The sequence below is a fragment of the Dipodomys merriami genome, unplaced genomic scaffold, assembly GCF_024711535.1.
Source record: "Dipodomys merriami isolate MVZ:Mamm:240054 unplaced genomic scaffold, mDipMer1.0.p SCAF_63, whole genome shotgun sequence".
NCBI lineage: Eukaryota > Metazoa > Chordata > Mammalia > Rodentia > Heteromyidae > Dipodomys > Dipodomys merriami.
The window spans coordinates 4,814,979-4,959,157 of NW_027206213.1; the positions used below are offsets into that span (position 1 = coordinate 4,814,979).

General features: G+C 41.9%; 1 protein-coding gene, 1 long non-coding RNA gene and 1 other non-coding gene across 9 annotated transcripts; 2 read left to right on the forward strand and 1 right to left on the reverse strand.

The window, feature by feature from the left end:
* The first annotated feature begins 1,586 nt into the window (after positions 1-1,586).
* Sertad2 (SERTA domain containing 2) lies at positions 1,587-118,803 on the forward strand. 7 transcript variants are annotated; one of them, XM_070004521.1, is made up of 4 exons: positions 80,861-80,899; positions 82,673-82,744; positions 82,956-83,067; positions 113,587-118,803. In XM_070004521.1, exon 4 carries the CDS (start codon positions 113,591-113,593, stop codon positions 114,536-114,538), a length of 948 nt encoding a protein of 315 aa, XP_069860622.1. In that variant the 5' UTR covers positions 80,861-80,899; positions 82,673-82,744; positions 82,956-83,067; positions 113,587-113,590; the 3' UTR covers positions 114,539-118,803. The 7 variants fall into 7 exon arrangements, with proteins under 7 accessions (XP_069860626.1, XP_069860621.1, XP_069860622.1 ...); XM_070004519.1 differs by lacking the exon at positions 82,956-83,067 and adding an exon at positions 105,772-105,987; XM_070004520.1 differs by lacking the exons at positions 80,861-80,899; positions 82,673-82,744; positions 82,956-83,067 and adding exons at positions 14,532-14,584; positions 22,225-22,327.
* On the reverse strand, positions 23,605-39,618 carry LOC138815248 (uncharacterized). Its single transcript, XR_011368228.1, has 3 exons — positions 39,436-39,618; positions 28,417-28,717; positions 23,605-24,256 (listed from the first exon to the last, which is right to left on the reverse strand). It is a non-coding gene; the product is annotated as an uncharacterized lncRNA (long non-coding RNA).
* Positions 118,804-141,167: 22,364 nt separating the features above from the next.
* LOC138815284 (U6 spliceosomal RNA) lies at positions 141,168-141,274 on the forward strand. Its single transcript, XR_011368256.1, has one exon. It is a non-coding gene; the product is annotated as a U6 spliceosomal RNA (small nuclear RNA).
* Positions 141,275-144,179: the final 2,905 nt, after the last annotated feature.

Consider the following 144,179-nt stretch of genomic DNA (forward strand, 5'->3'; position numbering starts at 1 on the left):
TATATATATATATGCGCACTCAAAGGGCACAGCCCATACAGCTTCGCTGCCGCTTGCTGAGAAGTGCCGCCCACCCCCTCGCCCCCTGAAACTCCCAGTAAAGCCGGCGTTCGTGTCCAGGAGCCGTTTCAACCGGCCCACACGCTAGTCCGAGTCGCCCACGAAACAGGCAAAGCCTGGGAGCAGGGGCAGTGGTCAAGCCCTGGGTCTCTCGGGCAGTTTCGGGCTGCTTCATCCGCCGGACCTCACCCGGGACTGTCTTCAGGAGTAAGCACTGGGTGGACTCGGGGCCAAGTTTGGGTCTGATTCACCCCCCACGCCTGGGCAACCCCCAGGGCTGGGGTCTGGCTGCAGGGGCTTCCCAGGCAGCGCCCGGCAGGAGGCTGCGCGGGGGCCATCCTCGGCCGCCACCTCCTCCCGCGGGCGTGGAGCCGGCAGCACAGCCAGTCCCTATCGCTGTCACGCAGCCAGCAGCACCCCGCCCCTCCCCACCAGCCCTCACACTGCTATTTGCGTGACTGACCCGAGCCAGGCGGGCGGGAGGACCGCGCAGAGGAGTAGGGAGGGAGGGAGGGAGGGCGGGACCGCGTGGACCCGCCCGCTCCTTCCCTCGGGCTAGCCACTTTCTCCTCCTCACTGGTCACATGCCTGCGTCAATCACTCCCGCTCCGCGCTTGGATTGGCAGAAGGCGCAGTTGGGGCGGGCAGAGTGACTCCGCCGGTCTCCAGCCGCTTGTCTTTCCCTCCACCCTTCAACGTCCACCCACCTCTCCCCACCCCCCACTCCACTTCCCCCCACCTGGTTCGCGGCAGTGTCCTTAGAAGACTCATTGGGCCAGGGGCGAAGCCAGCCGCCTAGCGAGCCACGTCGCTATTGGAGAAGACTCACGTCCGTTGGAGCGGCGAGCCTCTTCATTGGATGGCTCTGCTCCGCATCCCGCCCCCTCAACGCCTGGCTCTCCCGGTCGCCTCCTCCCCTTCTGGTTCTCCCTCGGCCCCTTGCCCCGCCCGCTCGCCTGCGGGTCCCCGCCGCATCTCCCCGGTCCAGCTGGGCGGGGACTGCCGTACGACTCTGTAAAGTCTGTGAGTCACTGCACAACCCATCAATCCAATTAAATGTCTTGAGCGAGCCGAGCAGGCGGTGCTGCCGCTCGCCCCGCCGCGGCCGCCCCTGCTCGCAGCGCCCCTCTGATCCATGGCTGTCAGTCTGTACTTGTTAGGGTGCAACGTCCTCCTCCCTCGCCGCCTTCTCCTCGGGAGCCGCGGCAACTTCCCCTCGGCCCGCCGCCTCCGCCTCTCGGGGGCCGCGGAGGCATGGGATAGACCCGGAGCCGCCTCCCGCCGGCGCCCCTCCCGCCCTCGCTCACTTTCGCCCCTTTAAAGTCTGGTCCTCGCTCGCTCGCTCGCTCGCCGGCTAGACCTTGGTTGACAGTCCATTCTTCCTCCCCACCCCGATTCTCAGTCCCCTCACGGGGCCGGGGTCGTCGGGACCGGTGGGCTTGGTTAAGGGAGCTCCCTCCCCCCATCCTGTTCGTCTTTCTACCTCCCTCTTCGGTCGTGACTCGGTTTCCCTGCTCCTCTCCACGCCCACCCATCCAAGTCACCGTCCTGCACCCGAGTGACGCACCGACACCCCCGCCCACAGCCCAGACGTGTCCCCTCCCCTGCTGCCACCCCGAGCCGTCTCGGAGCTGGACCAGGTGCCTACTTCTTCATAGAAGGGTGAGTACGGCCCCCCCCCCACACTTTGGAGGGGGGGAGGGCGTCTGAAAAAATGTGGTAGGCAGTCCACTTTGGGGGAGGGCAGGGACCAGGCGATGGGTTGGAGGCAGTGGTCCGGTGTGGATTAGAGGGGGCGCCCCCCCTCCCGGGCGCCCCCCTCCCCGCCCTTAGTCACCACCAGCCCCGCCGTATTTCTAGGTGCAGCCAGCCCTCCACCGTGGGGGCATGGTACCGCTCATAAAAATAATTGGCCATGGCATGCTTTCTGTCTCTTGCCTGCCTGGTGTGCTCTAATACTCAGCGATGTGATCTGATAGACGGTGTGGCCGGCCAAAAGTGTAAAATGACTAATGGGTACGTTTGCGTCTACATCGAAGTTAACTTTTATTTAATCAAAGGTATTTTTAATTTGAATGCATGGTGATAGAGGAAGAGAAGACTGGTTGCCTAGTGGCGTCACTCCGTGCTTTTATTTTTAAAATAATTCTATAGCTGCTTTTTAAAAAAAAAATCAGTTGAATTCCGTATTAAAGGTTATGAAGTCTTTGAAGCTGTTGGAGGAAAGCAAGGTAAGATGGAAATTCAGGTTGACACTTCACTGGGTTTCAGGCAGGCATTACAACACAGGATTTTGTAATTTTGACAACAGAGCGGAGTATGTTAGGGACAGAAGAGAAATAGGGATTATGTTTCTTCTTGTTGTTTGTTTTCTGTGCTGGTACTGGGGCTTGAACTCAGGGCCTATGGCTCTCCCTTATGTTTTTTGCTCAAGGCTAGCACTCTACTACTTGAGGCACAGTTCCATTTCCACCTATGTGGAAGTTAATTGGAGATAAAGAGCCTCACAGACTTTCCTACCCTGGTTGCTTTCGAACCTACCTCTTGAGCAGCTAGGATTTACAGGCAGGAGCTACCAGTGCCTGGCTGTGGATTATGTTTCTTTTGATAATGAGCTTTTGTTGAAATCGACTCTTTGGATAGGTCATCCTACAGAATTTTGTACATTTTTTTACTTTGGTGGTGGTCTATGGCTCAAAAGTACACAGTCCCTGCTGCCTCTTTGCTTTCTGAAAGGCTTATCTTCTGTATCTTTAGTAGTCTGAGAGAAAAGTAAGAATTATAAGAGATGGTTACTCTGAATTAGCTTTTGAGGGCCGCTGTTTAGGACGCAGCTGTTTTAAATTGCTCTTACTCTTTTTGAATCAAGTCCTGGGCTAGTTGTCCACAAGATTCAAATTAGGCCAAACCAAACATGTTTTGAAATATTAAAGGACAGGAAAGACCTCTTAGTAGTTTATTCTCTGCTTCTCTTTCAGACTAACTAGAATAAGTTGTTACTAAATTTAATTTTAAAGAATAGGCTGTTCCTGTACTCAAATCTGCCAAGTTCCTTCAGAGAGACTTCTTTTTAAAGAGCAGAAATGTGTTTATGATCAGTTCGAAGTGGCAAAGTTGAAAAGTGACTTACATGTAAGTGCTGTCTTGTAGAGTGCCCCTAGAACTTTCAGTGTGTATCTGGAAGACTTAGACAAAGCCCTTTTTGAATTGATTAAGATAGTTCACCATGTGACATTTTTCACGAGGGTGAGACTAAGTCTTTGAAAGGCTTCATAGCACAGGGGAGCCATCTTGCCTGAATTTGAATCTTGTCACCATCCCTCACTGGCTCTGGGACCTTGGGTAGGTTTCTAGTTTGCCCAGTGCTGATTGGCAAGGTAAATGGGAAGGAAGGTTTGTCTTCACAGGGTTGTTGCAAGGATTAGTGAAAGTGCTTGTCAAGGAGCACTGAGTGTTAGCACTCCATCCTCAACATGGGCAGAGCCGGTGTCCAGTGGAATAGGTAAGAATCTGATTCCTAAAACCTAGTTTAATCACTATGCCCTCTGAAGTTAGCTGGTAGCCTCGCTAATTGCTGGAGCCCAGCACTTCCATATCAGCCTGAACAATATAGTGAGATATTGTCCTCAAACTACAATAACTAAATAACAACAACAACAAAAATCTGACCTCTAGAATCAAATTCTATAGGTTTCTATAGGTTCAAATCTTGATATTTCCTGTTGCCATCTCTGACCTTGGACCAGGTGCCTTTCAATCCCTCATCTGTCAAAGGGAATAATATTTCATAGGGTTAACGTGAGGATAGTGACTTCATAAAGATTTTGTATAGTGTTTGATACTGCTTTCCAAATTGCTCTCTTTGGGTCATTTGTATACCTTGAAAAATGGATGACTACTTTTTTTTTAGAAGCACATTTTTATAAAGGCGTAATCATTGCTGTTAATAAATTAGCAGTTATTTCTCAACATGTATGATATGTGAGCTAGAGTTTATATGAAATTTTAAGAAATTTAGTTAGTAAGCAGGGCATTGTAGTGTGCTCAGGAGGTTGAAAATTTGAAGCCAGCCTGGGCTACATAGTAGTAAGACCTTGTCTAAAAAAGGAGAAGAAGAAAAAATTTGAATTATTGGATGAACAGAATTGAGTTCTGTTATTGGATGAGCTATTGGATGAGCTAAGTTTACTGCTCTTTCATTAAAACTTGGATAATAGAATGAACATGCCTCCATTATAGTTATAATACATATTATAAGTTGTATCTGTGGGTTTCTCCTCTACTAAGCAGAAAGCTCTTTGAGGGTAACAATGATGCTTCAATCAGGCATTATCAGGTGCCTTAGTAAAGGGCCTAGAATGTAAAGAAGATTAATTAGTACTTGTGGAATTAATTGTACAATGTTATACACAAGCTGTTCATATGTACTGGAATGAATGTGATGAATGATATTGTAGAGAATACTGGTATTTATATAATTGAATTGAAATCTCACTTATTTGTAGCTAAAGAATATTATATAACTAAGTATTGTAGTAACAATATAATATAGTTTTGTTAAGAAACACTGTTTCACTTTGAAGATTAAATTGAAAAGGTAATATCTTCCTTTATTACCTGACTTGTCCATTTTTTAATCATAAGACTGTCTGACTCCTAAACTTCTGTCCTTAATTAATGTGAAGTAGACAAATTAGCTTATGAATGAATGTGTTATTCCTTGCTTCTGAATTAATTAAAGGAGAATCCATCAACCTTAGCAATGTAAAATAAAATGGCGTCATTTCTATAAGGATGAAAGCTTTATATCTCTTTTTATTCAAGAGTAAAACTCTTTCTCTTGAATAGCCTTAATAATAATTACCTATTGAAATATCTGCAGTAAATAGTGTGGTAGGAATCATAAAGGAGGTATATTTAATTTGAAAATAAGACACTTAAACTTTAAACCACACACTAGGTATTACACAATTAGGAAAAAATAGTTTTTTTTGTTTGTTTTTTTGTCGGTCGTGGGGCTTGAACTCTGGGCATGGGAGCTGTCCCTCAGCTCTTCAGCTCAAGGCGAGCGCTCTACCATTTGAGCTACAGCACCACTCCGGTTTTCTGGTGGTTTATTGGAGATAGGAGTCTCACGGTCTCTCCTGCCCGGGCTGGCTTTGAACCGCGATCCTCAGATCTCAGCCTCCTGAGTAGCTAGGATTACAGGCGTGAGCCACCAGCGCCCGGCTGGAAAAAATAGTTTTAAACAAGCAAAATTGATGGAGTCTACTACTTGCTTCATTTATAGAACCATTCTATTTTACTTGTCAATAAAATCCAGTTTAATTACTATGCCCTCCAAAGTTATAAAATGCAAGAACTATCTTTAATAAAAGAAGGAGTCTCAATAAGAAAGTCTGAATACTAATCTACTCAGAAGTCTTACCATGTTCCATAACATTGTTACAACTTTTTAAGTATATGAGATATCTATTATCATGTGGATCATTTTTCTGTATAGAATCTCTTAACCAAATTATGTTAATTGAACACATTATATTACATTCTTTTTATTGGCTAAAATCAGTTTTAAGAAAACTTACCTCAGGGCTGGGAAGGTGACTCAATGGTAGAGCGCTTGCCTTGCATGCCTGAGGCCCTGGGTTCGATTTCTCAGTACCACATAAAGAAAAAAGAAAAAAAGCCGGAAGTGGTGCTGTGGCTCAAGTGGTAGAGCGCTAGCCTTGAGCTGAAGAGCTGAGGGACAGTGCCCAGGCCCAGAGTTCAGGCCCCACGACCAGATCCCTCTGCCCCCCCAAAAAAAAGAAAAAAAGAAAACTTACCTCTTTTTTTGTTTTGTTTTTGAGATAGGATTCTGCTACATAGCTCAAGCTTGGCTGGAATTGTGATCCTTCTGCTTTGGCTTGAGAGTGCTTGGCATTATGGGCATGCACTACCACTCCTGGCTGTTCATAAAAACAGTTAATGTAAGAGAAAACTTTAACAAAAGAATTTATAGGCACTTAGAACACTTACGTGTCTGGTCTGCAAAATGAAAGGACTCATATTTTTCACTTGACACATTTTAGCATAACTCATATCTCTTGTTTGTATTTTAGTTTTAGTTTTTTTTTTTTTTTTGTCGGTTGTGGGGCTTGCACCCTGGGCTTGGGCACTGTTCCTGTGCTCTTAAGCTCAAGGCAAGCACTCTTACTGCTTGAGCCACAGCAAAACTTTGGTTTTCTAGTGGTTTATTGGAGATAAGAGTCTCACGGATTTGCTGCCCGGGCTAGCGTTGATCCGTGATCCCCAGATCTCAGCCTCCTGAGTAGCTAGGCTTACAGGCATGAGCCACCGGCACTCAGCTGTTTTAGCTTTTTTGTGTGTGTGAAGATGTTTTGTGAAGATGTTTTATGGACATGTGCAATGTTGCCTTTTTTTTTTTTTTTTTTTTGGGTCCGGACATGAACTCTGGGCCTGGGCACTGTCCCTCAGCTCTTCAGCTCAATGCTAGTGCTCTACCACTTGAGCCACAGCACCACTTCCGGCTTTTTCTTTTTGCTTATGTGGTGCTGAGGAATCGAACCCAGGGCCTCATGCATGCAAGGCAAGCGCTCTACCACTGAGCCATCTTCCCAGCCCCCTTTTTCTTTCTTTCTTTTTTTTTTTTTTTTTAAGAAGGAATCCTGCTGTTGCCCCCCTGGGGCCTTGAAGTGCTAGGTTCAAATGATCCTTCTATGTCAGCCTTCCAAGGAGCTGCAATTACATGTTGTGGCATGTTACTTTATCTCTCATGTTTCCAACTTTTAAAAATACAAGACTTGTGAAGAATGACTTGGAAAGAAGAGAAAACAGGAGTAGACGTAAACATTAGGCATTGTGATTTCTATGCTTATTTATCTCTCTCTCTCTCTCTCTCTTTTTTTGCCGTTCCTGGGGCTTGAACTCTTGAGAGGCTTGGACACTGTCCCTGAGCTTTTTTTGCTCAAAGATAGTATTCTACCACTTTAGCCACCGCTCCACTTTCAGCTTTTTTTTTTTTTTTTTTTTTGGTTAATTGGAGATAAGAGTCTCAAGGACTTTTCCTGCCTTGGCTGGCTTCAAACTGTGATTCCCAGATCTTAGCTTCCTGAGTAGTTAGGATTATAGGTATGGGCCATCAGTGCCTGGCTACTATGCTTATCTTTTAACATTAGAAGAATGGATCTGCTCAGTGATAAAAAGAGAGAAAAATAATATATGCATTATTTCATTACATTAGCATAGGATTAGGCCCATTGAGGTCTGTGTTTGGTGATACTGCTGATTGGCACCTGTCGTCAGACATTCCACTTAACCCTCACTACTGTTCTCTTCCTGGTGGGAAGAGGGAAGGCTGTTATCCACCTTTCACTCTTTAGAAGTTGTTGAGTAAAATGCAGGGGCTCTGCAAAACCATCTGAAAATGACAAAGGCCAAATAAGGACAAAATAAACATTAACATTTAGAAGTGGGTTTTTTTTTTTGTCCTGTTCTTTGGAAGAATTTGTCTTAACCCAGGGCATTTTTAAATTTTGAAAGAGATTTTTTTATTGATATGTTCACAAAAATATCGAATGGTCTTCCCAAACAGGCAAGGGCTTTACCACTTAGCTGGTCCTCAACTCTCCAAAGTACCTTAAAAAAAACAAGCAAACAAAGAACTTTGATTTAGTTGAATGGAGCTTTAAATGTTGACACTACTTTTCTGTACATTGTAGGTTATAGCCAATGTTAATGAGTTAAGAACAAACTTGATATCTGGGGAATAGTACATTTTATTACATTAAAGTTTGCAAAACTTGTATTTGTGTTACAATAAAAAACATTGAGGCTTAATCAGGTTCCGTTAGAATGAATCAGATTTTACTTTTTGACAATACTGGGGTTTAAATGTATGGACTCATGTTTTATACGCAGGTGCTTTACCACTTAAGCCAGGCCTCAAATCTCTTTGACTTTAGTTATTTTTCAGGTAGAGTCTCAAGACGTTGCCCCAGCTGGCCTCAGACCTTTCTCTTGCTTTAGCCTCTCAAGTTCAGGGGTTATAGATGTGCACCACCATGCCAGACCCTACCTGTAATCTCAGCTCTCTAGAAGCTCAGGCAGGAAGATGAAAAGTTTGAGGTCAACCTGGGTACATAGTAACACCCTGTTTTGAAAAAAAAATACATGCATAGATAAATATATTCAAAGGGAAAATTAGTCATGTTGTTTATTTTTAAATTTCAAAAGAAATACTTGGCTATGGGACCCTCTTTATACTCCATGTATAGTGAGTGCAGTGAAATACGCACATTTCAGAAAATAGTGCTTGGAAGATTTGCTTTATACCAGTTCTTCATTTAGGATGGCTAGTGAAGGCATGTACAGAAAGTCTATATTTTAAGGAATTCATTTTTCTTGTCTCTAAAAATGAAATAAGAATCATTAAAATTTAAAAGTCAAAAGCCTTGCAAGAGTCATACCTGCCTTCTTAACAGCCTAGTAAGTAAAGGGTCCTGAGTTCAAATCCCAGTATAGCCCAAAACAAAAAAATACAATAAGTAAAAAGTTAGCAACTTCTTTTTTTGCACTGGTACTAGGGCTTGAATTCAGGGCCTTGAGTTCTTCCTTGGCTTTTTCCACTCAAGCAACACATCTACCTCCATCTTTTTGCTGGTTAATTGATGATAAGAGTTTCATGGACTTTTCTTGATGGGCTAGCTTCAGATCTCCATCCTCAAACCTCAGCCTCTTGAGAGCCCAGATTACAGGCATGAGCCACCAATTCCCAGCTTAATGCATATTTGAAAATATATTGCCCTTTAGTTCTTATTGTTCAACAGCCAACTATTTGAAACACAATAGTCAGAATAGTCCGTTTTCTTCTCCCCTTTGGAATTTCAGTTTTGTATTGATGTTCTATGTGGTGGTGTGTGTAAATCTTTAGCAATGAATATTTACTTTTAACATATCGAATAATGACCCAAACCCTCTTCTGCTTTAACATTGTTTTCAATTTTCATGTTTCCCTGTTAGTTTACCTTTTCCTTATATGTGACATTTTTCTTATTTGTTGTATGCCTTTCCCATGAATCATTGGGATTCTTTTGTCCTTGACCAAAGTAGTATTTTCCCCTTTGGCTCTGTGTGCATTTGCTTCTGTAGTATAGTATAGAGTGGAGGATTTTTTTAAAATTTCAGTCTGCCTTATTAGACTAATGGAAAAACCTATATGGAAAAGTATCCTTTGCCTTATCTTGAAAGATGAGCTTTTCAATCATTTTATCAGTGAGCCACTTTATAAATTTAAGATCAAGTTTTAGCTTTTGTGAAGTGGTGGTAACAAGAAAAAAACTGGAACATATTTATCAGTTACTGCTGTAGTTAGTTACTGGTGTAAGTAATATAATGAAAAACTGTTCCATATTTGTTATTGATGTTCCATTAATCTATTGGGGGAGCAGGGTGGGGAGAAATCCCAGAGAATTTTTCCTGTCCACACTACCTGGGAAGGCCTCAGACATTCAAGCTTTGTTTTGCTCAGGCCCGGAACCTAGTGAGCTTTGGAGACTGCTTCTGGATGACCACAGTCACCTGATTGTGTGTGGAGTAGCTGGCCTGGGAACGCCACAGCAGTGAGAGAAGCAGTTCTTTGGTTGAGATTTGTTTTGTTTTGAACTCCTTAAAACCAGAGAACATCAAGCCATGCATATGGTGAAGTTTACCAGGACTCACATTGTAGGATGATTAATGGTCTCTGGTGAAGTAGTATCGTCTTTATTGTCTGCCAGGCTTCTGTGTAAATGAAATGTAGCCCTTGAGTTTATTTTTGTTTTGACTTAAAAGGGTCTTTTTACTCTGAAAATCAAAGTAAGAAATGAATATTTCTTTCTTTCTTTGTGATGCTGTGAATTGAACCCAGGAACTCATGGACCCTAGGCAAATGCTCTACAACCAAGTCATACCCTACAACTCCAAATATGCATTGTCAAACAAGATGTATGTAAAAAATCCTGTGAGAGTTGAGTACCAGTGTAATCCTAGATATTCAGGAGGTTGATATCTGATGACTGCAGTCTGAAGCCAGCCTGGCAGAAAAGTCTGTGGGACTCTTACCTCAAATTAACTACCAAAAAGCCAGAAGTGGAGCTGCTGCTCAAGCCATAGAGCACTAGTCTTGAGCATAAAAATTCAGGGACAGCATCCAGGTCTTGAGTTCAAGCTGCAGGACTGGCATGCATGTGCACGTGCGCACGCACACATACACACACACACACACACACACACACACACACATAAACACAAACACACATACACACACACACAAATATCCTGTATATTGAAACTTTTCCTAAGGACTTAAATAAACTCTTAAACGAACTCTTAGAGAATCTTTAAGAGTTTCTCAAACTACTTGACATTGTTCAGATTTTTAGATTGCATTAGATAAAATGAATCTTCCTTTTGACTTAGGAAACAGTCTGTTGTTATTTTTATTTATCAACAATTCAAATAGAAAATTAGATAAACTGCATTTCAGAGTTGATTAAATAAGAGATTTTTAAGAATAGAAATTGTGCTTTATAGTATCTGTGCCTTAGGGAAAAAGCTTAATCTACTAGACACCTGTATCCATTTTGGCTTCCATTTGGTCACTCAGCGAGTTGATTAAAGCAATATTTATTGAGCACCGACCATGTGCCAGCTCGTGTCATCAGGCACTTGTGGTGTAGCTGTAAAGTAAAGAAATGAACACTACCATCCTTGCGGAAACGAGATAACAAGCTTTTGGTGTGCACAACAGCCTGTTATCTGGTATTTGGAGTAGTCATAACTAAACATTGTACAGTAGTGACCAGAAAAATTAAGTATTCTTCATGTGGATTTTATGTCCTTTGATATTGTGTAAAGGAAATCCTAAATCCGAAGTACTAAAACAAAATTCCACCCAAATGGACAATTTTTATTTGAATTTTAGTTGAAATATTAAAAAAATAAAACCCAATACTGTTACCAGTCGTTTTCACCAGAAATTATGAATCTTTCTCATTTACTAAGCTGGGGAGACTTTACAGTGGATATGGTGTGAAGTTTCTCTTAGGATTTTTTTACCCACTCAAAGTTGTTTTCTCCTGTTCCTTTGTGACAGAGCCTGGAAAAAAAAAAAAAAAAGGTAACCCTGAAAGTTGCCCAATGGAAATGTAGTCATCTGATTATATTGCACAATTAGCAAGAAAATCTTTAGTTTGTTTTGTCTACTGTATGTTAAGAACTCATTTTTGTTTTGTTTCAGTGGCTGTACTTGTGTCATTTTTCTATATAAACAAATAAAACCTTCAGTGTTCATTTTTTTACCTCAAGTATTCAAGTAGATAATCCTGTTTTTATGCAGTGCAAGTAACATTTATTCCATAGAACATATAAGGTAATGATTATCATTATTTTATTTTTATTCATAAATATTTAAAGCCTGCTCTAAGTGCTAGGGAGTATGAAAGATGATAATAAGACATGGCAGCTGCCCGTAATGGTGCTCGTGGTCTAGCTGGATACAGAAGATTTCCACATGGAAATGAAATCTTTCCTACTTGGCAATATGTAATTTAGCATAAAGAGGAGTCCAGGTTATGTCAATACTGTATGCTAGATCCTCAGTTAGGCAGACTGGCCTTCTAGAAGTTCTGGAAGGCTTTTTTAGGAACCCATCCTTTATTATCTAAGCAAAAGTGATTAGAAGGCCTTCTCTATGCCATGGGTACCTAGGGGTGTCCAAACTACTACAGTGGCTTAGCAGGATCAGGAGGAAAAGGAGAAGAAACAGATATCTTTGCAGGTGTGGCATTCACTACCCTCTTGTGAGCTGAAACTGACCTGAGAATAGACTACATGGATACAGCATTGGTGCATTTTAGTTCGGGTTTGAACTCTGGACTTTGCACTTGCTATACAGCTGCTCTATTTGAGCAATGTCTCTAGCACTCTGTGTGTGTGTGTGTGTGTGTGTGTGTGTGTGTGTGTGTGTGTGTGTGTGTGTGTGTGTGCTTGCGTGCTGGTGTGTGTGTGTGTGTGTGTGTGTGTGTGTGTGTGTGTGTGTGTGTGTGTGTGCTTGTGTGCTGGTCCTGGGATACTGGGGCTTGAATTCAGGGCTTGGGAGTTGTCCTCTTTTTTTTGTTGTTGTTGTTCAAGTCTAATACTCTACCACAGCTAAGCTTCCAGCTTTTTTTCTGGCTAATTGGAGTCTCAGGAGTTTTCTGTTCCAGCTGTTTTGGAACTGTGATCCTCAGCTCTCAGCTTCTGAGCAGCTAGTATTACAGGCATGAGCCACTGGGGCTATCTGCAAAATACATTTGTAATTTCCTTTTTTTTTTTTTTACAATTGAACTCCAGGGCCTTATACTTGCAGACTCTGTGGCACTTGAGCCACACCTCCAACCCTTTCTGCATTCATTATTTTTAAGTTAGGGTCTTGATTTTATGTCTGAGTTAGTCTGGCCTGCAATTCATTTAAGTAAGAAAAACAAAACTGAGGAGGCTTGTGCACTGGCTTAAATGTATATATTGGGCTTTAAAGTGCGTTTTTTTCCACATATAGAATACATTGGGATACCTTTAAGTAATTAAAAAAATTGGAATTTGTAGAATTGGACTTGGATAGTTTTCAAGAAATCCTATCCTTATTCTTGAACAGATTATGAGTCATTTTGACATGGGGTAGAGTATAATTTTAGTAAGGTTAAATGGCTTGATGCTCCTTCTTAAACAATATTGTTCTTTTCCCCCCCAGTTTTGGCATGCCAATCCATAAAGACTATGGGACGCATAGTGTGAGTTTGTTAGGCCATTATTTAATGTTGAGAATTTCTTAATTCATCCGGAGTGTGTTCTATATTAATTTCTTTATTGTTATTAAATCTGTATTAAGTGAAAAAAAGCAATTTTTCATGAATAAAAATAGCCTAATGAGTTGTTTCTGGGGTTGGGACTGTCACCATGCTAATGAGCTGTGATTTTAGAGCTCAAGCTCCTTCTGCCCTCCCAGCAAGACAAACTACAATGACAGAGATGAGGTTCTGGTTTTGAAAGTCCCGGGTTATTCTGATGTCCAGTCACACTAGACCGTGCTATCTCTCCTGCACCCAAACTCTTTTGAATAATTCAATACACACCCACACTCCCTCTACTGAGACTCAGTAATTATTAACATTTTGCCATATTGCTTTATGACTGGCTCTCTCCCTCTTTCTCTGTATGTATTACTTGTTTTTCTGTGCCAAGTGAAGGTCGGCTTCAGGCATCACTACTCTCCTATTAAGTACTCCAGTGTGCATCTCCTGAGAAAAGGATGTTCCCCTATAACCACAATAGCATATCTTAGAAAATTAATAATAACTTAAAATCTTCCCTACAAGTTTATTTTCATTTATTAAGCCATCAAAATCCGTAAGTCTACTGAAAATGAAATGTATGTGAAGTAAAAAGTTCTGCAGAATATGAAACTTGGGAATTTTTGCTAAGCATAGTATAGGGGGTGTCTTTTTTTGTGTTTGCAAGTAAGGCCACTACTTGGAGGGTTTTATTTTGTTTTTGTTTTCTGTGTCAGTCCTTGGGCTTGAACTTTGGGCCTGGACACTGTCTCTGAGCCTTTTTTACTCAAGGATAGTGTCCTACCACTTGAGCCACAGCTCTACTTCCAGCTTTTTGGTGCTAAATTAGAAATTAGAGTATCATGGACTTTCTTGCTTGGGCTGGCTTTGAACCGTGATCCTCAGATCTCAGCCTCCAGAGTAGCTAGGATTATAGTCCTGAGCCATCGGCATCTGGCATACATATTTTTATTGGGTCAGAGCATTTTCTTTTTTCTTTTTGGTCAGTCGTGGGGCTTGAACTCAGGACCTGGGTGCTGTCCCTGAGCCTTTTCAGGATGCTTTTCAGAAACTGCCCTCAAGCTCAGTGGACATGGATTTCAAGACATGTTTCACAACAAATCCAACAAATCTGTAAGGCAGTCTACAGAGTTGTTCACTTCTATAGCTCAGATTCTTTGCATGTTTGTCAGTTTTAACTTTTTGTTAGCTTCAGCTTCTGTTTTGACTCCGTCTAATTTTACAGAGTACAGTATCACCATAGAAATAAGAAACCTCTCCACAGATGTAGGCTGTCAGTCTTTCTGTCTGATTAGGCATCAAACCATATCTGGACCAGTAACTATCATCAGGGGAGCATTCTTTCCTGACTGGCGTAGACTAACCTGTATCCCTCCTAAAGCTGAGAATCAAGGACTCTTAGGGAGAGGAAAGGAGGAGTGGAAATTGAGTTAGCTCTTCACAGTGTCTATTATTTAGCTCTCTGCCTGTTTTCTTTGTTGTAAAATGGGAGCAGAGTGACTTACCTCTGTGATTATTACTAATATGAAATAGGTAATACAACATATACAAAGTTGATGTTTAGTTTGTAGTGATTCCTCTTTTCCCCTTTCCATTTTCTAGAAAGTCCAATTTTCCAGAAAATTGTCTTCCTTTGCTACTTCATCCTCTATACGGTAAGCATGTGTAAGTGACTCTCCTTTAGGGGTCTTTCTTACTTGTCATTCCTCCTTGGTACCTAGGGCACAAATTAAAGCACATGTGTATATTAATTGTGTAGAATAGTGGGTTCCACTATGCTGTTGTCGTACAGTTATATAAGGGACTTTGGTTGCTTTTTTCTCCTCCATCTATTACTCAGAGTTATCTTCCCTCCTCACTCCTGTTGTTCATTTTCTTACTTCCTACTGCAGCACACAACATGTTATGTGAACTTTGTGAGCTAGTTAAATACCTATCTTGGCCCATCTTATTTTTTTCTTAAAAATTTCAGCTTCCTTTATGTTATTCTAGAACTTAGGAAGGGAAGCTGTCAACTGTGTGTGTATTGTCAAGATGCAGATCAAATGTGAATGGAAATGTCTTCAATTTTGCTACTCATAAAAAAACAGAAGAATTGAAATACATTTTCTCCCTTTATTAAAAGCAAAGCACATGACCCATGGAAAATATCAGCAAAATCAACTGCTTTTTGAAATTGAGTAGCTTGACTGTCAGGATAGTCTTTGATATTTTGGGCAAGTCTAGGGTTACTCTGGTAGTTGACCTATGCTGGTTTCTTCAGGACTTCCTGTCTAAGAAGGATTATGTCTCATTTTCCAGCAAATATTTTTTGGGGGGGTTGGGATTGCTTCTCACCACAAGAAAGTTATCTTCCAAACTTATGTATGCCAGTATGTGGCAGCACAGGAGGATCTTTGTCCAAATATGCCTGTTTTGAAAAGAAATAGGTAAGGGAGGGTTGTCAGATGTGTTTCCTTATAACATTTCTTTTTTTTTTTTTTTTTGGGTCCGGTTGTGGGGCCTGAACTCTGGGCCTGGGCGCTGTCCCTCAGCTCTTCAGCTCAAGGCTAGCACTCTACCACTGGAGCCACAGTGCCACTTCCGGCTTTTTTCTTTTTGCTTATGTGGTGCTGAGGAATCGAACCCAGGGCCTCATGCATGCAAGGCAAGCGCTCTACCACTGAGCCACCTTCCCAGCCCCTCCTTATAACATTTCTAAGGCAACTCCTAGAGCACCCTGCAAAATTGTCACAGCCCAGTAACATGGGGAAATCTTCAGATTCTTAACGTTTTTCTTCTAAAATAGTTCTTAAAAAAGAGCTATACAGGATGCTCTCCCTGGTTCTGTGCTGGAAGAAGTATAGAGAAGTCTACTGTCTCTCTTCAGTTTCAGGTGGTCTGTTTAATGTTTTAGGTTTGGTGGTGCTGAGGAACTTGTTGATCTGTTAAAGTCTGTGAATAATGAAAATACTTGGATTTTGAATGATAACACTGTAATTCAAAGCTTCTGAGGGATGTTTTAATGTCTTTCTGTTTCTATATATCTCAGATGAAGGTCTAGATATGACATGAAACATCACAATAAATGCAGAACTCTGAAGTCAGCTAATTTTCTTAAATAACGACAAAGAACATTGTAACTATAGTTTTAGCGAAAAGTCCTGGAGTTTGGAGGAAGTTTGAAATTTGTATTGCACATCCTTGAAGTGTTATTGGTTACTTTTAAGAAGGATGAAATAATATTTTGTTTGTGAAGCTACCTTGCGTTTGGATAAGTTTTTAATGTCAGTGCTTTGCAGAAAAGTTTTGTGGACGTTTCATTTTGCTGTGCATCCAGTGCCTGAACTCTGTAGCTATGGTTTCCACCAGCAGTAGAGGGGCAGGAATGAAAAGAGAAATGGTTCTTGTTTCCCATCTAATAACCAGACTTTATTTTTATTTCCACTCCCCAGAGTTAAAAAAAAAGAAGAAAAAAAAGTGCAAAGATCAGGACCCAAAGGCGCAAAAAGCTAAAATGTTATTTTCTAAGTAGAAAGAGGCTGGCTTTGTCATGATGTGAAAGACATACATAGGAAACATTTCTTCAGAGCTACGGAGTTGAGTGCCAGGATCATACATGGATTAGGTTTAATTCCTTCTTCAGACAGTCCAGCAGGTAAAAACCAATCATGGTCCTTTTGGCCAATCCTTCTGGCTTTCATTATGCTTTGAATAATGTCTCTCTTTTTTTTTTTTTGGCCTCGGCCTGTTGGACTGTAATCTTCCTATTTATGCTCCCCATAAACTACCATGCCCAGCCTTATATTTATTGAGATGAGGTTTCATGAACTCCCCTCCCCCCTAAAGCTGGCCTCCAAACACAATATTCCCAATGTCTACTTCTTGAGTAGCTAGGGTAACAGGTGTGAGCCACCACACTTGGCTTTATCATCTAACTCTTGTCACTTAAACTTTTCTTATAGATTAGTTGTTAGAGCTTTAGCTTCACTTTTGCTTCTTTCTAGATTCTGTATTGGAGTTTCTCATAGGCATCCTCAATTTGTGTGGATTCTAAGGGCAACTGCTCTGGTCTCGGGTCCTTTATTATTTTCATTTCTTTCTTGGGAATTTTTATTCTGATCAAAAATTACAGCATGACCAATGAAAACATTGTTTACTAGCTCATAAAAATGTATATATAGTACTCGCAGAAAAATTGTTTGGAAAAGAGATTACACTCAGAGAATGAATGGTGAAATTTTAGGACCACAGTCCATTAAGTATTTTGTTTGAAGTATTTTGGCCTTTTAACATGTGCATCTTCAACTTTATCTTATGTGATAAAAACTATACTGGTCAATTGAATGTCGGAATTTTTTTTTCTTTTGGTAATATTGGGATTTAAACTCAGGGACTTGTGCTTGCTAAGCAGTTTCTCTTACATTTCCAGAAGGACTTTTAAAAATTAATTTGCCACTGGACAAAAACAAAGGGTAGTTTGAGAATATTATTGGAATTGTATTATAGTGAAACATGTAATTGTCAAAAAATTTGTCGGTAATTTGGCAAAGATCCCAGCATAAACAGTGCTGTAGTAGACCAAGTCGGGGCCCCAGCCTTTCCTACCCTAGTATGAAGACTATCGCACAAGGACAGCTTGGTTTCCTCGTGCTCATGTTACACCCGCATAGTGACTATGAGTACCCTAGAGTGACATGGGGAATGAACTCTTGGTGTTATTATTATTGTTTTCAGTACTTAATACATCCTAAGAACAACATGCTATCAATGGAAGTATTTTCTTTTTCGGCTAATTTAGAGTTACAACAGCATTTGAAAGGCTGGGGATGTAGCTCCTTGATAAAGTATCTGCTTCATGTGTGTGAAGTCGAATACTACCATCACCACCAGTAGAATAAGGAAGTTAACTATTGTTTCTGCTTTGCTCACATATAACAACAAGAGATGAGTGGCAGATCTACTGGGTGATGGAGGAAAGGTGATCCACCGCTGCTTGGCTTGTCTGTAGAATCTATGTACTTGCATACGGGCCTCTGAGGGGTGTTCCACATCTTTTGGAGAAACTCTTATCTTTTTTTTTTATAATGGAATAATTATATGAATAAGAAATTTTTGGAGATGAGATCTAGCTATGCTGTCCAGACTGGTACTAAACATGTGTGCTCAACTTACCCTTCCACCTAAGCCTCCAGAGTAGCTGTGTCAATAGATCTGAACCGCTGCACACAGTACATTTTAAAATATTTTCTTTCTTTTAATGTTTTATCTCTCTTCTTGTCTCCCTCCCTCCCTCCCTCCCTTCCTCCTTCCGTCCCTTCTTCCCTCCATCCTTCCCTCTCTCCCTCCCTGTCTTCCTCCCTCCCTTCTCTCCTCCCTCCTCTTTCTTTTTCTTCAGTACTGGGGCTTGAACTCAGCGCCTGGGTGTATCCCTGAGCTTTTTTACTCAAAGCTGATGCTCTACCACTTGGGCCACAGCTTCACTTTGAATTTTTTTTTTTTTTTAGTTAATTGAATGTAAGTGTCTTACTGACTTTTCTGCCTAGTCTAGCTTTGAACAGTGGTATGAGCCATTAGCACTTGGCTGAATTTCCTATTTCTCTTTTTTTTTTTTGGGGGGGGGGGGGTCCGGTCGTGGGGCCTAAACTCTGGGCCTGGGCGCTGTCCCTCAGCTCTTTTAGCTCAAGGCTAGCACTCTACCACTTGAGCCATAGCGCCACTTCCGGCTTTTTTCTTTTTGCTAATGTGGTGCTGGGGAATCGAACCCAGGGCCTCATGCATGCAAGGCAAGCACTCTACCACTGAGCCACCTCCCCAGCCCCTGAATTTCCTATTTCTTAAAAAACGTTGGGGCTGGGAAGGTGGCTCAGTGGTAGAGAGCTTGCCTTGCATGCATGAGGCCCTTGGTTCGATTCCTCAGCACCACATAAGCAAAAAGAAAAAAGCCGGAAGTGGCGCTGTGGCTCAAGTGGTAGAGTGCTAGCCTTGAGCTGAAGAGCTGAGGGACAGCACTCAGGCCCAGAGTTCAGACACCACGACTGGACCCCCCCCCCAAAAAAAAAGTAGAAGCCTTTTAAAATTTTTCCATTTCATCTTATATTAGTCATTTGTCTACTGATGGAGGTTATTGGTGTGATAATTCTTTTTTTTTGAAAGTTTTCAAATTGTTTTTCTGCCCAAGCTGTTGGTATTTCAGCTAGCAGTAGTATTGCCTCTTACATAGGAATTCAAAACAAAAAGTAGTTTTCCTTGATGAGGATGGGATGAAGGTATCAGTACAAACTCAGTACATAATGGTGTACTGAGGAAAATCCAGCATTTGTGACTAGGAAAATGTTTCTGGCAAAAAACATTCTGTATATTCATTTAGCCAGTTACTGAAATGGTATTATGCATGGCTTTGAAGTTGAAATGATTTAATACAGTAGTCACCTATGACTGTTAGCGCAGTGAGTTTTTAGAATCCCTTTTGCTTCCTAGGAGGTCATTTATGTAGCAGATAATAGCATACCAGAAGAGCAGATGATGTTCTGATTTACTGGAGTATGGCATGAGTTTAGGTATGCATTGTGAAATTGGAAACATGGGCACTTGGTCAATCTAGCTACACATTTCTACTCTCCACATGTCATGTTTTCTCAGTGTGCATTTGTTTTTGTTTTATAGTGACCCTGTCAAAAGGCAAAAAAATAAAGTCTAAATAGTCGATTTTCAGTTTAAGTTGGGTAGAATCAGGGTTACTGTCAGTTTGGTTTTTCTTACTATTACTGAGGCAAGACAAAGTTTTATTCCTTTGAAAGATAAGGTTCGTGAACTCTGTACTAGGTCAGGGTGTGTGGCGCTCTGCCCTATAATCATTGTTCATTGTTAGCATGGTGGAATTCTTGTGCATTTAAAACATCCCAGCCACCATGTTGTTCTAGCTCCTCAGTAATTTGGACATCCGAGTACCCTTTGTTACATCAAGTTGTGAAGCTGCTAAGAGCCACTTTCAAATCCAGAACGACTTCCATATATTGCTACAAAGGTTGTGGTATCCGTTTTCAGTATTCACGTTGAACAGGCACTCAGGTTCTTGAGGTGTTTGAAGAACACATGTCCAGTGTTACTTGCTGAAACCAACTCTAGAAAACTTGTGCTGATGCCATATTTTTGTGCTATTGTTGTGTCTAACTATGAAGTGAAGGAAGTGCTAATAACACTTCCTACTTGTTTAGCACGTTTCCTCCCCAGCTCTCAGAAGAGTTGGCCAATATCAGGCTGGATCCCCAGCCTATGTTTCTGTTCTTTTCTAATTCCTGTCATGTAATGTTACATAAAACTTTCACTTGCTAACTTCCTTTTTCTTAATGTTCTTCTATAAATTAGAAAATAGTATTTACTGTTATCATCTCCTATACTGAGAAAAAAGCTTGTCTCCACTAAAAACCTGACCTAGGTTTATACTGTTGTCAGCCACAGAGCCAAAGTCAAACTCAAGAGGTTTTTCCTTGGCTTTGTTTTTTTTTTTAATCACTGAGCCATAGTTTCTCTCCTTTTTAGTTACTCTTGTAGGACCAAAGAAAATACATTTCCAGCTACCAAAAATATTCCCCATGTCTCTTCTTCAGTATTCCAGTGTTAAGATTTATACTAGATTTATTGGCTGAAGTAAAGTTTCATTGCCAGTTATAAACATGATCTGTTCCCATCTTATTCCTGATCTGACTGCTGTCCCAGATGGTGATGGATAGTTGACACAAGATTGTAATGAATGTAGCCCCTATTTTCTTTTTGCTCTTTTAAATTTGATTTAACAGGTTGCTTTCTGCCAGGAATTTTATGAATGGACAAATGTTAATATGCCAGATTTTTTTCCTTTATAGTAATAAATGTAACAAGATGTCTCCTCAAAGTGGATCCATTTAGAGTATGTTAATACTTGAATGAACACTTGCTGAATTTACAGGTAAAAAGCAACTCCAATGCCAGACACTGGTGGCTCACACCTGTGAACAGGAGGCTAAGGTCTGAGGATCATAGTGCGAAGCCAGTTTGAGCAGGGAAGTACATGAGACACTTATCTCCAGTTAAGCACCAAAAGTGCTAGAAGTGGAACTGTGGCTCAAGTGGTAGAGTGCTAGACTTGAGTGCTAGACTAAAGCTCAGGGACAACACCCCAGCCTGGAGTGGAAACCCCGGGACTAGCACCAGAAAAAAAATAAAGCAACTCTAACTATTGGTAAAATGAAGATGTTTCTATAAAACTCCATTACTACACTTGAATATATTTTATGCTTTGAAATCTGTGGTGTCCATAAGGTCTTCCTTATTGATTGCGGAGCTTGAAGAAGGTTCTGTAAAAACTAGAATAATTGGATGTTCTGCTGTGAAATCAAGCTAAGGGTGAAGTTTCTATGACATACAATTCTTTCCCTCTTCCAAGCAGCCAAAGTGAAAGTTGCATTTTGCTCAAGTTTGTGTAATCTCCTTAGTGAAAACAAGATTTGAAGTGAGTGTGGTGTGCCCAGACCAAGCAGTTTTGTTGTTTTAGTGCCTACACGTGACCCAGTGTATGCACACACACACCACACATAAAGAGTCCATTCTTATTTCCATGCAGCCAAGGGAAGCTGGCCACTGCAGTCCTGGGCTTAGTGGAAGCTGGCAGCCTTTCTCCTCCTGTGGACAGCAGCCTGACGTCACTCCAGGCGGCTGTGATAGCAGACCCACTTCAGAGATTCTCAGTTGGCAGAGCTATGGAAGGCCTGGCTTTGATCATTTCCTGTCACACTTGAGTAAATGCAGTGTGAGGAAATTTGTCATTGTCAGAAATCCTGGGGTTGCCTTTTCAAGTGTTTAAGGTATAGTACTTATCTTTGAATGTTTAGATATCATCCTAACAACAAACCTGTGTGATGCCCAAGAGAATTGTGGTTATTCTTATTTTAGAAACACACCAAGCCAAGTTCAGAGAATTGAAAACTTGGCAAATGGTAGTAGAGTGACCAAAATTCAGGCCTTCCAAACTCTGTGGTGTCCTCTCTTCTCCTTCTGTCCCTCCCACCCTCTGTGAGTGTGTGTGTGTGTGTGTGTGTGTGTGTGTGTGTGTGTGTGTGTGTGTGTGTGTGTGACTATGTAGCTTACTATTCTCCTGCTTCAGCTTCCCAAGTGCTGAGATTACAGGCATATGCTAATATCTCATTGGTGTCTTTCTTTTCACTGTATTAAATAACTTCTTTAGAGTGGCAGTTGTTAATTTTTCTGTTCTTTTACATCCTCTCTCATCTAACTGTGTGGGATGATGATATATGATTTTTTTTGTTTTTCCCCCCAGTGAAGACGTTTGTTCAGTTCAACACAGTCTTGCTGCATTCAGGAACTCCTAGACAATGAGATAACCCGCTTCCCGCATCTGAGAGCCTTCTGAACCATCTAGCGTAAGTCTGCCCTCACCAGCTAATTGCCAAGATTTATTAACCACATGATGCTCTTGCTCATTTGGCCTCTGAAAGCTACATAAAATTGAAGGGATGGATGATAGTGATTTCTTGTGTTGTTAACTAGAGGAGACAAAACCAACATGAAAGGGCCATTCTGTTCCTTAGAAATCAGAATTTTACTGGGAGGAGGAAGAGAGAGTTGAAGCGCCACCGTTAAAATATAATTTGTCTGTTATTAAAACACACACACACACACACACACACACACACACACACACACACACACACCCCTTCCAAAGTTGAAGCGCCACCGTTAAAATATAATTTGTCTGTTATTAAAACACACACACACACACACACACACACACACACACACACACACACACACACACACACACACACCCCTTCCAAAGTTGTTTTTTTTTTTCATTTCTACTGGTTGATTTTTAAGCTGTTACAAAAGTAGAAAAAGAACAATTTCCTTCCATGGTTTATGGAGCTGCTTGTATGGAGTGGGAATACTTCAGGTTGTAGATAGTCTTGTTTTTCAGTTTGTGATTCTGAGGTAAATTTTCAAGGTGATATTAAGAATAGGCAGGGTCAGATGCTGGTAACTCATGCCTGTAATCCTAGCTACTTTAGGAGGCTGAGATCGGAAGATATGAGTTCGAAGCTATCCTGGGCAAGAAAGTCCGTGAGACTCTTATGTCCAATTAACCACCAAAGAGTTGGAAGTAGAGCTGTGACTCAAATGGTATAATGTTAGCCTTAAACAAAAAAGCTAATCACACACACACATACACGCAGACACAGACACAGACACACACACACACACACACACACACACACACACACACACTCAAATAGGCAGAATAGGTATGGATCATCTTAACTTCTCCCCTGGAAGTTCACCTTCCTAGCAAATTAATGTTGATTTTAGCTTATCCCTGATAGAAAGTGTTTCAAATTCCTGTATATTAAAAAGGCAAATACAGTTTTAAAAATAATAAACGATTTCTTTAAAATACACTTTGGCACACAGTGTGCAGTCAAAGAGTAAATTTTAAATAAACCTATCATAATTCCAAGTTATCTACACTAGCAATCACAATAACTAGTATTTATACATATACTTGACTAAAATATACCCTAAGGAGAAACAGGTCTATTGAATGGCTTAAAACAAACTAAGAGGACTGTTCAATTTCTACTTAAATTTTTTTTGTTTTGCATTTTAATCATTAAATGGAAACAACAAGTTTTGCCTTTAAAAGATGATTCTACCAGTGGTTTTTAAATTGCAGCAGGCTGAAGGAGTAGAGGGCAGATATACAAACCTGCTCAAACAAAGGAAAGGAGTCTTTCCTTCTCACCATCTTCCACTTTTCTCTGGGAGGGACAAAGAATGGGAGCGAGTAACAGCTGTCGGCCAAGGACTCTCACTTCTGCTCCGGTCTGCAGTGGATATCTGAGTCTGGGGCTATAGCAGGGTGTGGAGTGCATTGTGCCTGCTGGCCCAGGAGCTGCTAGGGAGGGAGTGGCCATGCAGAGATCGGCCATGCAGGGCTGGGAGCCGCAGAATGCAATGCAGAAAGCAGCCAGTGCACTGTGCAAGCCAGGCAGGCGGGGATCTTCCCCCGACTGCCCTGGGGAAACCCAGCTCGCAGCTTACAGGAATGGCAGCAGGGGTTCTGTCCCAGCCAGCTTTAAGTTAAAAAAAATTTTTTTTAAAGATTCCTCAAGTATGCCAGCTTATCATCTTACAGCATTACTTTTTCAGCGCTGTGTGAGATCGTTGGTAATTGTAAACAAAGAGTAAGGGCAGAGGCCAGATGTTAGATAACTGAAGTCAGTGGGAGAGCGGTGGAGAGCCAGGTTGGGCTTCCATTATCACACTCAAGTAAATTATCTTGCTGTCTGTCCGTGCTGGAGACAAGAGCAGAAAACAAATTCGAATTTTAATTTTAATCTTCCAAGAAAGCATTAGCTTTTTCTTTTTAGCACTTAAAAGAGTTAGTTGAACAATACCATTCAGGCAGGATTGTTATTACTAAGTAATAGTACCACTGAGATTTGTAGGGGGCATTGCAGTTTTCAAATGTTCTCATGAGCTTTATCCCTCTGACTCCTGCAGCCAACGCCACTTTGTGAAGTATCATCTTTCTCTTTTTATAAGTGAGGAGCCAGAATTCCAGGGTTTACAGCCTGAGTAAGGGCGTACACTGCCACATACTAGAGCTGGCTGCTCCAGTATTCCCTTCACTGTGCTAGAAGCGAACACGTGAATAACTTCTAGCTTTCTGGTCTTCTCACCTTTTTCTCCTCTCTGTACAGAAAACCATAGTCTGAAAATAAAGCCCACCTTATGACCATTTCATGTTACTCACAATAACAAAGGACACCCTTCTAATGACCTTAATCATATAATAAAACATTATTGCTTAGAATCAGTGGTAGGTTTTTTTTTTTCTATTCAGTATATTTTATTTTGGTTTCCAGTACTGGAGATTGAACCTAAGGTCTTGTGCATGCTGAGCAAGTGCTCTGCCATTGAGCTTTAGCCACACTTCTTTTCCTTTTTGTTGGTACTTAGGGCTTTGTGCTTACTAAGCAAGCAATCTTACCATGTGAGACATATGTCCAGCCCTTTTTTGCTTTAGTTTTTTGTTGTTGTTGTTGGCGTCGGGGAGCAGGGGGGAAGAAAGGGGGAAATAGGATCTTATGTTTTGCCAGGGCTGGCCTTGGACTGTGATCCTCTTACCTATGCTGGATCACAGATTCTCACCACCATGCCTGGCTTGAATGAGATGAGGTCTTAAAACTTTTTTTTTTTTTTGTCAAGGATAGCCTGCTTCTCAAGTAGCTGGGATTACAGAAGTGAGTCATGGTACTGGGCCCTTTAAACAAAATTGAACCATGATCTCACTACATTACCACAGATGACCTTAACCTGTGCCATCTTTTCGCCTCAGCCTCAGACCCTTGAGTTTTTAATGACCATTAAAAAAAATCTAGAGTATAGCCCTTCAGAAGGAAAGTGAAACTCCAGTTAATTTCAGAGACTAGGACCCACTTCCACAGCGAAGGCCAGTGTGTTCCAAGCTGGGCACAGCGACTCACACCTGTAATCTTAGTTATTTAGGAAACTGAGGTCAAGGAAGATCAGATTTCTAGTCAGCCCAGGGATAGAGTTCTTGAGGCTCCATCTCAACCAACAAAAAGAAGGTGTAGTGTTTTGTTCCTGTCATCACAGCAACATCAGAACTGTAATTAGGTCAACTTGCAACATAAACTTGAGACCATGTTAAAAGATAAATTAAAAAAATAAATGGATGTTAAAAAATAAGCTAAAGCAAAAAATGCCGAGAGTGAGGCTCAAGTGGTAGAGTACCTGCCTGGCAACCTCAGGCACTGAGTTACAAGCCCAGGACTACTAAAACAAAATAAAATACCCAACCAACCAAACAAGAAGCCTTTTGTATATGTTCTTACATGATCTCTCTCTCTCTTTCTCTCTTTCTCTCTCGCTCTCTCCCTCTCTCTCTGTCTCTCTCTCTCTGGTCGTGGGGCTTCAACTCTGGGCCTGAGCGCTGTCTCTGAGCTCTTCAGCTCAAGACGAGCACTCTACCACTTGAGCCACAGTGCCACTTCCAGTTTTCTGGTGGTTAATTGGAGATAAGAGTCTCATGGACTTTCCTGCTCAGGCTGGCTTTGAACTGTGATCCTCAGATCTCAGCCTCCTAAGTAGCTAGGATTATAGGTAAGATGAGCTACCAGTGCCTGGCTCATGATCTCTTATTTGTACGAAAAATGATAATCCCTACCTCTTTGGAACCTTTAGAATAGTATTATCCAAGCTCCATAAAGCTGAAATAGATAGATGAAAAGCAATCAAATTACAATTGTTAGAAATTAGGTTTCTTTGGCCCAGAAGGCGAGAGAAGTTCCTAGAAATTCTAATGGAGAAAATAATATATTACTCATACATTGTTAACCAAGTTCAGCTGATAACTTTTAACTTCTGGGAGAACATTTTCAAAGAGCTAATGGTGAACAAACCACATTTCATCATCATCTGAGAACTGGGAGAGCCTTTCTGGATATATCCTGATATTCCAGCAGTCTCTTAAGTCACAATGAATTGATAGGGAGTATAGGGTTGATCAGAATAATTACAAGTTCCATCAATTATAGGAGATCACTTTGCCAACACACTCTGACTGAATGCCTTATAGATCTAATTTGTGCCAGAGTTAATCTCTGCTCAGTAGTTTCTTCCAAAGCTGAACAAATTATATTGTGTCACCGTATCAGTGGATGCAGTATTCTTCATAAAGTGTTCATTTGTACACAAAGGCAATGGAATAGTAAGTTTCAAGGGCAAACCCACCTCCAGTAAAGCAGATATGGGAATGGGAGGAAGCTGTTATAGACTTCCTTTTATAGGAAGAGAAATTTCCCTTTAATCAAAGAGCTGCATTTAATTTCCTCATCATCTGTTTGTTTCAGTTTTTGCTTTGTAACTAACTTCTATTCCTTTTCTCATATATCTGCCACTGAACCCTTGAACCGCAGCAGAACTTGATTTTCTATAAACAGGTAACTGCCCTCACTCAGCTCTCCAGAGCCTGAGAACTCATTGGAATGAGTGGGGATTACCTTAGATCTTAGACAAAGAGATCTTTGCAGTACCTTTCTACCACAGTGTCTCTAGTTGCCTTCAAATACAAATATAAATGGTGCATATGGGAGCTTTGCTAAGCCCTTGAGGTCCAACCTCCCTTACCACATTTCTCTCAAGTTGCTTTTTGTTTCATTTTAGTAATGAAGACCAAAGTTGGATTTCAACAACAATCCTTTTTATAGTTGTAGTTTTATGAAGTGTGATATTATTTTCCCTCTTACACGAATGCATAGAAGGGGGAAGGAGGAAATTCCATAGGTCTTGAGGCAACAACCTGTTATTACATGGGACTGAAATTTTCAGTTCATTACTTCAGTCTTCAAGGAGAAGCCTCTTTGTCTCTCTCTTTTTTAGAGATAGAATCTTTTGTGAAGCAAAAGATGGCCTTGAACTTATAATCTTCTTGCCTCAGCCTCCTGAGTGTTGAGATTACAGGTACAGTATAATACCATAGCTGGCTGCATACCTTATTGAAAGTATCAGAAATCTATCAATGTAATTTAGGAGTGAATCTGAGATATGTTGGTTTATAGGATCTAAAAGAGACTCAGGCCATCAAACTATGTGGAGGGAATAACACATGTGGTCAGAATTCTCTTTTTCCTCTCTACCTGTTTCTATGTATTTGGTTTATACCTTCTCTTGAAAAAATACTTTTCTTATGGCTAGAAACATGGTCTGTGTACCAAGTTTTAAAATTCTAAGCAAGGAACTCATGATCAATATGGGTATCCATCCTTTAGTCATGTGCTTACAGCCTGTGGATGTGAGCAGTTGTATTTCAGGATAAGAGATGGTTTCTTGCATGTATGTTTATATCAGCATGCAATGTCTAGGTCTAGTGCCTTCACATGCTTGGGTAGCCAATGGTAAAAAATTATATCTATATCTATATCTATATCTATCTATCTATCTATATATTGCATGGGGGTATATATTTACACACAAATTTAATTGAAGAAAATTTTTGTGAAATAATGCCCACCCTCACTATATTCAAAGTATTCAGATACTTTTTCTCATACTCATTCCATTGTAGTTCATTTTAAAATAATTCTAATTATAACTTAGCTCATTGATTTCATGAGTCATTAATGGACAGTTGATCTATGGTTTGAAAACTACTGTGCTAGACATTAAAAGTAGCAGTGAAGTTTATATTAAACAGATATTTGGGCATTGGGTATTTATTAAGTCTTATCGAAGAAATGACTTACAATTTAGAAAGATGCTAAATTCTCAGAGGGTGACAAATACATGACATGAACACCCTTTTCATTCCCCTAGTGTATGTGACAGCACCCCTCTTACTGAGGAATATTCTGGAGCTACTCCCCAGCCCTTTGTAAAGTTAAGTAATACAAGTGACATACTCTTATCAGGCCCTCAGTTAAAGATTTACCTTTTGCTTAGAAATGCTGAAATCCTGTGGACTTATAAGTTTTCCCAATGCGCTTTCAGTTCTCTCTCAAATCATCCACACAGCTTTCTTAAAAGTGTTTGTGGCAGAAGAGCAGCAGCTCTTCTGATTGTAGTATTGCTGGTAGAATGGTTAGTTTCTTATTCTTTCTTGTAATCTTTTCTTGTAGATGATGACAAAACGAAGGGCCCTCGTTGTTGTTGTTGTTGTTTTTTATAGTCAATGGAAACACTTGAATCTGTAGCCTTCCATCTCTTCAAGATTCCAAAAGAAATAACATCTCCTGAGTGAGACAGAGAAGGCAGAGAAGAAAGGTTGAGCACTTTTCTGCTGGTAGTCAAGGCCCATTGAGATGCTAAATAACTGATGAACACACAGTGCTGTGGATCTAACTATGAAATGTAACAAAGTTAGGAATAAGGGAAGATTTACAAACAAGACACAGAGTACTGACAATAACAGAAAGATGGATACATTTGACTACTGTTGATGAACAGTAGTATTCATTAAAAGACAAATTGAATAAGCTAGTTAGAATGTAACAGACAACTCATAACCAGGATATATAAAGAACTACTGACAAGAATTGGGCTGGGAAGGTGGCTCAGTGGTAGAACACTTGCCTTGCATGCTCGAGGCCCTGGGTTCGATTCCTCAGCACCACATAAGAAAAAAGCCGGAAGTGGCACTGTGGCTCAAGTGGTAGAGTGCTAGCCTTGAGCTGAAGAGCTGAGGGACAGCGCCGAGGCCCAGAGTTCAGGCCCCACAACCGGACCCCCCCCCCAAAAAAAGAATATAAGCCAGCACTTGGTTCCATGGGAAGCAAAGGGTTGACAGTATCTGGTCAGCTGGAAAGAAGAGAATCTTGTGGCCTACTAGTTTCATAGTGGAGTTTTTACGTGCTGATTTCACTCTGCACTCAATCTCCTTTACATTTCAGAATATTTGATAGCCTCAATGAACTTTGTGTTAATGTAGGTTCTATCTGTTATCTACCATATTAACTAATAGAAAAAGTTGAAATTCATTTTTTAAAAAATCCATTATGTGTTAACATAAATACCCGTTTTGATATCTGAGATCAAGGCACGGCCTTTGTGAATGTGTTGTACCATGAGCTATACCTTAAGTTCAAGTAATATATTTTTTATGAAACAGAACTGAACTTTACCAAAACTATTAGTGGAATCATACTGTTTTATTGTCTTTTAAATCTATGGGAGGCAGTTGGATGCTCACAGCTGTGTGTGTGCGTGCCAGTCTGGGACTTGAACTCAGGGCTTGGTCTCTATCTGTGAGTCATTTTTGCTTAAGACTCATGCTCGCTCCATCATTTGGGCCACAGATCTACATCTTGATTTTTGGTGGTTAATTGGAGATAAGAGTCTCATGGACTTTCCGGTCTAGGCTGGCATTGAACTGTGATCCTCGAATCTTAACCTCCTGAATAGCTAGGATTATAGCCATGAGCCACCAGTGTCCAGTTCACACTTGCTTTTGCATTTAGGTGGTTGTCATGTACCCTTTGTTGAAACATAGAATGAAAATGTGGTCTCAGGCAGATATGTAGTTGGTAAAAGTAGGAATATTTTCATTATCTTTCCACGTAATTGTGGATAGTCTTCTTTTTTATGCAAGTAAAATTTGATAAATGGTATTTTGGAAAGTTTGTGGCAATGTGAGACCTGAAACTATACCAATGAACTCTTAGTTATTTGTTATATTACTTGTGGCTTATTTTGTATATTGAAAGGTTTTTTCTCATGCATGAATAGTATACATTGATTGTTTAGAAAATACTGGTTACTGAGCTAAGTAGGTTTTTCTGTGGTTGAAATAATGCATTATGTTGTATGTGTGTGTGTGTGTGTGTGTGTGTGTGTGTGTGTGTGTGTGTGTGTGTGTGTGTATTTATTAGTAATACTGGAGCCACGTACTTGGTAGACAGGTACTCTACCAATTCAGCCATATCCCCTGTAGCCCTTTTTGCTCTGGTTATTTTTGAGATAGGGTCTTGTACAGGCCAGCCTGCACTGTGATCCTCCTATTTTACTGTTCTTGCACAGCTAAGAAGACAGTATGTGTTACCACACCCAGTTTTTATTAGTTGAGATAGGGTCTCAAACTTTTTGCCTGGACTAGTCTTAAACCAAGATCTTTCCTATCTCTGTCTCTCAACTAATAGTGTTATAAGTAAAAGCCACTGTACTTGGCACATTGTACAGTATTAAAATGTCACACTTTACCACTGATTCATTAGAAAAGTACTATGAATTGGGAAGCTATCAAGCTTTTAGTGGCAGATACAAATTTTCTGAAATTCCCATTTCATTTGAAAGCCCAAATTTTATTACTGGCACCAAAACTGTGACAGGCTTATTGTCTGCCAAATCTTCAAGTCTGAATAACCATGTCTTGTGTGACTGTCATGCCTTTAAGCAGAAGTGGTCTCCTGTACTTGAAAAATCAGCTCCATCTGGTTTAGAGGCAAACATAGGCAATGTACTTTTTCTCCAGGCACCCTATGAACCCTGGTGTGGCACAGATGTTTTCTGTATGCCCTCCCATTTCATCACAGAGCACTGAAAGGATGTATACTCAGGAGAGAGGACTCCTCAGGGAAGTGCTTCTCCTTATTACCCTGTCTTCTCCTGTCATTTTGAAGTAACCCAGCATTTCTTTAGGCCTAGAAGTGAGGGGTAGCCGTAGTGCTATTTCTGCCTTTGCGCATGACAAGACCCCAGAAATCCCATCCACCCAAATATTGTCAGTGAAAAATGCAAGTAAAAATCTTAGAATTATAGTGAAAATAGTCTTAGCTTTGTGCACCCTCTGAAAAGGTCTGGAGATCCGACGCCCAGAAGGTCCTGGCCACCCCTCCAGACCCCGCTTTGAGAACTGCTGGCCTAGATCATGCACACAGCTCTTGTGCACCGGGATCCACGCAGGCCTAAGCCAGTGGGAGCAGGGGCTGTGATGGCAGATGGTACATGTCTGGAGAGCTTGAAGACACATCAGGTATTGATATTGTGCTGTGTCTTGGCATGGAGCAGACATTTGTTCTGGAATATGTAAATCTATCCATCAACATTTGTGTGCTTTTCTAAGTCTGCTAACATTTCCTCCCTCCCCCCCCCCCACTTTTTATAAGCCTGGAGTTTAACTTTTTAAGCTTGTTAGCCTCCAGCTAGGTGAGGTATAGTACTGAGAAGAGAGGAGTCATCCTCCAGTCCTTCCCTCCTTGTTGTATAAGGAGGATTGGAGTTGAACCTTCTCTGCTTTGAGTGTGGTAGTACATGTCAGTAGTCTCAACTACTTCCAGCTACTTGATATCTCAAGGAGGGGATTGTCTGAGTTTATAGTTCCTGAAGTGATTAAAGATGATAAAGTTGTTTTTAATCTAAAAGTTTATGCAGTGTTCAGTTATTTGAGACTCAGGAGCCCTTAGCATAGAGGTTGACCTCAAACCATTATTTTCTGGAAGGGGCAGGACACGAAGTGGAGAGTAAAGTCACCTTTAACTTCCTTGTATGATTTTGCTGTTACTAAGCCATCAAAATATGTTGGCTTGATAAATGAAATAAATAGTAATAAATATTATCTTATGGTCATGCTTCTAGGATTTTAGGGCATGGGTGACTTGTTTCTTTTTTGTAACACTGAATTGAGCATACAGATTTGAACACTTCCAGGTACAGGAAAGATCAGTGACTAACATAATTAATTCAACAGCAAAGCCAGCCCTGGTCTAGAGTTTGTGACTCCTAGATTTAGCTCTTCCCACAAAGCTCATTTCATTGTAAGCCATTCAAGATAGTCGTTGAAATCTGGTTATGTTTATCATGCCTCATTGGCCACCTTGCTGCACTCTAACTCCCCATTATATTCTCTTCTGTGTGTCTGCATTGGGCTTCCTTCTGTTCTGAGATTTGGAATGAGAATTTAGGAAAACATAAAGAATGTGGTGGTGTATGTCTGTAGTCTCAACTACTCTCCGCTACTTGGGAGGCCAATGAGGGAAGCTGGTCTGAGCTTAAGAGTTTAAGACCTGCTGGGACAACATAACAAACAAAACAAAACAAAACAAAATGTAAATACTGAGTCCATTGAACTGTGCTTTCTATGCTACTGAACGTAGCCTTCAACTTGCAGCTAGGTTCCTACGTGAGAGCAGCATTTGTTCTTCATTTATTTGCTGTCTGGGTGACTGCGTAGTGGTGGAATTGGGCGGCAAGTGAACATGGTCAGCTTTCAGTGGTCCTGATCTCCCATCCAGAATGTCCTCTGGGTCATTGGCATTACTTTGCACTGGTGTTGTGGTGAAAGCATGTATGCTCTAAAAGAATAATTGTAGAATGCGAGCAATAAGTAGGCAAGGCTTGATGGGGCTGTGCGGTGTGTGTGGAATGGAATCCTAAAGTTTGTTGGTTGAAATGGACATGTAGTCTTCCCTAGAGCAGCCAAGAATCTCTGACAACAGAGTGAGGACAAAAGAAAACAACTTTAGGCTATTTTTATTGTTTGCCTTGGAAAATTTTTCTCCTCTTTCTTTGCTTCCACCTCTTCCCATCCCTCACCCTCCTGCCCCCCCCCCCCCATCTCCCTCTCTCTTTGTTGAGCTATCCCAGGCTTATGATCCTCCTTCCTCTTTTTTTTTTTTTTTTTGTAAAGATACTATACAGAGGGGTTACAGTGACATGAGTGAGGTAATGAGTACATTTCCTATTGGACATTGTTACCCCCTCCTTTTTTTTCCCCTATCCCTTTCCTCTGCTAGTACTGGGTCTTGAACTCAGGGTTCTGTCCCTGAGCTTTGTTCACTCAAGGCTGACACTCTACCTAACTTGAGCCACAGTACCACTTTTGGCTTTTTGGTGGTTAATTGGAGGTAAGAGTCTCATGACTTTCCTGCCTGGACTGGCTTCAAAGAGTGATCTTCAGATCTCAGCCTTCTGAGTAGCTAGGATTACAGGCATGAGCCACCTGTGCTCAGCTCCTTCCTTAGCCTCTTGAGTGCTAAAATTACACATGTTCACCATCAGGCTCTTACTTTTTTCTTTAGTCATGCCAGTACTGGGGCTTGAACTCAAGGCCTAGACACTGTCCCTGAGCTTTTGTGATCAAGGCTAAAGCTTGAACCACAGTTCTGGCTTTTTGGTAGTTAATTAGAGATAAGTGTCTCATGGATTCTCCTGCCTGGAATGGCTTTGAACCTTGATCCTCAGATCCACAGCCTCCTGGGTATCTAGGATTACAGGCATGAGTCACTGGCACCTGGCTTGAATTTTTTAGTTTTTTTTTTTAAGTATGAATTACCTTTGTTAAATGTTAGTATGCCTGAGTAAATAAAAACATTTTTAGATATTTTAGACTATATTTCACAAGCCAGATCGAGATTCAGTGGATAAATTTTCTTCATCAAACCCTGTCAGGTTGTTATTTGTGAACATAAGGTCTTAATTTAAGTGTTTAATGAATGAAATATAATAAATCTAATAAATAGATTTTCTAATTGCATTTTTCCTGATGCATTTCAAATAGGGCAGTCTGCAATTCCAAGCAATCCCTACATACAAATGGCTGCTGCATTGCCCCACTTTCCCCTTCTAACCAGGCCCAGATGCTGCAGCTGCAGAAGGCACCAGCAATGCTTACAGAGGATGAGAGCATCAGAGTGGAGGAAGGAGGCAAGTTAGGGACACAGTCACCAAGAACAGACCTCAGGAGCAGAGCCATCTGTCCCATTGTGATGCTTTCCTGACCCCTTGTCCACTAACCAGAGGGTTTTTTTCTTCTTACTTGCTCTTGTCATGAGCCACTGCACAAAGTAACAAGTTTAGGGTAACATATGTCTTCTTAAAGTGTAACAAAGAGGTTATACAATATAGCAGGAGCTTCGAAATTAGGCAATACCACTCCCCAGCTGTGTGACCTTTGGACAGGTTGCTTCACCTCCCATGCCAAGTCTGTTTTATCTTCTGCAAAGACACTGGGTTAGCCTAAGAGTTAAATTAAGATATGTATACATTCAGCATACATGACCTCTTGTAGGACTTAGTAAGATCTTGGCATCTAGAAGCTGTTACGATATATGCAAACCAAGAGAAGGCTCATTAATGATCCACGCAGTGGAACTTAGTTTTATGACAATGCTTCATTCCAGATTTCTCTCGAACTCTATTTCCTGGGGAACATGGGAAGGAAAGTAATAAACTTTTAGCATTGGAAATTCTAGGGAAGAGGCAGGTCGAGGTAGGGAACTTAGGAGATTTTGAGCATTGTTTGGACCTGCAAAATGAGGAAGGGGTCCTAGAGATGTGGGTAGGTGCACTCTGCTAGCCATAAACCACATGCTTATTGTTGCTGGGACTGTACTATTAGGACTGTATTTTGCTCTCTGGCTGTGCATTTAATCACTTGAAGAGTTTAAATTTAACAAAACAAAATAAAACAAAACACATGCTTGGGCCCTGCCTAACCCATCAAATCTGAATCTCGTTGGTGAGACCCAGCAACAGCTGTAACATTTCAGGTCTTGTGAACACACAGGGTGGGGAAGCTCTCAAGCTCTGAACACTTGGAGTAAGGATCTTGTGAAAGCCAGCCTAGACCCCTGTCCCTTCCTACTTCTACATGCATATGTGAGTGTGTACACACACATACACATGCCCGTGCACGCACGCACATACACACATGCACTCTTACCTTCACTGAAACTTAGACCTTTGCTGGTTCAGCAATTAGCTGTGTGGAAGAGATGTTATTGTTAACGATTTTAAGGTGGAGAGAGATTTATTGACCAATAGTTAGACAAGTGGAAGTATAAACTTTTATGCTGGTGCAGAGAAGACACGGTGTCTTGTTAGTGCCAGCAGGGAAGGCTTTCTGAAGGGAGCGCCATTTGAAGTACATCTTTAAGAATAAGTTGGGTTAGGGATGGTGCGAACAGGGAAAGGCATTCCAGAGAGAGGGAATGTTGGGAGAGAGCCACAGAGATGGCATAGCTCAAGGCATATGTAGGCAGTAATGACTGGCTGTGGGTGGCTAGAACAGAGAGGCTATGAAGGGGGAGAAGTTCTGGATTTAAAGGGTGAAACAGTAGATGGACCAAATGGGGAGATGGGGTTTGGCAGGTTGATGCAAGTGTTGAAGAGGAGGGTGATGTGGCCATTGAGAGCTCTGTTAGTAAGCTAAGTTCGATGTAAGCAGATAGGACTGGAAGCCGACATGTTTTCATGGACACATGTCTTCTCTGAAAAAAAGAGGCTGCTTTGTAAGGGCGTGAGGGCCAGTTTGTGGTGAGTGTTGAACAGAGTGATTGGAGCAATGCACAGAGAATGGGAATGAGAAAGTTCATTCCTTACTCCACCACCTTTACCTAGTACCTGCATGCTATTCTGCAAGATCTATGTGGGCCTGACTCAAACCACTGTGCGGGTTATTCTTAGAGATGTAAAGCACAGTAATAAAAAGCTGGAAAAGTATCCTGAAAACTACAGTTTGAATTTAGAAAATTGGAAAAGTTGTTTAAATAAGATGTTGCCATTGCAACCTGCTTAAAACTGCTGATTTCTCCTAGATTATTTCTAGAACCTGGCAGTTACAAGACTTGTGGAAAACTTAAGTTCTGACTTCCTGGATCTCATTCTTTGTCAACATTCTTTTTTTTCTTTTTTTCTTTTCTTTTTTTTTTTTTTGTGTGTGTGCTGGTACTGGGGCTTGAACTCAGGGCCTGGGCACTGTCCCTGAGTGTTTTTACTCAAGGCTAGTGCTCTACCAATTTAGCCCCAGTTCCAATTCCATCTTTTTTGATAGTTAATTGGAGGTAAGAGTTTCACAGACTTTGCTGCCAGGGCTGGCTTTGAACCACGATCCTCAGATCTCAGCCTCCTGAGTAGCTAGGATTACAAGTGTGAGCTACTGGTGCTTGGCTATCAGGTAATCTTTACCTAATGTCCTAGGCAAATGAACTTTGGAAGACTGTGAGTACATTGTTGGACAAAGTAGGGTAGCACTTGTCATCCCAAGCTACATGGGAGGCTGAGATTAGAAGGATCATTGTTCTAGCCAGACTGGGCAGAAAAGTCCATGAAACTCCATCTCCCTGAAAGGGAAATTGGATGTAGTAGTGTACACCTGTAGTCCCAGGTGACCAGGAGCTTTAAAGTAGGCTTTTAGCTAGGTACTAGTGGCTCATGCCACTAGATCTCAGGCTGAGATCTGAGGATTGCATTTCAAAGCCAGCCCATGAAGGAAAGTTTATGAGACTCTTTATCTCCAGTTAACCACCAAAATGCTGGAAGTGGAGTTGTGGTTTAAGTGGTAGAACACAAGGCCTTGAGCAAAAATACTCAGGGACAACACTCAGGACTGGCATGTGCACACACACACACACACACACACACACACACACACACACACACACATATACACACACAAAGATAGACATATAAAACACAACTGGATCCAACCTTGGCCAAAGCCAAGGACCATCTTAATTGCAGTCTGAGTTGAAGCCAACCTGTAGACATGAACATGTGATAGCTGTTTTAAGTACTGAGCATCAGAATAATTTGTTAGTGTAATTTTAGAGGTAGCTCACAAATACACTGCCTTATATCAGAGAAAGCACACTGTAGAAAAGTAGGTAAAAAGGAATAGACAATAAGCTAATATTTAAAAATTATGTAAGGGGGGGACAGGGAGAAGGGAAGGGATGGTAAGGGGAAACAAAGGAGGAGGCAACAATGCTTGATAAGAAATGTACTCATTACCTTGCCCACGTAATTGTAACCCCTCTGTATGGTATTTTCACAATAAAAAAAATTACGTAGACATGGGTTTCTCTATTTTATGTGGTTAAAAAATAAAGGAGGCAGATGGTGGCATAGGTATGTGTCTGAGTAGGTAGTGAGACGATATCTCTAAATAAATAAGATCCAACTGTCATTTTCTTGTATTTCTCTATTTTTATAGTAATTTACTTAATACTGTGAATATCTTACTATGTTTATAAATCATGACTAACCAGCCAATTCCCTAATGTCAAGTTACATATTTTGTCTTTAGCACCTAAAGACATGCTATGTGATGTATTTTCTGCATGTGCCTTTTAGCTTTTATTCAGCTATTTTCCTAGACTAGATCCTAAAGTGGATTTATTAAGCTAGAGTATAGTATCTTTTATGTACTCATCACAGTTACTTTCTGAAAATAAGTAATTTATTTGTCTAACATTTTAATGATAATATACCTAAAAAAGGAAATTTTAAAAATTTGACTTTAGTTTTTATATTTCAACTTGACAAAACTATTCTATTAATTTTAGCATCTCATAAATATATCTAAATCTTTATATTAAGTCAGTTTGTTAGTTTGTATTGTCTAAATAGGCCATAACTCTTATTGTATATATATATATATATAATATATATAATATATATATATATAAATCTTCACATATTACCTTCTCTGCTCTTCACTATCTCTAGGTTTTTATATTACTAGGTTGTTAAAACTACAATTCCCTATAAAATTCTAATTTTCTTTTCATCATAATGTGCTCATCAACTTAATAATATATGTCTCAGAGTCTACTTTATAAAATTTTCAGTTTGTGTCTAGACATGTCTTTGTTTCTGTTTCTTGTGTGTGTGTGCGTGTGCGTGCACACATGCCCACACACAGGTGTGCACATGCTGCTACTGGGGCTTGAACTCAGGGCCTAGGCACCACCCCTTTCACTCAAGGCTGACACTTAACCACTTGAGCCACAGCTCTGTTTCTGGCTTTTTGCTGGATAATTGGGGATAAAGAGTCTCATGAACTTTCCTGTCTGGGTTAACTTTGAATCATGATCCTCATCATCTCAGCCTCTTGAGTAGCTAAGATTTCAGGTGTGAGCCACTGGCATCTGGTTTCTTTTAATAATTTTTAATTTTCTTATGTCAGTAGTGAGGCTTGAACTCAGGGCCTCACTCTGTCATATGGATTTTCTGTTCAAGGCTGATTGAGGCTCTACCGTTTGAGCCACACTTCCACTTCCTCTTTTGATAATTTTTGAAAGGAGCTGCCTAGTTCTTATGTGAGCTAGTATACAGAGAGCTAGATATTAAAGTAGCTTATTCTTTTAAGCTGTAAGTTATTTTGTGTTCAGGTAGATATTTTTCCAAGGACTTATTTTCTGTATGTTATACATAGCTTTGTTAAAGCTAAAATAAGCTTTGTGGCTTAGAATAGCTGCCTGGCCCATTGGTGTCTGCCACCCAGTTTTTTTTTTCCCCTCAGCCCATCCTATTCATTACTCTCAGATTAATTTTCCTAAAACACTGCTTACTGAAAAACCTCACTGGAAAACCTTAATTGACTCCCCATTTGTAGATGAATGGAGCGTAAGCTTTTCTCCTTGGTGTTTCAGCCCTCTGACAAAACATGCCTTTGCAGGCTCCAGAAAACCACTGGTGAGGCTATCAGTGGCCCCGGTGGCTTCTTATCCAGATTCACCAGGTCAAAATGTTCACTCCTAATTAAAGGTGCCACTGGCCAGGGTGAGTGGGCACTGGCACTGCCAGCGGGCAGACATGCCAGATATCCCACCCACCCACAGCTCAATTCATTCAGCCTGAGTCCCAGGAGCCTCTCAGCATATAGGCTTCTTCTGTCAGTTTGTGTCTAATAGTGTTATGAGAGCAGCTGTGGTCTGCATACATTAATAAACACTAAACTCACGTTAGCACTACTGTTGTATAGTATTACTAGTAGTAATAAGGTCACAAACTTCATGGTCAGGCACATGTAGGCTCACATTCCAATTCTGCCCCTTTTCTTCCTAGACCTTCTCCAAATGACCTAATTCTTCTTTATATACCCTTCATCACTTAACAAATAGTTCCCATGGAGAAGACATTAAGTATATTCTCAATTGTGCATAATCTCATCCATTTTTGACATTTGGCCACAAGTATTATTGACTTTTGGATTCTGATTTGCCCACTTAGCTACCTTCAGGAGTCTCTTCCCTCTGAGCTTTAACAGCGTGTTGTCAAGATTGGAAGGTGGAAGAAGCTGGAGGAGGCACAGGACTTGTAGGGACTCTGGAAGTCCCTGTCATCTGGAAGCAGCCTAATGGGCTCTACTGGGTAGGAGGGAAGAGATCCGGCCAGGTAAGAGCTGGCTCAAAGAAGGCAGGAGGTTCAGCCTCTATCCCTGTGACTAGGAAGAGGCCTTATCCTTGGGCTTTGTGACATTTAGCCCTGTGGACTTCATCATTGGACTTCATCATCTCAAAGGCATGACCTCATTTGATATGCTGTTTTCAAGGGGTTCTTTTCTGTGCTGTTTGTCTATTCTGCCTTCTGCCTTCCAACTTGCAACATGACAGTGTCGTCGTCATCATCGTCGTCGTATTCTTTGTTCATGCTGCCACACTTGCCTCTGTGGATTTCACACCTATTCCCTGAAGGATCCTTTTATTTAAGTTTTCTCCCAAGAGGAAAGTTAGGTGTGTGTTAGCCTCTATTCTAAAAACTTGGAGATTAACCAGAGTTCTGATCTTCCTGAGTAAAACAAAATACTTACAGTTGCAGTTTTGATTTTTATTTCTATTAACACTTTTTATTTCTTATTTCTCTTGTTAACACATCTGTGTGTATTCATTTAGAAAATGTAAAAATATCAAAATATGAAAGAGAATATGTTAAAAAATAAAAACCAGGCAACATTTTGCTGCTTAGTCATACTCACTTTTAACATTTTTATAAATGTGCTGCTTGGTGGGTTTTTTTCCCCACAAAGTTAGAATCTAGCCATATAGACTATATCTTAATTTTATTGCATGAGTTACAAGTATCTGTTTTTAACAAATAGTAGAGGGAAGGAGGTGTGGCTCCAAAAGTAGACTGCTTGCCTAACAAATGCAAGGCTCAGAAGTTCAAACCCCAGGACCACCAAAAAAGGCAGGGGGGAGGAAGGTTGTGAATGAAAAAATGAGACTTTGTGGATGCTGCTAGCAGTTTAGTAAGTATTTATTACTAACTCATTTCTTAAGTTTCCACACAGCCTTTCATCCAGATTCTATTTACAAGTCTTGTCTCAGTCATGTAAAGAAGAATAATGACAAAGGCAATGCTTGACAGGGAGTTTTGAGGTGATTTCCTCTGTGGATGGCAGATGCTGGCCTTTGAGTCCTGGTCTGTCATTTGAGTCCTCTTACTGAAAACAAAGCTGGCTTTGGGCTGTGTACTACTGTATGTGGTACTTGATTCTATATGTCCTTGTTTTCCACATGCCTTGCCAAATTGGTTTCCTGACCATGACCTTGTAGTTCAGCATTTCCTCTTCCCTCCACCCGTTTCCTGCCTTCCCTTTTGATCATCAGGACTTTTTTCCCCCATGTGAATCCCATGGTTGTGATGTGGTAGCCAGCCTACAGTCAGGCAGCCCCACCCCAGTCTCCTGAGATTCTTTTTGGAAAAGGACCCTTTATAGGTCTATACTTGATAACTGTACTATGAAATCACCACACAGTATAAAAATACCTTTTTCTTTCTACTTATTTCTAGTAGACATTGGAACAAATAAACATCCCTTTTCTTTATTAATTCTGACACTGGCTTTGCTCTTTAGCATTTTTAACTGTAACCCATATGTATGGTACTACTGCATTTTATCCAGCCCCAGCCTCTCCCCTCTGTACTTTTAGGACATCCTTGGTTAAGTGTAATATTCTCATTTTAAGCTCAACCCATCTGAAATGAAAGTCACTATCTTCTTGCACACTGCTTGTCTTTTTGTGAAGTCCCAGTATAGTGACTCTTTCAGAGCATCAGTTATTAGAACTAGTACAAGAAAACAGTAAGGTGGTCAGATGCAAGCTAAATGTGCAGAACTTGATATCTTACCTACACATTATCAATGATCATTTTGAACATACAATGAAATAAAATCCCAGTCACTGTAGCAATTAAAATTATACCCATGAAAAATTGGCATAATTCTGTAAGACATATTACAATATAAGTTTTGCTGAAGGCCTATGATACAGAGAATAAAATATTCCCAGATGGAGATTCTCTCTGAAGTGGTCTATAGATTACTGTAATCTCAATCCTTTTTTTTTTTTTTTTTTTTGGTGGGAGGGGCGGGGACTGGTCTTGGCCCTAGGCACTGTCCTGAGCTTTTTTTCATGTTCAAGGCTAGCTCTCTACTACAGGAGCCATAGCTCCACTTGCAGCTTTCTGGTGGTTAATTGGAGATATGCTCATGGACTTTTCCTATTCAGGCTGGATTTGAACCATGATTCTCAGATCTCAGCCTCCTGAGAAGGAGGAAGGAAAAAGAAAGGAATAGTCTTACCAGTTATAAAAGTATACCAAATCTAAAATATTCTAACATTAGCACAAGAACAAAATAGACTACTGAAACAAAACAGATGACAGTGCCTCTCTTCAAGAAAGAGACTTCTGTTACTAGATAGAAGTTAGAGGAGGCGGTGAGCGAGAGTCACTGTTCTTGTGGAAGTTTGGACTTGCTAAGGTTAGCCTGAAACTTTTGAGCTCAAACAATATTTCAGCCTCAGCCTCCCAAGTAGCTGGGACTACATATGTATGCCACTGTACCTGGCTCAGAGTTTGAACTTTTTTATTCAAGTGCCTTATCCATGCCAGGTTAGTGAAAATGTTTGCCCTCTTCTTCCCCTTCCTGGCCTCTGCTTTGCTCTCTTTTCATCTATTCTGTGTGTGTGTGTGTGTGTGTGTGTGTGTGTGTGTGTGTGTGTGTGTGTGTGTGTGTGTGTGTGTGTGTGTGTGTGTGTGTGTGTGTGTGTGTGTGTGTTGAGGACCAACCCTGGGGCCATGCACCTGCTAGATACATGCTCTTTTATTTAGTAATATTTCTAGGACTTCATATTTTCATCCATGTTCTTTTATATTGAAGAAAAGTACATTTAGACCTTTATCTAGAGTTCATTCTTACCCATCATACAAGGTAAGGTTTTTCCTAACTACATCTAGGTATTTCAACTCCATGAATTGAGTCTGCTCCTATTGGTTTTATTTTTCTTCTAGTCAAGGCTTTGCTGTGTATTGCAGGCTATCCTGGAACTCTTAGCCCTCCTGATTTAGCTTCTCAAGTTCTGGGGCTACAGACATGTGCTTCCATTGTCATTTGCTCCTGCAGATTTTTTTTTTTTTTTTTTTTTTTTTTTTTGTCGGTTGTGGGGCTTGAACTCTGGGCCTGGGCACTGTCCCTTGGCTCTTCAGCATAAGGCTAGTGCTCTACCACTTGAGCCACAATGCCTGGTGGTTAGTTGGAAATGAGTCTCACGGACTTTCTTGCCTGGGCTGGCTTTGAACTGTGATTCCCAGATCTCAGCCTCCTGACTAGCTAGGATTACAGGCATGAGCCACCAGCGCCCGGCGCTCCTACTGATTTTAAATGTGAAATTGTTTCTGAGTCTGTTATTGGCCCTTGTTCAATCCCATGATTCTGTCTATTCCTTTGCCTAGGTTAGATGCACACATTGAACAGCCTCAAGTAGCTGTGAGATTCAGTCAGATTTGCATTGATGGAGAGAGTGCATAGACCTGTGTTCTAGTAGTGATCAAAAAAAAAAAAGTAATGGTCCCAGCTGAGCTGAACTGAAGCAGCTGAGGTAGAGTGGACAGAAGGTAGGTGATGCCTGCTAAGAAGGGTGGGGTAGAGAGATATGAATTCTATGCTAGCTTTTTGGCTGCATCGAAGAGGGTGATGCTTTTTTTCATAAGAGTGGACCAGGTTTGAAGAGAGGCAGGGAGAGCAGCATGCATTCTGGTTTGGCTGTGTTGAACTTAGGCTTACCCATAAGACTACTCAGAAGACAAATAGATTTAGGCATTTGATTTTGCAAATCTGAATGCCATTAAAAATCTGAGTGGGAATATACTTATGGGGTAACAGCATGGATCCCACAGGAAATGGTGCAGGAGTAGGTGCGCATGTGCAGGGAGCGTGTGCAAGTGACTAGGTAAGGACAGCAGCCTGAGCAACACCTGACACTAGCCTACATGGGAAAAACAGAGATAGATAACTTAGGAAACTTTGCCAGATGTGGTGGCACACACAGCTAATTCCACCATTAGGGAGTCCGGGGCAGGTGGATTGAGAGTTCAAGGCCAGTCTGGGCAACAGGAAAAGACCCTATCTCAAAAAGAAGAAGAAAAAAAGCTAAAAAGAATTTCAGCTATGAAATGTTGAGGTGGTAATACTTAAGGAATAAGTGGAATTGAATGTTTTTCTGATTTTCCCTTTTGAAAGTGGGAAAGGTCTCAACATGCATAAGATGATAATGGGAAGTAATCAAAACATGGCGCTTGGCAAGGTGGTTCATGCCTGTAATCCAAGAACTTGGGGAGGGGGTGAGGGAGGAAATTTGCCATTGGAGGTTAGTATTGGCTACATGGTAAAAACCTGTCTCAAGAAAAGAAAAGAGGGAGAGGGGGAAGAGAAGGGAAAGAAGGAAAGGAAGAAAGGAAATAATTTATCAGTTTTAGTCTCTAGGAAGACTAAAATCAAAAGCCCCAGAGGGAGTGTGGTACAGAGAAAGAGTACGCATTTAGGTCCCTTTGTCATGTCAGGGTCATGTGTAGAGAGTCTAATGGCTTCTATTTTCTCTGTGAGTAGGGTAAAGGATTTCTGCTATAAATGGAAAGTGTGGTACAATGAGGGGTTTGACAAAAATTCAGAAAGTTTGAAACAGCTGCTATGGAGAACTTAGAGAAAGAGCCACAGACACAGTATGGTGATTTGTGGAATTGAAACTCCGAGAGCAAGTGTCGGGGGTTGGGGCTTGAGCTCAAGATTAGATGTGGAGATTTAGGATTGTTAGAATTAATGGCTGAGTGGAAAATGAGCAGAGCAAATGGAATCAGAAAAAGAGTTTCCAGGTGAGAATACTGAAGAGGAGTAGTAGGAGAAATAGAAATACCCAAGTATGAGTACCATGAGCTTCAAGTAGAAGGGGTGAGTGGGTGTGTAGTGGGAGGGTAGTAGTCTTGACCCTGGCTATACATTAAACCACTTAAGGAAAGCCAGGTTTTAGTGGCTCACGCCTGTAATCCTAGCTACTCAGGAAACTGAGATCTGAGGATTGAAGTTCAAAGTCAGCCCCAGCAGAAAGTCTGTGAGACTCTTATCTCCAATTAACCAGGAAAAAATGGGAAGGGAAGTGTGGCTCAAGAGGTAGAGCACTAGCCTTGATTAGTACAAGCTAAGGGATAGTACCCAGTCCCAGTACAAACCCACACCCACACCCACACTCCACAAACCACTTGAGCATAAAGCAAGTACCCATGCCTCTGCCAACCCAATACCAAGGAATTTGGAACCTGAGGGAGATACCCTGCCATTGGTATTCTCCTTCTGTAACAACCTTATAATTTGCAATCATTGTGGAGAATGAGAGACAAAGACAGGCTGACAAGTGGTAGGACCTGACAAGCTGGTCATCAGGGGCTGGATGATGATAGAATTTTGTGGTGAAAGTAAAGTAAATGGAGACCATTGATGCTGTTTGGTCTCCTGTCTTTTTATAAAGTAAGTATTCTTGTCCACTACAGACTATGAGTGGAGTGTGGATCTCTTGGAGACTTAGTGAAGAATGGAGAAAAGAGAACCAGGTGCTCTGAGGAATACAAGAGAATGCAAGGCCTCAGTGATGGCCTCAGTGAACAGCAACTGATTTCTGTAATTATCTGGCCTCTGTGGCTCTCTGTTAATGGAGTAACACATACAGCGCTGATAAATGTAGTAGAGGTACATCTAAAGCAGCAGAAGGGTTTGAAGTTAGCGTATAAAGCGAACATAGCCTTGGATCAAAATTACTCTTGGAATTCTCTTAGGAAGGTTCACAAGCCTGTTTTGGCCATCATCAGTGAAGTCCTTTCCTTCAACTGAGCATCCGATGAAATAGTTGACTTATATACAACTGTTGTAAGAAAAATGTGACTCTCTAACACCACTCAGTTAAATGCTCCCATTAAGTAGAAGTATTCGGATCATTAAGAAAGGGTACTTACAAAAGTTGACTAAGGGTATAAAAGAATTAGATTCCTTTCTGTCCTTCTAGGCATACACAGTGAGTAAAGCAGGAATTGCCTAAGTTGTTATTTCTCTTCTGTAAATTGAACATAACTGAATTTGAGTTAAATTAAACGCATGGAGATGCAACTTAAACCACTATATTTTTATGTCTTGCTTGTCCAAAGTTGTCTTTGAGAAGCAAGATCCAGTTGTTAGGAGTAAGGACAGTGGCTTGGACCACGTGGGTTTAAGTCACATCAGCATTACCTATAGTACATGTGACTGTGTTCATGTTACTTCATCTCTCTTTTTCACTGATTTTTCATCTATAAAAGTCAGCATGAAAACTACATCTACCTGACAGGTTTGTTGTGAGGACTAAGTGTAAAGCACTGGCTGTTCATTAGAGTAATAGTGTGTGCTGATTGGTTACTATGATTTGGCTATTCACAAAAAGATATCGACTACAACGTGTATAACAAGGTCAGACTTTTACTAGCACTTGAGATGTGATACTGTAGATAATCTGACCTTTCAAATCAAGAACCATATGAAAGAGCTTGCTGGCAAAGTTCAAATTTACCCAAAAAGAATCAAAAGTCCAAAACAAGACAAGACAAAACAAAACAAAAAACTAGTATGCCCATCAAGCCAAGAAATTGTAATCTTTGGATTCATATAAATGGCAAAAATATTAGAATAAATATATGTTTTATAAATTATTTCTACCAAGACCAGTGGTTGTCTTATGGTGTTCAATGCAGATGTATGTTCAAATACTTTATAATGTTCCACTTTGCTCAGTGATTACACTGGGATGTGTTCCTGTTGACCGAACTTGAGAAGGGCTATTTCATTTTGCCCAATTTCTTTTTCTCTAATGTGATGCATTCATTATTTTAATAACTTTCTGAGTTCCTAGTAGGAGTCAGGTGCCCAGTGATAAATGATCTACAAATATCTTTTGGGAAGTGGCGCTGTAGCTCAAGTGGTAGAGCGCTCGCCTTGAGCTGAAGAGCTGAGGGACAGCGCCCAGGCCCAGAGTTCAAGCCCCAGGACCGACCAAAAAAAAAGAAAAAGAAAAAGAAAGCTAGCAAATATCTTTTGTCTTCCTTGTATTTCTTGTTTTGAAAAACTAGAGTCCCTTTGTGCTTTGTCCTTAAATCTTAATTTATTATTTTCTTCTCATACATTTCAACAACTTTTGATTTATATATATATATATATATATATATATATATATATATAGTTTTGTGCATTGCAAATCACATACTTGTTTCTTCCTGTAATCTTTTTGTATTTTATTACTATTTTGTGTGTGTGTGTATGTGTGTGTGTGTGTGTGTGTGTATAGTTGGTTGTGGGGCTTGAACTCTGGGCCTGGGGGCTGTCCCTGAGCTCTTCAGCTCAAGGTGAGCACTCTACCAATTGAGCTACAGTGCCACTTCGGGTTTTCTGGTGGTTAATTGGAGATGAGAGTCTCACGGACTTTCCTGCCCAGGCTGGCTTTGAACCATGATACTCAGATCTCATCCCCCTGAGTAGCTAGGATTACAGATATGAGCCAGGGCCCAGCTTATACTTGTTTATATTTTATATTTATATTTTTTGTGTATTTATTATTATTTTAGATTGTTTTGTAATCAGAGCTATCTTCTCCACTGTAAGTTCACAAAATTTGTTTGCCCGTTGAGTTAGCCACTGTTTTTGGTTGCAAAAACAAATACTATGGTCTATTTAAATGCAAATTAGTGTTAGGGGCTCTCAGCATTTCCCGGAAGGCTGGGAACAGGAGGAAAGCCACTTGACCACATGACTGGGATGGGTCCTGAGCCTGTTGCTGTTCAAGTAGTAGTCTTCAGAAAGATAGTTTTCTTGTTTGTCTTCACTGTTTTACTCTGTGGTGTCTTCATTCTTAGGTGCATTGTCCCCATGTGGTAGTAAAGACAGCCAGAACTAACAACCTTACTATTTTAACGTCCTAAGCAGGAAGAGAGTACTTCCTTGCCAGTGTCAGGCGTCTAGTGTTCAGTTTCATTGGCCTCTTTGGAGATGTGTATTTGTCTGTGAACTAATGGAATATGTTTTTCTTGTGGGTTTTTGGTTTTGTTGTTATTTTTTTGTGCCTGTCCTGGGGCTTGAACTAAGGGCCTGGGTGCTTGCTTGTTCCTGAGGTTTTTTGGCTCAAGATTAGTGATCTACCCTTTGAGCCACAGTTCTACTTTGCTAACTCAATCACTTATTAGTGGTTAATTAGAGCTCAGAGTCTTTCCTGCCTGGTCTGGCTTCAGACTCCAATCTGCAGATCTCAGCCACCTGAGTGCTTTAGGATTACAGGTGTGAGACACCAGTGTGGAACTTAATGGAGTGTTTTGATTGGTCAGGACAATGTCATATACCATCACAGGTGTGGAACAGAGTCCGCTGGACCGCAATAAAAGGGATGGATTCTTCAAAAGTGAGGGGTGGGGAAGAGGAGAGAGAGAAAGAGAAAGAAAGGAAGAGAAAAAAGAAAGAAAAGGAAGGAGGGAAGGAAGAAAAAAGAAAGAATGGATAGAAGTAACACAAGCAATAGATGTCCTCTAAGTGGCCAGGATCCATGACATTTTTAGTCTTTGATTGGATTCTACATTCAGTTGTGCAGAGTGCTCCTTTGCAATTCATTGATTCAGAAAATTAAAAAATATTTTTATTTAATTTTTTGTAATGGCCGAGCATTGGTGACTCATGCCTATAATTTTAGCTGTTCAGGAGGGTGAGATCTGAGGATCATGGTTCAAAGGCAGCTGGGGCAGGAAATCCAGAAGTAAAACTATGATAGAGTACTAGCCTTGAACAAAAAAACAAAAAACTCAGGGACAGCACCCAGTGCGTTTGGGCGAGAGAGAGAGAGAGAGAGAGAGAGAGAGAGAGAGAGAGAGAGAGAGAGAGAGAGAGAGAGAGAGAGAGAGAGAGTGTGCGCGCGCACATGCGTGCGCACACACACACATGTTTTTAATCATTTTTGTTTTGTTTGTTTTATTTTTTACTATACAGTCACTAGGGTAAAGAAATACTGAAATCCTAGTAAGGAAAATTAATCTCACTCTTCATTTTAATCAATTATGCTGGGTTTTTTTTTGTTTGTTTACTGGGAACATGGCTTCTTAAATACATTAAATTCATAAGTACATGGTAAAAATCTACTTTTTTACTAAATATCCATATATTTTGAAAACTGCTACTGTGTGATATACAAGGAAAGCCAAAAACTTAAAAAAAATCCACCTTCAGTCACATGTTATAAAAAGTCACTGCTTAAAAAAAAAAAGTCACTGCTATGTGTGTTAAAAGATAGTCTTGTAGTCATTCAAAACTGTTTCTCTATTTGAGTCACCACTTGCTTACTGTATTTTCTCTCAAGAATGTCAGTATTATGTCCTTTAGCAAACAGAAAAGTATAAAGAAAACAATGTAGTGTAATGACATGGGTTTTTAGAACCAGAGAAACCTGGGTTCTAGTCTAATCTTAAATACGACCTTTAACTACTTGGGGGAAAAATAGTGTGATTAAATAAAGTTGTTTATATAACAACAGTAACTATTATAATTATCATAATTTGAAATTATTTGGGGAGAAACTGGCTTTTTTTAAAAATATCAGTTCTGTCAGTTAGCATATTCAGAAACCGTTGTGGATTAAAAAAAGAAATAGGATACATTTCCAAACATATCCTAGGATGTATGTATGTATGTATATATAAATGTGTGTATGTATTTATATATTTATTTTGTGGTGCTTGGGATCAAACTCAGGGCCTTATATACTATGTAAGGGGCTCTTCTATCATTGAGCTACATCCCCAGGCATAGGATTTTCTTCGATATCTGTAGTTTGGGCTAGATATGGTAAGCCTGTGGAGTGAGAAGCTTGATTACCAAAGGTAGGCTGTGGTGTGCTAGCTGGGATTTTTCACAAGGATCTCCGAGATGCAGCATTTGAGTACATTTTCAGATGAAGGGCAGAGCAGCCATGGTTTCAATTGCCTGTTAGTGCCCAGTAGTGTAGGCTCTAGTTGGAGTTACCAATTCCAGCCCAGCAGACTTTGAACTCTAGGCCACACTATGACTTGATTAACACTTTCTTTTCTTGATGGTATTATTTTGGCACTTTGCAAATAAATGACTTATACAAAAGCTTTATCCTTCAGGCAAACATATATTTGTTGTTTAACTACAGAGTTTAGCATTGAATAATTTTATGACAGACCACATTTGGCATGCCTAGTTATTCAGGGAATTTTCAAAGAACTGTGGAGGGACTTTTTAGTCACACATCCTCTCTGTTCTTAGTCATCTATTCCTTTTATGGTAGTCATTAGCAAATATCTCTCAACCCCTTCTATAATGTTTAACAGTCAGTGGAAGCGCTCTGTAGCGTTGGCTGTTTTGAGCTCTGTGTACTTAATTATGAGACAGTCAGCATATACTTGTGAAAACATAAACTAAATGTTGGTATATTTTCCACATGGCTTCTTTTTACAGAACCACAGTTGTTAATCCCCACATTAAACTATTTCAAGATCATTAAGAAAAAGTTTTTCTCTTATATGCATTTTGGGGCATTTGGTCTTCTTGTACTACTTTAAGTACCATTGATCACGTTCAGAATTAAGGGACAAGAGAACTGAATATGAGTGAGATTAGTAGTTTTGCTTTAGTGCACAGGAAAGCAGACATTTTCCCATTCTAGGTAATCAGAAGCACTGTGTACATTTAAATACTTGACCCCAGTGGCCTGGTTGGATTCCAGTATTACACAATTGCATTCTGCCTTCCCTAATAACTAGCAAATCCAATTGTTTGGCTATGCCTATTCCTCTTAAGCTTTAAAAACTGGTTTTAGGCTGTACTTTTACAAGGGTAGACCAGAAGCACTTCTTGCCACCTTTTATAAAAATTTGATGATTTTTACTTGAACTATTCTAACCTACCTATTTTCTCCCCAAACTAGTAGTCACATTTCTCAGCACATAATCTAGAGTGTGTGTGTGTGTATATATATATATATATATATATATGAAATACATTTAAGATACTGAACACCAGGTGCCAAGTAGTTCACATCTGTAATCCTAGCTACTGAGATCTGAGGATCACAGTTCGAAGCCAGCCCAGGCAGGAAAGGCCATGAAACTCTTATCTCCAATTAACTACCAGAAAACTGGAAGTAGAGCTGTGGCTCCAAGTGGTAGAGCACTATAGCTTGAGCACAGAAGCTCAGGGATAGTTTCGAGGCCCTGAGTTCAAACCCTCAACTGACAAAAAAAGATATTGAACATGTAGCTTTGAAAACAGCCCTAACGGTAATAATTAAGGTAAGAAAACAAGGATTGGGGTTGAGTCAGATAACTGGTAGGCCCTTGCTTTTTGTCTCCAGCAGGGCAGAGTGTTACAAAATCCGCTTCTAGATGTCTTGCAGGCCCATGACTCAGCATATCCTGACAATTTTGTTGTCCCTCTCCAGCCCTAGTTTCCTTTTCTGAATTCTCTATCTTCTCTATCTTTTAATCTTCTAAACTGAAACCTTCCTTCTGCCTGGCTCTTAGTAGCTCAGCTTTGGGGAAGGGGCAGTAGATCCTGGACTCTATCCCCAGTGGGCTCAGCAGGCAATAATAAGTAGATATATCTGTCCACTCTGCTACACTGTGCAAATATTGTTTTCTTGATGCCATGATGTGAAGAAGTTTGGAAACTTGCCCTAGAAGGACGAAACATACACACCTATGAAGGCTCTGCCAGAAGTGACTTCCAGTGACCCAGCGTCATGGTGTCCCACTTACCCAGTACATTTAATGTTATAACCCCATCAAAAACTCTCAGTGCTATATCATTCCTCTGCCTCAATTGGCTTGTCTGCGTTGTCCTTTTCTGTTTATGCATACTAACATTTTATTCATCCTTTAAGCACAAGCCAAATGTTGTTTCTTGGCTTCAGTAGGCAGACTTGATGGTGTTTTCTTTAGTGACTCCAGAGCTTATGCTTCTAACCCACTCTGCCGTGGTGAGCCAGTAAACCTCTGTGGTTCAGCCACTAGACTACCTGGGTTCTGGTCTCAGTTGCATACCAGTGGCTGCATGCCAGCAGAACGACTTTGAGTATTTGTGAAAACTTCATATTTTTCTTGCTTATAAAATGGACACAGTAATAGCCTACCTCAGGAGGTTGCTATGAGGATTAAGCTCAGACAAAGGTAGTGCTAAGTAAATTTTACAATGATTCTGTGATCTCTTGAATATCATCTTTGCTAAGTTGTAAACTTCTTTTTTCCTTTTCTGTTTCTTATATCTTTTTTTTTTCTTTTTTTTTTTTTTGGCTGATCCTGTGTTTGAACTCAACGGCACTGTCCCTGAGCTTCTTTTGCTCAAGGCTAGCACTCTATCACTTGAGCCACACCTCCACTTCCAGCTTTTTTTTGTAGTTTATTGTAGATAAAATGAACTTTTCTGCCCGGGGCTGGCTTTGAACTTCAATCCTAAAATCTCAGCTTCCTGGGTAGCTAGGATTACAGGAGTGAGTCACCAGCTCTAGGACTTCTTTTCTTCCATTTTAAACAAGAAATTTATTTAAGCAATAAGACGTTTGACTTGAAGGAAAAACTATCAAGGATTTTTAAAATTATGTTTTTGTTGTCTTTTGTTTGTTTGTTTTGTTGGTCACGGGGCCTGAACTCTGGGCCTGGGCACTGTCCCTCAGCTCTTCAGCACAAGGCTAGTGCTCTACCACTTGAGCCACAGCACCACTTTTGGCTTTTTTTGCTTATGTGGTGCTGAGGAATCGAACCCAGGGCCTTATGCATGTGAGGCAAGCGCTCTACCACTGAGCCACTTTCTCAGCCCCTCAAGGATTTTTTTTAAAATTTACCCCTACTTAAAGGCAGATTACCCTACATATAACAGCTATGTACAAAAAAGTTATAAAATTGTCTTCTGTTTTACAATAATAAACAAAACATTAAAATTCTCCAATCAAACAAGGTATGCAAGGCTTTCTGTGATTAGTGGGGAAGGGAATTGGGGTGTTTCTGCCTGCCCTGGGGTTTGAAATCTAGGCCTGGGTGCTTTTCCTGAGCTATTTTTTTTTGGGGGGGGGTCCGGTTGTGGGGCCTGAACTCTGGGCTTGGGTGCTGTCCCTCAGCTCTTCAGCTCAAGGCTAGCGCTCTACCACTTGAGCCACAGTTCTACTAGATTCTGTTCTGGGTAGTTATTGATAGCAGAGATCCTCAGATCTCAGCCTCCTGAGTAGCTAGGATTTCAGGCATGATTTATCTGGTGCTCAGCAGTTTTTTTGTTATTGTTGTTAGATTATTAGGGTAAAATCTTACTGAAAAATAAAAGCTAAATGAGCACGTCACTAATGGAAAAGGGGGATATTTTCTCAGAACCAGTATTTTCTTCCATCTCCATTTAATGTCAATCAAAATTTACCACTGGCCATTTAGGTAAAAAACAAAAAAAGAAAAAAGAAAAGCAATATGCTTGTGCATATACACTAGTTACTTTATGTATAATAAAGGAATGGAGAGTGAGAAATGAAAGAGTAAACTATACTGTAGTATAGTCAGGATGTGGTGGAACCAAATTGCAGTGTTCTACTTAACAATGTATTCTTGGCCAGTCGCTGGTGACTCACACCTGTTATCCTAGCTACTCAGGAGGCTGAGATCTGACTTTTTATTTGGCTGATCATGAGCCTGAATTCTGTGCCTGGGCGATGTCCCTCAGCTCTTCAGGTTAAGACTAGCACTCTACCACTTGAGCCACAGTGCCACTTCCGGCTTTTTCTACGTATATGGTGCTGTGGAATCGAACCCAGGACTTCATGCATGCAAGGCAAGCACTCTACCACTGAACCACCTTCTCAGTCCTGAGATCTGACTCTTATCTCCAACAAACCACCAGAAAAGCAGAAGTGGTGCTGTGGTTCAAAGTGATAGAGTAGTAGCCTTGAGCCAAAAAAGTTCAGGAACAGTGCCCAGAGTTTGAGTTTAAGCCCCATTACTGACCAAAAAAAAAAAAAAAAAAAAAGGAAAAAAATGGGCAGAAGGGTGTGGCAGTGGTGCTAAACTTCTTGAATCTTAAAATTCCTTGTTTTTATTCAATACCTATGATAGTGCATGGCATTAGTATTTGTATTACAAGAAATACTAGATCTTTCTGTATGTCAGGCCCTATACTAACAACTATATTAACAGCATCTTCCGCAAGTAGCCACATAACAGCCTTTGAGGGAAGCACTATATTATTCATTAACTCATGAGGAAACTGAGGCAGAGAGAGGTTAAATAACTTGTCAGAAGTCACAAAGCTATTAAGAGGAGGGACCAGAGTTTTATTCCATGCAGCCAGACTACAAGGTCCCCGCTCTTAATTATCCTAGACCATCTCATACAAATAATTAATAAACATCTGTTGGAATAAACAAAATAATTGGTAGGAGACAGTCTTACTGAAAGAGATGTGGTTCAGAAGTAAAACAAATCAACAGGGAATATACAAAATGAGTAAGAGATCATAGTATGCCACCAGGCATAATCCATATTAATGACCAGAAGTGGCTGGTTTCTTGCAGATGTGTAAAATTTTCTTGAATTGAATGCTTCTGGACTGTAAACTTTAGCTTAGATAAGTTTTTGCGTAAATTATGATAGAAGGACTTCTTTTTCATTACCATAGAGTAATTGACCTTGATCCTGGCCTCTTATCTAAAATAGCAAGAAAGATAGACAAAATGCATGAAAAACACCGGACAACAGGCAGTGTAGACAAAGATCTCTGACAGAGGAATGGTAAGTTCTGCTTGGCAACATTGCTAACTTGCAGCATATATAACTAAGATGAGGATGCAGAGAGCTGGCCAGTAAGACTGAATAGGTTAGGATTTGGAAGGCCAAGTGCCAAGAGAGGAGGGAGCCTTGCAATGAAACAATCTTAAAGATCTGCAAGGAGCCCCTTGAATCTATGGTAAATGCCAAGCTATGTATGCCTGTAGTTAAACTCCACAAAACCGGTGTGTTGGTAGGCCTCAGATCACTCTCAGGGATGATCGGCTGGGAGGACTCACAGGACTTAGTATGGTCATACAGAGGGCTAAGATTTGTAGAGTAGAAACTCAGCAAAAGGAAAAGGCACAGGAAGTGAAGCAAGGAGGAAACCAGGCCCAGGCTTCCTTCTTCTCCCAGCAACATTATGTAGGATGCACTTAATTTTTCTAGCAATGACTTGTGACAACATGTGTGAAGCTTATCAGAATCTCAGTATAAGGTTTCTTATTAGGGACATCAACTATTCTGTATGCTGGGCAAAGAACTTAGACTCTAGAGGCCATTTGGCAATTTAGAAGGACATTTTGTGTTGCCACAACTATGAGTTGATGCTGACATACTGGGATAAATCAGGAATGCTGCGAAACACCTTGCAGAAAGTTTTCCCACAACAAGAATTATAGGACCACAAATGTCAGTCATGCCAAGATTGAGAAACCCCAGCCTTGAACCACCTTCACAGAACTTAAAAACAAGCCTAGAAAGGGTCAAATTGATTTTCTGGAAACTTAAATATTAGTCAAACTTAGTGTTAGTAAGCTTAATATTAAATATTAATCAAAACAAAATCAGAGTATTTTAAAGAGGACTAGGAATCACTAAGGTGATTAACCAGTAGACAACTTTTTATCAGTGTGACAGGGATTTATATAAAACATGATTATAAATAAGATACATTTAAACTGGAACTTGTAGAGCTGAAAAATTGACTGTCTGAAATGAAAACTTCATTGGATGGAATCACAGCAAACTTTTTTCTGTGAAACATAGCCATAGAAACCATACAGTATGAAACATGGAGAAAAATAACTGCAAAGAAATGAACAGAAAACCTCAGTAAACTGTGAGACCTTCTTAAATGATTTTAAAATACATCTAATTGAAGTTCTAAAGGTGAGGACAAAAATTAATTTGACCAACATTCATAATGCCCATATTTGTTAGAGCTATGCAAACTTAAGGTAAATGAACCATAAAGAAAACCATAGCAAGGCAAGAAAAGGACATTTACACATAAAGAATTAAAAATGAGAATACCATATACTCTCCTATCAGAAACCATAAAACAGAAGACAATAGAACAACATATTTAGGATGCTGAAGGAGGAAAAACAACAAGTATAATATACTATGTGAAAATATATTTCAAAAATGAAGTCAAAACAAAGGTCTTTTCAAGCTAACTTTTTTTTTTTTTTTTTCCAGTCATGGGGCCTGAACTCTGGGCGTGGGCACTATCCCTCAGCTCTATCCTCAGCTCTTCAGCTCAAGGCTAGCTCACTATCACTTGAGCCACAGCACCACTTCTGGCTTTTTGTGCTTATGTGCTGCTGAGGAATCGAACCCAGGGCCTCATGAATGCAAGGCAAGCCTCTATCATTGAACCACCTTCCCAGCCCATCAAGCTAACATTTTAAACTAGCAGGTCTGCATACCAAGAAATGTAATTGAAAAAAATTCAAGCTGACAATATCCCAGATGGAAACTCAGTTGTGTACAAGTGAATGATGAGCATTGACAGCAGTAAGCATTTGGTTAAATACAAAAGATTCCAGTCAGATACTGGTGGCTCACACCTGTAATCTAAGCTACTCAGGAAGCTGAGATCTGTGGATAGAGATTCAAAGCCAGCCCAGCCAGAAAAGTTGATGAGACTCTTATGTCCAGTTAACCAGCAAAAGGCTGGAAGTAGAAGTATGGCTCAAGTGGTAGAGTAACAGCCTTGAGAGAAAAAAAAGCCATGCAAGAGCATATGTCCCTGAGCCTCAGTACTGACAAACACACACACACACAAAATAAACATTTTATTCTTTTTAAAAAGTGTATTTTGGCTGGGTGCCAGTGGCTCACTGTAATCTTAGCTACTCAGAAGGCTGAAATATGAAGATGATGGTTCAAAGCCAGCCTAGGCAGGAAAGTCAGTGAGACTCTTATCTCCAATTAACTGCCAAGAAACCAGAAGTGGCACTGTGGCTCAAATGGTAGAGCACTAGCCTTTAGCACAAAGAGGCTCAGGGTCAACTTCCAGGCCCTGAGTTCAAGCCCCACAGCCAACAAAAAAAGAAAATAAATAAAAATTATATTAGAGTTCACAACTTTAATAGAAGTGAAATATATCACAGTAGCTAGGAATGGTTCTTACAATATATATAAAATAGTCTAATATTATATATTATATCTGATAATTGTGATCTACAATACAATTTATATACAATGTATTATATACTAAATTTGAAATACACATAAATACTAAAAAATAAAGATTTGTAGTTAATATACAAATAGAAAAGAAAATGAAATTGAAAATATTCAGTGGAAAGGGAGCCAAAGGGAACAAAATGAAACTTTAAGAAGCAGAGCCTATTTCTTCCTCCTTTGAATGTTGGTTGGAATTTGTAATTCACAAATAAGAATGTGGTGTAAGAGATAAAAGATACTGTGGCTTCCAATTTGTTCTGTTCAGTCATTCACACTGGAGGAAGTTGGGTGCTGTGTCATGAAGAGAGAGGTCTACACGGTAAGGAACTGAGACCTCCAAGAGCCACAGGAATGAGCCATCTTGGGAACAGAGCTTAGTAGATCAAGCCTATGATCGTGTCAGCCCCTGCTGACATCTTAATGAGACCTTGAGTTAGTGTGCTATCTGGCTAAGCTCCTCCTGGGTTTCTGACCCTTAGAACAGTGTGAGATAATAATTTTTAGAACAGTGTGAGATAATTCTTTGTTGTTTTAAGCTGCTAAATTTTGGAGTAATGTGTTACACAGCAGTAGATATTTAATAGAATGATTAAAGGGCCAATTCATTTGAAATCTTAAATCTATATACGCATTCTGTGGCTTCAAATATTTAAAAAAACTGACAGCTAAAAGCAGAAATAGATAAATCTGTAAGTTTGAAATGTCAACACTAACTGCTTAGTAAATGATAGAAGAAGTTGACAAAAAAAATGAAAGGGGAAACAGAAGACTTGAAAAACACCATCAATCAACCAAATTGATTTTTATAGATTCAGTAGTTGCAGAATATTATTTTCAACTATGCATGGAATATTCACCACAATAGACTATATTCTGGGTTGTAGAAAAAAATCTCAGTAAAATTAAGAAGGTCAGAATCATAGAGAATATGTGTCTTACCACAATGGAATCAAACTTTTTTTTTTGATTCCACGAACAGAGATATATGTAATAAATTCTTCAAATAATTGGAAATTAAACTTCACACTTTTTATTTTTTTTTAAACTTCACACTTTTAAATCATACATAATGTATTCACTTTTTAAATCACACATAATGTAAAGAAGAAATTACCAAGAAAATAGAAAATATTTTCAACTGAGTGAAAATGAAATCATAACATATCAAAATTTGTAGGATGAGTTAAAGCAGTGTTTGAGGGAAGTTCAGAGTTTTAATGTAGATATCCAGTCAATAGTTTAAATTTCTACCTGCAAAAACTAGGGGGAAAACCTACCAAATTAAATCCATGGTGTATAGAAGGAAGAAAATTAGCAATATATAAAGTAGGAAAAGGTCAAACAATGTAAAATGACTCTAAACAAAAAATTGGCTCCTGGAAAAATAATTGATTATATAAGTCAAATTCTCTTTTTTTATTCTTAAAACACATTACAGTATACTCTTAAAATGAATTTTTTATTAGTTTGTTTTGTGTTACTGGAGATTGAACCCAGGGCCTTGCATATGCTAGGCAAAAATGATTTTTGAAAATCATTGGGGGGGGGTCTGGTCGTGGGGCCTGAACTCTGGGCCTGGGCTCTGTCCCTCAGCTCTTCAGCTCAAGGCTAGCACTCTACCACTTGAGCCACAGCACCACTTCCGGCTATTTTTGCTTATGTGGTGCTGAGGAATCAAACCCAGGGCCTCATGCATGCAAGGCAAGTGCTCTACCACTGAGCTACCTTCCCAGCCCCCCAAGAAGTTATATTCTTAATCTGAGATAAGTGGTCTTGTTTTCAGACCTGAGTGTTGGACTATAATGCAACTTAAGTTGTTAAGCAAGTATCAGTTACAAGTTTAGTTATGATAAATTGAATTATTTATTTCTAAACATTTCAGAAAGTTTTCTCTGAAAGATAGATATACTTGTATTAGGGGGGGAATCCTATAATTTCTGTGTTCTTTATTTTGTCTCAATTTTGAGCAAAAAGATTAAGAACAATGAGATTTGATCTTATAAAGATATTGAAAACACATATTGGACATTTGCTGATTCCATTTGCAGGAAAAAGTGTTTATAGTACACCCTATTAACTGACGGGGGTTCAGGTACCCTAGACTATAAACAAATAACTTCATCTTGCAAAAAGAAACCAAACTACCAACATGCCAAATGATGGCGTACAGTTTTAGTCGTTCTGCTTGGTTATCAAATCTATTGATACACGATCTGGGGTTCTATCTGTAGTGCTACTCACAGTGATGAGTCTTAAAATGAAGATAGTGGGAGGCCAGTATGGACAAGGAGTCATTCTGTCCTTCATGAAAGCAAACATGTTAGATAGTAAATTACTTGTTTGTTCAGCAAATATTGAATATACGCTTGAAGAACCATAAAATCAATTAAAATCCTCTGAATCACTAGAACATTTAGTAAATTTACATCCTTTATTGGTTATTCACTATCTGATTATTTCATTCGCGGATTAGAGACATTTTTCTGTTTGCTTATAAACGTCTTAGAACCAAGTGACATAATCCAGCCCCCTCATTCAGTTTCCTTTAGCTTTTCATCTTATAAAACACTTCACTGATTATGAGCCTTCCAGATACAGGAAAACATACCTAAAAATCAAACTGGTCAGTTCAGCCACATTTTAATAGTGCTGTTAAACAGTTTCTTCATGAAGGAGAGAGGAGTTGGGGAGGAGGAAATATATGTAATGATAAAGCAATTCAAATTGGGGTTTTAGGATTATAGGTAGAACTGAATTCCAATACTAATTTTGAGCTTCATTTAGTCACCTCATAGTTTGCTCATGTTATTATTAAGAGGAATTCTTTTCTGCTTTTGTTTATCTTCCTTTTTTTTTTTTTTTTTTTCCAATCAAGCCTGGGGCTTAAACTCAGGGCCTTGAGCATGGTCCCTGAGCTTTGCTGCTCAAGGCTAGCCCTCCATCACTTTGAGCCACAACTCCATTTCTGGGGGGGTGGGGGGGGCTGGCAGTTAATTGGAAATAAAAGTCTCATGGACATTCCTGCCTGGGCTGTCTTTGAACCAAAATCCTCAGATCTCATCTGCCTGAACAGTTAGGATTATGGATGTGAGCTACTAATTTTTATCCTAGGCAAAGGGTTCAGAGTTAGTAGTTTGGGAGGACAGACTCAATGGAAACTATAGGAACTCAGAGTGTTTTGGAGGAGTTTTGACAAGTGTGAAGATCAGGTATAATGCTCGGAAAGGGGAGACTTTCAACTGACTCAGAGAAGAGCCCGTGTTCAGAGTAGCAGTACTTTCTTCCTGTCTGTAATACAGCACCACTCACCAGGAACTTTCTAGGTGTTGTGAATCCCAGGGATTAAGTTTGACACAGTGATCCTTCCCCCATTATTGCTGGCAATTGTTTGCACTCTTGTGTCCTATATCCATGTCCTCCGTGCACATTTTTGGAGTTCCCTGCATTTGACAGCTGTGTTATACTTTTATAGTTCAAAGGAAATCCAATGTGCTCTAGCTCTAACTCTTTCCTGTCATTTTGTCTTTCACCCCCAACTATGAGGTTTTCTTTTTGTTTGTGCTTTATTCATTTATAAAATAGTGGAAAACATTCAAGCCCCACGACCGACCAAAAAAAGAAAAAAGAGAAAAGAAAATAGTGGAAAACAAACAGGTAAAGTTAAATTGTAAGATTTATTGTTGCAGAAGATAAGGTCTGAAACTATCATAAATTACCAGAGAGATATAAAATGAATTTTAACCATCTGTCCTTGTTTTGCTTGGCTGTTTGATTTGTTATAATGAGTTTTTTTTTCTCCTTTTGTTCAAGTCAAGTGTTCAACTTAAACTTCTCCCTTGCTTATTGTTATTCCTAGAGGCCTCCTTCTAGCCTAGGAAGCTCTTGTTTTTTTGTTTTTTTTTTTTGTTTTTTTACTTTATTTTTCTTCTTCTCAGACTAGGTCTTTCCGAAGTTAAAAAGGGAGCAAGGGTATAATAGCATTGATTACAGTGACTATTGTGAAATCTGTAAGTTTTTGTTTGTTCTCTATCATAGATGGCAGTAAATAAGTTTATGTTGACTTAATTAAGTGGATTCCTGTGCTTAAATTTAATGCAGAATTGAGCAGTTTAGACATACTATTAGAATCCCCAGAAAGTGCTCAATTGAGCTGCATATGAAAGACAAATATCACACATTCCCAATGGTTTAGTAATTTTGCAGAGGCTGTCAAAAAGCAAGCATGAGAAGACAAAAATAAATTCTCTTCATTTGACCAGATGTATTTAATAACCCATAGTAATCTAGGCCTTGTGCTGGTGTTAGTGTATAGATCTTTGGCACACCTGCCTTCTGGCATCTCTGAGAACACTGCTCCTTACTTGGAAGTGGCTATTTTTTATCTGCCTCCCCCTTTCCTCCTGTTTGATTTCTCAAACCAGATCTAGGACTTTCTTTGTTGCATTCTGTCAAACCATTATTTTGGAGTTCTTATCACAGTATGATTATTAATGTGTCTGTTTTTCCAGATTATGAAACTATTCTATGTTGCCTCAGCTCCTAGCACAATGATCACGGTTGATATCAAGATATGTTTGTTCACTAAATAAGTCAACCCATAACAATGCTTCACAATTATCTTTATGATATAGGTAGGAAAAACCGGAAGCAGGGAGCCCTATAGAGGTACTGTGGGAGGGTTTCAGTTACCCTGGATCCTGATGGCCTCCATGCAACTCAGCACACTCTCCCCTTTCCAGCTGAGGAGGTGTGGTCTGCATACTTTTGGAGGTCTTTGGATCTGGGAACTGTCATTAGAGGAAAGAAGAGACCAAGAGCAAGTGTATGGCTGGAGGAGTGGAGGGATAGAAGGCAGTCCTTTGAGAATAAAGACTGAGAAGGAGTCAAGGAATTTTAGCCACTTGACTGAAAAAGAAGAGACTTTGAAAAATTCCTGCAAAGATAGCTTTAAAATATGAGACTTCAGCCTTTGAAAAGAGTCATAGTTCTGTGCAAATAATTCCTTTTTGCTTTCTTCCCATCTTTAGCTGTCAAAAAAACCCCACAAAAAACCAAAGTACAAAAAGATGGTTTTACAACTCTGTGTATATACAAAAAGTCCTTGAATTATACACTTTAAATAGATGGATTTTATAGTGTGTGAATTATTTCTTAATAAAACTTAATTTTTTTCCTCTATTTGAATTTTAAAGAAATGATTCTGAAGGGAGCAGAAAACCAGCTGATTATGTCTATGTGTGAGAGAGAGTATTTTAAACATTGAAACTGCCCAGATATGGTGTTTAAATTACCAATACTTAAAGATTCCTAATCCTTTAACATTTTAAACTTGATTATTATTATTTATACTTTTCATGAATTTTATAACACTACAAATTTCAAAGAAAGAATTATATCCTGAGTTATAATCAAGATATTATTTTGGTTTGATAGAAAAGAGTAAGAAATCTTTATGGGTATATAATATAGGTTATTACTTTGAGATGAAGTCATTAGTCCCAAAAGATTGAAATTAACTATTTGGACACTTTTTATTTTTATTTTTTGCCAGTCCTGGAGCTTGAACTCAGGGCCTGGGCACTGTCCCTGAGCTTCTTTGCCTCAAGGCTAGCACTCTACCACTTGAGCCACTGCGCCACTTCTGGCTTTTTCTGTTTATGTGATACTGAGAAATAGAACCCAGGGCTTCATGCATGCTAGGTAAGCACTCTATCACTAGGCCACATTCCCAGCCCCTATTTGGGCACTTTGAAAGTTGTAACTACAAATAAAGTTAGATTTTCACACCCTGGATGCGATATTCTTTGCTTTCCGTTTTCTTTCTTCTTCTTTTTTTCTGTTTTTTGGAGATAGTATTGCTGTGTAACCCAACTTGGCTTTGGCTATTCCTTTTTTTAAATTTTCACATAAAGATTACTAGGCATGTGTTTCTGGTATGTATAAAAGCTGCAACATTATGAAATGAAATGTATATATGCCTTTTAAAATTGTGATCTCTTATCATTGATATTTTGTAACATTTCTGTTATCTGTTACATAACAAATTATCTCAAAAACCTCACATTTAAAACAAACATTTATTTCAGTTTCTGAGAGTCAAGAATCCAGGTTTAAGGTAGTTAAATTCCTCTGCCAAAAGGTGTGCCAGTTGTCAGGGCAGGCCACACTCTCACTTAAAGGCAAGGATGAGGGAAGATGTACTTCGAAGCTTGCATAATACAGGTGGGGGCAGAATTCGGTTCTACATTGGTTATTAGACTGAAGTCCTCAGTCAATTAAGGACTTTTGGCTAGATTTTCTTGACATGTGGGTTTTTATCTAGATTAACTCACAGCATGCTGGTGGCTTCCATCAGAGCAAGATAGAGAGCAAGAGAAGGTGAACAACATGGAAGCAGAACCTGATCCCAGCAGCTCATATCTCGGATGCTAGCTACTTGGGAGGCTGAGATCTAGAATATCATTTTTAGAGGCCATCTCTGCAAGAAAAGTTTGCTGGACTCTGTCTCCAAAATAACCAGCAAAAAAAGCCGGGCGCTGGTGGCTCACGCCTGTAATCCTAGCTACTCAGGAGGCTGAGATCTGAGGATCGCGGTTCAAAGCCAGCCCGGGCAGGAGAAACCGTGAGACTCCTATCTCCAATAAACCACCAGAAAACCGGAAGTGGCGCTGTAGCTCAAGTGGTAGAGCGCTGGCCTTGAGCTGAAGAGCTGAGGGACAGCGCCCAGGCCCAGAGTTCAAGCCCCACGACCGACAAAAAAAAAAAAAAAAAAAAAAAAAAAAAAAAAAAAAACCAGCAAAAAAGCAAGGTTGATGGTGTGGCTCAAGTGGTGGAATGTGAACCTAGCAAGTGTAAGGCCCTAAATTCAAACCCCAAAAAGAAAAGGGAAACTAGTCCTTTTGTGAACCCCATGTTGAAAGCATGGTCCATTTACCTTCACCAAGTATGTTAGAAGTGAGTCACCAAGTAAGCCTATATGCACGAGGAGGAAGTGGCCGTCAGAAAGCTATACATAGTATGTAAACTTAGATTTATTATATTTTTTTACTAAAGAGTTTGTGATAGCTCTTGAAAAGATTAGTGATATTAAAAGAAGCAATAGATAAAAGATTGGGAACAGTATAATAGATAATTACTGTCCTATCACGTTCTGTCGAGTTGCTGCAGTGTCCTTAGAGCATTCCCTTTATCTAGGGATGGCTCACCACCCATTGAAACAGCCATTAAAGCTGGGTGGGTGGAGTGGCACAGGACTGCATTATAGCTACTAGAGGCACTGAGCCATCTGAGGGAAAGCTGGATATAATATAGCAAGACTCCATCTCAACCAACAGTAACACAGGAATGGAAGCACTAGGGGAGGGTGCAACCCAAGAGTGACATCCACCATGTCTCATTTTCCAGAACATTGTCACATGACCATACCCAGCTACAAAAGGACATGGTGACTATAGGGAAAGAATAGGAAATAGAGTCTTTGAGTAGTCATGGACTTGACTGAAAATCATTTTGTGGTGAAGAAAAGAAGTATAAATCTTGAGGGACAAGTTAGAAGCCTCTGCCAAAGCTCCCAGCAACACACGAGTGCATTGGATTGCACATGGTCGGGCCCAATGCAGGATCCTCAAAGGTGTGCAGATCTTGTCCTCAGAACCTTTTAGTTTTAATTTGGACCGAATTCTGAACAACTTGGTTGTAGAGCTCCCAGAGCCATTGCAGATGGAGAGGAAGTGTAGTGATAGACAGGCATCTTGACAGCTGCGAAAACCGAGAGCAGAATGTCCAGTAACAAGTAAGGACAAACGCTAGGCTGGCAAGTTCAGAGGAATGTGATACAGGGCAAGCTGTACTCCCCCCCCCAACCTCCCCCCAAGGCATTTTATCACATGGTAAAATACTGAGATTTGGTCCTGATGATGTTCAGATATGGCTCACTACCCTGGAGTTAGGAAAGAAAACATGTTGGCACTCTAAAAGATTTAAGCTTCATCAGCTATCTAGAGAATTTCATTTCTATAGATTATATAAAAATGATTCTGTCAGATAAAGAAAAGGCCCTCTACTCATAATTCTCTTTACCTTTATCTGATTACCACTATGTTATTTGTGTAGAAGATGCCTCATGACTTCAATGTTGGGGGTCTAGGATTATATATTGTCTTGGAGTATTTGATTAGTGATTTTTTTTGTGCCAGTCCTGGGGCTTGAACTCAGGACCGGGACACTGTCCCTGAGCTCTTTAGCTCAAAGCTATCACTCTTCCACTTAAGCCACAGCTCCACTTACAACTGTTTTGTTGGTTAATTGGGATAAGAGTCTTATGGACTTTTCCTGCCCAGGCTGGCTTCAAACCACCTCCTCAGACTTTAGACTGTTGATTATTTTTTTTGTTTTTAAAGGAAGTGTTTATATTCATTGGTCCTCAAATATCAACACTAAGAAATTATACTCCATCTGCTTGTCACCATCCTATAGGGTATAGAACTTTCTGTCATACACAAAGTGTTTTTGGAGGTATGAGATTATGAAAGAGTTCTCTAGTTCTCATGTTTTCAAGCTAACATCCCAACTAGTATTGTAGATGTTTCCCATTTAGTCATCTGATACTCATTTAAAACCAGGTTCATTGCAAAGGAAATTCAGTTACACATGTATAGAAACATCCATAGCAAAGCAAAACATCACAAACAAATTTGAGCATCAAAATGTAAAAGATTACTCTATGAAAGACTGTATTAAAAGGATAAAAAGAGTCAGGCACCGGTGGCTCAGGAATGTATTCCTACTCAGGAACCTGAGATCTAAGGATTGTGATTCAAAGCTAGCCCAGGCATAAAAGTCCCCCTAAGATTTTTATTTCCAATTACCACTCAAAAACTAGAAGTGGCACTGTGGCTCAAATGGTAGAGCACTAGCCTTGAGCACAAAGAGGCTCTGAGTTCAAGCCCCACAGCAATTTTTAAAAAAAGGCGGGGGAGGAGTTAAAAAAGAAGCCAGTGCCAGTGGTTCATGCCTGTAATCATAGCTACTCAGGAGGCTGAGATCTGATGATCCTGCTTTGAAACCAACTTGAGCATGAAAATCCGCGAGACTCTTATCTCTAGTTAACAACCAAAAAGGTGGAAGTAGAGCTGTGACCCAAGTGGTAGAGTGCTAGCCTTGAGTGAAAAAACTCAGGGACAGAGTTCAGGTCCTGAGTTCAAGCCCCTGAACTAGCACACGTGCGTGTGTTTGTGTGTGTGTGTGTATGTGTGTGTGTGTGTGCGCGCACACACACACACACATACACACAAAGTAAATTAAAAAATCAATCCAGTTAAAATTGAGTAAAGGCGAAAAGAGGCATTTTACCAAAGAAGCTATACATTTGCAAAAAAGATGTTTAACATTATCAAGGGATTGATAATCAAAACTACAAGGTGCACACACATTGTATTAGTCAGACCTTTTATATATATATATATATATATATATATATTAATTGTGAAAATACTGTACAGAGGGGTTACAATTACATGGGCAAGATAATGAATACATTTCTTATCAAGCATTGTAGCCTCCTCCTTTGTTTTCCCTTCCCATCCTCCTCCCGCCCCCCAATCCTCCCCGCTTCTCCTGCCCCCCGACCACCCCTCCCCCTGCACCAAAGTTGTAAAGTTCGCTTTCGACATAACGACTTGTACATCTCATTGTTGCAATGGGTCCATCTGTATCCCTATTTAAACGATTTGTTTTTCCCCTTCCCCTCCACAAATTATACCAACATCAAATACAGTGAAAGCAGGGGTTATACTGTGGGGGAGGGACATACAAAGCAACAAAGAAATCATCTTATAAATGTGTTAGAAACAATCGCATGAAAGAAAAAAAACATTTGAATACATATCTTAGGGTTCATGTCCCTAACATCAACTTATCTGACCTTTTCTGCTTGACTCAGACATATACTAATATTGCAAATAAGCGAAACCATGGGACCTATGTTTCTTTAGGCCTGGCTTACTTCACTTAATATAATTTTTTCCAAGCCTTTCCATTTCCTAACAAATGGAGCAATGCCATTCTTTCTGATGGAGGCATAGAATTCCATTGTGTATATATACCACATTTTCTTGATCCATTCATCTACTGAGGGGCATCTTTGGTTCCATATCTTAGCTATAGTAAATAGTGCTGCAATAAACATAGTTGTGCTGGTAGCTTTAGTGTGGTCTTGTTTGTAAACTTTTGGGTAAATGCCCAAAGTGGGATTGCTTGGTCATAGGGGAGCTCTATGTGGAGTCAGACCTTTTGTTGTTGAGACAAAATGCCTCAGAAAACAGGAAGGAAGGATTTACTTTGACTCATGGTTTCGGAAGTTTCAGTCCGTGGCCAGCTAACTGTGTTTCGAAGCTGTGATGAGATAGAACATCATGGTGGAATTGTGTGTCAGAAAAGTTGCTCACTTCATGGCTCCCAAAAAGCAGATAGACATATGCCTGGGACATAAAGTGACCTTCCAGGGGCATTCCCTTAGTGATTTACTTACTCCAACTAGCCCCCATCTCTAAAGTTTCCATCACTTGCCAATAATGCCACCAAACTATGAATCCATCTGTGGGTAACAGGTAATCCATTGATTAGATCAGGGCCCTCACAATCCAATGACTTTATAATGTTTGTATCCAACAGATGGATACAACTCTGAGCAAACCGATCATCATTTTGAGCAACAATCCACAGCTATCAGAATGACTAAAATAAAAAAATATGAAAACACAAGATGTTAGCGTGGATGCAGAGAAACTGGGCCACAGATACAGTGCTGGTGGTAACGTGTTGCATGCATTCTGGAAAACTGTGTGGCAGTTTAACAGAAAAGTATGAAATATAGTCAGGTGCTGGTTGCTCACATCTGTAGTTTTAGGTACTGAATTGGCTGAGATCTGGAGGATTGGGGTTTGAAGCCAGCCTGGGCAGAAAAGTCTGTGAGACTATCTCTAATTAACCAGCAAAATGCTGCTGTGACTCAAGTGGTAGAGCACTGGCCATGAGCAAGAAAGCCAAATGCGAGCAAGAAGCCCTGAGAGTAAGCCTTGTTAATAGCATGTGCATGTTTGCACGTGCAAGTGTGTGTGTGTGTGTGTGTGTGTGCGCACACACACACACAAATTAAGTACATTACTACCACATGACCCAGCAATTGCAGACTTGGGCCCTTACTCCAGAGAAATGAAAAATTAAGGCCATATAAACGTATACACAAATGTTCATAGTAGCTTTATTCATAATAGCCCCAAACTGGAAATAACCCAGAATTCCTTCAATGAATGAATGGTTAAACAAACCCTGGTACATTCAGTACTAATCAGCAATGAGTATCATTAGCTAGTGATACATGCCACCACCTGGATGAATTATGCTGTTGGAAACCAGTCCAAAAAGGTTGTAGGCTGTATTATTCCACATAAACAACACTTCTGCAGTGACAGAATCATAGATAAAGAAGAGATTTGTGGAAGCACAGGGGTTAGAGAAGGTGGCAGGGAACATGTGAGGGAGGGAGGTGGGTGTGTCTATGAAAAGGCAGCCTGAGGGTTTTTTACATTGACAGCAAATCCTCTATCAGGTTCTAGCAGTGCCAACATCCTGTGTATTATCACTGGAGGATACATAGGGTACATAGGATCTCTCAGGATTATGTCTTACAACTCCATGTGAAAATGCAATTGTTTCAAGTTAAAATGATTTACCAAGTTACAAAGCCTAGCACGCCACTGGACTGTGTCCTGACTTGTAGAGAGCATGCGTGAAATATGTCTGTGCGCTGCCATAGGTGAGAGAGGCTGAAAATCTGCGTGGAACCACGTTAAGCACCCATACCCGACAGTGCATCCCAAAATGAAGGGTGCCACTCTGTGGACCCACTCATTTAAAAGCTTTTTGTTGTGCTTGCCTAGCATGAATGAAGCCCATAAGCAGAAAAAGCCAGAAGTGGTGCTGTGGCTCAAATGGTAGAGTGCTAGCCTTAAGCTAAAGAAGCTCAGAGACAGTGCCCAGGCCCTGAGTTCAAGACCCAGGATGGACAAAAAAATCTGTTGAGTATCTGTCTGCCTTTTGGGCAGCCTGGTTCTAAATGTTGGTATCTTGGTTCAGACTACTGTAGCAAACCAAAAGTCTGGATCAGTGCCAATACGGCTAGGTTCTTGGTGAGGGTCCCTTTATGGTTAATAGCCTCACATGCCTTCCTTGGTTCATGCCCACAGAAAGCTCTGTGAATTTTCTTTTTATAAAAGCACTAATTCTATTATAGAAGTTCCATACTCAGCATGAAAAAAAAAAGCGACCTGTCACCACCCAGCCTTCCTCCCCATCTTGGGCTGGGAATGTGGCTTAGTGGTAGAGTGCTTGCCTAGCATTCATGAAGCCCTGGGTTCAATTCCTCAGTACCACATTGAGAAAAGTGGCGCTGTGGCTCAAGTGGTAGAGTGCTAGCCTTGAGCCAAAGAAGCTCAAGGACAGCGTCCTGGCCCTGAGTTCAAGTCCCAGGACTAGAAAGAAAAAAAATAAAAGAGCGACCAGAAGTTCCATACTCCAGCTGGCATCTAAACCTAATCTCTTCCCTTAGGCCTCACCTTCAAAACCAAAAGTGGGTACTCAGGCTTCAACATATGTGTTTTTAGATGATACAAATAGATAGCAGTGAACAAAATCTGGGGGTCGGGGAAGGAGCCTTTATAAAACTAGTAGGTTATCTGAAGCAGAAGACAATAAAGAAAATACATAAGCTATTCATGAGATAATTAGTGCTATGGGGGAAAAAAAAGCAATTTTAGGGGAGTTGAACATAGGGAAGGAGTACAAGAACTGAGGGTTGCAATTTTAAACAGGGCCTGAAGACAGAGAGCTAGTACAACCTGAGCCAAGAAAGGAAGTTAGGGAGACAACCAGGCAGACATGAAGGAAGAAAGTTCTGGGCAGGGGAAGAGCCAGCGTACACATATTGCTTGTGTTTAAGGAGAGACAGAGGTGAAGCCGGTGTTGGAAGAACAAGAGTGAGTGAGGGAGAGTAGTTTTGTGTTGATGTTCCAGGAACAGTTTAGAATAGAAAATGTGTTGAGCCTTCTGGCTTTTACTAAAGTAGTATGGGAAGCCATTGATGGATTTGGAGTAGAGGTATGGCATGGCCTTGACCTGTGTTTTAAAGCAGGTCACTCTGTTTGCTGTGTAGAGACAAGATAGTAGAGGAAGAATATGTCTTGCAGAAGCCATGTTCACACTCCTGGCGCAAGAGGTGATGGTTTTTTGGACTAGGATGGTAGCTCTTATGTTCAGGTGGTTTTGATGGTTTTTGTTTTGTTTTGTTTTGCCATCCTGGAATCAAACCTAGAACTTACTAGGCAAGTGCTCTAACTGTGAGTGATATCTCAGCCTTGTGTTCAAGTTCTGAGACACAGACAGTATTATTTCTGGTCATATTGGACACGAGCTGTCAATCATAACTCCAAGGCTTTAGAACTGCAGATGTGGATGAATGGTATTCGCAGGAACCATGATGTAGAATAAACTGCAAGGAGGGAGTTGTGGGGAATCCAGGGATGCATGTCGAATTAAAGATACCCACACCGAGATATTGAGTAAACACAGTTGGAGATTCCAATCAGGAGTTCAGAGGACACAGATACAGGGTGGAGAAAAGCATTTGGAAGTTGCCTGTGTTCAGGTGGTAGTTAAGGCACAAAAATAGGTATTTCCAAGAGAACAGCCTAGTGAATAAGCCCAGAGAGAAGAATCCACTGAGGAACTGGGATGTGTAGCCAGTAGGAAAAGAAGAAACCCAGAAATATATGAAGTGTTCCTGGCGGAAGCAGAGGTGAGCTGTGGAGGTCAGGAAAAGGAAGGTCTGAGAACCACCCTTGAACTCAGCAAGGTAGAACCAACTAATAACCTGCACACATTACAGAAAAAACATCTGAGTCATTAAGTTAAGTTTTGCTTACTACAAGAATAAATTGTTTTTGTTTTTTTTGGGGGGGGTCTGGTTGTGGGGCCTGAACTCTGGGCCTGGGCGCTATCCCTCAGCTCTTCAGCTCAAGGCTAGCGCTCTACCACTTGAGCCACAGCACCACTTCCGGCTTTTTTATTTTTGTTTATGTGGTGCTGAGGAATCGAACCCAGGGCCTCAGGCATGCAAGGCAAGCACTCTACCACTGAGCCATCTTCCCAGCCCCAAGAATAAATTGTTTTAAAAGATTTGTTTTTAAAAGCCATTTTTTGGTTTCTCAGAAAGTTAAACATAGAATTAGAATAAAACTCACCAGTTCTACATATATGCCCCCAAAGAACTGAACACAGGAACTCGGACAGGTAATTATCAGTGTTCCTACAGCATGATTCATGATAGTGAAAAGGTAGGAAACAACCAGATGTCCATCAAGGAATGAATGAATAAACACAATGTGGCATATGCTTATAATATATGAGCTTTTAAAAAAGAATGAAGTTGGGACTCATGGTTTAACAGACCTAGGAAAATACTAAATGAAATAATCCAGTCATAAAAGGACCTGTAGTGTGTGGTTCTACTTATATGAGATACCTAGAATAGTTAAATTCATAGAAATAGAAAATAGAACAGAGGCTAACAAGGCAGGAGGGAAAGAATTAGTGTTTAATTAGTATAAACACCATTTAGAAAGTTCTGGAACTGAATAATGTAACTTGAATTGCGCAATACTGTACAAGATCTTTATGCCTTTGAATTTCACACTGAACAAAGGGTTAAAAATAAGAAAGCAGAAAGGGGCTTAGGGGTATGGCTAAGTGGTAGAGTGCCTGACTAGCTAGCACAAGATGCTGTGAGTACATAGCCAGTACCACCAAATATTGTAATTTTTTAAAGTGTGAGGCTGATGTAGTCAGTAATAGAATGCTTGCCTAGAATGCTCAAGACTATAGGTTCAATCCCCAACACACGTGTGTGCACGTGTGTGTGCGCACACACACACATACACACAACTAATTTACTAAATGCTATATAAAAGGGATTAGTTATATATGTGAATGTGACTATGTATTTTACCTACTTACTTCTAGCATAGAATTAAAGCAAATGAATGAAAGAATGCTTTCTTTTACTTGTTGATGACCTAAGTTTGTTTCAGGTCTGTCTTGTGACTTGGTTTTCCCTATAGAACCTTTAGTACATGTTATGTTCTTTCTTTGTGACTCGAGCCTTAGCCATTGAAGTCAGAGAAAATTGTATTCCTTATAGGGGTTATTATCAGAAGACCAGGAGAAAAGTCAGCCAGTGATTTTACTAATTATAATTCTTAGAAGAGCATGTCTTTGAAACTATATCTTTTTAAAAATGCTCTGTATATGAAAGAGATCTCTATCCATTTCCTCACTTAGAAAACCATTCTGTCCCTCCTATCATTGTTTTAGAAAATAATGTTCCTTAACTGCACATGCCAATACTTTTCCTGCTAAAACTAGCATTTCTGATTCTTCCACTGGCTGATATGGAGAAAAGCTTGAGTACTGGAAGGTTTTGTGGTGCAGCATATTTAATAACCGTGACAAGTCAAGAATTTTAAGCAGACTCGCCTCCTTGTCTGGGATCTGTCGGCAGTATTGTGCCTCCACTGGCAACCTCCTTGCTGTACTGTTTCAGCCAAAGCTGTGCTAATGATGCTCTTCCAGATTTTTACTGGATATTTTTAAAGCTTCAGAGTCTCTAAATTAAAACAACACACACACACACAAAGAAAAAACCTTCCCTATTCCTTTCAAAAGCTGCCATTCTAAAATATGTAGCCAAAAAAAAAAAAAGTTTAAAGTATACAATTGCTTTGCAGCCTTGATGAAACAAAGGCTAGTGTGTTGCTGTGGCCCAGGAGTGCCACGCTGCTTTTGTGTGATTTCAGAGGTGAAATTTCGATGGCTAGAAGATAGATGGGTGCCAGATGCAGTTTGACACAGATTCAGACAGCTGCTTCTGGGCTAGGTTTCATTCGCTGGTGAGTGCCCCAGCAGAAGCAGCAGCACAGGGGCCCCAAATGCCAAAATGACAGTGAGAACAGCGAGACAATACAATATTCACGAAGTGATTTTAATCTCCAAGATTGAATGTCAACCAATCAGTTTCCAGGTTTTAAAAGCTAACTCATCTAAAGCTATCCCAGGGCTCATGTCTGTTTGGAGAAGTTTTACTTTTTGTTGTTGTTGTTTATTTTGTTAGCTTTAAAGCAACAGCTTTTTTAAAAAAAAGTACTTTAAAGTCATTTTGGTAGCTTGAAATTAAAAATCATGTCAACCTCCCTAACACACATACCAATGTAAAAGAAGTATTATTATTGCAATCAGGCAAACATTGTTTATCTGTCTTAAGTGAAAGTTTGGATAAGCTTCCCAGGTCTTTTCTGCTTTAAAGTCCCTGTCCCTGACCACAGTCACATCCATTCTTCTCCAAAGAAAGAAGTCTCCACACAAAGAGTGAGGGCTTATTTGGCTTTTGAGACTGTATGTTCTGCACAGCTAGTGGTGCCCAACCACATAATTGTAAACTTAAAAAAAAGTGTTCCAATAAAGGATATTTGCTCTGACTACTTGTGGGGTCATAAGTAATTATGAAACTGACTCCTGGCTACGTGCTTAATCTCAGCTCACATGTTTTCTCCACTGAGAAGTGGAGCCTTTATTTAGTGTATTATTTAAACTTGCTAAACGTATCTTTGCTTTTCTGAAGACTGCTATGATCTAAGCCATCCATGATGCAACCATTTCATGTGGAGTGATTTTTTTTTTCATTAAAAGCAACACAAATAGTTGGTTGGACATGTATATATCTGAAAACTGCACCTCTAGCCATCTCTACTTTTCATTTTTAGACTTAGAAAGCTAATGTGTCACTTCTCAGAGCTCTGAGGTGTTGTAGGACATGTTTTTCTTCCAATGATGTGTGTGCTTAGCTCTCTTAATAATAATGGGGACTTGGTATATGCTCAGAGAAGAGTACCTTTCATTGTGGGACAATATTTTGCTTAGTAGTTATGATGTGCTAATTTTTAGTCCACAGAATGATAAAAAGATTTGGAAATCAGCTCTGGTTGAGTGAGAAACTATATGTCCATAAAAAAATCATTGCTGGACATGGTGGTGCCCACCTGTAATCTCAGAACACCAGAGGCAGAGGTAGAAGGTTCACAAGTTCAAGGCTAGCCTGGGCCACCTACTGAGACCCCATTGCAAAAATAAATAAATAATAATAAATAAAATGTATGGTTGGAGGCAAGGCTCCAATGGTACAATACCCAGGTAAGTATGCAAGTCGAGCAAATGCATGAGACCTTGAGTTCAAACTCCAGTATCTAAAAATAAATAAATAAATTATAAGGTTATCAATAGCTATATTAAGAATTTGAAAATGGTCTTGGCCTGAATAAATTGCCTACATGTCTATTATTACATGTAGCAAACTATTCTTAGGCTCTTATCTTTCTCCAGTTTGCCCATTCCAGTTCTTTGAGAGTTTTAGTTGGTTAGTTTTTGCAAAGCGGGGATGGAATATAGGATCTCATGTGTACTAGGCAAATGCTCTAGCACTGAGATACACCTTCAGCCCTTCCATTCTATTCTAAAAAAAAAAAAACCTTGATTTTTTACTTGGGATAACTTCATGCTAAGCTAAAATATTTGATGTCCTATATCTTATAGTTGAGGTACTTAGGTTCTTGCTGTGTTCTGGCCTGTGAGATGTGGGTAGAAGTCCATGGGGAAGATAACCTTTTTGAATAAAAAGAGAAGGCCTCACAAGCAGTACATTTATATTCTTACCTGGAATGTGAGTCAAGTGCATGGTGGATAGCAGCCATCTTGTGGCCTCAGAACTGTGAGGATGGTAGAACCAGTACCTTTGAACCATCCTCCCAGTCCTGGACTGCTTAGCCCCAGAGGTATAATTTTGTAAGAAAATAAGAAGTAAATAAACCTTTACGCTAACATCCATTGGTATTCATTTACAACCAAATGTAAATCCTGCCATACCGTTCATTCTAGCCCCTTAGTCTATCTGTCACGAGCCAAAGGCAGTTTTTATGGTCTGTTAGTGTCACCTGTATTCAGAGAAGCTCAGAGAAACTGAGAGCTTGGAATGATGAGTACTACCTAAAGCAGGGGCACCTTTCAGAGGGACTTAAAGCTCTCTACACTTTGGAGGGGTACATTTTCTATTTCTTCGGGTTCATTTTCAAACATTACTAGCACTTGCTACTGGAAAATGATGGTCTGTATAATGACCCAATTCCAGCCATCAGAATTGGAAGGGACCATGCTGGTTGTTCCTGTTACTGTGTTGTAAAGCCACTGAAGCTGACTTTCCTAGTCTTTATTCTGTCTTCCCATGAGAATATAATTAAAGCAAGGGAACAAGGAGGTAGAATCTCAGATGATTAATAGTCAAGAGGCTTAATGCTTTCTGCCTTATTTGTGAGACAATCTTTTCTTAAGCCTATGCAGAGCCAAACACAATGCACATTCAGCATATGTTTATTAGACAAAAATAGGGGGGTTGGTTTTATATTGAATTGCAGTGACAGTCCATTTTGAATGCTAGTCGGATGATGAGATATTTATTCAATAAAAATGTCTTTCCTGTACTCTAGTCTGACCTAATGCTGTAAGTGAGTGGACTGCATCTCATCTCTAGGGCACTATAATATGTATCACAGGCCCTTACATAAATCCATCACAGAGCAGTGCTGACTAGGCCTGGTCAGGATGGGCAGAGGATTCTCGATTGGATACTGGGGACCACTGGCTACCAGCCACTGGGCTGGTTGTGTACTTAGCAAGCATATGTCATTGACTGTTGCTTGTTTTTCTCAGAGACTGCGTGATTTTCTTTGCATTATCTCATTTCATCCTCATAGTAACTCTAGCAATAGGTTCTGGTTCTGTATCCTGCCCTGCTTGTTGTTGTTGTTGTTGTTGTTTCTGCCAGTACTAGATTTGAACTCAGGGCTCATATTTACTATCCTTTGAGCCATGTCCTCCAGGCCCCTTTTGGTTTATTTTTTAAATAAGATCTAGCATTTTTACCTGGGCCATCATGAACTGCTGTTATCCTGTTATGCATTCCTCCTGGCAGGGATGAAAGACTTGTGTCGCCACGCCCAGCTTATTGGTTGTGCTGAGAGTCTTGCTAACTTTTTGCCTTGGCTGGCCTCAAATAGTGATCCTCTCAATCTCTTCTTCCTCAGTAGATGGGATTGCAGGCATTAGCTATTATGTCCAGCACGTTCTCTTCCCCCTGCCACCTGTGCTTTGAATCATGGTTTTATAATGTAGGTGTCTAGCCTCCAACTCGGGAGCCTATCACTTCTGTCTCCCGAGACTGAGATTACAGGCATGGCCCACCACACCCAGCCTTTATCCCCTTTTTATAGATGATAAAATTGGGGCCCAGGCAAATTTCCCAAAGTCAATGTATGGTCAAGCCCAAAGTTGAAATCCTATGTATCCTGGGAACATTTGACCCCAAAGTCAGTAGTCTAAGGCTCATCAGATATGATGACTGTACCCTACTAAATTATATATTAAAGTTGTCTCTCAGAATACTCTTGTGTTTTGTCCTTTACCCTCTCAGCAAAAGAACTGAAGGGTAATGGCATAAAAGTGACCAAACCCATAGTGAAGACTTTTGTTTGCTGCTGAGGTAGGCAGATGATCTCTGACTAAGGGTGGCTATATGTCATCCTTTCTGTTTCCTTGAGGCACATGGCATATGTCCTGCTCAGGTGGGAAGGTAGCTTGGGGGTGGATGAGTATGCTTTGCTGGAGTCCCATGAAGCACGCATGGTGAGGGCAGAGGAGCATGAGTGTACTCTAGGCAGAGCAGCTTCACATCCGACAACACGTCCCCAAGTGCCTGGCAGCCTCTGATGAATCATGGCATTTTAGGCTCTGCATGTGTCATCGGCATCTGTGGGCTGAAATAGCACGGAAGCATAGTAGTCATCCGCAGATACGAATAAAAGTAAAAGACACTGTCATACTACCTGAAGTTTTCTACACAGCAGCCAAATGCTCCTGAAATCTGTACATTTTGGACTTTTTGTCTTGAGAGCTAACACATTTACTAGCTAGAACCATCTTAGCATTTTCTATTTAAATATCTTAAGATTCAGTCGTAAAATTTTCTCTCTAAGCTAAAGCTGTTTATAGATGCTTAACTACTGTGTGGGCATATTAAAAAGAAAAAGAGAAGCTATACTTAAAAAATGATACGAAGTTGTTCTGATTCATGTTGCTGGCTAGCTAGACAGACAGAGCACCACATTTCAAGTTCCCATCTCAGTTTTGTTTGTGAAATGCGCTTTGGCAAAGAGTTTTCATTAAACAGCGCAAGTAATATTTACAATAATGTAAGTTCAAGACTGAAAACTAGTTCTTACATCGTTTAGATTGGAGTTCAATTTAGGCTTTACTGCACAGACTGAGCAAATTTCCTTGAGCCTCAGTTTCTCAAGTATGAGATGGAATACCAGCTGGCTCTGAGGTCTTAGAGTTGGTGAGCAAATAAAGTAATGCCAACGTGCTTCTGGGCATGCTACATGATGTTTCAAGTAATTTTCCAATTTTAAAGGTGTAGCCTTGGTATTGTAAACTCCCTAGCCAGCAGTTGGGCTAATCCATCACCTTTCTTCCTTCATAAAAGGTACAATGCCCGTTCAGTCTTTCAAACAACACAGTTTTCAAGAACACAGATTTATTAACTCTGAGGATGTATGCAGACTTCCTTCAAATGAGCAGGACTTACATGTAGATTGGCAGGAGGCATAGTTTATACAGTAACTGATCATTTACATATTAGCATTCTGTACTTGTGAATTTCATAGATTCCTGACATTGATCTCTTTAAGTGCCTCAAACTTGATTTGTATAGGATGTTCAATTAAAAAGCTTGCTTTACATTATTTTTGTTGGTGGTGATGTTACTAGTGTATTTTTCCTCAAGCATGTTCTTATTTCTTCATGATGTGGGATCATTTAGATTGCTAAGGCATTCTGTTGAAATACAGTCCTGTATGTAGGCCAGTGAGGGGCATGGTGGTGCTCTTTGCCTATTTTAAATCATCCCAGATTAGTGAATTATCTTTTGAATTCTTGTATCAGCATTTTAAAGTTCCCCCTTCTCGTTGTTGCGGCTCCCCTTCCCCACCACCACGACTCTGGGCTGACCTCTTGCATGTTCTCTTCTAAATTTGCAATCTTTTGTTTAGAAAAAGTACAAACATATTGGAATTATCGTTACATTAAGAGTCAGTAGACATTCAGGGAATCTCTGTTAGCATGTGAGGTTTGTCACATACCTTTTTGATATCTTTTCTTTCTTGAGAATGTATTTGGGCTTATTTTGCCCATTCCAAGTGACTTGTGGCTCCTAGATGAATTGTTCTGTCCAACACTACTGTTTCTATTCTGCGTTAGTGCACTTAGTGAGGGAGTAGCTGAATCTTCTGAGGAGGTCTCACCCATACTTATATTAAACAAGTTTGAGGCTCTTGAAAAAGAGATGAACTTCAGTTCCTGTGCAGATGTTATATAAGAGATATCCCACTATTTCAGTTCTGGGGTCTGGACAGAACCTAAGAATATGTAGTTTGGAAAGAGATCACAGACAGTTCTAAAGTGCATAGCTTCTCCAGACATTTCTCTGCATTCTTCCTCCCCTCCCCACTTCTGCTCCCACCAGGAGCCACTGGGTAAAGCTTTTATGACTAGCAAGTGGTTTACTAAGATGTTTTCACCTGAAGGTTAAAGAAATGCCAACAAATAGTTCTATAAACCCATGGTTTTCAATGGTTCCCTGATCAGCCGATGTAGAGGTTGGGGTAATGCACCCTGTGTTACTTTGCATGCATATGTGATTAAGATATCTTTGTTGAGATGATGATACTGGGTTATCTGGCTGGACCCATGTACTCACAAGGGTAGATATAAGAAGGAGGCAGGGAGTACAAAAGCATAGGAGATGATGCATTTTGAAGATGCAGAGAGCAACCATGAGCCCATGAATGAGGCAGCCCCTAAAAGCTGGGTGACAGGGAGAGAGATTCTCACTTGAAGCTTCAGAAGATATATACAGTTCTGTCAACACATCAGTTTTGCCCTTTTGATGCCCAGAACTGTAGGGGAATAAATTTATGCCATAGACTTACCAGATCCTGTATGGAGATCTGTATATACAGGGATCAAGGGTTTTGCAATCATTGCTTTGTGTCTGACCCAGGGTAAAAGCTGAAGTAATTACTTTAAATGGACTATAAGGCCCTCCATAACCTGCCCCCTTTCCTCCTGCTCCTCCTCCATTTTCACAGTTCTCCTCACCCAGCCGGTCCCCTATATTAGCATTCCCCCACAGCCAGCAGTGGGTACATTCCACACCCAGCCCTGCTTGACTGGCTGTTTTCTCTGCCATGAAAGCTCTTCTTCCAGATAGCAGCTTGGCCTGTGCCTAGACTAGCTTCAGGTCTTGACTGAGATGACATCTAATTTTGTTTTCTCTGTCTCTTTGCCCCAACTAGACTATATAAGAGCTTAGAAAACACAAAGCGTGTCTGGGATTTCCCCGCCTAACTCTTAGAACCTAGCACATAGTGAGCATTCAATAAATATTTGTTGAATGAAAATACCCTTTATACATAGCGTTGCCTGGCTCGATGGGGAAAAAAATCCTAGAAATGAAATTACTATATTACAGGATATTAACATTTAGAAAAGTTCTTGATACACATGACTGAATCCTATTCTGCTCAAGGTTAAATCAGTTTATGCATCCATCAGTAACTGCAAGATTACCCTATCCACTGCACCCTCATCAGTCATAAACACCCAAGCCACCTGTATCTGGACATTCTATCCCTTTTAAATTTGTAATGCTTTGATTGAGAATTTGCACTTGTTTTTCAGGCATTCCCCCTCTTTATGCTGTTAGCTTTTGTCCCTTGTCTAGTCTTCTAATTTAGTTCTAATGTTTTCTAATTTAATATCAATATTTTTCTAATTGATACCTTGGGCTTCATTACATTGCAGATTACTAAGTCTTTGTTATCTGTATTGCATATATATTTCCCAGTTTGTCATTTTCTCTTAAATTTTCTAATTATGATTTTCACTCTATGGTTGGTATGTTTGTTTCATTTTTAATGTTGTCAATTTTATTCTTAGAATTGCCTTTTATTTGGAATGGTCTTATCTGCCTCTTATAATTATGTGAGATCTTTATTTTTTGATGTTATTCTTTAATCTCAAGTGTTTGATCACATTCTGCAAGGCAGGAATCAAATGTCCAGTTTTCCTCCTTAAATAGTAAGCACTGCACATGTTTTTCTTTCCCACGTCAGCAACACCATCTTGCCTGTATTCTAAGCCTTTATTTCTAGTCTGTCTCAAATATCTCAGTTCAGTCATTTATATTTGTAGATTTAAACATCGTTTTGTGTCTTTTAAAATATTTATTTTGTATTTTTAATTGGTTGGTTCTAAATAAGTCTTTGAATGATTCTGTCAAGTTTAGGAATAGATGTGGAATTGACTTCCTAAAGTAAAAATCAGGTCACGTCCCTCTCATGATGAATCAATATCCTACAGCCTTCAGAATAAAAAGGCCATTCCCCCCCCCTTTTTTTTTTCAATACCAAGGTTTGAACTTAGGGCCTTGCTCTTGCTAGGCAGGTAGTCTACATTTGAGCCACGCCTCAAGCCCAGGCGTTACCTCTTAATGTGCTTCTGTGGTTTTAGAACTTGCCTTTCAAACTTTTCAATCCGCTTTATTACTTCTCTTTGCCTAGAATTTACATAGCAGATCGTCACCTGTATCCTATACAGTTTCTTACTTCCCTGTCTTTGCTCAAGTTGATCTGTCTGTGGCTGACTCCTGTTTTACCCTAAAATTCATTATACCTTCCAGCCTACTTCCACACTGGCCAAGCCCTGTGACCAGTCACGTGTCACCCTGTGAGACTGTCACAACCTAACCCATTGCATCACAATGGTGGGTTAGTCCTCCCTGGTAAGTCACTAAGCTCATCTTTTCATATTGCTGTGTTAGTCCATGGTGTTGGGGGTCAAACCCAGGGCCTCAGGTATGCTTGGCAAATGCTCTACCACTGAACTATACCCCCAGTCCTCCTGTTCATTTTGTATTTCTAGTACCTTCCATGCTCTCTGTCACACAGTTGGTAATGTGGGTGAATTAGGGGAGAACATTCAAGATTAAAAGCAGGGAGATAAATTATTGCAGTAACCAAAGTGAAAGGTGATTAAGAATCTTGACTTGGCCATGTTGTTAGGAATGGGACATACTTAGAAAATATTTGAGGAAAAATGTACCAAATTTTTGTGACTGGATAATGTAAGAGCAAAGTAATTTGAATCTTAGAATTTTGACTAAGACCTCAGGTAGATATTAGTTCCTTAACTATATGTAGACCTTCAGGAAGATGGACAGACTTAAGGAGGATATTAGGATTATTTTAGAAGTGTTATATGTTGACTATACCTTTATGATAACCAGTGGAGATTTCTGAAAGGCAATGAAATATAAAGAGGCTAATTATATACTTAAACCAGGATCCTTTGAGTTTAAACAGGATGTTATTAATAATTATGGCAAGACAACAAGCATAACCAGCAGTGACCTTGATTTGAACTGGTTTATGTTCAAAGGTCAAATATAAAGCTTAAAGCAAAAGATCTGGAATGTAATGATTTGTTAGTCATTAGCATATAGGTACCCGGAGAGTGGGTAGGGTTTCAGAGAAAGTTTATGAGATAAGAAAAGAGTGAAAACAAAGCCATAGCAATGACATTTTCCAGTGATTATCACTGGGAATTTTTTTTTTAATAATCATATCCCCAAATTTTCCTGAAGATCTGACATTCTAACCATCTCCATTTGTCACCCTTCCCCCAAGTTCCATACCTGGCTGTTTGTAAGCTATAGCCAGATGTGGATATTTTGTTTTGTTTTGAATTCTAGGGGCTGGTGATGTAGTTTAGTGACAGAGTACTTGCCTAGCATGCACCATGCCTTGGATTTTATTCTTAGCACCAAAAATAAAAAGAAAGAAAGGGAGGAAGAAAAGAAAAGAAAAAACTAGATCTGCATGTTTATAAGGAGGAAGAGGAGCAGCAAAGGACACTGGGTGGTCAGAGAAAAGAGACAGGAAATTGCAGTGCATCTGGAAAGAAACCTTTGGAGAAAAAGGAGGGTGGCAATAATGCCAAGTGCTACTTAGAGGTGAACTACTGAGTGCCTGCAAAGTACCCATTGGCTATGACCTTTGGAGGGGACTACTGCTCTTATCTGGAGTGGCCAGTATAGCTGTCTGGAAGTAGGCAGAGGAAGCAGAAAGAAGAATAAAGCCTTGCAGGGCAAAGACAATAGCAGCCACCAGCATTTCTGCAGCAGTCAAGCAAGGAGGATTGCTTCTTGTTTTAAATGTGAACACAGAGCCCGTTGAACCTATCATTTATTGACTACAGGAAGCAGCCAGTAGGAAAGGACAAGGATGAGTTAAGCTAATTTCCCCAGTGCCTTTTCCTTGTCAGGGGTGCCATGCTGTGCCATAGGTTGCTCCTCTAAGAGTCACTCTACAGGGTTAGGGGCATGACTTAGGTGGTAGAAGAGTTGCTTATCAGAGGGAGGCCCTTAGTTCAGACCTCAGTGCTGACAAGAAAAGAGAATGACAGGAGAAGAGGAAAAAGAGGAAAAGAGGGGGGAAGGAGGGAGAAAAGGAGAGAAGAGAGGGGAGGAGGGAGGGGGAGAAGAGAGAAGAAGAAAGGAGAGAGAAGGAAGAAGAGGAGGGTGAAGAGGAAGCTTGGGAGTATCTTAAGTTTTTCTCCTTTTTCTGAAGATTCAAGATGGAAGCCTTTGAAGAGAACATCCGTGTCTCTTCTAGCTGCACTGATTTGCTGAACTGTCATTGGTAAATAACACATCAACCTAGCTTTATAAGCTATTATAATGCATACTTACGTTCTGCAGGTGAACATATCTCTTAAAACACATATGTATTCCTATGTGGTATCATATATGTTAGAAGAGTGGATTTTTTTTTTTAAGATTTTTTTTCTAGAGAAGCTTCAGGGAAAAAAAGTTACAATAGGAACCTGTTTTTCTGATCTGCTATCTCATAGTAAGAAGCTAGTTGTGAGGTTTACTTCCTCCGAGGAAGAAAGCAAGGAGACGCAGGCAACTGGATAAGAAATGTCTCATTTGCTCAGAAGAGGCCCCAACATGCTCTGAGAAGTAAGGATTTCAGGCTTAATGTGCAAGAACAAAAGGCCGTTGTGAACTGTGTACAAGAGTTGGTGAGAGTTTGTATTCTGCCCCTTTTTTCTGTGGGAGTTATTTCCTGTTGTTGACTAGAGTTCTTTATTTAGAACCACCTAGCTTCAGAATGCCGGCTAGCTCACAGAAATGTGTGTACTTAGAACATAGACTCATTTCAAGACAATCTCTTTGAACAACAACAACAACAAATCACACTACTCATATACAGAGACAACCTGATGTTCCAGACACCATAAGAAAGAGCAAAACATGTTTGGTGTAGCAGTTGGTGTCACCTAAATAGTCCAAGTAAAAGATATTTCGCAGGGGAAGGGTGTTTCCATTTAATGAATCGATATCATTTTACTTTGTAGTGCTAAATGAGCTCCTTGACATTTTAGGGAAGTAACCAAAAGCCCTCTATATTTGTGAGGAAGCTTCTATGCTGTAGAGCATAGTAAAAGTTATACTAACAGGTGAGAAATATGCCCAGAATATATATATTTTGAGCCAACTGTTCCTTTATTCTTGCTTCCTATTAAGGTGGACTTTTTAGTAAGAACTCTGGGTTATTTTAGCATTGTCAGTGCATTTTATAGTAGCATTATCATTGAGTATTATAGGGTTTTGGATTTTTTTGTATTTTGTTTTTGAGACAAGGTCTGTCCTTGAATTCATGGTCCTCCTGCCCCTGTCTCCCAAAGTGCTGGGATTACAGATGTGTGACTCCACATCCAGCTCGGTCTATTAGTAAGAGAGAAGGGGAAGAAAGACAATATATCGGAATGTGAGGAATAAACTGTTAGTTACTGAAGTCATGGGGAATAAATTAATGTGTGAAATACAAATAGTGTCCAGTATTTATTAACAGACACTAGAACCTATAAATAAAACAATTTCCCAAGTTCTACTTCATGAGGAAGCTTAAGGTAGAAAGCAAAGAAAATGTGTTTCTCTAACCTAATAAATTCTAAAATAAATTTAAATTATTTATTACAATGTATTTGTTTTTGATGCCAGGCTCATACCTGTAATCCTAGTTACTCAGGAGGCTGAGATCTGAGGATCACAATTTGAAGCTAGCCCAGGCAGAAAAGTCTCCATGAGACTCTTATCTTCAGTTAACCATCCAAAAACCAGAAGTGGCTCTGTGGCTCAAGTGGTAGAGTGCTAGCCTTGAGCACAAAAAGGCTCAGGGGAGCTGGGAAGATGGCTCAGTGGTAGAGTGCTTGCCTTGCATGCCTGAGGCACTGGGTTCGATTCCTCAGCACCACATAAGCAAAAAAAAGCCGGAAGTGGCACTGTGACTCAAGTGGTAGAGCACGAGCCTTGTGCTGAAGAGCTGAGGGACAGCGCCCAGGCCCAGAGTTCAGGCCTCACGGCCGGACCCAAAAAAAAGTCTCAGGGACAGAGTTCAAAGACCCACAACCACCACCAATGACAACAAAAAGCTAAAGCCAGAAAACTGGCTCATGCTTATAATCCTGTTTACTTGGGATGCTGAGATTTAGAGGATTACAGTTCAAGACCAGCCTTAAGAAGAAGGTTTACGAAATCCCATCTCAATCAATTACAAACAAAAACAACCACAGCAAAAGGGCATGGTGGTGTGTACCTGTGATCCCAGTTACATAAGATACATAGATAGGGATACTGCAGTTCAGAGTAGCTCTGACATAAACAACTAACCCTATTTGAAAAATAAGTGAAAGTGAAAAGGCCTGGGGATATAGCTCAAATGGTAGAACACCTACGTAGCCAGTGCTCTGAGTTTCCACTCTAGTATCTGGGGTGGGATCAGGGGTGAGGTAGGGGTCGTGTTAAACTCTAGATAAAACAGAAGGTGCACTACATTTCCCTGATTCCATTACCCTCTTTGCCTGAGGTTGCCACTTTTGTGAACTTTATTATCTTAAATATTTTTTGTCATTGTTCACATACGGACCTGTAGGCAATATGTAGCAGTATTTTGCATGTTTCAAAGTATCTCTCATAAGTGATACTTTATTATATATTTGTATGTGTGTGTATATTTTTATTTAGTACTTGACTATGTTGGTATGTGTCTTTAGTTCTTTTTAACCACTATATTTTCAAGTGTGTCAATTTGCTTTCAACTTTGTCAATCCTAATGTTTCTTCTAATTTTTACTGCCACAAATATTCTTCTCTCCATGAGTAGACATGGACCATAAGAGTTCAAATGGGCTGGTACTAAACTGATTGCAGCTCCTAAAAAAGATGATGTGGAGTATCTTCCTAATTTTTAAGTTCCTTTAGGAAGGTTGAGAATGAACCATGATGGTGGATATTTACACCTCAGAAATCAGCAGATGCCAACAAGTAAGAGCTTTGTTCTCTACCCCCACTTGCTGATAAAAGCACACCACTGGTTAAAACCCCCCTTGGGAGAACTGGAGTCATTCCTGAATCATTTCTGCAGGGCTTATTTTCTTATGGAACCCCAGTAGAGAAAGACTAAATATATATGGGTAAGGATCTCAGCATCTCCAGCTTTTTACTAGAACATGCCAAATTATCTTCAAGGTAGCTATACCATTGTACATCAATAAGTTAAGAGAGTTCATTTTTAAAATCTGCATTCTCATGAATTGTCAAACTGTAGTTTTTTGGTGGTTTTTTTTTTGGCCGTGGGGCTTGAACTCTGGGTGTGGGCGCTATCACTCAGCTCTTCAGCTCAAGGCTAGCACTCTACCGCTTGAGCCACAGTGCCACTTCTCGTTTTCTAGTGGTTTATTGGAGATAAGAGTCTCACAGACTTTCCTGCCCGGTCTGGCTTTGAACTGTGATCCTCAGATCTCAGGCTCCTGAGTAGCTAGGGTTTCACTGGCACCCGGCAAACTGTAGTTTTGATAGCTATGAAGTATCTTTATAATTTGTCTTGTTCTACTGATGAAGTATCTTTTCCCATTTATTAGACATTTGTTGCCTCTTTTGTCCTTTTTTCTATTGTGTCTTCATTTTCCTTGTGTCTTTCTAAATGTTAACTCCTAGGAATTACTTACTAATCCTAATATTGTTTTGATTCAGTGAAACATGTGTAATATTTGTGTTACATTTGATGATCTTTAGCTTGCCTTGAACTTGTTTAATAGGTGCTTAATTTTTAATATAATCAAAGTTATTGATCTTTTTCTTTATAGTTTATGCTTTAAGTATCTTGTTTCTTAATACTTTAATCTGTATAATTATTTTTAGATTTTAGTTTTTATATATTTGTCTCTAAAAGCATTGTCTCAGATTTTGTACTCAGCATTAATACTGTTTCTGTAGAAAGCAGAATTGCACTCAATTCAAGTAAAGAGACTTTAAGGAGGGACCTTTGCAGAAATAGGACAAAAATCAAGGCAAGGAACTAGCACAGTAGGCTGTTACTGTCTTTATGACTGAAGGAGATAGGGGAGGAAATACTGCTGCTGGGGTCAACCCAGCAAATCCAGTGGGAGTTGGCATCCTGGAGGAGGGGCCATGTGTCAGAAGATGTGGCTGTCCAAGGTTGGGTACTACTGGATGGTGCCAGAAGTAGGAGTCTCTCCGTGTTCTGAATCACAGATCTGCTGCTGCCTTCATTGACTTCATTCTATTGCAAGATAGTTAGCAAAGGACTTGAATGGACCTAGAAACTTGTCCACATTTCAAGGTTTGGTGTAAGGCAGAGGCAAGGAGAAAGTGAGTCTGAGAAGACAAACCATAAAAAAAAAAAAAAAAAGAAGACAAACCATAGCATGCATTACTTATCCTGAAGTCATAAACCTATTTTCCTACATTCTCTCCTAAAACTTTTCAAGTTTTGTTTTATGTATTTAGATTCTAGTCCACCTGAAATAGTTGTTGGTAATATTAGACACCAATTTAATTTTTATGCAGATAACTAGGTTACCCTGAGCTGTTTCTAAAACAGTTTATCTTGAATGGATTATTCTTTTTCACTGGTCTGAAGTCTATACCAACATCTCTCTTTTAATTACTAGAGCTTTATAACCACTTTGCTATTTGATATAACACCCTCTGTTTTGATCGTTAATTGTATTATAGCTATCAGTGGCCTTTTATATTCCAGATTAGTTTTAACATTAGTTTGCCAACTTCCATAAACTTGAGATTTAAAAAAAAATATGATACTTTGCCCTCTGACTCTATTTTAGATTCATTTCTGTTCTTATAAATTTGATTCAACATTCACATTTAGATGCTATTACAGTACATGAATTTAATAATGAGCTAAATAGTTTTGGGGTTTGTTATTGAAAGCTACCAAAGGCTCATTCTGCTTTTTTGTTTGGATTTATTGTAGGATTTTGCTTTTTGTAGCATTAGTAGCTTTTCTTTTCTTCTATTTTTTTTTTTTTTTTTGGTCAGTCATGGGGCTTGAACTCTGGGCCTGGGCGCTGTCCCTCAGCTCTTCAGCTCAAGGAGAGCGCTCTACCACTTGAGCCATGGCGTCACTTCAGTTTTCTGGTGGTTTATTGGAGTCTCACGGACTTTCCTGCCCGGGCTGGCTTTGAACCGTGATCCTCAGATCTCAGCCTTCTGATAACAGGCATGAGCCACCGGTGCCTGGCTAGTAGCTTTTCTTGTATCAGGGTCCACTTTATATTGTTACTTTTAATTTTAGTTTTTATATATTTGTCTCTAAAAGCATTGCCTCCGATTTTGTACTCAACATTAAGGAAGAATAAATTTCAGAAAACATGCATTAAAAAATTGTGTGTGTGTGTGTGTGTGTGTTTTGCTGGGGATTGAGGCCTCACACATATGAGACGTGATCTACCATTGACCTCCACTACCAGCCACATAATTGGAACTACATGTATTATATTGATGAGTCTATGGGAAAATTGTTGTTTAATAAGACAAAGTATTCTTGTCCATGTAAGGGTATAGTGCTCCATTAATACTGATCTTCTTCTCTGGTAAACGTAAAGTTATGCTCTCACTTTTCATTTTTAGCCATACTGTAACAGTTAATAATCCTGGAATCTTTATCCCATGGCTTTTAATTTTTCTCATTAAAACTAAAAAGCAAAGCATGATGTCAAGCATGATAACAAATCAAAGTGGATTAATTACAATGTATGTCTGATTAAGATTTTTTTCACCTTACATAATTTTGGCTTTAATTCCTTAAATAAATTAAACAGAAACATAAAATGGTGTTGAAATTGCCAAGATTAGTCCCACAAAAGGTTTTCTTTTTTTCTTTTCTTTTCTTTTTTTTTTTAATCTCCCCATACTGGGCTTTTCTGCATCCAGGTCAGTTTAGTAGACAATCCCTTTTTTGAGACAATGTTTCAGTTTGTAGCCCAGGCTAGCTTCAAATTCAGGATCCTTCTGGTCCAATCTGCTCCTTATGAGGATTTTACCCCCACGCCTGGCTGAATCAGATACTTTTTAAAGTGAGATTTTTTAACTTTCTGTGCCTCTTTCAGAAGTGTATTTTTTTTCTATGAAGCATCTTTAGGATGACTAAATAAATGTTTTATTGGGCAAATGCACGATCATAGCAGAGCAGTAGTGGGCGTCAGTGTTGCCAATGATATTCTTGGGGTATTTGCTGCTATCCACTCTCCTTTCTAAATTTGGTATCACAGATTCAACTTCTCTTTTTAAAAAGGGAAGTTGCATATAGATCATTCACACTACTAATTTCTCCTGAAAGCCAGTTTCTCTGATAATTTCCCATTTAAGGAGTTTCATATAGCATAAACATAAACAAGACTTCTCTTAAGAAAATAGTTTTGATGCAAACTATTAAAAGCATGTTTTAAAAAATCAGTGACTAGTTACACACATGACCCTAACGTGGTGTTGGCGTCTATCTGAGCTGTTTGCTTTAGTTTCTTCCTAATGGACTTCACTCTACATTTCTAAAACTCTAAATATAAAAGATTATTTTAAGTTAAAAGTATTTTCCAACTTAAAACAAGAGATTATTACTGAACTTTTGGGTAGTTTGAAAACATACTCACTCTGACAATAGGGTTTATACAACTATTCTACAATGGGGATTAGAAGAAAAAAGAATATTGTTCTTGGATGTAACTCAGTGGTAGAACACTTGCCTATAGTGTGCAAGGCTAGTTCAATCCCCAGCATTGCAGGGTGGCAAGGGGAGGGAAAAAGAGAGAGAGAAAGAGACAGAGACAGAGAAAGGAGAGAGAGAGGAGAGAGAGGGGGTGACGGAGGAAGGGAGGGAGGGAGGCACCTCATGGAGTAAACTGGCATACCTACACAAAGTCTTCAATTTTTGTTAATTTTACAAAGTAGAAATTTTATAGCCAGAGTTTCAAACATTGGTTTGAATGTATTTATAAATATTACAAAATTCATCATACTTCTCTCAAAAGTCCTCTTTGCTCATAGGTGGTTTTTGTTCTGTTTGTTCTTAGGTGGTTTTTGTTTTGTTTAGTTTTGGTTTTAGTTTGGTTGGGCCATGGTCTTGCTATATTGCCCATGCATTCTGTAACTTCTGGTCTCAAGAGAATCCCCTACCTTAGCCTCCTAGGATTAAAACCACACCCCATCACACTCAATTTTGATAGGTGGTTTGCAGACACAGCATCCTAGATGGTTGCTACTATGAATAAGAGAATATGTGTAGCAGAAAATGTAATTTAGTCTAGCCAGTCATATAAATTTGCACATTTGGCATTAGAGTAGTGTTTTGGGGGAAAAATACTTTTCTATCATCACTTAGGTAGGTTTTTCTAAAAATGTATATTGGTTGATAATTTTGTATTCATAGCATTTTGATAATTGGCATATATTTGTATTCCATGACCACAAGGGCATGAAAGTGATAAAAATACATGGTCATTTGTATCATTCAGGTAAGGTCCGAATGGTTTTTCTCCAGCCTCTGCTAGCTGATTTTACTCATAAAATCAAACACACACACTCTCTTGTGGTGCTAGGGCCTGTGCATTCTAGGCAAGGTGTCTACCACTAAGTTACATCCCTAGCCAAAAGCTGTATTTTAAAATGTAATTTAATTCAAGTTTTTCATTCTCTGAGTAAGTTGAAGAGTATAGAATGGTGGAATTATAACAATAATTTGGTGTTTGTCTACAGGGTCATGTCCTCAGTAGTGAGGCTGTTCAAATTAACTTTTTAAAGTTTGTGCTTTGTGAGTTTTTCTTAGTCCTTGTCACTATGTTAAACTGAAATGGCGTATTTTAGAAATGCTAAAAACCAGTTTTAATTGTAATATTATATTCCTAGTGATCTAATTATGGAAGTCCCAAAATACTACTTATACGTGCACAGTTATTTATGTGTGCATGTGTGTGCAACACAAGGAAAATTCTAGCAGGAAAGATTAACCCCTTAAGTTCATGAAGCTGGTATGAGTTGGGTCACCATTCCTTAATTTCCTCATTCATTCTTCCAGTACTTGTTGAGTGAGTTCTTAATGACAGTTTATGAGCCATGTACTGTTCTGGAGGTGTGAGGACACCTTACGAATCCTATTAGAAGCCAGGAAAGTATGATGAGTCTCTCCATTTTTCTTTTTTTCTTTCTCTTTTTTCTTCCTTCCTTTTTCTTTTTTTCTCTTTCTTCTTTCCTTCTTGCCTTCCTTTTTTTGTGGTTGTTGAAATTTGTTCATTTGGGTGAGTTAAAAGAAGGTTAAAGGCAAGCAGAGTTCAGGGTTTTGTTTGTTTAGAAAGACTTGTTGTCTACAGAGATGGAACTTAGTGGGGTGCACTTCCCAGTGCAGCAGCTTGGTCCTGTGCTTCCTACACACTGACTCCTAAACTGTCTATTCATCTTAGGGAATTCATGGTCTTCTCAAGTCACTCAGCATTCTTGGCTTCTCAAGGGAGTTGGGTGAAGGTTAGACTGTGCAGCCTCTGGATTTCTTTATCTTTAGGAACTGGCTTGTTGAAATGAGGAATTCAGATGGCAGATTCTTCTTAGGGCCTCTTAGGTTGAGATTAGGAAGCAGCACCTGCCCTGCCTGTGATTCAGGGACAGTGTTATGAAGAGTGGACAAGCAGGTCCATAGAGGGCCTTGGAAATTGTCATGCTGCCTGGCCTTCCAGACAGCACAGTCAGATGCCTTGAATCATAATGGGTAGCACGGGTAGAACTGTTCAAATCCATCTGTGAACCTGAAAAGAAATTCAAGAAACATCCTATTGAAGACAGCACATTACCATTGCATTTTTAATCCTTTCATTTAGAATTACGTTTCAGACAAACTGAGCCGGTTACAAAGCACTGTGTCTCATTTAAGCCCTAAGACTCCTCCCTGAGGGTAGTCAGAGTGAAATCACCTTTTTAGAGACTCCTAGAAAAGGCTCTAGGAATCTCTAACAAAGTCCTTTTGCCAGGTGCAGAAGCAAGGCTCAGTAGTGCTGAGGTTCTGATTCAGCCTCCTGGCTGTGGCCAAAGAGCTAAACCCAAAATTGCCAGATTCAACAACCCTGACCTTCTACCAGCAGAATCTGTGCTGATCTAATGTCTGTGACACTAGAGGTTAGGAAACTAAAAAGTCAAAGATTAATTATAGTTTAGAAACAAGATTTGTACATGATTGTCACACTCCTAGTCCAGGACTCTGTTGATTCTCAGGGACAAAAATGGTCTAGAGGCTGTGCAATTCTAACATTTGTTGGATTTCCTGTGGAAGTCAGAGTGCTGACCCCCTCAAATAACTGCAGATGGTTTATAGTCTCCTTTCTGTATTACAGTGCCAATGTGTGGAAAGTAGCAAGTAATACTGTGTTACAAATGTTTCTGAAAAATACCCTCAAGTCCTGGTGGAATAGTGTCCTAGCAGGAAGGGAACATGGGAATTAGTGAAGCCTCCAAGAAAGGTGTTCACATTTCAGTGGACATCAGCCAGATGTCCGTGGCTCACACCTGTAATGCTAGCTACTCAGGAGGCTGAGCTCTGAGGATCAGGGTTCAAAGCCGCCTTGTAAGAAACTAGTCCCTGAAACTGTTATCTCCAGTTAACCACCAAAAACAAAAACAAGACAAAAAACAAAAACAAAACAAAACAAGTAGAGCTCTGGTTCCAGTAGTAGAGTACCAGCCTTGAGCAGAATAGCTAAGGGACAATGCCTAGGCCCTGAATTCAAGCCTCAATTCTTCAAGCACAAAAAAAGAAAAGAAAGAAAGAAAAAGAAGGAAGGAAGGAAGGAAAGAAGGAAGGAGGAAGGAAAGAACGAACAAACTTTGTTTGATTTAACACAAGGTTTCAGAGTGTAGCCTAGACTGGCCTGGAATTCTGTCTGTAGACCACACTATCCTTCAATCCACTGATGATCCTCCGGCCTCAGCCTTCTGAATGCCAGGATTCCAGGTATGCACTATTGTGCTCAGTTTCTTCACATGTTTTTGAAGATTTCTATATCAGTAGTAGCAAATGGTATAGGAAGAAGCTAATGGCCAAGAGAAGCCATCTTCTCTAGTAAGGGTTAGAGGGACTGATGAAAAATGTTAGAAAAATCCAAGCACTTAGGAGGGTGAACCAGGAGGATTACAAATTTGAGGCTATCCTAGGCTACGTAGGAGACCTTTTCTCAAAAACAGAAAACTAAAATTTAAATATTGTCACTTTTTTTTCAAAAGAGAAAAAGGCCTATTTCTAACTGAAGATTAAAACTCCTTTGAAATCTAGGAAGTGGTCATCACACAATAAATAGTTCAGTAACAAAATGGCAAGCTTTAGAAAGGTAGAATTGCCTGTGCCATCTTTGAGAGATTAAAAGTTCTCAAAATCATCTGCATGAACTCCTTGAGATTCAGATGATGTGACCTCCAGAAATTTATTCTGAAAATCTATTCCCAAGTTTTCAATTACAGAAAACCTACAGTTATGGTCGTATGATTTTGTATTTTCTTTTTTTTGGGGGGTGGGGGGGATCTGGTCATGGGGCCTGAACTCTGGGCCTGGGCACTGTCCTTCAGCTCTTCAGCTCAAGTGTAGCACTCTACCACTTGAGCCACAGCACCACTTCCAGATTTTTTCTTTTTGCTTATGTGGTGCTGAGGAATCGAACCCTCATGCATGCAAGGCAAGCGCTGTACCACTGAGCCACCTTCCCAGCCCCAGGACTTTGTATTTTCCATGAAAGATTATTTAGTTCCTTTGGTTGTATACAATTTGTATTAATAACTGAAACATTTATCTTTTTTACCATAAAAACAAGACCAATATTTGAAAGGTATAAATGGATAATTATTACTGGAATTTCACGTGGAGAGTGAAATACAGGATTTAATGAAGGCAAAAACAAAATCCTTAAAGGTTTTGAAACCTATTTTAAAGTCTTTGTTTCTTGGGCTAGGAGCATAGCTCAGAGGTAAGAGTACTTGCCAACATGGGCCTACACTGTCAATCTAGCACACACACAAAATCAGTCTTTATTAGTTTATGTATCTAGCTTGTACCTTGTTTATTTGGCATATGCTAATTAGATGTTAAACATGGCCTTTAGTTAGTGTTGTTATATTGCACTAGTTTGCAAGTTACACAGAGGAGCAATGATGTGTAGGCTGGTACCCAGACCCTACCACATGATACTAAGAAGGGCCTCTCTGAAATTAGGTTCATGAATGTTGTTAAAATTTTGTGTATATCATAGTTAAATGTCAATGACTGGCCCAATTTCTTATAACCATTCTAAAGTTCTGTGAAATTGAGGAGCAACTGTAAATTCTGTATGAAAATCTCTGAGAGTAAGATTATTTTAAATGGGTCTTAAAATGTCCCAGAGAGTGAAAAATCACATTTACTTACTAAGCATCTCTTGTTGGTAAGTAACTTCCTTTCTTCCCTCCCTCCTTCCCTTCCTTCCTTCTTTCCTTTTTTTTTTTTTAATCATACCTCTGCATGATTTTGAAAGTACAGGGAGGGCCTTTCTTTATATTCATAGACTTGAATTTCCAGGGCTGAGCAGGATTGCTGTGCTGGCCTATGTGTGACTCAGTCTGGAAGAGGAGGAGGAGGGGAAAGTTAGCCACCTGGTGTTGGACTACAGCTGTTGAAGCTACTACTTCATACTTTGACTTCTGGGTCCAAGATGCCAGATTCTAAAAGTGGGAGATGTAAGAGTTGTATGTAACATGTGAATTGATAAGATATTGCAGGGTTGGAAAACGAGGACTCAGGTTGCTTTCCTAAGAACTCAAACCTTTTGAGCATGCATATAAACTTCAGTGAGGGGCTGGGGGTTTAGCCCAGCAGAAGGGCGTCTGCCTGCAGCGCAAGGCCCTGGGTTCGGTCCTCAGCCCTGGAAAAAAAAAAAAAAAACTTCAGTAAATTGGGTGTCCACGCTAAAGACGCACGCACACACACATACACAATGCCACACTGATTTTAGTTGTTTTGTATAGGAATACTGCATTTGGTGAGCCATTTTCTAGAAAATATTCAAGTATCATAAAAATTCTGCAAGTCTTTCTGCTAACTCAAATTCATGAATAGCAGTAAAATTCATTTTAAATTCAACAGAGTTAATGCCTCTGGCCTCCTACAAAGATATCACAGGAAAAAGATTATTGTAGCTTCTATTTTCAATGGCTTTTCCTTAAAGTGAGCACTGAAAGTATAAATGAGTGGGTGGTTAGGAAACTGTGTCGTCTCTGAAATACAGAACTCTGTAGCTAAGAAGTATCTTGGTTCCCTGGAACAATGTCTGAATACTGTGCCATTCAGGCACAGATTCTACAAGACCTGCAGAGGGTCTTGCTGTGTTATAATGAATCTTTCCAAAGATGTCCACAAATAACTAACTTTTGGCATTGATCATATTTAAGGAAACATCTGTTGAAGGTTTGGTTAAAAAAAAACAACCTTTTTTTTCTATTTCCCTAAAAGATGCAGTTTAGGCACGGTCTCCTCTACCATTTCAGTCCAAGTTTAATTTCAGTAAGATCACCAATTTGATTGATAAATCATTACATAAGCTTGAATAGGTCTAAATTTGTCTTTGTATTAACGACTAATAATCACCTTTATGTTGGGTCTTAAAGCTTTATTAGCCTTAAATACAACCATCAGAGTTGAGCATTAAGCGGTAATCTAGGAAGAAATTATTGATTGGGGTGCCAGCCAAAACTTGAAGGTGCCTGAATTACTTTGGTACTATCTCTGCACGGAAGCTACCTGTAATTCTAACCCTGAGTTTTGCAGTTGAGTTGTCTCCTGGCCTCTTTTCCTAGTGCTCTTAAATTCAAACCGTTCAGACACTCACGCTGCCTGCACACTGTATAAATCCTCCTGCTTCCCGTGAGGAGCTAAGAGCCTCAGCCTGGCCGAGGGAGGGACGGGCCCGGCGGCGCGAAGCCTGTGGGCTGTGGGCGTCTCCGCGCCCGGCGCCCGGCGCCCGGCGGCCGGCTCTGCTCCTGGCTCACTGGGCCACCCAAGCCCCTCCTGGGCTCCGGCCGGCTCCGAAAGTGATCCGTTTGGGAGTGTGGCGCGGAGAGGGCAGCTCCGGCTGGAGCCCCCACGCCGCCACTGGGACGGGAGGACCGGGCCCTCGGGGGATCCCCCGCCCCCGGCCCTGCGGGGACCCTGCCCGCCCCGCTGACCGCCCCGAGTTGCCGAATAGCTCAGATGCTTGTCATATTTGCGGTCGCGCGACTCCGCGGGCCGTTCGCGCGCGCCGCCGCCGCCGCCGCCGCCTTTGTCACCAGCGCCTCGTTTGCCTGCTCCCCCGAGTGCGGGGTTAGTGGCGCTGGGCCGGCCGGGGCCTCGCTCCTCTCTCCCCCACTCCGAGCGGCTTCCCCACCGAGCCTTGCACGGACGCGCGCGCTGGCCCGCGGGTGAGCTCGGGGCGGCGCCTGGCGCTCCGCCGGCCCCTTCCTGCGCCTCCACGGCCGCGGCGGGGCCCGGCGTTTATCTCGCCCCTCGGGATCGCCGCGGGGGAGGGAGGTGGGGTGGGGGTGGGGGTGGCCGGGCCGGGGCGGGGCCGGCGGGCCAGGGGCGGGGCCGGAGGGCGGGGCCGGCGGGGGGCGGGGCCGGCGGGCCGGGCCGGAGCTCGCGGGAGGCTCGCGGGCCGCACGTCACTCCTGCACGGCGAGTGCTGGAGCTGGAGCTGCTGCTCGCTCGGGGCGCCCCCGCCGCCTGCCGCCCGCTTCCTCCTCGCCGCCGCCGCCGCCGCCGTGCCGCTGTGCCGCTGTGTCGCTCCACCATTGTATAATGCTCCCGGCGCGCGGGCCGAGGACGCCCGAGTCTTAGGTTGGGGCTCGCCTGCCGCCAGCTCCCCGGCGCCACCCTCGGGCCCCGCGGCGGGCACCCCGCATGGAGCGGGCATAGCTGAGGAGTGGGCGGAAACCCCTCCGGATGCTCTAGTTCCCAGGTGGAGTTGCATGTGGTAAGTTCACCCCGCGACCGGCCGGGAGGGTCCTCGGGTGCGCGGGGCTCCCGAGGGCCGGTGCGGGGACCCGGCCGGGGCCGGAGGAGCCCGTGGGGCGGAGGAGGGGCCGCGCGTCCGGGCGAGGGCTCCGGGCTGGAGCAGGTACCCGGCGCCTCGCTCTCGCCCTCCGCCTCCCGGCCCCGCGCCCGCGGACCCCGGGCCGAGGCCGCGACCCCCGCGTCCGCCGACAGATCCGCGGGGGGAAGGGCGGGGAGCGGGCGGCCGCCGACCGGGATCTGGAGGGGGTCGGCAGCTGGTGGGAGCCGGGAGGTGGGGCGGAGGGAGCCCGGAGCTGTCGCCTTTTCCAGCTCTGTGTGTGTGTGTGTGTGTGTGTGTGTGTGTGTGTGTGTGTGTGTGCGTGTGTGTGCGTGCGCGCGCGCGCGTGGGGGGCTGACGGTTGTGTTGTGAACGGGTGAGACTTTTTCGAGGCTCGGATTGCCGGCTCGGGGGCTCCCTCACCGTTGAGGTCCGTGGCGGGGTTTGCAGCCGGCTGGCTGGGTTGTGTGGTCGCGTTTCCCGGTGATGTTTTTTTAAGTTAAAACGTCCCTTCCCATCCTCTCTTCGTCCGCGCCCGACCGGATCGGTTTGGGATCAGTCCATTTCGGCGTGTCTTTGGTTTGTAAATTAGAAATGTACAAGTCATCTTGGTGGTAACCGCCTGTGACTGAGAGGGGGCGGAGGGGGCCAGCTGTCCCGAGCCCTAGACTTTGTACCGTCCAGGCAGGAGGTGCCTTCCGACGGCCATTGCATCCACAGATCATCCTGAATTGTGCTCATCCTTCCCCTCGTCGTAACTTACCTCCCCTTCAGCAAAAGTAGTAGCTGTAAGTTTCACTAAAGCATCCCACACGGTCTGCCGGAGCAACTTTTTTTGCTTGCAAGCTGGGTGGCTCCGAAGGTAGAAAGTTGGTACAGGCACTGAGTGGGGCAGGGCCGTGGGGCAGCCGGGGGAGCCGGCCATCCCGGGACTACTGCACAGCCCCAGTCGGCCTTAAGCAAGAGGGAAAATGTTTTCAAGCTTTGTTCATGAGATATGCCTTTTGATTTCACAACGTTAAGAAATGTTTCTAGCGTGTGTTTAGAGCCTAAAAGTTGTGGTTAGCAGTAAGCAGGGCCCTAAGGGTTCATAGTTGCTTTATTGTATCTGAGGACTTTTCCCGGACTGCAGCGAGGTGGGCTCTGCCTCCCCTCGAGCCCTGGAGGGCCGTCCACCTGAGAGCTGCATTTGTTTTGCTTAGCTTACCCTTCAGGCTTCTCACCCCGCCGGCTCCTGTGCCCCCTCCCCCTGTACAGCTGGCTCTTCTGACTGAGCGTGCTTCCTGGTGAAAAAAAAAAAGAAAATACCCATTCCAACATCCCAACTTCTGACTCAGGCAGGAATATTTTGTCTTGTGTATCCCTCCTTTCCTGTTCATTTTTATTACTTTCTTCATTTAAAAAGCTTTGAGACAAATGTTTAGTTTTCCCTTAGCTTTATGGACTTACTTTAGTGGTATTATATGTTAGTATAAAATTGTTTATGTTGTACATCAAGTTAGGAGCTCTTTGAAACAGTATTTTACTTCTTTCTCCTCCTGATTAAAATGTGCATAACTGGGTTGCTCTTAAGTGAGAACTCTTATGATTAAAAAAAAAAACTCGACAGTTCTCTTACTGCATTTTGGCAAGTAGAAGAGAGGGCTAACATTTTATAGTGCCCACCAAATGTACAAGAGGTGGCCTAGTGTCAGTTTTACTAGCAGACGGTTGTTGTAGCCTCTTAGATAACAGCTGCTCAGGCTTGCTTCCATTAAAGAACCAAGAGAAGGATTTTAAACTCAGATTTAGAAAATCTTTACACTCCTGCTTGCTAAATTATCCTCATTAGAGCTCTTGAAATTTAGAGTCTGTGTGTGTGTGTGTGTGTATATCCCAGTTAATACACACTAAATTACTATTAATAATGGCATAACAAAGCATATATTTTGATGTTCTAAAGTTTATTCAAATTTATGTGTGGCGATTGGCAGCCACTATTTTTAAGCAGTAGTCCAATAGCAGTCACACACAAGTATGTATCTTCAGTCAGAATATATTTTGCACTCTAATTGCAAATGCTACTGCAGCAGCAATTTTTAGGTTTCTTTTACTGTGGTGGTTAAAAGCACTAGTAAAAATAGGAGCTTTAAGTTTATTACTATTATCAGAATCAAGACTACTTTGTCAATACTGTATACAGATACAGTATTTAGGAGCATGAGCCTTAGTGCATTTGTAGGCCTTTTAAAACTTCTTGTGTATAGAAATTTCCAATTTATTGTCTTAGTTGTGGTTTAGGAGGCAGCTCTAGTTGCAGGAGCTTCTTGGGGGTGGGGGGAGGTGTCTCTGATTACTTGAGTCCAAAGATCAGGTGTATGCTGAAGGCAGCAGAGGGCAAGCTCCAGTTTAAGTGAAAATGGCTTCACAGTAAGGGTAGTATCAGCCCTCCAATATCTTGCCATTAAATCCAACAAGAAGAGCATGAAAATTAAAAGTGCTGTGACCACTGCAATACACAAAAAATTGTGTATTTTCTACATACTATTAATAATTATCCATTAATTGACAGAAACCCACAAGCTGTGACTTCTGTTTAAGAAGTGTGTGTATGTTTAATTTAGTCTTTAAATTTTTGAAGGCAATAACAACTAACCAAAGTTAGTTTGCTTTTAAAAGGAAAAATGCTTGTCTTTAATGGTCAGTGCAGTTGGAACTAAAGCCAAACTTCTGGCCTGTATGCAGATGCTGGGAACTCTTATGAACAGAACTTGTCCCCTGGAGCGTCCATCACTCATTGTGTAGAGCTGTGTCTTTCTCCATTAGCACTGCATGGCAGTTCATTCTTTGTATGAATGTGTGAATGGCATATGTCAGCCCAATAAGACTACATTCCTATTCTGGCTAATAAATAGATGCTTTGTTGTTGTTGTTGTTGTTGTTTCTTGAAGATCAAGATACAAACAAAAACATGCTCAGTTATCTAAAATTTTTATTTGAAATATGAACAAGTTAATATTTCCAAATAAAAAAACATTTACAGTATCTGTTAACATGTATGATTTTTAATCAGATAAACCAGATAGGAACTTGTCATTTCAATAAGCACCACACACTATGCAAACACCTTTTTGGAACTTTGGTTCTCTCTGGTCTGAGGGCTCCTAAACCTGAAAAGACTCATTTGTTTCCCCTCAGGATCTTGTGTTCCTCCTCTGAATTTGATTGGAAGTACCTGTCAGGATTCACTGGAGTTAGCACACCATCACTTGATGGATCTGTAGGAAGCCAGGATCACCTAGTTGTATTCTACCCCCCATTGCTGTTTTCAGTTCTGAATGGAGTCAAGCTCTGGCCTCCTCTCCTTGTGCACTGTGTGCCTGGGGCTGGCTTTGCCTCCCAGCAGGGGGGGTAGAGGAAAGAGTGCTTGTGCCCTGGCAGCTCTGTGGCAAGGGGACTGAATGTGTGGACCGATGTGGGGGTGGGGGCTGGCGGGAAGGGGCAGAGGACAGATCAGCAGCAGCCTGTGCGACTGCTACAGCAGGTCTGACTAGTTTGAGGTGCCCAAAGGCAGCTTTGTTTCTCTAGTAACTCCAGGTAGCAGCAAACGTAAGCACTTAAAACTCATTCATGTCTGCATTACTATCTTTTTGTCACTTTGCAAAACACTTGTAGTTTTTTAGGGTTACTAATTGATTCTGAGCTTTTTCTTTCTCCTTTTTAAAAAACCTTCATAGGTGGTTAACTATAAAGAAGCAGCTGACCTAAGCAATTTTATTCTGTAGAGTTTCGCTTAGAATAGCGAAGGGAAAGGAATTCTTATTCACAGTGTATGTATGCTTGGGGGGAGGGCGCGTATATGTACATGTACATATGATTGTTAGTGGGCTGTGAACATGCTGAACAAAAGTAATTTACCCTTGACTCTGCTCCAGTCACACAAATTCAATAATCAAGAGTCCCCTGTTGCAGATCAACCTTTAGCCCTTTGCTCTCCTCTTCTCTAGCTGGCTGCTTATCATTCCAGGCCACGCCAGGGCTTGGAGCAGGCCTGCTAGATACCCCACCCTGTGAGAAACATTGCCCAAGTTAGACTCAGGGAATCTGAAAGTCCCAAGGTCATCCCTACTCCAGAACAGGTTTGCACACTGAAATAATGAGGCAGCACACTGCTTAAAACTGATCTCCCGTGGGTGGCTACAGATGATACAGATTGGCTTTTCAGATTTCTTTCTTTCTTTTTTTTTTAGGGGGGTTATCTTCATGGCTTATTCTGTGTGTCTTCCACGGTGTTTTAGAAAACTGATCTGGTAAAGGAATTTGGATGATATATTCTGTAGCAGAAGCAGCAGCCTTTTTACTCTGCCTCTCTGTCAGGAACCTGGTAATGGGCTTTTCTGAACAGTTTGTTGTTGTTGTTGTTGTTAATGTTAAGTTTCTTCTTTTTTTTAGTGCTAGAGATCAAACCCAGGGCATCCCACATGCTATTGGGCAAACAAGCCTACCAGTTGATAACGCTCCAGCACCAAACAATACATGCACATGTATATACATGATTGTGTCTGTGTGTGTGTGTGTGTGTGTGTGAGAGAGAGAGATGCTGGTGACCACAGACACTTGAGTGTGCAAGGCCAGTGTTGTAGTTTTTTAAATGCAGGCAGGTTTTTTTTTGGGGGGGGGATAGTTGTGTTTGTCCAGAAATATAACATGAATTTTCATTTGGTAGCAGTTCTTAGCCGTCTGACTGAAATTGTTTACAAATTCAAAATGCAGTTTTGGAGTAACCCCTGCTTCCTCTAAAGCTACCAAAGATGTGGGAGGGACAAAGAGAAGTTGGGGGTGCATAGCTGGGAAGGTTAGAAAAAACCCTTTCTGTAAAGAAAGGGAGAAAAAGGTGCATGAAAGTGATTAAAATATAAGTGTTAAGAAGTATATTTCTTAGAAGTAAGTAGTTGGCTGGAAAGGTGGCTCAGTGGTAGAGTGCTTGCCTTGCATGCATGAGGCCCTGGGTTTGATTCCTCAGCACCACATAAGCAGAAAAAACTAGAAGTGGTGCTGTGGCTCAAGTGGTAGAGCGTTCACCTTGAGCTGAAGAGCTGAGGGACAGCGCCCAGGCCCAGAGTTCAGGCCAAAAAAAAAAAAAGTAAGTAGTTCATTTAATGTATGTAGTGCTTTGGTTATTTTGAATGTATTTAACTGATTAACTTTGCCTAAAACTTAGTGAGTCATTATCACTACTCAGAAGTCCTAGGGAAGAAATGTATTTTATTTTGAAACAGCCAAAAATAGGGTTTGAAAAAAAGTTGAGATAGTTTCAGTGCACTCAAGTTTAGTTTGTATCCTCATTGCCCTTTTCTACTGTGTGAAGTATTCAAGTATATGATAACAAAGTTTAAATTGTCTTCATAAAACCAAACGACCTGATTCTTAAAGGCAACTAAAACATACATTACATATCTGTAAGTTACTTACATGGAACAGATGTTTATGTGTTAGAATAGTTACTTCCTCATTTTCCATGTCTCTGAAGCATATTTCTTTATCCTGAGCCTCACATTTTTGTACCCATATGTCATGCATGTCATGTTGTAGAAATGTGATATCTTCTTCTGAAGGCATCCAGATTTAGGCCATACCATACAGTGTTTAGTCTTCCTCAGAAGATAAGTAAAGAAATAACATTTCCTAGTTTTCTTCTGTGGACTGTTTGTGGATGTTGAGAGAGAAAATTCATGCCATATTTATGAGGAATATTTTAAGACTCTTTTCCTACTGTAAGCCATTTCAAATTTGAAAACATTAACTCATCCTCACCTATTTCTTTTTTTCTTTTCCTTTACTTTCTTCCTCCTCTTGCTTTTCTTAATTTTATTCCCCCTGCAAGGCCACGCCTTGGTATCCTAGGCTGGACTACAATTCTCTGTGTAGCCCAAGCTGGTCTCAAAATCAAGATCCTCCTGCCTCAACCTCCTTAGTATTGGGACTGCCCAGCCTGCATGATGTTTTTAATCTTTAACTTTTAAGAAGTACTTCCATAAAAGCACTTCCAGAGGTAACGTGTTTACTCCTCCTTAGTTTTCATCAGTGGAGAATAGTTGGCTAACAAACCAAGATTTTTTTTTTCTTTACAGAATTGGATTTACAGAATTAACATTTATATTTTTCTATTTTAGTTTGTCCATTTTATATATCTGGTAAGCCTCTTTAAGAAAAAGAAGTTGTCAAAGCCTTTGGTGTCTATCCTAAGTCTTTATTTTCCCCTGACATTGTTTATTAAGGGTCTCTAGTGTGAGGGGAAAAACAAGGTATCTTTGGGGAAAAGATGCTACAGGAGGGTTGAGACCAAGCAATTATAAATACTCTCTAAAAATATTTTCATTATGCACGGGAATGGAGGGGGCAGGTTTCAGTGAGGCTGGCTTAACTTTACTGGCACGCTCTTGGGGGGGGGGTAAGGATCAAACCTGAGGATTCCTACTCTTATTGTTCATGAGGCTTTCAATTCATGATGCTGAAGATGTATTCCTGCTACCAAGTAATTTTTTTAAATATTTATAAATAGTTACTGATTTTCAAATGGAAAAAAATGGCATTAGTCCATCTGTTAGAAATATTATTGATCACTCACCATCATATAATCTGAACTTGTAATTTGATTACGAAGAATTCCAGCAAGTGGTTACGTGGTACCTTTGCTTCATTATCTCTTAAGATTAACTACATTACATTTTACAATTAAATGGCTCCTTCCCAATGTCCTTTATGAAGGGTTTTCCCAAAGAACTGCCTGAAGCAGCATCTGTTCGGTATGAAGGTAATTTACTGTTATTAAGAAGTAATAAGACTCTTGAAGGCGTCTATACTAGTAAAATTCTTAGTGGTAAACGTGGGAGATTCATTGTGTGGCTAGGAGTCTACATTCAAACCCCCACTGGAAATCTGAACTCTGCCGGTTTCTCCAAGTACACACATCATGACTTAGATTTATGTTGGGTTTTGTGTGTTTGTTCTTATGTCCAGAATCCTCCATAGATCCCAGCCATGGTTTTTGAAACATCAGTGTTACTTATATAGTCAATAACCTTCCTAGTACAGTGTTCCAGAGATTGAACCATAGCATAATATAATTTAATTTGGGCTTGGCTACCCTCCCAGCTAGCTTAGCATTGCCCTGTGGATACCTGAATTTGGGAACAATTTTGGAAATGTGTACACTTTGAGAGGTCGGTCGGTATTAATTGTAGTGGAGCCGCTGACTTAAGGGTACCTTGCTGTTCTGCTATGCCCCCTTGTGGCTATATTTGGCATGCTGTCTTTCAGAGTTTACAGCCTTCCAACTTGTACTGGGCATGCTTGTTTACATAGTATTAGTAGCTTTCTTCTGCGTAAAAACACCTATCAAGTTAATTTAACAGTTTTCATCACAGATATAAATAATTTGCTGTGTTTATTTGATTTTTTTCATTTGTAGAGTTTTAAAAATACATATTAACCTATTGTTTTTAAACTTTTTTGTTATGGAAAATTCCAGACATAACCAAACATACAGCCTTGTACCTGTCACGCTGCTTCAAAAGGAATTGACATTTTTTTTGTTGATCTTGTTTCATCCATGTGGTTGTTTTGTTTTGCCTTATATGCTAACTTCAGACATTAGCTTTGGAGTAGATTTTTGTGAAACTTAACTTCAGAAACTATTAATTCACCTCAACCTTTCACATGAACTAAGTTTCTTGCTTTTAATCCAGAAGTGTTAGATTGAAGAATTGTTAGCACATCCATCATCCCTAGAAAGTGACTGGTTTCCCTGACTTCATTAGGTTTGAGGATTACAACTAAAATTCCCATCTTACTGAAACCACTAAGCCAGGATATTAGTAACATTTTATAGTACTTGACATATACAGTACTTGTGTGTATGTATGTGTTTGTCGGTTGTGGGGCTAGAACTCAGGGCGCTGTCCCTCAGCTCTTCAGCTCAAGGCTAGCACTCTACAACTTGAGCCACAGTGTCACTTCCAGTTTTTCCAGTGGTTTATTAGAGATAAGAGTCTCATGGACTTTCCTGCCTCAGCTGGCTTTGAACTGTGATCCTCAGATCTTAGCCTTCTGAATACAGGCGTGAGCCATTGGCACCTGGCGACTTACATGTTTTAAAAAGCCATTTTCCTCCAGATGTTAACATGCTAACAAGGCCATAAGTTATTTTATCTGTTTGTCTTTATTGTACATTTCCCCCCATAATTCAGTTCTTGTTTACTAACTGGTGAATTGTCATTTTTAAAAATTACTTGTTTTTTTTCCAGGAGAAAAATATATTATATTTGATAAACGATCAGCATTAGAAATTGTTGTCAATATAATAGAAGCATATAAAAATCCCAGTTTGTTACAATGTGGACATTGGAAAATAACACCACCGGGTAAAAGTTGTTTCTTTAAATTTACTTGGAGGTTGGCCTCCTGGCCTTTTCTCTGGGCCTGAGGTCTTGGTCAGGAAAGCTGGGAGGGGCACTTACTTCAGTGGTCCCTGAGGGCAGGAGCTAGGGGGGTGCTGGTGGGGCTAGGGGTTGCAGGCCAGTGCCTCTTGGAGACATTGCAGCCAGCCTGGTGTCAGATTACAGTCAGCCTCTCTGAGCTTGGGGAACTGGCTGGATCTAGTGACTGGCTTTATAATTACATTGCTGATTTGTTAGGGGAGGCTTTGTCTTACTTACCAATTAGCATGGATGTTACTGTGGGGACCTTCGAAGCTCTGGATGGGCTTTGGTTTAAAAAACAACTACTACAAAAAACCTTCCTGCTCCTGGCAGCTTTACAGGTTTGTCACTGGTGCTACTATCTCCAAGTCCTTGCTTTGTAAATGGCAGAGCATCTCTCCCAATCGGTCGTCTGTCTCTGTTGTTTGTCACTCCCCTGGGCCAAAGACAGTGATAGTGAGGGCCGAAGTGTGTACCTTTTGGTGCAGATACCATGTCTTCATGTTGGGCACCCTCCTGGAGGGAGACAGTCAGTCAGTACTCCCTCTCAGCCATAGCTATGCCGGGTGGCTTGGAAGCCTCATAGGAGGCCCAGCCTGGTATGGACTGTTTATCTAGCTTCCTTTTCTGTAGCTTCCCTTTCTGATCTTGCCTGCCTCCCAACTACCACCTGCTTTTTATGGTGGTCTTTCTCTTAGGGCTGTAGGTTTTGTTGTTCGCTGTGAAGGTGGGGTGGGGGGAAGAGAGGGAGATACAGTTTAAAACTTCAGGCATCATCAGATTTCTTTTTTCAAGGTTGTAATATCTAAATGTGAAGAGTTTCCAAGCAAAATGGTTTCCCCCGTGGAAGTGTGCTTTTCCTCCCTACTGAGAAGCTTCTGTGCCACTGAGTGACCAGGCCCCGCAGAGCAGGCTCAAGGTTCCTGGCAACTGAACTGGTGGGAATGTCCTTCTGACAAAGGCTGTCCATGTGGACCACCTCAAAAAACAGGATCATAAATGCATCTGAAGGCAAGTGGATGGAATTAGGAGAAATGAGAATATTCTGTTTTAGAAGTTGTCTCAATACAATTTTTGCCCAACCTTGAGCCATCTTTTGATCTCAGAAGTCTGTGGCGCAAGTAATTTTGCCAGGAGCTCTCCTTTCTTCTGCTCTGTCACAGCAGGAACCGAAAGAATGTGTGTTTCTCCGCTTGGTTTTTAGTGGTAGTATTGGTACTGCTGGACTCCAGCTTGTGTGGTCACCGTAATGGTCATATTGGACCACTGAGGAGATTAGGGATATGGGCAAAGAACATCACCAGCTGACCAAAGCCACATGCCACGCCAGTAACTTCTCTGACCCAACTGCAGAGTTCACAGAAATTACCTTCTAACTGACATTTGAGATAACATGCCACTTCATTGTGGAGCCTGCTATATATACCCCTCAAAGGAAAAATCCTGAGTTTCTAGTTATTTACAAATCCAAAAGGAAATTGGACCAAGCTCTTAAAAATGTGTATGGGTACAAACCAAGTAGACCTTCAGATATTTCTTAAAGTGGTGATTTCAGACATCCTGTCCATCTTGACCCAACCTGGTGTTAGCATGTGTCCCTCTTCCAGATGCAGATAATTCACCCTCCCTCAGCTGAAGAACTATGTGTCCCATTCACTTCCATGTTCACTGAGGGGCCCCTTTGATTGTGAGCACATTCACTGTTTCTCCAGTCATTTCTTTTTATTTTTTTTGGGGGGGGGTCCGGTCATAGGGCCTGAACTCTGGGCCTGGGTGCTGTCCCTCAGCTCTTCAGCTCAAGGCCACCACAGCACCACTTCTGGCTTTTTCTGCTTATGTGGTGCTGAGGAATCGAACCCAGGGCCTCATGCATGCAAGGCAAGCGCTCTACCACTGAGCCACCTTCCCAACCCATCCAGTCATTTCTTCTCTCCAGAAATTGCCTGACTGACTGACTGACTGACTGACAGATTTGTTAGCCCTTCCCCCTCCCGTTTTAAGGCCTTGTATTTATAGCATTAGTTCTCTTTCTCTGGGTTAAGAGTAGAAAAGTCTGTCAGCAATAGAGGGCTTTCCCTCTGTCTGGCATAATGACATGACAATTGTTTGGGATGAATTGAGTTAAAACATGGTGCAGAATTTTACCTCTTTTGTCTGAAAACCAATCCTCAGTGAGCTGAGGAGGGCTACCCAGTTGCAGCCCCTCTTGAGAAGGGGAGTTGTATAGCTGTGGACTGAAGTTAGCCGGCAGGTGAAAACAATGGTTTGGATGGTGGTGGGATGACAAAAATGGTAGTTTGGGAACATATTTCATATTCATCCCTTAAAAATGTAATTTATTTTGACAGTTCAAATAACATTACAGGTGGTGTTTTTAAAAATACTTGTAAAACACATAGCTTTTAAATAATTGAAACAATGAATTAGAAGCAAGTTCTTAAATTTGTTCCATGTTTGCTTTTTTTTCCCCCCCTAAAAGCTTTAAAAATAAAAGCAGTGAAATGTTGCCCTTTTAACATAGGTACTGTTTTAGTTCCTTCTTGAAGTTTGGGCATAAAACCTCAGGCATTCACAAGAATCACAAGAGTCACAAGAATCACCTGGGAACCCTCAGGCCAGTGGGATCTACTGTTTCATTTTGAGTAACTGGCTTTGTCATTCGTTTAGGACATCATAATTCTGCATGTAGAGTTTTGGGTTTTTTTTTAAATCAGTTGTCAAGCCAGAAATAGTGATGAGTACCTATAATCAAAGCTGCTCTGGAAGTTGTGGCAAGAGGATTACTTGAGCCCAGGAGTTCAAGTCCAGCCTGGACAGCATAGCATGTATCCAACTATTGAAAAGAAAGGACAAGCTGTGGCTCATGTCTATAATCCTAGCTAGTCAGGAGTCTGATTGTACAGGGAACACAGTTAGAAACCAGCCTAGAGAAATAAATCCACAAGACTCATTGGCAAAAAGCTGAAACTGAAGACTTTGCTCCAGTGGTTGAGCACCAATTATAAGTGAAAAAGCTGAGAGTCAAAGCTCTTCAAGCCCCAGTCCTGGCATGTTCTCATGTGTGTGTACTTGCATGTGTGTGTATACACACACACACACACACACACACACACACACAACAGTATCACTTGTCAGTTGCCATTACAGACATGGTTCTACTTACTTAGTTAGCTATGGATAGGAAGACCTTCAGAGTCAAGACTGACTAAAGATGTTCTTGAACTTAAATGTGAAGTGGCGTAATGATAAAGGAGGAAATCATGGTGCTGAGGTCTCCAGACCCAACTGATCTAGAGACTTGAGGAAACTTGAGCTCTAGTCAAAACTGCAGTGTATATTTCACAGGCCTCTCAAGTGAGAACTCTACTTGCCCAAATATGAGAGGAAGGATAAATGATAAAGACTCTGAGAGAGAGCTAGAGCTTTCTTGCCTCTCAGGCCCTCATGCCCTTTGTGATCAGATCACCAAAAACTGTCTGAGGTCTGTGGAGCTCTCCCGTCTCAGACTCAGTAGTTAGGCGTGCGCGCACATGCACACACACACACACACACACACACACACACACACACACACACACACACACACACACACACACACACACACACACACAAAACCTTTTATGTGTTCAGGGATTGCCTTGTGCAGAGGATTTTAAAAAAAGAACAAAAACAAACAAAAACCAGTCATGACCTCATGGGGCTCACATCTAAAGTTGGAAACAAACATTAAGAAACTAACTCTACCTAAAATCCAAACCTAAATATTCCATGGTCTCCCCTGACCACCCCAGGTCACAGCAATCTCGCCCATTCCCTCCTGTAAGAGCTGCTCAAAATCAGGAGTTACAGAGCCGTGAATAGGTCAGTCTCCTGGCCCTCTGGTCCTTTGTCTTCTGAGGGAACTCCTATGACACTTGTTACTTTTGGACATCTGCCAGAACAGATTATAGCTTTTGAGAAGCAGGTCCTTCTTAATGAAAAGCTTTGCAGTTGTTAGGCCAGGTCTGGTGTATAGTTTTTTATTCAGCACTAATCTTCCCAGAAGAGTTTGCACTTATTGCTACCAATGAATTTTGTTCTTTAAAACTTAGTTGCTAAAGTTAGTGGTTGCTCAAACCTATTTTTCAAACTCCAACAAGTCTAGGGGTGTAGTAGATCAGTGGTAGAGCACTTGCCTAATATATATGATGCCGAGCTGCAGTTGCAGTGCTTTCCTTAGGAGTGGGGCAGCTGTTAAAATACACAGTGCTAGGAATTTGTTTCTTACAAATTCATTAGGGAAGGGAGGGTATTTTATCTCAAACCTTATTTTAAAAAAAGAGTGAATATTGAATAGCAAAGTAGCTGTGGTCCATTTCAGCCCCCACCCCACCCCCAGCCCTTTTATGCAGGTCCAGGGGCTTGAGCTTATGGCATGGATGCTGTCCCTGAACATTTTTGCTCCGGGCTAGTGTGCTGCCACCTGAGCCATGGCTCTACTTCTGGCTTTTGGGTGGCTGATTGAAGATGAGTCTCACAAACTTTCCTGACCTGGCTTCAAACTGCGATCCTCAGATCTCAGCCTCCTAAGTAGCTATGGTTACAAGTGTGAGCCACTGGTACCTGGTCAGTTGAAGCTGTTTAAACTGGTCCAGGAGAGAAGGAATACCCATCCGATTCTGCTTGGGGTGAACTCTACAACCCAGCACAGAAGTTCACTGTCTGAATCTTTTATCTGCAACCTTGGGTAGAAGACATGAACTTTGGGCTTGGTTTTTCTAAAAGCCAAAGGAGGAAACAAAGTGGGGTGTTAAAGCCCCAAGTCTCTAGATCCTCATTTGTGTGAATTCCAGGCCCAAGAGCTCCAGAGTCCATAATCTACAGCCAAGGGGAACCCCATTCCCTGCTGTTCCCTGGGAAGCCCTTAATGAGCTCCTGCTACTTCTTCCTCTACAAACTGCTGCTAGTGAGGCCTTTTGAAAGGTCACGTGCCTCTCCAACAGTGCTTAAAGAGCTATTGTTATTTTTTCTGAGTGCTGGAGGAGAAATAAGTCTTCTAAGGAGCTGGCGACCCTGGCCTTGGCCAGCCTGAGCCAGGCAGAGAGGCCAGGAGGGGCCCACGTGCTTGGCTTCTTGCCTTTGGTTCTTGTGTCTCTTGTATTTCTTCTTCTTCTTCTTCTTCTTTAATTATGCCCTGCTTAAGGAAAGTGCTGTTGTTATACAAAGGCTTAAGAGTGAGAGTAAGAGTTTTGTGAGTTCTCAAAACCCTGTCCCTTCCAACCAGGCTACTGGTTATGTTAGTATGATATATTAAGCAAAGTTTGAGAAAACTTTTAAATGAAGGCATAGAGTAGATGTGATTCTGTTGCATTTTTATTCCTTTCTGTAATGGTTTAGCCACTGTTAGTATTGAAACAGGATGGTGTACATTTTGCAGTTTCACTAGGTATGGAACCAGTTTGCCTCAGTTCAGAACTAATGAAAGCTCTGACATTTGGAGAGTATCCAAGATTTGATTTCTTTGTGTTTTTTTAAAAATAAATTTACTTTTTATTTAAATAGTTGTACAAAGAAGCTTCAATTCAACATGTCAGTTTATGTATACAATGTACAAGATTTCATTTCTGTATCTGCTCCTGCTGGCAGGTCTGCTTACAAGGGACCTCTAACCTCCCCTCCCACACAGCATTACAGATGTCTTAACAGCCTTTTCCTAAACCATTAGGATTATCGTACAGTTCTCACCAGCTGGATCTTCTAATTGGAAATCAGGTGGTTCTCTTATTGAGATCTCTCGAAAGTATCTCCATAGATCTTGTTAAGATATGCAGAATCACATGGCCTGGACACTTCAAATATGTGAGTTTATAGACTGATTATTTCTAGAGAAATGTAATATTGGAAAATTACTGAAAGCAGGGCACATAGCAAGACTCAGAGATGGGGGGCAAGAGAAGGAAGGGTGAGAGGGAAAGAAGGAAGGACAAATACTATTTTCTTGGAAACAAGACATAAAAAAAAATCCAGTTCTATACTATGATTACCTTTCTTCTAGAAAACCAATAAAAAATTCAGAGGGGCAGTGAGCTCTCCCTGATTTGTTTTGAGTTGTATTTTGGTTTACAATTGGGGATGTTGCTTCTCCAACTTTATGTGGTACTGGATCATTTTTTCACCTAATCCTTCATAGACTCCAGACAAACAGAAAGATAATTACTGAAAAAAGAAGTTAAAAATACAAAGATTTAGCAGGCTTCTGTTTTTATGTTGGAGACATATAATTGTTTTGTAATTTTGGCATAAAAGTTTCTAAATAATGCAGGGTATGTATGTGTGTGCATGCGTACATATACACATACATGCAAACACACACACACACACACACACACACTTCACCCTGGACTAGAAGCAGTTACAGATTGGCCTACACTTGAAGAAACACTGTTCTAGTGTATCATGTCTGTATCTGCATATCCACATAAACATTTAAGTGTGTTGGCCTGATTCCTATATAACGTACCATAGATTAACAACTTTATGAGAATTAAATGCACGCACAAGGTCTTTGGCTAAAGGGAGTGTTTTGGGGAAGTATTTAAGTGCCCAAATTGTAAGCAAATAAAAATAGTATAATTATGAACGTAGTTATGTGTTTCAAAACCTCAGTTGTCTACTTAAGCTTCTGATGTATGAAGTAGAAAGTATTCTGCAGAGTGAAATGAAACCACATCCATTCCTGTTCATCCTCAAGTTTAAATGAACAGATACTTGATTCACACAGGAAATGTCCTATGCAAAATAGATACCCAAATGAGACTTATAGCCCCAAACAGTAGGGACTGTGTCACGTGAAGTGTTAGAGAAGCCAGTTGTTACTATTAGACTTCCTTGTCTTGAACAAGTTAATGGCAGGCCTGGTCTTTGGTCCTAGTGATTGACAGCCATTTTTGTTAATGCTTACAAAAGGAGGGGAAATGTCTCATATACATAACTTCACATTCTTTGTCAGCATGAACAAATCTCAAACTGATGCTGATTTGGATAGGTTGCAGCTGTCTTCATCTCTCCCAACTGGACACTGGGGCATCAGAAGTCAGTTACCCCTCGTAGGATTGTGTGCCAAGCACTGTGTCCCCTGAATGAATGTCTGCTTGATGGATAGCATGGCAAAGAAAGAAAGAAAGGAAGAAAGAAGAAAGAGAAAGAAAAGAAAGAAAGACTGTTAGTTTTATCTTTAGAATGAGACACCGAATTGAAAAGACTGATGAGGTCTAGAAGATAATCAAGCTTCTGAGAAACCAGACTTCAGTTTGTGAGTGTCCCTCTTGGATCTCGCAGAGTGCTGAGGTCGTGTAGATGTAGATGTGGAGTGAGCTAACGAAGGACTCATAGAGGCCTATCAGCCAGCTGGAGCAAGCTAGTGAAAGATAAATAGCATTTAGAAGAAAATCTGGATAACCACCAAGCAATTTTATGTCTACGGCGATACCACAGGAGTAAGTCTTATTTGGAGAGGATTAGTGCATGTTCAGGTGTGAGTGCTGTAGAGAGTAAGGGAGCAAGCACAGGCCTGGCTTAATTACAAGCATGTCTCCTAGTCTGGATAGCAGGAGAACATTCTATACTAAGTGATTAGAAAGTGAGGTCTGTGAGACGGAGGCTGCTGGCCTTGAGATCCTTCTGTTTGGACAGTGACTTTGTTTAAGGAGGTGATGATTGTGTGGCCCTAGAGAGTTGGAAGGGTTACCATCTAAAAGGTGGCAACCAGCCAAAAATTCAGCCCATTATCCAATTCTGAGTTCTGAGATAATGGGGTCCTTGTTCCTTTGAAATACATATGTATTTCTAGAACCACAGTAGGTACTTTGGTATGAAATGTCTCAAGTACCCAAATAGCAGTGCTTCTAGTCAGCAAATTACTTTGAAATTTTAAGGCAGTTGAATTCAGATATGTCTGTGTGCAAGTGAAATGGAGCCGAGGAGAAACTTAGGCTGGGAAGCACACATTCCTGCACTTGCACAAGGATGAAAAGCCGTGGCAGCTTGGTCTCTGTGGTCATTTAGCATAGGCCAAGTGCTTCACCACATGTCACCCAACAGGCAGGAAGGCGCTGTGCATAATGAGGAAGGAAAAAGCATTTGGAAAGCACACACAGTTCTACCAACATTGTATGCTTCTTTTAATTGTTCACAATGTGTTCAAGCTGTAATTTATGACACCTATGTCTGTTTAGGTCATGACATTGTGTGTTCTTAAGCTTTAAAAATAAATCTATTTGGGGGAGGGAAATTGAACCTGCATGATAATGTTAGGCATGTGAACGCAATCACATGAGCTGAGAAAGTCAAAATCACGGTTTCCATGGCAACTCCTAACTTGTCTGGGTCGTACACATTTCTCAAGAAATACATTTGCCAGACTACCTAGTGATAAAAATTGCTCCACAGGCGCATGAGAGTAGATTTCCCAATTCTCTCTTCTTCTCAAAGGTCTTCCCCCAATAAATTCATCGACTTCTAAATATACCAGCAAGAAACTGAAGTGTAAACCCTGACCTCTAGTCAGTGTCTTTTTACAGTGGAAATTAACGTTTGTGTGACTCATTCCGTTTCCTGCTTTCTCCCTTGCAGATATATGTTGGGTAAAGGAGGAAAGCGGAAGTTTGATGAGCATGAAGATGGGCTGGAAGGCAAAATTGTGTCTCCCTCTGATGGCCCATCCAAGGTGTCTTACACCTTACAGCGCCAGACTATCTTCAACATTTCCCTTATGAAACTGTATAACCACAGGCCCCTGACAGAGCCCAGCTTGCAAAAGACTGTTTTAATTAACAACATGTTGAGGCGGATCCAGGAGGAACTCAAGCAAGAAGGCAGCCTGAGGCCTGTGTTCACCCCTTCCTCCCCGCCCAACGACTCCCTGAGCAACAGCTACCGGGAGGCCCCACCTGCCTTCAGCCACCTCTCCTCTGCTCCTGCTCACCCCTGTGACCTCGGAAGCACTACGCCCCTGGAGGCCTGCCTCACCCCTGCCTCGCTGCTTGAGGAGGATGATGATACTTTTTGCACTTCCCAGGCTATGCAGCCTTCAGCTCCTACCAGACTCTCCCCTGCAGCCCTCCCACCGGAAAAGGACAGCTTCTCATCTGCCTTGGACGAGATTGAAGAACTCTGCCCCACATCTACCTCCACAGAGGCCGCCGCCGCAGCAGCGACTGACAGCTTGAAAGGGACCTCTAGTGAGTCCAGCGTCCAGAAACCCGAAGGGCACCAGGAGGGCCGCACAGATGACCCCAAACTGATGGACTCTCTGCCTGGGAATTTTGAAATAACCACCTCCACGGGTTTCCTGACAGACTTGACCCTGGACGACATCTTGTTTGCTGATATTGACACGTCCATGTATGATTTTGACCCCTGTACATCTGCATCAGGGACGGCTTCAAAAATGGCCCCTGTGTCGGCCGATGACCTTCTCAAGACTCTGGCTCCTTACAGTAGTCAGCCCGTCACCCCGAGTCAGCCTTTCAAAATGGACCTCACAGAGCTCGATCACATCATGGAGGTGCTTGTTGGGTCCTAAGACCCGGGCAGCCCGTGATCAGGCCCACCCAGACCCTGTGAGCGTCCCTGCAACCTTGACAGTTCTCCTCACTGTGCATGCACCCTTGCTTGCCTTTTTTCAGAGAAAAATGAAAATTTTACAAAAGGATCACACTAGTTTTTGCTTTGAGCAGAGTTGGAGTGCCTTCATCCGAGTATGACCACTTTCAATGAGCTTTGGAGTGGTTCCTCAGACCTACTCCTCTGGTACAGGAAAGAATACATTTGAAGACAATGTTGCTAATGTTGAAAGACACAGTTCAGGTGAAGCACAAGGAGTAAGGTGGAAAAGCTGTACATTGCATGTGCATATTTGTCTATTTTTTCTATAAGTTTTATTGCAAGAGGTAAAAAAAGAAAATATATATATTATTTAGATAATCTGTACCTTTTCTGGCATTTTTGCCCTGTATAGGTTGACTTGGCAATTCAGCCTTTTTAGAGGCATTAACTACTCCTCGTAAGTGTTGCATTTACATGGCTGTTTAGAAAACTGCTGCCCAAATTTATTTTATATTTTTGTACAGATTCTGCAGTTTATGATATTGTTTTTCTAAAAACAAATGCTGTTTATACATACAAAATAGCTATTTTGATAGGATTTGCTCACATAGTTCCTGCAAACTTCAGATGTACAAGTTGCACTTGTACTTTTATAGAGTTGTAATGTTTTCTATGTGTATGGTGCAAGAAAAATTTGGATCAAATCAATCTGCAGTTGATGTCCCCAAATGCAAACACACACGCCCCACATACATACAGCGCTTTAAGAAAGGGCCAGGTGATAGCTATCACACCCAAATTTCATAGGCACCAGTCCCTTGGCATGACTGCCCGCCAGTACTGTGACTTTCAAAGCCAGAGCTGAGTCTGCTCATCAAACTTGCATTAAGCAGTTGGCGGGAGATGGTGTTGAAGTGATGGTCTCCTTAGCTCCCTCTTCTGAGGAAAGGCTATCATTTTACTTAAAAGTGTATAGTTATGCCAAGTTTGCTCTTTCAATTATAATTAATTTATTTTTAAGGAAAACCCAAGTCTTTCCTTTTTTTGACATAGGTTTTATGGTGAACTCAAAATTTTACGTAACAGCATTTTATGAAAAGCAACCAAGTTCTTCCTGGAGCTGAGCTCTGTTGCAATGCTTAGGGCTCCTAAAGAAGAAATTCTCCCCAGAACGCATCCATCATGTTGGTAAATTGCCTTTTCCAGTGTCCCTTCTCCAGAGCTTTTCTTCCCTGTTGCTAAGAGCTACACATGGCATCTTTATAATCTTCACAGTGAGCTTGGCTCACCTCGGCCGGCCCGGGATTCACTCTTCCAGTTTTGTGACTCTAGAACCTGGAGTCTGTTACCTTACATCAGAGCGTCCAGTCTGGTTGCTTTCTTTAATCAACTGCCGATTTAACTACACTTTACAAGGCTGTTATACCCAAATACACAGATGGGAATTTCTATGCATGTTCTCCTCCTCTTCTGCCCCTCCCCTCCCCCCAGGACACCCTTAAAAAGTAGCTTTTTATTCCTAGTGGTGTACATTTAATTTTTAAACATTTTTGCAATGTATCATGCTTGTTGCTGAAATTGTTTATGGCCTTTCTGTTTCAGTTTTTCTCTTTCTTCCAATGGTACTTTAGCTGTTGAGTGCAGGTTACAACCTATATTGTTATGCAGATGGCTTCTTTAGGAATAACTTTTATATTTATTTAAAAATTTTAAATTATGGGATTTTGTTGTTGTTGTCGTCGTCGTCGTTGTTGTTGTCTTTGTCGTTGGTCATTTGTCAATATTCAGTCACCAATTCTGCTCACTTCTTGCCATGGATAAAAATTGGGTTTTTCTGGCCAATTAAAAAGAGACAACTTTATAAATGGCACTTTAAACAAGCCATAGTTTTATTTTTCTAATGCACATGGCAAAGCAAATACATTTGTGATGAAGGAACTGCTCATCTAAACAGGATGTACGAATGATATTAAATCTTTCCACATTCTACTTTTCCTTGTTTGAATGTGTTTTAAAGACTAATTATCAACACAGTAGAGCAGTGAGAAACTGATCAAATTGCACTTGTTCTCTTACAAGTAACCTCCGTGCAGACACCTCTTACTGCTCTACATGTGTCATTTCCTTTGCTGTATGGACCAGGGACCATATGATTAAGGTGAGGGTCGCTGTAGGTGCTTCCATGTCACTGTGCCTGTTCGTTTTAAGAGCTTCCCTTTCTTGTAGAGAACAAATCTGCCCAGACTTCATTCCTTGTAGAACTGGAGTACCCTGTGAACTGCCCACATGCTGCATACATCGCCATACATGTGCATATCCAATAGTGTTGATTCGTCCCAACAATTACAGGGTAGAAAGCAGTTGATTTGCCATTGTCAAAAACTAACGTACAGTAACTTAGAACAACTGTACTTTCTTTGGATTAGCAAATCGTGTGTTTAAACAAGTCCCATATGTTGGGCAGCAGTTCAAATAAGCACAGAGGATCATTGCCCAAACTTGGTTCTCGGACTCTAGTGTATTTGCAAGGCTGGGTTTCAAAATCAAAACGAAACCCCCCAACAACAGCAGGCAAGTGCTTTTCAGCTGACACCCTTGCTGTAAATTTTGTGATGCTCAAAGTTTTAACAAGACATACATGGGGAACTAGCCCATTTTCAGAAAGCAAAGCCATCCTGAGTTCTAATTGTCTTTCTGTCCTATTTTTACTTCGTGCTGTCCCAGCAGAGAAGAGTTGGAGCACGGTGGAATCTTCCAAGTCCCAGTTCTAGTGTGGGTTGTGCTTCCAGATGCCTCCTGGCATCAGTGCCTCCCTTTATCAAGACATTGTGTCACATCCAGAGCCAGGCTGGCAACTCAAGAAAGATGTGCTGGGCAGGTCAGGGCTGGGCTGGGCGGGGTCATCTATTGACAGTGATGTGCAATGAAATGACAAGATGAGAGCAGAATCCTAAGAGCTTTGAATTTGAAGTGATCTTTTTCCCATAAGTTATTTATTCTTTTTTTTTTTCCTGTGTAAATATATTTATTTTACTGTGGAGCTCTAGCAACATCTGGATGGTAACATGTGCAGAATGTATGGTAGGAATGTATTCTCTCGTAGGAATGTAAATCTGTATGAAAGGGGGTCTAAGCCAAGCCCCCTGGGACTCATTGAATGCACAGTCCACATTCATTTTTACTCTCATTTCTAATATGGGTCTATTTGAAATATGCAAAAGGTATGGATGAGGAATGTTTTAATACCTCCAAATTTTTAAGAAAATCAAGCATCAAAGGGTTGATATTTTTTAAATTTTTCTTAGTAGCACCTTCTCTTAATGACAAAAGGGAGCCACACCGGCATCCACATTCATACCACAGGGTGAGAATGGCAAGCCTCCTCCACCTCTGGAGTCTTCACCAATTGAGCTTTTTATCGCCATAGCCCCTTGGAGGAGTGCTCCAACCACCCTGAGGGCAATCAAGGAAACTTTCTTAACCGAATAAGCTCCAAAGAGCCAAAGTATCAACTTAAGGATCATTTTTAAAGTTTAAATTTATTAACTACCTTTGTGGTAAACAATGAATTATGAATACCGCAAAGGGCAGCCTTCTTAAATGACAGATTAAAAAAAATAGAAATATTCCACTTTGTGCGGTGATTGTTAGTCTACTCTATATGAGTTGTCTTAATTTCAAAACCTTGCTGTTACAAACTGGACCTTTATACACTTTCTGAAGATATCAAAAAGAGCATATTTAACCTGTAACTGTAAATGGTTACCTTCTGTAACTACCCCGCACCTGGATGGCATCAAGGTGTGCGCGCGTGCGTTCCCGCTTGTGTACAATTATTTTCAATGCTTCCAAGAATGAGTCTAAATGATTCTGGAAAATTAGGATAAAAAAATTGTTGGAGTCAAAGCCAATAAAAGTTTCGGACTTTCTCTTGGGAATAAGTTTGGAAGAGAAGTGCAGTCCACATGTGCAAACAACTGAAATTTTGAAAAAGATGTACATAGTCATATGTTTGGTGCATGGGTTTTGAGGAAGGCTTTTTGTCAAAAAGGAGGTGTGACCTTTCCCCACAGACCTGAGAGCTGTGCCTTTTCTATGCAATATTACAGATGTCACATCGGAACCCAGAGGGCTGTGTTCAATGTAGGTTCGGGCTGTAATCTAAACAATTGAACAGATTAAATGTACATGGAAATGAGCAGTCTTACTTTTGTAGTTTTATATTATACAATAAACAGTTAAAAGATGAGAGAGGCATGTTTGCAGTTTTTCTTCTGATCGAATCACAACCACTTTGTTAGGTGACCTTTAAGTGCACAGGGACCCTGTGCCTGGTTAGTCCCAGCACTCTCCACAGAGCACCTGAGGCGTGTGCATGCCTCATACTCAGGACTTGCAACACTCATAGCCAGTCTCTGCCTTCCCCTGGCAATCAGTATCTGCCAGCATCTGTCACCTCCCACGTCTCTCTCTGCCTTCTTCCCCATGGGGCCAAACCCCCACCAACTGGCATCTCATCCTCCCAGCCTCAGCCTAGATGTCCACACACCAGGTCTATCCCCACGTTCTAGACTCTTTGTCCCTTCTGCTGCTGCTTTCCCATCCTCACCACTTTTCCAGCCCATGTCTCCTGTCCTTGTGATCTCCACTATTGTACCTGCTTCCAGTTGTTCTTTCTGACACCTGACATCCCCAACACTAGAGTTGGTGTGCTGAAACACCAGCCATTCATGACTGTTTGCAGGCGCCCTGGATACAGCTGGGACCCTTTCTGCCATCTTTGAGAGCTAAAGGAAAGGGGATCCTAGATCACCTTGGATGGAGGCCTGGGATCTAAGCTGCCTGGCCCACAACTGTCTGAACCATATAATAATTGGTTGGGGGACAGAGATGGAGATATGGCAGGATTTGAAAAGGGGTTCCAGGTATTCAGTGGGATGTGGTGAGGGGTGGGGGATTTGGGTTGAATTGTGTTTCAGTACCTCAAAATGTGACTTTCACTCAGTTATAGGATCTTTGCAGAGGTAATCTGTTAAAATGAAGTTCTGTGGGCCTTAATCTAATACAACTAGCATTGTGTGTGTGTGTGTACATGCATGTGCTAGTACTGGGTCTGAACTCGGCCTGGACGCTGTCCCTTAGATCCTTTGTTCAAGATTGATACTCTACCACTTGAGCCACAGCTCTAATTCTGTATTTTTAGTAGTTAATTGGAGATGAGTGTCACATATTTTCTTGTTTATGGTGGCTCAAACTGTGATGCTCAGATCTAAGACTTCTGAGTAGCTAGGATTACAGGCATGAACCACCAGCATCCAGTCACAACTACCTACTGTGCTTATAAAAGGTTTAAAAGCAGGCAGGACCTGCACATGGGAAAGAGCATATGCAGATGGAGGCAAAGATCAGGGTAGTGCTTCTACAAGTCAAGGAGTGCCAGAGGTGGGCCACAAGCAGCTGGAATCTAGGGGAGAGGCCTGAGTCTTTCCTACAGTCCCCAAAGGAACCTGCCTGCTAACATCCCAATCTTGGACTTGTAGCTTCCAGAAAAGTGAGTTTCTGTGGCTGAAGCCTCCCAAGTTGGGCCTTTTGTCATAGTAACCCTAGTAAAGTGCCCTGGGGACTGACTGGGGGAAGAGGGCAGGCAGAAGAGCAGAAGGACCCCTTCAGTGTCCAGTGGCTACCTCACTCTAGGGGCAGTTGGAAATGAGAGTCCTCAGAATGGCTCCCATCTGAGATTATAAGCCTCAACAATTCATTATTGATGCAGCTTTGGAAAATCAACTTCTGGGCTTATGAGGACAAGATTCAGCTATCAGCCCCCAAAGCCCTTTGAAAATATTGGCAGTACAAAAAATGTTTGCAATCTTAATGCCCAACCTCTCCTGCCTGGGACTCTGTTGGGCATGTTCTTTTTCAGCCAGCTCCAGCCACAGACTCCTGCTGTTCATCCTCTATCAAATGAAATCACACGGGACTCAGCGTGGCTGGGGGCAGGGGAGCAGAGAGTCCTCCCCTTGTAGGAGCTCTGCGCCCAGCACACAAGAGCCCCTCATCAGTGCCTTCCCCCTTCTACCTCAAGGCTGAGCTCATCTACTTCTCCATGAACTTGTTTCCACATCCCCCAGTCAAAACTAACCTTGCACGTGCACTTAGCCAAGTCCTCCGTGTCTTCAGATGACCTAGGAATCATTTCTTCTACCACTTTCTATGGTTATTAAAACAGCGACCCAGTGATAGTTCTTCTTTGCCACAGCTCAGAACACTACAACCCACGGGCCAATTTCTTCTCAGTAAGTGATTCTCAACAGCCACACTTGCTGATCTGTGTATCACTTATGAATGGTGGCTGCCACAATTAGAACCACATAGCCCCCAAAGTCGAAAATACTGAACCCTAGTCTTTGTAACCCTTACAATACGTAGCGTGGTATCTGACTATAGATAGGACAAGCTCAAGGTTTTTTATTGACTTGGAAGATGGTAGCCATGCAGGGACCCAAGAGGAGGGCAGAACAGTCCAGAAAACTACATAGCTGGTGACATCTTCAGAGAGCTCAAGAACCAAAGAGAGGTGATGATTGCCTAAAGCAAAAAAAAAAAAAAAAAAAAGTTCATAGTCTCTGGATTCGACATGGCTCTGCCCAGGGAACACCTGAATGTGAATATCCCGGCTCACAGCCTGTACCTTGACTGCATTCCTTTCACATTTCTAAAGTTGATGTCATAACAGCGTATCTCAGGAGATGCTAGAGATTTAATGTCAATATATGTAGAGCAGCCATTACAGTTTCTAGGACTAGAAAGAAGTCCAAGATGTTGGCTGTAGCTAACATGACAGTGGGCAAGGCCTGAACAAAAACCTTGGTACTGGAAGTGTGTTTGGTGACAGCAATGAGGAAACTCCTCAGACCAAGCTTGTCTTCATGGGGTCATCTATGCACTTAGGACGCTGTGCCCATGTTTGTGTGGCAAAGTGGGATCCCGGAGTCGCCACTGCCTCTTAAATCTTTGCGTTTAACACCCTTTTGTTCCTCTTGGAGAATTGTTTGCCAAATCAAAGGCAGTGATCCCTGGGGTACCACTTACTTGGGCTCACATGGGCTCCACACAGTGTGGGTAGGTATGTTCACTCCCTCCTAGCTCCCTGACATTTATCTTCCTGTCTGTTTTTTACAGAGAACAGAGTCTAGGCCCAGAGAGGTTGAGCAACTTCCTAAATGGCACATTTAAAGACAAATGGCAAAGCTGAAATTGAAGCCTCAGTGTCTCTTGTGTATGTCTCTGTCTTTCCCTCCCTTTCCTTGCCTTCCCCTCCTCTTCCCTCCCTCTGGTCTCATTCCCTTCCCTTCCCCTTTCCTCCCTCCCCCTCTCACCTTTCTCCAATGGTGAGATGGAGCCAGGACTTCATGTATTGTAGGCAAGCATTCCAGCACTCCAGTCTTAATAAGTATGTGTATCCAGACCTCCAGATCTCTTCCAGCTTTTTTTATCAAGATTATGCTCAACCACTTGAGCCATGCCTCCAGTTTTGCCTTCTTGGTGGTTAACTGGGCATAACAATCTTGTGGACTTTCTTTCCCAAACTGGCTTTGATCCTCAGATTTTAGCATCCTAAGTAGATAGGATATAGATGTGAGCCAACAGTGCCTATCCTAAATAAGATTTTCTCTTTTTTTGCTGGTCCTGGGGCTTGAACTCAGGACCTTGACACTGTCCCTAAGCTTTTGTGCTCAAGGCTAGCACTCTGCTACTTGAGGCACAGCTCCACTTGTAGCTTTTGGGGAGGGTTAATTGGAGATAGGAGTTTCAGACTTTCCTGCCTGGACTGGCTTCGAACTCAATCCTCAGACCTCAGTCTCCTGAATAGCTACATTTACAGGTATGAGCCACGAGCACCTAGTTTTAAGTCATAGTTTTGTTTGTTTGGAGGAAGGGTCTATGTTGCCCAGCATGGTCTCAAATACCTGTTTCAAGTGATCATGTGTCTTCCCCCCACCCCTCTCTTCTAAGTCCTTCAATGCATTGCCTGTCTTCAGCTTGAAGGCTGAGCAGGAGGGGGAAGCAGCAGGAGACTGTGCACTAATGCTGCAAGACCCTCTCCTCTTCTCAGTAGAGGTATGGACATCTCCCCAGGCATTGCCCTGAGGATCAAGAGGAAGAGGATGTCCCCATGGGGCAAGAAGTGAACCATGAATTGAGAGAGTTTTTTCAGAGTTGAACGCCTCCCTGGGCTCTATCCTCCTGACTCTGAGCTTGGGTCAGTCACTGATCTCAAGGTTTGGGTGATGGGGGACCAAGGAAGGGTACAGAACATGCATGGTTCTCCCTGGCTATACGCCAGACTTATCGTTGGGATGGGGGCTGTACACCTAGAAGTAAGATCTAGGTTTTGAAGATTTCCTAACAGCTCCTGGCTGGAAGAGCCACGGCCTAAGGTATCAGGCTAGGAGGTCTGGAATTGCCTGGCTGTGTGCATGATATGGGAGCCACCTACGCTGGCATTGTTTCTGGCTCCAGGCTGCTCCTTGCTCTCCAACCTCTCCAACCTCTCCAACCCCTCTGCAGCAGGCTGGCAGTCCCATCCCTCAGTGCTCCACATCCGCCCCCCCCCCCCTCAGGTAGGAAGGCCAAGCTGCCAGCTGCTAAAGGCCTATTGTTCAGCCATGAGAAGAAATGGCCGCAGGAACCAGAGAGAGGCTGGAAGCAGGGCGTGGAGCAGAGGGACTGAACTCTGAACTCTGGCTTCCTGGTGCCTGACCCAGGAGAAGTTAGAGACAAATGAGCCCCTCTGCAATCTGTCCCTGCCCTCTTAGGGTTTAACAGGCTTCCTTGCTGCTCATCCTCCTCTCAGGACCCAGTGTGGGTGGAAGTGTAAGGGAGGACAAGGCCACTTCTACAGACAGATTTATTGTCAGTTGTCTTCCAGGTAAGTGACTGAAGGCCGTGCCAGATGACCAGCCAGCTGCTTCAGCATGGGGCTCACTACAGCATGGGGCTTCAAGTGAGCCCAGTCCACCCTCATGAACAGTGTCACTAACTGGATCTGGAAGCATCCAGCGATGACGGTGACATTTGTGCAGACCTTAATGGCATACAAAGCATCCCTCAGACCTTCCACTCTAACCTGATACGTGTGCCAATACCAGAAGGTTGGTGGGGAGTGAGGAAGTCTGAGTCAGCTTAGGTGTGGAGGGGTATGCAGCCCCCTCTGTTCCTAGCTTTTGGGGTGGGGGTCAGGGGGGTTGTACGGGGCGTGAAGAGCCTGGCTGGACATCTAGCTATAAAAAGAGCAGAGTCCACAGTGAGCCTTGGCGTTTTATATTCTGCTCTTTGCAAGTGCTCCATGGGTGTGGAAGCCATTCAGAGATTGGATTGTACTCTTTCAGTATCCTTGCACATTCAACCATAGCTGAGGGGGCAGAAGTATCCCTTCTCTTGTCCAGCCTCTGCTCCTCCATGGAGCCATGCCAGGAATCCACTCTAAGAGTAAGATGGACACTTAGGTGTCAACAAGGACCCAGCTAAGAGATGAATCCTCGGTCAGTCAAGCCCTTAAGCCTGGACAATACAAATGCCATTTCCTTCCCTTGACTCAGTCCCTCTGTGTCTCTGTCCTTCATTTCCACTTGAAAGTAAGCGTTGTAATCCTAGATACTCAGGAGGCTGAGATCTGAGGATCTCAGTTCAAAACCAGCATGGGCAGAAAAGTTGGTGGGACTTATCTTCAGTTAACCAGCCAAAAGCCAGAGGTGAAGATGTGATTCAAGTGGTAGAGAACCACCTTGAACAAAAAACTCCAAGCAAGAGCATGAGGCCCTGAGCTCAAGCTCCAGTACTGGCACATGTGTGTGGACATATGTGCATGCACGCACGCGTGCAAACACACACAAACCAAAAAATTAGTGAACCTTGCTGCCACAAGCAGCTGGGTCTGCCCAGGGACATTAAGTGGCACAGGCTTGTCTGTCCCAGAAAGGGCTTAGTTTTCAGGGTTTGATATGCTTGACTCCAAGACTTTGGGGTAGACCTGGCAGGACAAGGTGGGATGGTTCCAGGGTTTGGTTCATTGAGGTCTTGGGACCTCTGAGTTACAATAAGAGGCCTAGGACTCCCTGAGGGGCCGCATTGCTAGCCAGGGCCAGAGGCTACCCCTGAGTGCCTGGCTTCCGATCAGTGGCTGCCAGGTCCCTGGCTTTGGGGACCTTGAGGTAGAAGATTTCCCTCTGTTTCCAGGTTGAGCTGAGCAGCTGTAACCTGTAGACATAGAGGGACATTCTCCACAGAGGCAGCTTGCCCTGGGCAGGTGGATAGAAGGAAGTCTTAGTGCTAGCAAGGAATGGGAGAAGAGTCTTGAGTACCCAGGGGTCATTCAGGCTGGTAGGGATGGGTCTGCGTTTCTAGCAGGCTCCCAGTCTTTGGATTGTACATTGAGAAGCCAAATATGAGATTGTTTCTTCAGTGCCCCAAGATTCTCCTAGCTTGCTTGGAATAAAATCCTAATTTCTTGTGGCCCTTGTGTCCTGTTACTTGTCCCATGTTTTATCTCCTCTTGGCTCCTAGTCACCTCCTTCCAGCCCCACCAACCTAGTTTCCACTGCTATTAACATTTTGTGTCAGTGTGCTTTGTTTGTTGCAATTGATGAGCCAATATTGAACTAATGTTCAGTTTATGTCAGAGTTCACTGTCAGTATGGTACCTTCTATGGGTTTTGAGGAAGACAATGATATGTATCCATTTAATTACACCCCTAGTACCCAGATTCCTATGTGTTTGTGTGGGTGCGTGTGTGGATGTGTGTGTGTGTGTGTGTGTGTGTGTGTGTGTAAATATCACAAAATTTGTTCCTGCACCATTTGTTGAAAAGACTAACCCTTCTCCATTTAGGTGCTTTGCTATTTTGTCTAACATTAGTTCAACTCTATTCATATAAGTCTATATCTGGGTTACCTATTGTCAAAATCCAAAATTGCAGAAAATTCAGTCTTAATTGAGTGCATTTTTAGTCCTAGAAACAAGCAATATTTATATTTAATTCCATGAAATAGAATAAGTGTTCTAATAAACTGAGCAGACAAGATTGGATTTATGGACAGAGGAGGGCTGAAGAAGGTTGACTGGTTTATTGTTGCTATTTTTTTTCTGAGAAAGGGTTTTATTAGTCCAGGTGAAACTCAAACTTAAGCCTCCAGAGTGCTAGGATTACAGGTATAGACACTACTGTACTCAGCTTGGACTAGTAATTCTCAATTTATTTTTCTTGTGAGGCAGACAGAGAAATGGAATAATGCAGGCTCTTCACTGTTCTATTTTCTCTAGCATCCATCACCATCTGAAGTCATCTCATTTATATATTTGCTCCCTGCCTACTGACACATGCATCTGACAGTGGAGAACTTGTCTTAGTTAACAAAATCTTCAGAGACCAAATGGACCATGGACCATGCATTAGGGAAAGGAAAGTAGCCACATTCACTCCCAAGATTAGCTGATGTCATTTTTCCAACCAACAGTCTGGTTGGGCACACAGCTTGATTTACCTGACATAGAATAGGGAAACATGATATTTCGGTCCCGATGTGTTGACTAAGTTCATAATCTCTATGATCATGAGGTTGAACAGTAGCATAGATTGTTCAGGAAAAATTATTTTATTGGAGGCAGAGGGACTGAGCAAGAACCAGCTCTACAACAGTCATTTGTTTCCTTGGCTACCACTTCCTGCAGCCTGTCCCACATTCAACAACAGAATAGCTTTTCTTATACCCTACTATGTTAGTCTAACCTCTAATCTACAACCTTTAGTGGCTTTCCTGTTACCCTCTCCCAAGCCTTCGAAGCTCTACTCCCTGTGTACCACAGAGGATGCTTGTTCTTCCCTTCCTAACCCACCCCTGCACACACTTTGACACTCAGATTAAGGCCCAAATCTCCAAGGAACATCCCCTGTGCACGTACAATATGAGGCTCCTGTCAGTGTCCAGCTTAGCTTGCTCAGTTCACAGGGTTTCTTGGACTTCAGAGACTGAGTGCTGGCTCATGATTATGGTCTGCTGAAAAGGGAAGGAGGGGAAGCCAAGGGGGATCTCAGTTGGAAAGGACCTTTGTGGCAAGGTCCTCCCTGTAATGGGGTGGGGGGGGGAAGGGATGGCTAGATCCTCAAGAGCACACCACATCAGCTTAGAGAAGTCGGGTGTGGTGCCCTGAGGGGGAATCCACGGAGAAGTTCCTCCTCCCCCTCTCTTTCCAGCCCCTAAGTGTGGAGCCAGCCGGTTTGACTCAAGTGGCAGGAAAAATGCCCCCCCACCCCCCAAGCTGCTGCACATCTGTGCCCAGACAAAGCCAGCTATTAATCCTAGCCTTTGTGTGAGTGTTTGGGTGTTGAATTCCATTTGGATCTGCAGGCTTTTTGGAAGGGGAGATTGGAGGGGATTTAGCAAGGACAAAAGGAGCCCACTGCAGGGATTGGGGGAGGGAACCCCAAGTGCATAACTCGAAGGGAGGCTGGTGAAGGCTCCTGGGAGCCCAATTCTTGCCAGAGCTGAGTGAGGCTCCCAGATTCCCAGGGTGTGAGTCACAAAAGGGGGGGGCACTCCCCCGAGGAAAAACACTCATTCGGCTGACAAAGGCCTCTTCCATTCCACATGTATCTTGTGATGGAGGCCCTAGGCCTGATCAGGGAGCTCCTTCTTCAGGGGAGTCCAAGGTGGGAAAAGAGAAGAGATACAGACTAGGAAGAAATCCAGTCCCAGGGACTATTTCCAGAATAGGAAGAGGACATGATGGCTCACATCTGTAATCCTAGATTACAGATCCTAGAGATCAGAAAGATTGCAGTTTGAAGCCAGCTTGGACAAAAAGCAAAATCTCATCTCAACCAACACGCTGGTTATGGTGCGTACTCTTGTGCTCCCCTGTACTGAGAAGAACAGGTAGGATGATGGAAGTCAGAGGCTAGCTCCAAGCAAAAGCATAAGACTCTATCTGAAATAGCCTGAGGACGAGGCTCAGGAAGGAGAAGGCCTGCCTAGAAAGTATGAGGTCCTGAGTTCAAACCCAGGGTGAGGGGACCCACTTGCGGCCCCAGCTAACATAGTACCAGGATCAGGAGTTGTTGGGTTCTTAATCTCAGGGTCCAGGAGCTAACTATCCATACAAATTATACCTGGCTCAAGCACCGAGCCCTTAGAATAGCCCAGGATGGGGTCAATGTGTGTGTGTGTGTGGAGGGGGAATAAAGGGCAGGCTACTGTAAAAGGAAGACCTGAAGTCTGGACAGGTGTTACTTGATCAGCTGACTTAGCAGAAGCCCTCCTATGGCTGGCAGATTGCTCAGGTGAGTAGCCTGGGGTGGGAACTGAAACATCCTGCTCTGCCCTGCCCCTCCCTCCTGCTTTGTGCATTTTACTTTAAAAATGAGATTCCCCTCTGCGGGCGCTTGACTCCATGCTCACAGGGCTGTCATGTCACAGTAAGAAGTACAGCGATTTTAACTCTCTGTGAGTGTACAGACACACGCTCACAGCGTCCTCCGCCTCCCCCGCCTGATCCGAGATGTATGCTAACATCATTTATTCATTCATTATCTCATTAGCTGAACGATTACACTGCAGGGCCAAGTTCTGGGTTAGCTGATGGGAAGAAATGCAAAATGTGGTCTCTGGCTGACACTTGTGTGCTGTTTCAAGGAAGCATCTGGGCTTATTTAGCTATTTTTGACTTGGTGTTAGAACATCTGTGGCCATTTTATTCTCTCTCTACCTTAACTCTCAAACTCGTGAGTCTCTCATTAAGTCACTCACCCCTTACTCATGGAGGCGGCATGAAGGCAAGGCCAGATCCTGTTGTCACCCAGCTCTGCGGCCTTTGCAGGAAACAGTCAAGGGTCACGGGGGCTCAGTCAGCTGCTGGGGAGATGCCCTTCTAGCTGAGCTCTCTGAGCAGGCAACCCCACTCTGGAGGGTGGTGGAGAAGACCAGGCAGGGCCACTGACTGCTTCCCAATGGATGCTTTCAGATACCACAAGCCACATCTGATTCTCAGGGCATGGGATGGTTGCTGAAGGGTCCCCTGTGCTCAGTGAAAACCTGGCTCTGACAACTCTGCCCTCCAGGTGACCTTGTCTCGCACTCCAGAGCTGGGCCACTTCCCAGGCAGTTTCCCCCAGGGCTGACAGAGAGGGCCCTGGCTGCTAGGAGATGAGCATGGAGTTGGGGGGTAGGGGGGACAGTGGGAGGAGTGGCACAGCCATGCATGCTGGATGGCTGCAGTAAATGCAATGACTAGGTGTGGTAGAGTCAAGAAAGGGGAATGGAGCCAGTCGCCGGAGGCTCAAGCCTGTAATCCTAGCTACTCAGGGGGCTTAGATCTGAGAATTGAGGTTCAAAGCTAGCTTGGGAGGAAAAGTCGGTGAAACTCTTATCTCCAATAAACCACTAGAAAACAGGAAGTGGCTCTGTGGCTCAAGCGGTAGAGTGCTCACCGTGAGCTAAAGAGCGCAGGGACAATGCCCAAGCCCAGAGTTCAAGCCCCACGACCAACAAAAAGAAAAAAGAAAGAAAGGGGAATAGGTCACACTCTGGTGGCTCAAGCCTATAATCCACTACTCAGGAGACTGGGATCTGAGGATCACAGTTCAAAGCCAGCCTGGGCAGGAAAAGTCTGTGACATCCTTATCTAAAATTGACCCCAGAATACCAGATGTGGAGTTGTGGCTCAAAGTGGTAGATTGCTAGTTAGCCTTGACTGAAAAAGAGCAACAGTGCTTAGGCCCTGAGTTCAAACCCCATGATCAACCACAACAAAAAGAAAAAACAAAACAAAGAAAGGTGACTGAGACATCCGCGATGGCGTGACAGGGCACAGCAGGAAGGGGAGAAAAGAGGCCTCCTGGGTAACAAGTCTGGGCACAGATTCCAGAAAGGCCCTACTGGAGTCTGTGGCTCTGGTATTAATTTTATCCCCAGCTTTCTTTGAGGCTGAATGGAGTTGGGCTTTTGGTGGGGTCTCATGAGAGCCATTGCTGCTCAGGGGCATCTGGGAGCATGTGTGTACCCTTGACAGGAAGGGTCTAGCTTCCCAGATAAAACAATTAGAGCAGCATTTCTTTATTCGTGTGTGTGTGTGTGTGTGTGTGTGTGTGTGTGTGTGTGTGTGTGTGTGTGTGTGTGTGTGTGTGTGTGTGTGTGTGTGTGTGCTGGTCTTGAGGCTTAAACTTAGGGTCTAGGTGCTGTTTCTTTGCATTTCACTCAAGGCTGGAACTCTACCACTTGAGCCACAGCTCCATTTCTGGTGTTTTAGTAGTTATTGGAGATAAGTGTCTCATAAATTTTCCTGCCCTGGGGGGGAGGGGGGAGGCGGGGAAGGGAAGTGAAGGGTAAACAAAGGAGGAGGCTGCAATGCTTGGTAAGAAATGTATCCATTATCCTGCCCATGTAATTGTAGCCCCTTTGTACAGTATGTTCTCAAATAAAATAAAATACAATTTAAAAAAAAAAAAATTTTCCTGCCCTGGCTGGCTTTGAACTGCAATCTTCAGATCTCAGATGCTTGAGTAGCTAGGATTACAGGTGTGAGCCATCAGCATTTAGCTCTGAACAACATTTCTTGAGTGTTCTGTGTCAGGCCATATGCTGAAAGGCCAGTACTATGGCTTTTCTCATTTTATAGCCAGGCACACAGAGGATTCACACTACCAAGTCACATGGCTAAACAGAGCTGGAGCCAGGACTTCAAAACCAAGATCCCTCAGACCGTGGGGTCCTACTGTTCTTCTCCAGTTCCACCTCTCACCTCTCTTCCCCCATAGTCCAACAATGTGGAAAAGGCCCAAAACAGGAGGAAAATTTCCTTTTGAGCTTCTATTAAGGGTAACTAGACAAAGGTGAGAGGCAGAAATGAGGGTGGGTGCTCGGGGGATTTGCTGAGCTTTTAATTGGTTCAAGATGTAGACCCTCCCTTTGAGAAGAAACTATATTAGCCAACTTTGCCTGGCAAAGTAAAATATTTTTGAGTAAGAAAACTTTCCTTTTCACAAATCCCAATCTAAAAGCTATAAAATTATAGGAACTAAAATGAAACTACACAATGGTCATCTTTGTACTAATCAAAGGTGCTGACAGCTAAAACCTTACACATATTTTTGCAAGCTCTTTTCCTAAGTTCAGATAAAAACATATACACTTTCTATATTATGTAAGAAAATCAAGCTGGGCACTGGTGGCTCACACCTGTAATCCTAGCTACTCAGGATGCTGAGATATGAAGATCATGGCTTGAAGCTAGTCCCTGAGACTTTTTTTTCTTTTTTTGGTCATGGGGCTTGAACTCAGGGACAAGGCACTGTCCTTGAGCTCTTTTGCTCCATTTCTGTTTTTTGAATGACTAATTGGAGATGAGTCTCACGGTAAACAGGACTCTCAACATTCACACAGAGAGACCAAAGGAGGATATTCTTTGGAGAGGATCACCAGGGTTCAATAGCTATGTGCATATTATCACATAAAATGATGTTTATTGAAATGAACTCCAAGAAATGAAAACAAGAGTTTTTTTTATTGTACTGTTTGTGGTTCTGCTTTTCTGTTTTTTAATTTTCCCCTTTTGTTGTTTTTGGTTTCTGTACCCTTTGCCTTGTATGTAAGTTTAACTGATTTGGGGAGGGAAGAGGAGAAGCACAGAAACAGTGAGGCAAAAAGTGATCTAATTCAGCAGTGATACTCACTAGACACTATGTGGGAAATGAACTAGCCAACTTGGGAGAGTGGAGTCAGGAGGAAAAACACTAGGGGAAAACAAGGGGGGGCGGTGACACTGTTCAAAAAGAAATGTACTCATTACCTGACATATAACTGCAACCCCTGGGGCTGGGAAGGTGGCTCAGTGGTAGAGTGCTTGCCTTGCAATGCATGAGGCCCTGTGTTCGATTCCCCAGCACCACATAAGCAAAAAGAAAAAAGCCGGAAGTGGCGCTGTGGCTCAAGTGGTAGAGCGCTAGCCTTGAGCTGAAGGGACAGCACCCAGGCCCAGAGTTCAGGCCCCATAACCGGACCCAAAAATAAAATAAAATAAAATAAAAATAAATAAAAAATAACTGTAACCCCTCTGCACATCACCTTTACAATAAAAACAAAAAACAAGAGTCTCACGGGGACTTTTTTTGCCTGGGCTGGCTTTGAACCTCGATCCTCAGATCTCAGTCTCCTGAGTAGCTAGGATTATAGGTGTGAGCCACTGGCACCCAGCCATGAGACTCTTATCTCCAATTAACCACCAGAAAAACCAGAAGAGGCATTGTAGCTCAAAGTGGTAGAGCACTATCCTTGAATGAAAAAGCCCAGGACCTGAGTTCAAGCCTCATGACTGACAAAAGAAAAAAGAAAAGAAAATCAGACTGTGTTATTACCACCCACTATAGCATATTCAACAGCTGTGTGATATTCTATTCTATTCTCCTAATATTAGATATTTAGGAGTTTTTAAGTTTTGTTCCTGCTAGGATTAACAAATTCTTGTTCAATTTCATCCTTATCTAGATTTTTTTCCTTTTTCTTTGTTTTCTTTGTGTGGGGGGCGGGGGTAGGAGGGGTGGATTAAGAGCCTGGGGGCTGTCCCTGACCTTTTTTGCTCAAGGCTAGTATTCTACCACTGAGCCACAGCTCCACTTGTGGCTTTTTTTTTTTGGTCATTAAATGGAGATGAGAGTCTCATGGATTTTTCTGTCCAGGTTAACTTTGAACCACAACCCTCAGATCTCAGCCTCTTGAATAGCTAGGAATATAGATATGAGCTACTGGTGTCCATCTCTTGTCTAGCATCTTAATGTGAAATTGACAAAGCAGAAGGTATTTTCCCTACTGCTTTCCAAAAAGATTATAGCCATTAATTCTCAATGTTTGAGACACACTGTTCCCTCAGTGTGTGTGCATGCGTGCGCACTCACACACACACACACACACACACACACACACACACACACACACAGAAATACACACAGAAACACACAGAGCATAGTTATTCCTGGCAATATTCTCTCATTAGGAAAAATAAAGGCTGACAATTTGATACATGAAATACTATCTCATTATTGTTTTATTTAGTATTCTTTAATTATTAATCGGGGTCAACAGGTTTTCATGTGCCTATTAGCCATTTTTATTCCAGCATTGTGAATGACACTCATCTCCTTTGTCCATCTTTCTACTGGATGTTCTTTTTAACACAGCTGACTTATCTTAGGAGAGTAAGTTTCAGCCCTGGCATGTTAGAATCACCTGGATTATAACCATGGAAGGACAAAGGGAATGTGGAAAGAAGGAGGAAGAGAGCTTGAGCCCAGGGCAGCTATTTACCTTTGTGCTTCTAATATGAGCCATGGCTGAGAACCACTGTTACAAATTCAATTTCTCCCCCTGTCTGGTTCCAGCTGCTTTCATAGATGGATCAAGTTTTTGACACCCAGTTTTCTCTAGTGAAAAATGGACAGCAGATCCATGCAGCCACACAGTACTCCCTCCCAAGCTCTGCAAGTGGCATGGACGAGGCCTTCAGGGAAGAGGGCGGGGCTGCTGCTCTGGTCAGGATCTCTGCCAGGTAGGTGGGAAGAAGAGAAAGCATCCTGTTCGGGCAATGGGACAGGATGTCCCTCCAGACAGCACAGCCCCAGGAGAGGAGGGCAAAGCAAGATTTAGGAAGGTTTACTTGCCATGGCACCCACCTTCAGACACACTGACCCCTGACCCCTTCTAAGGCTCCAGGCCCAAGACTAGTAGCTTGTCTGAGTTGTCCACCCCCAGACTGAGAAGAGTTTGGGCCCAAGGAATGTACTCATTCAGGGGAAGCCACCACCCCCTCCCCTCCTTTCCCCTGAGGCCTGCTCCCCTGTGTCCCCCCCTCCTACCCACCCCAAGACCAATCACTGCACAGCCTCCCTCAATTCCAGTCTTTTCAAGGGGTGTGGGACATTGTCAAAGTTAACTTCAAACCCAAAGGTCTTGTGCTTCTTTTCTCTTCACCTCTTCTCCAACCTCATGCCAAGCTCAGGGGGCAGGACTGGGCACAGGATGGCAGGAAAGGATCTTTCTGGTGACTCAGTCAGGAAGGTCCCTAGAAATCCTAGCTGGATCTGTGCTTTTCCAAGTTGGGAAGTGCTGTGCATTATGGAGACAGCTAATACTGGTCATAGAGGGCGAGGGGGTGGAGCCTGAATTCCTGTTCCCTGGGGTGCCAGTGTGTGAACTAAGCTCAGTTTCCTCATCTGGAAAACCGTGATAGTAGTGCAGAGAGGTTGGGGTTACTGAGGGGCTAAAAAGCAGTGTGTGGCGCATTGTAGACTCGGGCTTTGGGCCAGCCCATGCTCTATCCTTCCCCTCCAGTCCAATGCTGGATCTCTATCTTAGGAGGTATTTATGTATTTATTTGTCAGTCATAAGACTTGAACTCAGGGCCTGAGTGCTGTCCCTGAGCTTTTGTGCTCAAAGCTAGTACTCTACCACTTTGAGCCACCGTGTCACTTTTGGTTTTCTGGTGGTTAATTGGAGATAAGAGTCTCACAGACATTCCTGTCTAGGCTGGCTTTGAACCACAATCCTCAACTCTCAGCCTTCATAATAGCTAAGATTATAGGCATGAGCCACCAGTGCCTGGCTTTATTTATTTATTTATTTATCTATTTATCTATTTAGATGTTTAGTATGCATTTATTTTTAACTGGTAGTGTGGTTTGAACTCAGGGCCTTGAACTCTGCTTGGCTTGCTCACTCAGCTGGTGCTTTACCACATGAGCCATGCCTCCAGCCTCAGCTTTTATTGTTTATTTTGGTGCAGTGATCTCTTAGACTTTCCTGTCGAGGCTGGCTTTAAGCCTTAATCTCTGATCTAGATCTCAGCTTCCTAAGTACCTAGATTATAGCAATTAGTGCCTAATATCTATCTATCTATCTATCTATCTATCTGTCTGTCTGTCTGTCTGTCTGTCTGTCTGTCTGTCTGTCTGTCTGTCTATTTAAAGAGGATCTCTATGTATCATTCAGGTTGGTTCTATAGTTGAGCTTTTCCTAACTTGTAGTACTAATATTATAAAGTTGTTCACATCATACCTGGCTTTCCATCTATTCCCCTCTCCCCCTTTTTCATTGTTAGTCATCCCCTACACATTCTACTTCCCAAAGACTCCAGAGGCAACTCTAGACTGAATGGCCTCTCAGCCTCCAGTGCTGTCCCTGTACCCACCTTCACCCAGCCTCCCAGCAGCATATCTCACATGCCCACTGCCAACCCCACCCCCATTCCTGCTCCCACAGCCTTTGTGCTTTCCTGCCCCAACTTAACTTTAAATGTAGTATGTACATTTAATGTTTTTGAGCATGTATTTTGATTCAGGTCTCACAATTTGTCTCTCTTGCTTTATTAAAATTGCTCAAGGATCTTGGGTGCTGAAGGCTCATGCCTGTAATCCTAGCTACTCAAGAGGCTGAGATCTGGGGATCAGGTTGGAAGCCAGCCTGGGCAAGAAAGTCTGGGAAAATCTTGTCTCCAATTAACCGCTTAAAAACCAAAAGCGGTCCTGTAGTTCAAATTGGTAGAGTGCTAGCCTTGAGCACAAAAGCTCAGGGATAGTGCCCAGGCCCTGAGTTCAAGTCCCACAACCAACAAAATACATGCATGCATGCATACATACATATATACATACATACATACATGAAATTGTTCAAGGAAGCCTTTTTTATTATTCTGTGTTACAGATGGGGGAAGCAGACCAACTCGGTGGAGGTTGCTCAAAGTCAAGGGCATTAGGAAGCCTGTCTGGGGGCTCTGACTTGAGGTGCCTGGACAACCTGCTCAAAATCTCCTCCTGTCTTGGATCTGACTTAACCACACAAAATTTCTCATATCATGAAGTAGTTTCTTCCTGTGAAACAGGGAATAACACACACACACACACACACACACACACACACACACACACACACACATCTAAATATACATAAACACTGTCTTAACTGTATCCCTAGCTTTTTTGGATAGATTAATCCTCAGCCTTTGACCAGTGTCTCAAAGGCAGTTGCCCGCTTCTGTTCCGCAGAAGGCTGGTGGTGTGCACCCAGGTGCCTTTTACCCATAGAGGCTATCCATCACACACACTCGAGTGCTTTTCCAGCACCGCTGTAAACAACTGGGGGGATTTCATCTACACTGATGCTAAGTGGATCAATCCTTGGAGGAAATTTGTATCAATTTTCACATCACTTGGTTACGGTCCAGGGAGGACCATGTCTATTAAAGACGCTCATGGCCGCCTGTAGGAACAATTCTCTCCCCAGGCTACCCAGCACGGTTAGTGCTACCCCAGGGAATGGAAAGAGGATGCCTAGCCTCAGGCGGCTCCGTTCAAAGCATGCAGAAAGAGGGTCTCCCTCTTCAGCTCCCATGGGGAGTTCTGCAGAGCCTGGGCCAGCAGGAAATGTGGGATGGCCTGAAACTGCAGATCTCTAACCTGCTCTCCAGGTGGACCATGATTGATCCCAGGAGGGAGAAAGGGAGGGAAGGAGAAAGGAAGGGAAGGGAAAGGAGGGGAGGGAGAGAAGTGCAGGGCTGGGAAGGGAAGGATGCAGAGGACCTGGTCAGGAGACCAAGGCAAAGAACAGCTGAGGCCTATCATCTGCCTCTCAGACCTGTCCTTGTCCTTAGCTTCCAGTCATGGGTGTACAGGGCTCTCCTTGCCCATGGGAGATGAAAGGCTTCAGTGCACGCACCCTGTTCTCTAGGCCCTCAGAGCACTGGTCACCCAAGATGGATTCCAGTCCCAGAAGGTTCCTTACAGTCAATGACCAAAAGACCTTCCTTCACTCCCCTGCCTCAGTTTCTTCTTCTGGAAAGCAACTGGATAGGATGGGAATGGGGTTTTTGAGGCTCTTCTAACTCCCTCCACCCTCATAAACAATCTCTTGAGATGTCTACCATGGTGGAGGGTAGAACTGCTCTGGGCCAAGAAGAAGAGCCAAGGTTAGCAGCAGGCTGGAAGGGGGGTGACGGGGGAACAAGGCTACCTCCTAGCTACTCCCTCAGCCCTGGCCTCCAGGAGCAGAGAGCTTGCTGGCGAAACCACAGCATGCCTCAATGGGAATCCCCTCACTACCTGTCTGGGTGCGTGGGTTTGCAGAAATATGTGTGCCAGAGGATGAAGGAAAGAACAGGAAGGAACGTGCAGGCAGGACTGGAAAATCCAGCTGGGCAGGTGACAGCCTCGGCTAGCTGTCCCTAACACTAAAGGCTGAGTTTGGCTTGGCTCTACCCAGTCATGTTTGACTGCTACTATGAGGAAGTCCAGCTGGCAGAAGTAACTGCCATAGGCTTCGAGTTCTTGCATAGAAAGTCTGGTGGCTTTTCGCTTTAGGTCCACAAAAGTGTGCTCTGAAGCCTGTGCACATGAGATTATTTTCCATTTCATTTCACTTTCCTATAGGTTTTCTTCAATGTGTTCAACCATCTTTGTTTGTTTAGTGGCAGTACTGGAGCCCAAGCTCAGGGCCTCTGCTCTTGCTTGGCTTTTTCACTCAAGGCTGGTATTCTACCACTTGAGCCATAGCTCTACCTCTGTTTTTTTTGCTGGTTAATTGGAGCTAAGATTCTTGTGCACAAACCTGCCCAGGCAGGTTTCTAACTTCAGTCCTCAGATCTCAGCCTCCTGAGTAGTTAGGATTATAGGTATGAGCTATTGGTGCTGGTCTATAGAGAAAATTTGACTCAAGTCTTTCTGAGGCCCTGCTTTCTGAAAATGACTCTAAGATACAAAGCTCTCTACCCTTCAAGGCTGATGGAACCTATCACAGTTATAGACCAGGCCCCATTAGCAAGTGTGCAGGACACTTGGTCTAGAGTAACAGGAATGGCCTCGCTGAAGGTCTGGCCAAGCAGAAGCGTTCAGAGCTGTGGCTGGGGGGGGGGGGGGTAGGGGGAGGGCTGGCAGCAGGTTCTAGTTCTGCACTGTGGTGCCATTTGTGTTGCTGACTCTGACGGAGCCCCTCTCAAACTGGGAAATGTACAGTGTATGTAGCCATGGGGGGGGGTGGGGGAGGGTTGTCATTTGTTCTTTCATTTGTTATTCAGGACATGGTGGCTTGGCAATCTTGAAAACTTTACAGACAGCTTCCTGAGCTACCTGTTCAGGTAACTTCTCCCGTAATTGCCTGCTGTTTGCCATCTGAGTTTGATTCAAGACTTTGGTCAGTGATAGTTGAGCAACAGGCCCAGGGCGGTGCTGGGTGTTGGCAGGTAGCTCCCAAAGTGTGCTCTGTGCCCATAGGAAGCAGGGACTTCCCTGGGGGACTCTGAGCCCTGCAGGGAACTGAAACTGAGTGAGACCTAGGCTCTTTCACCTGTGGACCACACAGCACCTTCCCTAGGCAGGGGTCTCTGAAAGGAGGGCTGGACAGCCCCCAGTAGCTGTGCCTCAGTATGCATTCACAGCCTTGCACGCACACACACACACACACACACACACACACACACACACACACACACACACACACACACACATCCCTGAACTTCTGTGTCCTCTGATACTCTCTGGCTCTCAGCCCACACAGCAGCAGGTGGCGCAGCGTGAGGTCAACTTGAGTAAGTTGCCAGCCTTGATGTCCTTACCTGCAGCATGGAGATAAAGACAGGAGCCATGTTGAGAAGGTTCTGCAGAGAGCAGTGAGAAGTAGTATAGGCACATGGAGCAGAGTGGGGGCCTCTGGCTTTCAATCTATCTATGAGAGACTCTGGGGAAGGTGTTTAAGCACCCTGTGCCTCAGGATTGGTTGTTTTGTTTGTGAAATAGGATCTATGTAGTTCAGGCTGGCTTTGAACTCTGAATCCTCCTGCCTGGCTCAGTGCCCTCCCTAGTGCTGGGATTACAGGTGTGACCATTATGTCCATGTGAGTTTGTGCCTTGATTGTTATTCTTCTCATTTGTAAAGTGACAAAAGAATAATGTCACCTGCCTCACAGTTGACTTGAATGAGCTCCCCTAGAGCCCTGCTTGGCACTTACTAGTACTGGAGAAGATTTAGTGATAAATAGTATATTGTTTATTCAGGGAGTCACCACAAAACTATCAAACCAAACCAAACCTGATCTGGCTCTTCTCACCGGCCTGGTGTCCTCCAGGAGCCTGAGCTCCTGGGTGGAGTGGAAGCAGAGGGGGCGTTTGACACAAGTGTGTCCATTCCTGTATCTGCAGCTGCTGGTTGTTCTGTCTGTGCTTTTTTTTTTTTTTAACCCTGCTTTTTGGAGACATGTGGCACAAAATCCCTTGGGAAAGAGTTGAAAGCTGCGGATGCTCCGGGAAAGGTACTGGGATACACACACTGACAATGCAGTTTCAGGCAGTCCTGAGAGCCAGGGCAGGAAGGCCTGCTTTGGATGGTGTGTGTGATGGGTGTCACTTATTGATTTTACCCTGCTGGAACAAAAGCCGGCCCTCCTCCTCCCCTGACCAGGGGGCGGGGCCAGCTCCCCCTGCCCCGCCTCCGCCCCTGGCTGGGTGCCCACCCCAAGCCACAGCCTTGGTGAGGTGATGAATGCAGCACCTGTTCAGCATTTGAAGCAGAAAGAAAGAAAGGAAGTAAGAAAAAAAGAAAGAAGAAAAGAAAGAAAGAGAGAGAGAGAGAGACAAAAGGGGGAAAGGAGGAGGAAAGGTTGAGATGTTGATGGAGAAAACAAGATTCAACTTTAAAAATATAATCAGCCATAATGAATTAGCCTCTGAATTAAGGGCCTTAGTTCACAAAACTCTTCTTTGCTAAGCTGGGCTGTTATTGGTGACCCTGGGTTCACTCTGAGCCCAGTAAACCAGGAGTTGTCCAAACTCTAAAGGAAGAGAGATGGCTGGCGGCTGGCAGATGAGAGCGTGCAGGGGAGACTGGCTTGTTCACAAGATGGAGGCCTCCCACTTAATGTTAGGGTGATTTCAGAAGTTTAGTTCATGACCTTGGAAGGAAGATGACCTCAGTCTCTGTTAGCGTGGGGTCAGGGATGTGCTTGGCACTGATGTTGTGGGCCGTCTTTCCCCCAGGTTTATCAGGTGCCTCTGAACATGAGAAGTACCCTAGGCACTGGGATACAGCAGAGGCCCCTGTCCTAAGGAAGTTTACAGTCTTGGTAAGAGCACAGAGAACACAAAACAAATAAGGACTACAAGCAAAATGCAGCAGGCAGGGCCTAGAGAGGGCTGGGCCGCTGTCTGGCCAGAAGGAAAGAGCAAGGAGCCAGCAGAAGCTGGGCAGGAAGGAGAGCCATCCATCAGGTGGCCAGGCTTGCTTTCCCGGACAGTCTAACAGTGGTGATGACCCACAGAGCTAGACTTCCTCAGAAGGGGCTCCCTTAGTCACACTGGTGTCTGCATTCTTATAGACGCTATTATCAGAGGAAGTATAGGGGACAGAAGGACAAGCTTAATGACACCAGAAGACAGACAAAACAAAGATACAGAGCGTTCTATAAGACAACTGGACTGATAGCTCCAAAAATGACCATTGTAATATAACAGGAGGAGGGAGGAGAGAACTGTTCTAGAAAAGAATCATATAGCCTAATGGGGGTATATATTCCTCATTGAGCATGGGTGGATTTGAACTGGCAATCTTAGGAGTACTTGTTATAGACTTTGCTTATAGACATGCTATAGTCTTGTTTAGAAAGTATGATCTTTTTAAGGTATGAGAGTGGTGTTGAGGTCAGGTTGGAGAGAATGTCCTTTTATTTTAAATATGATATTTGCATAAAGGAGTGATATATGTTGATGTCCAGGATTTATTCTAAGAAATTCAGCAGAGTAAATCAAGAAATGATTTAAAGTTTAGAATGACTCAACACAGGAGAAAAAGAAGCCCGAGGAGACAGGGCAGCTGTCCTAGGTTGAGCAGACTCTGACTGCTTGGCCAACCCTGAATATGTACTTTCTGAGTATTCTAAAGGGAATGTGGACCAGCATAAGAAAACAGTAGGTACCTAATATAAGTTGGGTGGATATATGGATGGAGTCTTTGTAAGGATTCAATCTAGAACAGGCTCTGGTTGATCTGCTATCCCATATATTTACATCTGTCTGCCTTTAAGCCCACTATGAGACAATTCAAGACAGGTCTACCATAAGACAATTAAAAATTCAGACATGGAGGAGTGGTGGTACTTGCCTGTAAGCCTAGCAGACGGATTTTGATTTCCAGGCCAACCTGAAGTATATAGTGAGACAAGGAAGAAAGAAAGAAAAAGAAAGAAAGAAAGAAAGAAAGAAAGAAAGAAAGAAAGAAAGAAAGAAAGAAAGAAAGAAAGAAAGAAAAAGAGAGAGAAAGGAGGGAGGGATGGAAGGAGGGAGGGATGGAAGGAGGGAAAGAAGGGAGGCAGGCAGGGAAGGAAGGAGGAAGGAAGAAGAGATGAGTGGGCAGGAGGGAAGGAAATAAGGAAGGAAAGGAAGGGAAGGGAGGAAGGAAGGACAAACAAGGGGAATAAAAGCTCATACCTATAATCCCAGCTACTCAGGAGGCTGAGATCTGAGGACCAAGGTTTGAAGCCAACCCAGGCAGGGAAGTCTGTGAGAGTCTTTAATAAACTACCTCAAGTGCTCGCTTTGGCAGCACATATACTAAAATTGGAACGATACAGAGAAGATTAGCATGTCCCCTGTGCAAGGATGATACGCAAATTCATGAAGCATTCCATATTTTTAAAAATTAAATCCCCCAACAAATCTTCAAAGAAACAACTGCTCAATAAATAAGTGGGATAAAGACAAAGAGAAACTTCTCTGAAGAGGAAAGAAGGATGGCCAATAGACACATGAAGAAATGCTCAACCTCCCTAGCCATAAAAGAAATGCAAATCAAAACAACATTGAGATGCCACCTCACCCCAGTTAGAATGGCTATAATCAAGAACTCTAATAACAACAGATGCTGGAGGGGATGTGGACAGAAGGGAACCTTACTGCATTGTTGGTGGGAGTGTAAACTTGTTCAACCACTTTGGAAAGTAGTATGAAGGTTCCTCAAAAGACTCCACATAGAGCTCCCCTATGACCCAGCAATCCCACTTTTGGGCATTTACCCAAATGATCACAAACAAGGCCACACTAAAGCTACCAGCATGACTATGTGTATTGCAGCCTTATTTACCATAGCTAAGATATGGAACCAACCCAGATGCCCCTCAGTAGATGAATGGATCAAGAAAATGTGGTATATATACACAATGGAATTCTATGTCTCCATCAGAAAGAATGACATTGTCCCATTTGTTAGGAAATGGAAAGCCTTGGAAAAAATTATATTAAGTGAAGTAAGCCAGGCCTAAAGAAACATAGTCCCATGGTTTCCCTTATTTGCAATAACTAGTATATGTCTGAGTCAAGCAGAAAAGGTCAGATAAGTTGATGTTAGGGAAATGAACCCTAAGATATGTACTCAAATGTTTTTTTTCTTTCATGCGATTGTTTCTAACACATTCATAAGATGATTTCTTTGTTGCTTTGTATGCCCCTCCCCCACGGTATAACCCCTGCTTTCACTGTATTTGATGTTGGTATAATTTGTGGAGGGGAAGGGAAAAATCAAATCATTTAAATAGGGATACAGGTGGACCCATTGCAACAATGAGATGTACAAGTCGTTATGTCTAAAGCGAACTTTACAACTTTGGTGGGGAGGGGGAGGATGGGATGGGAAGGGGAAAACAAAGGAGGAGGCTACAATGCTTGATAAGAAATGTATCATTATCTTTCCCATGTAATTGTAACCCCTCTGTACAGTATTTTCATAATAAAAAAATTGTGAAACACACACAGCTTAAAATAAATAAATAAATAAATAAATAAATAAATAACTAAACGACCTCAAATTCAGAAGAGGGGCTATGGCTCAAGTTGTAGAGTATTAGCTTTGAGGGAAAAAAACGCTCAGGGACAGCACCCAGGCCCTGAGTTCAAGCCCTAGTACCAGCACCTTTAAAAGGAAGGGAAGAAAGGTGGTCAAGGGTCACCTTTTGTTTTGATTTGTTTTTTTCTTGTTAGTTGTGGGAGGAGCCAGTGGTGAGCCACCAGTGCCTGGCTAGGGAATGACATTTATGGAAGTGTTTAGGAGGCCCTCTGAGGTCTCCATGGATACTCTGTCTCCCCAGTCATAAATACTTCTGGCTCCCCAATCCAGAAACCTCAGTTTCTCCTACATGACCACATGATGGGGCTTGATTACTTCTTAGTCTCACAGTTTTGGGTCAAGATGAGATCCTTACAATCACCTGATCTTACTTTGGGCCTGTTGGTTCCTTGTACCCTCATCCGGACAGGTGCTGAGCCTGAGACACCCTTACGTTCTCCAAAGCTTCCAGGTCAAGATATGCTACAGGTGCTTAGTAAGAACTTGTGTCCTAATGATAAAACCTGCCTTGGCTGAGCTCTTACCATGGACAAGTGTGTCACATCTCCTAACACTGGTAGCCTTTCAGGTTTGCACAGTAAAACGTAACCTCAGCCAGACTTGGTAGCCCATGCCTATAATCCAACTATTGAGAAACTGAGGCAAAAGGATCTTGAGTTCAAGGCCAGCCCAGGACAAAGTTAAAGACTCGAGCTCAAAAACACAACAAAAACAAACAAAAGGGTTGAGGGCATAGCTCAAGTGGTAGACACTTTCAAAACAAAGCAATCCACCAAAATAGATGACAGGTGTTGGTATGAGAAGTTGGAGCCGTGGGGCATGCTGAGGACAGGGCCCTGGGAATGGATTATTGCCCTTTAAAAGAGTTCCAAGGCCAGGTTCCCCTTCCTGTACTCAGCAAGAAGATGAGGAAGAAGGCAGTGATCAGGAAGAGCCTGCCACTCACATCAAAGCTGCTTTTCTCCAACTTTCTGGTCTTCAGAACTGTGAGCAACAAATTCCTGTTGTCAGATCACTCTTGATGGACTAAGACAGTGATATACCTCGCTTGTCTCTCCAGAGAAAGTCGTTTGTTATTTTTTACTCTATTTCCTACCTCTGCTCATACTGTGGTGTCCAGTCACAAAGTGGATTCACAGTCTTACTATCCCGTTCCTGCTTCACGTCCTGTAGTATCACTTGGCCATGCTAGTGGCCCCTGTAGCCTCAGGACTGTTTGTGTCCTAGGGCTGGGGTGGGCTGCAAATATGACTAAGGAAGCCTTGAGCCATCAGGGCCTGGGGGTAACTCAACAGGCAAACCCAGTCCCACTTAGACTCTTCCAACCAGGCCCATGTTGAAATGATTATTTAAAACAATAGCTCATGTCCTTTCTTCCACAACCCTTCAGGAGCTCATTATAGATCCAGATTGGCAAGTGTTGCCTTTTATGGAGGACTCTTTTTCCAGAGGTTGCCCTGGGAGGTATGTCCCAGGGTGCCAGTCACTCCTACTCAGCATGGGGGTGGGAGGGTGGCAGTTTGGGCTTTTTGTCAGTCATTAGGGACAGACCTTCCCTCAAGGTCCCACCGGCACCTGCAGTTCACACTGCTGGTCTTTGCCCCTGTCTGTTACTGGCGCCCAAATGCTCTTCCTTTCCCCGTGGTGGAGGCTGACGTTAGATAAATACCAGCTGTCATGGGTGAGTTCTGCCCAGATTT

Bases quoted from the DNA above. Each gene is read 5' to 3' on its own strand.
- Sertad2 (XM_070004525.1), top strand. From the start codon at position 113,591: ATGTTGGGTAAAGGAGGAAAGCGGAAGTTTGATGAGCATGAAGATGGG.